This window comes from Zosterops lateralis, assembly GCF_965231275.1.
Source record: "Zosterops lateralis genome assembly, chromosome: 4".
In the NCBI taxonomy this organism is placed as follows: Eukaryota; Metazoa; Chordata; class Aves; order Passeriformes; family Zosteropidae; genus Zosterops; species Zosterops lateralis.
In genome coordinates this window covers 63,470,072-63,614,250 of record NC_139765.1, presented here as the reverse complement: position 1 = coordinate 63,614,250, position 144,179 = coordinate 63,470,072, and the positions used below count along the sequence as shown (strand labels likewise).

Here is a 144,179-nt window from a genome sequence, read left to right as displayed (position 1 = left end):
GTTCTCTACAAGAGATTCTAACAATGACTCTGCATGATGATGGCCAAAGACTCGGACTGAAGCCAACTTGTATTTAGTTTTAATGATATAGAAAATTAGTATATCATTGATAAATCCCTTTTATGTTAATACTGAGAATAGAATAGTTTTGGAGAGTGTTTACACTACTGCTAAAAAGTAAAAAAAAACCAGCCAGGATTGAAATGAAACATCAGGACAAAAAGAAAAGATCTGGACTTTTGTTTTTATATTCAACCATAAGGGTTCTTTCTTTCTGCCAGTGTGCATTACAGCTCACAGACATCTCCGTGCTGGTTTTTTTACTCTTATTGTAGTTCTTTCTACTTGAGTATAACACACAAAGAAAGACAGATTGATTAAGCTTATGAGACACTGAGCTTGCTACTGAAGATATTGGGAGGTGGACACAGCTTTTCTAGTGTTTATCAATATGGGCTGAGGGAAGACATTAGATATTAAACATCTGTGGAAAAATCAGGGCATGTCAGCAAAGATATGGAGAATATTCAGTATTTGATCCTAAAATCTTATTAGGAAAGTCCTTGTAACAAAAAAATCAGTGGTAGTATAGGGCTTGTTTTTCCCTTGCCCTTATTTAGTTTCCTTTTCTAAAGCACATGGGTGCCACTAAGCTCAAAGCAGCCTAGCAACAGTTAGTACACAATGTATGTGTGGCAGAAGCAACACATTCCAGTTGTTATGATTGCTGGGATATGGCCACAAGAAAGAAAATATGCCCAGATCACTGCTGAGTGAGTATGAAGTGGTGATTCACTGCCTGGTATGTCAAAAGAGCCAGAATAACCTCTGCAGTCTTGTCAGCTGCTTTATAATAAGGTAAAAAATTCCATATCAGCACCTTTTCCTTGCCCTTAATCGCCCTACCATTATCTTCTACTAAAGAGGCAGCACAGTAACTCAAGCAAACTTTGAGACTTCAGCATACATTTGCATATGATGAATTAGAAATTGTAAAGATTAAGGATTAGCTTTGACTGAAGCTATGGTAGCACTTCCCCAGTAAAGCTGCGGATACTGTGAAGCACAGCATTCCTTCATGGGAGAAGAAGCCCTTGGACAGGCCTTGGAAGTGCAGAATTCAGTTTCTGAGCACATCCCTAACTAGGAGAACTGTAAAGAGGAGAGGGGGGAAAAGTCTTTGCCTCATTTTCAAAGATTTTCTGTTTGGCAATCTGCTCAGAGGCAGACACAGCAGCGTGAAGGAGCTGGAGGGGGATGTGAGCAGAGAGGCAGGAATCTTTCAGTCACCTGCACAATGCATGATCACCAGATGTAGGTGCAATTCCTCAGAGATCTGAGAACTTCACTTGGTCCTCTGAGAAATGCCCACATAAGCTCTTCTGCTTACACCTTGATGAGGTTGACTTAACAAGTTAACTTTTTGTCCTCTTCTGCTGGAAGAATCATCAGGGGATAACTCTTACCATCCTCACCTTATTAATTATATGGAAAGTGTGAGGCAAAAAGGTAATTACAGTCAGAGAGAGAAAGAAGGTACTTCCATTGCATTGCCCCAGACTTGTTAGCAGGATTAATACTCAGTATCAAACCAAGAAAAACACATGGAAGAAGAATACAGACCTATGAAGAATAAATTAAAGAATAATCTCCCAAGAGACATTCAATTGAAATTCCTTGTGCAGTAGTATATAAATATAATGAGATTAAATACTTAGAGTAGTAAGGATCAAATGCTAAGGTTTATAACACATTTGGCACAGGAATGTGAAAAAAAAAATCAGTGCCTGGTGGCCTACAGATGCCTAGCAGGATGGTCCTGTCTCCCAGTGAAGTCAGGGTAAGTAAGAAACTTCTGAAAATCCCATTAAGTGTTTTGGTACTAGCTCTGCATGTCTACATAGCATCTGAAAATCTCTCAGCTGAACCATCAGTCAAAAACCACAAGATACTAGACAATAAATGATTACAGTTCTCACCACAGTTTCTATTTCATCCAGGAAAAAGAAAAAATCAGAAATATAAAAAAACCCAGAAAACATTACCGTTTCTGATTTTGCAATGACACAAAGAATTTCACATCAGTGTTTTAGAAAAATATGATGTAACATATCCTCAAAAGCAAATAAAATACATAATGGAAATACAAAAGCTTGAAGCACTTTCAATATTTTTACAAGTCTGTTTAGGATTCATTAAACTTAGCTAACATGACAAAGTTCAACAGAAACTTATTGTGACCCTAATTATTATTAGAAAAAGAGCATGTCCTTCTATTTTTTGTTATGAGTGGCAAATATCAAGATAGATGTCACTGGTCTTTCCTGTCTGTGTCATGGCCAGTCTCCCCACACATTTACTGGATACAGTCTTTGATGCTGGGCTCAGTCATTTACCCTTCAAAATTCCCAGCCCCAAATAAAAGCACACCATTTGCATCATAAGTTCAGTGACTCACGCCATAAAATCAGACTTCCTCTTTATTTGGACATTGAACAAGTGGCTTGACCCAAGATGTAACAAATGATGCAAAGGAAAAAAAAAACCCAGCCTTTTCCCTCAAGCATAAAGAGAGCTGGTAATAACAGACGTCAGCTTAAGTGGGTTAACAGGGTCACAGAGCCATTTACATTTTGTTTTGTGTGTGAGTTTTTGAAGTTCTGTGTAGCTTTTAAAGAAATGCAATTATTGTACAAGGAAAGGAGGAGACACAATCCCATCAACATTTACACAAACAATAGGTCTGTTTGCTAAGAGAGTTTAAAAACCTCACCCCTTTATGTTGGAAACTGAATTCCTGACTACAAAAGAATTTGCTGTCAAAAGCACAGGGGGCAAGCAATTTAGAGTATGCTGCAGATGTAACAATCAATGCTCATTTTAACCTGAACAGACACCAACGCTTCAGATATTCAAACTGATTTTTAATTACTACTTTTACTTTGAAATTCAATTTTATTTTAACTTTTGAAGGTTGTCATTGAAGCCAAATCAAATATCCCAGCTATTTCTCCTGCTCCTGTGCCCAGACTTAGGAAATGCCCTGCATGTTTTATCTGTGCTCTTCAGCGTATCCATAAATATTCAGCAGACAAATTCTCTTTTTCTGTTACCATGATGATTTCCCTTTGCTTACACCTGCACAATCCCATTACCTTCATAGCACATCCTCAGATACAGCTGTGCAAAGTTACTGAGGATAATGACCATGACATGCCAACTTATAAAAAAAAAGCATTTGTGAAAAGGCAGAAATGTAAATCACAGTCCTTTGGAAAACAAAAGGAAACCCAAAACAAGCTGAAATTATCATCTCAAAGAGGTAAGACCACAAAAATCTAATCCCAATGAAAAAACAATTATAGGGCTGGACCACCTCCTCCATGAAGACAGACTGAGAGAGTTGAGCTTGTTTAGACTGGAGAAGGCTCCAGGAAGACCTTGGAGCATCTTCCAGTATCTAAAGGGGGCTACAAGAGAGCTGGAAAGGGACTTTTTACAAGGATATGTGGTGACAGGACAAGGGGGAACAGCTTCAAACTGCAAGACAGCAGGTTCAGATTAGATCTAAGGAGGAAATTCTTCACTGTGACAGTGGAAAAGACACTTGAACAGGTTGCCCAGAAAAGTTGTGGATGCCCCATTGGCCATGGTTGGACAGGACTTTAAGCAGACTGGCAGCTCTCCCTGCTCATTGCAGAGGTTTGGAACTAGATCTTTAAGGTCCTTTCTAACCCAACCATTCTATGAATACATGATTCTAGGAATGTCAAGTATTATATAGTTTATTCATATCAAGCCAATGCATTCAAACTATGCTCAGAACCATAAAATGCTGCAGAAGGATAGTATCAAGAGACCAATTTTTGTTCTCTATAAAGTGGAAATAAGCACAGCTTGCAGGTTTTAGCAGGGTTAATAATCTATTTCTGGAATAGAATGAGGACTCACTGAAAATTAAATCCTTAGCAAAATAAAAAAGGAACTACTAATAACCTTTAAATTGTTGTGATTTGTCATAGTGAACCAAACGCAACCTCCAAGCAGAAATGGGCTTTTAGCAAATGACAGACACCTTGCTGCCAAACATTTCAAAGAATTCACATGGTCAAGCAGAGAAGCGTGCGATAAAACATCTTGAAAGAGTTTTGCATCTCTACCAGACAGAACTGAGTATGTAGAACTGTAACTTAAAAAAAAAGTTAGCTGCCTGGTACAGGGAACTGACTGTTAACAGAAAAATTCCAGCTTGAAAGTTCAAACCTATATCAGTGCTTGCTGCCAACATGCAAAAGTGAGAAATGCAAGAGTTAGACACAGCAGTGGAGTGAGGGGGGATTGTAAAACTACTCTTTTTTGTTCACCCCCAGATTCCCAGCACTGGATCCCTGACTGCCATGGAAACCTGTGCTGAGACAGGTAGGGGAAACTTGCTGGTCTGCTCTCACAGCCATGGGTCAGATCCCCTTCCCCTGCACCATCAGAAATTCACACATATCTCACTCTGTCTTTGATGCAATCATTTGGCCTGTACCTGGGCTTGCTGAGAAATTCCGGCCTGAGAGATCTTTGATCTTATTTTGGTAGCACAAGGTTCCAGAGGTGGCTTGTACAAAAGGGTATATTTTTTAATAACTGTGGCCATGTCCTAATATTTTATCATGGCAGTGTTTTATTCAGGAGATCTTTTATTCAGATGTTATGTGAAATATGTCTGTTTCCATAGTCCCAAAGATCTCAAAGGCCCTAAAAATCATACCCAGACTTCATTAGGAGTAAACTGACATCATGCCACTGAACTTGCTGACTGTACTGTCTACAGTCAAGAGCTGCCAATAAAGGAGATTCAACCCATCATCAGCAAATCTTATACATCCTCTCATGTGCATGTAGAAAAAAATCTGCCACTACATGTCAGGGGAAGTGATTTAACTCTTTTTCCCATACAATTATGGGAAAGTTCAATAAATGATCTTCATTTTGATGTGAGAATTCCTACTTCTTTATAATAGATCTTTGTTCTGACATTCCCTCGCCAAAAGCTTATACCACTTATGAGTTGTATGTAAAACATTCTTATTCTTTCATATTCAAAATATGCAATGTCTGTTGTCATAACCTGTGCTTCTAAGCCATTCAGTGGAACCTGTTTATCTATCTATGTATTAAATATATGACAAAAAAATCACTGTATGTTTTGATCCCTTATAAAAGTCAGTGCATTACACTTTAATGTTATATAGGAGATCTCAGTAGTTGTGCCATCATTCTCAGGATTTCTGTTGTGTTGGAACACAGCCATATACAGCGAATGAAACATTTTTCTAACTTAGCACACTATTTTTCTGGGAGGAGGTTTGAAAGATATTGTATCCATACCAAACCAGAGGGAAAATGTAGGCACCACTGTACACAGTACTTTCAATTAGTTGGAATTTGCCCAGGACCATAGGGCTAATTTCTCTGTGCTTGCTAATCACCAATTTGGCTAAGTGCTAAGCCCTGCAATTTTGCAAGTCTTCAGATGTTGCAGAAGTGTTTTCGCTTCTCAAGATCAGACCTTAAATAAATTATAGGTTACTTCATAATAGCACATGATCAACTTTGTGTCTCATCCAGCTTTATGGATCATCACCAAACTACCAGAAGAAAGATCAATTTAATTACTAAGTTTGAAGAAGACTTACTTCTTAATCGTCATTTTCAGAGCTTCCATAGGTCTGCTTGCTCTATGAGTCAATCTCCTCAGGCATGAAATCCTAGGCTTCTAGCCTAGAACTAAATCATGCTAGGCTTCTTCCTAGAACTAAATCAGTCCTCTTAACAAAATGAAATGCAAGAAAAGTGATCCTTTTCCATATGGAAAACTTTCTAGTCACACAAGTCAACATACAGGATATTATCCCCACCTCCTCTTTTTCTCTAAATTCCAGATAACTAGGAAATCCATATTCTTTCATGGCAGCATCACTGCAGGAATGTACTTCTAAGACATATCTTTTGTGATAGTTTTCATCACATCTAAAATCAGCCACACTGCTCTGAGAGTCCATCTAGCCCAGTAATGTCTTCAGAAATGTCCAGCTGTGGAAATATCAGGAAAAAGATAATCAGACCAAGCTGCTACAATATTTCACCCATCATATTCTGTTTGCCTCAATCCACTTTCAGATTATTTATATATGCTCCTTCAATCTATCTGTTAATCTATATAAATGTTTTGCAAACAAAGCATCTTTTGGCAAAGAACTACACAATCATAAAACCCGTTGCATGAAGAATCGCTGCTTTTTGTTTGTTTTGAAATTCTCTACTCTGAGATGGTAATAGATGGGGGCCATCTGATGGAGCTTGTACTGGAAAAAACATGAATAGATCCCTATCTACCTTCTCTATGGTGTTAATTATTTTGCTGATCTTTATCATACTCATGAACTTTCTCTTCTGTAGGCTGGGGACGTCCAACCTGCTCAGCTGTTGCTTTTGTGAAAGTTGTTTCTACATCTTCATTCAACCTTATTGCCCCTTGTTCCTTTTTTTTTTTTTTTTTTTTGAGATACCAAGATAAACACATTATGAAACAAGGAATCATGCTCTAGCTTAATTATGATTTTTTTTGTTTACTTACTTTTCTAAAAATTCTTCATTTTTTATTTACCTTCTTGACCACTGACAGACTGAACTCTTGTTTCCACAAAAGATTTGTATCAATGAGGTTAAAAGAATTATAGAAGTATTTCAATGTATTTTAAACCTGTGAGACTACTAAAAGTCACAATAGACTTAGCTGTCCTAATAATAACTCTATGAACTTTATAACAGAGATTTCATTGTTGAATTTATCCGTCATGTTTCAGAGATGGGAGAGAGACATTCAGCTGACAAAGGAGTTCTCACCTACAGCACCTTGGCTACTGGAGTACTCATACCTGGCTATATTCAGGTGTGGCCCTATGAAGAAGATAAGGTAGCATAATATCTGGTAAAGAATATTTTTCTATTACACATTTGTACAGTTATATGACATCCCCATTTACACCTGCCCTGGCTGTATTTTCTAAGAAAAGTACCAAGAGCTGACTTCTACCTCTTCACCTCAAGATATCTGAGGAAAACAACAGCACTATCAGAAGTTTGAAATACTGGATTCTCCATTGTCTGTTGAAACAAAAGCTCAGCCAAAAACCGGGAGAGAGGCTGAGGAACTCAATCTAAAACCTTCCACATTGACAAGGCAGGAGATGTCTTGATTGTGACTAATTTCATGGGTGTTGCAGGACTGTGCTGGTAGTCACTGGGTTCCTATGTGCTGCAAATACTGTTTTCTTTTTTAGTTGAAAAATGTACTTTTTACAGAAACCTTCTATACATGAATTCAGAACTGTTGGAATTCGGGAGCTGAAAAATTCAGGGTTTCTGTTTAAAGAATTTTCTGTTCTAACAGAACTCCATTGAACCAAACTTCAACCACACTGCCAGAATCTCCCGTTTTATGCTCATGTATCTCTTCCTAGACAATGCAGGCATACATTTATGTAATTTCTCAGAAATGGTCTTTTCCTTTTTTATATGAATCAGAATTGAGGAGAAAGAGGAGATACTTGCTGTAAGGGAGAATGAAGATAATTCCTGCCCTACCTGAATATTTCACTACCCTGCTTTCAGTTCTTATTGATATAGCTCCTCCAAAGCTCCAAAAAGAGCTTTTGGCAGGAATTACTGCTTCCATGCACAGGGTGTGCAAAGTTATCACTCCTCGTTATCTTCTATTGATTCTCTTTGGTTTAAAAGGAACTGAGGATGGATACTGATCACTTAAAAAGACATCAGTGACATACTTTCTACTTTTACAGCTAATAGTGTAACTATTATAGTACATAGTGTAAAGACTTTTATTCAGAGGCCAAGAATATAGTCCTGAGAAAATGAAATATGAACAGGCAAAATGCAGACATTTTTCCAAAGGAAGAAGAAGTTCAGAGTACTGTAAAAATAAAATAGCTGCATAGAACAATTTACATTGGCTTATTAAAGCCAGCATTTAAATTGAGGGTGAATGCTTATAAAGTACTGTAAGAAAGAACAAAAATGCCAGTTGTATAACTAATTTTAGCTGGAAAACCAGAATAAGGTGTAGCTTGAAGAGAAGATCAAAGAGAGAGAGACTTATAGAAATTGTATGGTGTACTGGCTACCAGCACAGGAAGTTACCATCAAGGCAACCAAAGTCAAAGACACAGTGCAATTATGTAAACACACAAATGGATACAGCATGTTCCTGCTTGGCATTCTCCCTGTAACTCAGGCTGGAAGTGAACTCCTATTAGCAGGAAAAGCAGAGAGAGAGAAAAACCATAGTGAGTTTTGCAGAAATGAATGTCTTTATCTTCATTAGTGAATCTTGTCAGCCGAGTAAATTTATTCCAGTGTGTAAGTGATTGAGCAAACCTTACAATAAACAAAGAGAAAGTTGGAAGAGAAGCACATAGTATTGCAGAAAAAGCAGTTAACTGCTTAAGAGAGATTTTTTCCCCTGTCACATAAAATGTCAATGAAAATGTCTCTTGCATTGGGGGATAATTTTTTTTCCACAATAACTTTTAGATCATAGAACGAAAGGCCTGGAGGATTCACCCTGCCAAGCTACTCTAACCTTCTGTAGGTCAGGCCTTGGGATTTTTATTTACTCACTATGTGCAGAGCCCTAACACCAGGACTACAATTTTAATCTCACAACATATTGAAACAAAACCAGATTTTGATTCTTTATAAGCTTTATGATTGAGTTGATTGTATTTACAGATATTACTGATAAACAAACATCAGAGAATGAGTCATACCATCTTCAAGCCACGAAACTAAACTGATCAGCATATGCATGAAAATACTGACACAGACTGCATCTTTACCTGCTTTTTCTTCTGAAGTTACAATGAGCCTTGGGATCCTGGTCCATCAGTCATCCAAGCTGGCACATGCAGCACCAGCATATCTTGTCTGTGATAGTTTGTACCAAAAGACATTTGCCTGGTTAGATTGCTGTCAGCAGTATCATTCATTTGCTGTTTATCCCAGACCTGTTTGTAAACACTGCTGAAAAAGTCAATCAGGTTTAAAACACCATGTATTCTTGTAACGAAATAAAATAAATCATCATGTTTTTTTCATGTCTAATTGACATGCCCTTAAGGGCTTTAAGATCTTGCTGGTACAGTTAAATAACTAAATGTTTGGTCCTCAACCACTCTTTTTCTGCTCCGGGAAGCACTTAAATTCCGTGAGCCCTCACACTGACTTCAGGAAGATTGCTGGAGTTATTAATCACAAGTCAAAATTTTATTCTGGCACCTGTCGTTAGATAATGTAGTATCTGCAGGAAGGCCCAAATTTTCTGCAATGGGTGTATAAAAATTGAACTCAGACTTGAAGAAAATACAACTGGCCTGTGGTAAACTGGAGCATTCTCAAGATGCCAGTGCTGTAGGTGATGCAGTTACTTGTATATTTTGGCCAGAGAGGTATGAAATTTGTGAACTTTCAGGCACACACATTATCCTGCCATATTTCCCTGCTTCAGGTTCCATAGAGCCTCCTTTCCATTTCTTTATTTTCTCTGCCTTGGAAGAGTTCTCGTACAGTAGGACATATGAACATTTGGGGTTTTTTCCAAAGGCTCAAAAAATGCCACATTCACTTCCAAACCTATGTCTCTTCTCAGACAGCCAGTGCTGCCAAATCCAAACTTGTGGGCTAGTTTCTTTGTTCAACAAAAGTAACCTGAAACTCTGTAAATTTTGTATAAAGCTAGCATCTGCATTTATTCAGCTGGAAATTATACGCACAAGGCTAGCTCCTAGCTGGTGTAAACAAGGACAGCTTTTCTGAAGTCGCTGAGGATTGCATCCACTTACACAATCTAAACATATGGTATATATTCATCAGTTCACTTCCCTTGCACAGAGTGGGCCAGATTGCCACTGAGGTATTCAGTCATGGCCTACTCATACATACTCTTGTGCTATGAACAGCAGCCCTCAATTATACATTCAAACACGTATTTAAAAATTACTCTCAGAAAGTTTAACTGTCTGCTGCAGCTGACTTTTTGTGCACAGATTGGGCAACTCTGTTGGCTCCTTCTCTCCTGCTTTATGCCCACCTGTCTTGGATTCAGAAATTCCCCCATTGCTTTTCGTATATGGAAGAGAAAATCTTGTTTCCCCCTGCCCCACACACTGTCCTAAGCTTTGCTTTATGGGCCCTAGCCATGATCAGAATTGATCAAAGTTTGACACCTAAATCCTGGCTTAAAGGCAAGAGCAAACAGGACTAGCAAATAGGACAGACAAAGGGGATCAAATAGCAGGCTTGACCACATAAAAGGGAGTTGCAAAAAACAGGAGCAGATTATTCTTCCTGAAGCACAGTGGAAGGACAAGGGGTGATCAAGGACAGGATGGACCAAAACTGCAATAAGGAAACCAGTTTAGACAAGAGGAAATAATCTTTGCTAAAGGGTGCCTATGGGCAGCTCTCCAAGCAGGCTGCTCAGGTGACTGAACATCAGCCCTTGGAGATTTTCAAGAGCTGATGGGATAAGGAGCAATGTGATCCTGCTTTGAGGTTGGATTGAACTCTGGAGTTAGTCCCGTGTTTAAAGGAGATTGAATGAGATTAAATCCTTGCAAACCCAAATCATGCTGTGATTCTGCACTTCAGTTAAATTCACTTTCTATGTGACAAAAGTTGTCAACAAGATAATTCCAGTGACTGCAGGTGAATATTATTGTGCTAACATGTATACAATTTACAGAGAAATCCAGGCACTCCTTTATCACAGATTATATTATGTCATAAATTATATTATTAATAATATAAATTATAAATTATACAGATTATATATATTATAATATGGCATGATACAATTATATAATATATAGTATAATTTTTTAATTTAAGCAATCCCCAACAGATAGCTAAATTTTTAAGTGATGCTCTGATAAAACCTACAACTAGGCAGTCATGGAGAAAGAAAAAACACTTTCAGCTCTTTCCTATATAGTACAAGTTTACTAATGTAGAGCAACAGCTCTGATAGCTTTGAAGATTTTGTTTCACCCTCAGAGAGAAATTTCTAAAGAAAATGTTGACCTTAAAGAAAAAAAGGGCATGAAACAGTATTGAAAGAGTTGAACATTTTTGTGTCTGGGATTCCCTGTATATTTTAAATACCAAAGGATTTGAAATTTGTTTGATTAGAGATTAAAAAAATGAAAGTTTTATTGGTCATTTGATCTTGATGTGCTTTATGCATGCTAACAAAACATATTTTAAATCTAATACTCTGGAGTTTATGATGATAACTAGATACTATGTTTGTGGTTTTTTTCAGAAAGTGAACTTTTACTATGAATTCCCTTCAATGCTGTTATTTACAATTTGGTTTTTTACTAATAACAGCTACGATTATATAACCTTTGAAGGGAATCTAAGTGATTAAAAAAAACCCAAAAGCAATTTTGATTCCCTCATTCTAAGACATGCCATGTAAAAAATTGCCTTTGTTTAGATTATGTGCAGGAGGGGGGAGCTGCTCACTGAAAGTAGATGATCTGTACACAAATTCTCTGTTCCTGCCTCATAAAAATTACTAACTCCATTTATGGAAATCACGTTTCTCGTGTATTACAATTAGGTAAAGGGAACATAAAAAACCCCTTAAACATTAAATCACTCTCTTTTGATTGCGACTTACATCACCCTGCACCTGTGTAAACCACCAAGCAAGGTGTGAAGTAGTCAGCAGAGATTTCAAAATACTTCCTCATTAACAAAGATGCTTTAAAAGATTCTTGTCCAAAATTAGTTTCTATGATAAGAATATAAAATTAGCATCTTTAAATATTTACAAAGTGACATGTACTTTAAAACAACCTAGGAAATCAACATCCTCCCTAAGATGCAAATAGTCTGACAAAATATTCAGAATGAAAAATGTATTCAACAACTTGAGCATCATTTTCTTCTCAAGCACCTTTTGTGAATAGACTTGATTTCTGACAATGCCTTCATTATTTAAATATATTTTAACCAGTCATTACCCAAAGATTAAGATAAGCATGACTGAGTCTTGTGGCTGTTTGAGATGGCTCACAAATATCTATTTGCACTTTAAAAAGATTTGGGGATTTTTGCATATCAGAATTGTTCTTTCAATGCTTGCAGACAGCGTTTGAAATAAGATAGAAATTACTCTTGATAAATATTCTTTTCTCTCCTGCAGTGACCCCTTCCAAGTTTAGTCAGGTTGATAACTTCATGCCTTCTCTGGATTTGAAAAGATGTCTCACACAAATACAGCAAATGTGTTACACTGTCTCTGACAATGAAGATTTCTACGACATCAAAAAACACAGGTATGCTCTGGTGTTACTGGGTGTTGCCGGTGGCTTCTTAAAAGCTTTTCAGTTTTCCTTGAGTCATAATGGAGTAGCTTTAAAAGAACACCTAAAGGCAATACAGCATTAGGTGAAAAAGGCATTGAGAGACACATCCTTTCTGTAAAGTTTTCCATTCAAAGAGAGAAGATGGAGAAAAAAATGTGGTGAGGTAAATCCTTGTCTCCTTTTCTGTGGGAGGTAAAGCCAAGGTACATAGGAAGCGAGGTGAAATAGTGACACACTGGAATTAATAATCAAGATCACAGAAGTAACTTAAGAGTTGTACGTTTGTATCAGGTTTTTGCCAGGGTGCAGGTTGGGGAAAAGTTTGTTTATTTGTTTATTTGCTTGCTTTTAGTCCAGAATCACAAGAGTGAATAGAAGACATTCTTTATAGTCTCATTTTGGTTTTTATTGAACAAAACTAGTTCCATCAACCAGGTAGAAATGGGGCACCTGGGTACAAGTCTGAAGCCTGTAGAAGCCTGCAGATTTCCTTTAGATCAACCACTGATGAGACTGAAGGAAAGTGGATCTGCTGGCCTCTGGAATCCAGGGACTCCTGAAGTGATAACAAATATTTTCTTCTAAGAAAATAGTAACAGCTCTTTTATACATGAAAGTTTCATACTGAAACTGCCTGTTCCAAAACAATTATAATAAAATGCCTAAAATAACATTTCACAAAGTAGTTGTGTGTTTAAAGGTACTGGAAAAAAACCTTGAAATGTGTCCTGGAAAAATACTGAAACTCTCTGAAATCTGTAGCTACTGTGTGTATCCCAGGGTGCACAATGTTTCTGATAGAGAATTAAAACTACAGAAGGGGTACACTGCCATGTTTTTTACAATTATTAGCTATAAAAGATAATGTAAACCTGCTAACAGTATAAAGATTACCTGGCAGAAGGCTCCCTGCTCCCAATCAGGTGCAAACATTAGTGGACACCCATATCCAGCTGAATTCCATTTGTTATTTATTGCTTTTCATCTTCAAGTAGGTAGGTAACAATTAGAATTGCAGCAGTATCAACTAAGATTGAAAAAAAATTACAAGAAGAATTTTGGAGTAGCAGCTGCTGGTATGTATGACAAACAAAAACCTTACAATTTTGCCCAGGCATGTATGTAAATTGACACAATCAGTTCCACTAGTCATTCCATAAGTGGAGCAAGGACAGCACTCCCAAAAGCAGCCAGTCACAGAGCAGTATGATTTCAACCTGTTCCAAATAAAGACACCAGCTCAAATGTTGGAATTTACCTGGGCTGTAGTCCATCATTTCAAGTATTTGTTATCTGATGAATTTTACAAAACTCCTGTCATTTTCCCTAAAGCAGAAGAGAGAAAGAAGCCAAAAAAATCTGAGGTTGCAAATACAGAATTTAATTAATATGATTTTTATCTCTAATAGCAAGGATTCCATTATTGATATTGAGGTATTATTGCCTTGGGGAGTATACTGAGTTCTTAAAAAGATATGCAGGTGTTAACACAAATTTTTTGTAAGTTCATAACTCAGTGAACTTACTGGCTTCACCATAATAATATTTTTTGTGCCACCTGCAGTTCTGGCTTTTCAGCTTTTAATGTAATGTCCATGCAGTGATGAAGTGGATTGAAATTCAAAGCACATAAATCTTTCCCCTACAGGATGCTTTTGATATTAATTAATAGCTCTTCATAAAACTGCACAGATGAAAAAAAAAAACTAAATTCCATTAAAACTGCACAGATGAAAAAATGACCAAATTCATTTATACATTTCAACTACCAGATTCTGCAAATAACAGATTACTGCTGGATCTCTGCACATTTCTGGTATATGCCAATGGAAAAAAAAAACCAACAAACTAATTGACAAGCTGGAGAATACCCAAAACATATCTGAAAGCAATTTGTATTCTGCTTTTCACATTGTTTTTCCTAAGAGCTGACAGTGAAAGGGATTTAAAGGTAGTGATCATGTGATATTATACATTATTCCAGGAAATGGGACAATGAAATACATCCTTCGTAGATGCTAAGTAGTATAAAATCAGAAAATTATGTTCTGAGAGATGCAGAACTGAAAGGATCCATTGGTGATTGGGGTGGATGAGAATGACACAAGAAAATCCTTGTCTAGAGACATTTTCAATACCTGACAGAGGCACAGGATGTTGACAATCCCTGCACAGGACACCCAGTGTTGGCACTCCTGAGTTCATCTATGCTCAAGAGCACAAATGCAGTTTGCATGATAACAGTCTTTAAGGGCTCTGAAAGCTCCACTGAGTGTGTATTTTTTGTTTGTTTCTTATTCCAGAATGAAGATTTTCTATTTTTCTGGGAAACAATCAACATTCACCAACATTAGCAGAAGCCATTACATTGTATTTTGGGATCTGACTTCTACTCTGAATTTTTTGGTGGGGAGTGAAGAAAAGACAATTCTTTTCCATCCCAAAGGTTTCTCAGATCCATATTTTGATATGGCACCTCTCTGTATTCCTCCCATTCTCAAAATTTACATCACTCATAAAAAATGTTAGAGCTTCAGGATTAAGTACTTTTTCATTTCTTTTTACTCACAGCAGGAACTTAAGTATTCATGTCCTTTGTCTTACACATGTCCTAACTCTTCAACTTCCATTTTCTTAGAGGGCATGAACAAGTGCTTAATGCTAACCCTGCCTTGGCATTCTTCCTGAGTTGTGTCCATAGGTCAAAACACCAACTTTTGGCTTTGTTCTCTTATGTGGTAATTGCCAGACTAGAATAGCAGCACTCTGCCTCTTCCTTGGTCTCCACTTGCATCTTCAGACTATCTAGGAAAAGAACATAGGACAGTGAACTCCCCCTGTCCCAGTAACTTCTTTAAGGTATTCCTAATTACAGAAGCATTAATATTTTTTACTTCATTGGTTTACGAGTTTAGATAATTACGATTAACTATAAAGTATGTCTGTATATTGAGATGCATTTTTCTAGTCTAAGTGCATGAATAATGCCCTCTTATGGCAAAAATTAGGGATTTCCAAAAATTCTTTTGGTTTAAGATCATTTACAGGATAAATTGAGGCCCAGAATAAAATAAAAACAAAAACAAACACAAACAAACAAACCCACACGCAACAACAAAAACACACACACACACACACAAAAAAAAAACCTACAAAAAACCTCACACTTACCCTGGAAAGAACAAATAATTTTTAAAGAAAATTAGGCTGTGCATGATATTATAGTCATAATGTGTTACACTAACTTTTCCTTCTTTACACTTCCTTCACTTCTCTAATATTTGAGAGGAAAAACCTATCTTTAAAGTAGCTTTTTAACAATTAGGTTAAGGAAATAATTTTTAGAACATTTCAGTAAGTGTTCTTTGGCAACTGCTAAATAAAATTGAATGTACATAAAGCAAAGAGCAAGCATGTATTATACACATATTTATTGATATTGGCAACAAAGGATTCAACTGATTTCTGGAAGTGTTTGTAATAAAAGTAAACTGCAAGGAATAAATAGGCAAAAGGGCATTGAAGTATTACTGAAAATGTTTATCTTCAATTTCACCATAATCTGAAAATGCATTAAGATAAATTTGAAGTAGTATAAGTAAGTGCTTTAAATGTTAGCAATGGCAAAAGGGCAAATAATAAAGTTTTTAATAAATATTTTGTATCTATGCAGTGTCTTTTGACTTTTTTTAACTCCTAGTTGACTTTGAATAATGGGCAATAAATAAAGTGAATTTAAGTTTAAAAGGTGTAACTTTGGAGAAGATACTGTGTACTGGCCACCATCCAGACTATGTATTTTAATTTTTTTAGTGTTTTTGGATTAAAACAAACTACCGTTAATAGATTCAAATAAAGATTCAATTAACAGATGTTCTGGAGACATTCATATAAAAAGGATAAATATTTAGTGGAATATTTATGTTGCCAAAGAAAAAGAAAAATAAGCATAGGCTCACTTTAAATTGTACTTCTCTCAATAAAAAGCCAAGAACCAATTTAAAGCAAGAGAAACTTTTCAGTATGATAGCAACTTCTGAGACTTGGTTCATAATGTGAGATGTGAGGCTGTACTTTGGGTGCACCAAGTGCTTCTATCAATCCTGTACTAACTTGGAGTAGTAGTAACTAATAAAATAATAGCAATAAAGTGTATTTCCAATGCATAATAGCCAATAAATACATAGGTCAGAGTCTATGACTACTTCTAAGTACTTTTCTTACTAATAAAATTTGATTTTAAGCTGATGACTTAATGTTATTTTAAACCCATATCCTGGTTGTCCCGAGGCCCAAAAACCATACAAAGAACTCAGCAGACTCCCTTAAACCCCACTGAACACACACTGCCTTCATCTGCCATCCAGGCCAAGAGTTTGCTCAGACTTTTTATGCAACACATTCTAATGAATACCTTGGGGTAGCTTTCTAGAAGGGTTTTGATGACTGGAGTATGACAACTTAATATACTGCAGAAAGCATTTTTAGAGCCTCTCAAAAGATCTATTGCACTGACAGTGAAAAAAAGGAAAACAGAGCTCCTGTCCCCATGGAATCACAAGCATTTGGAGGCACCTGTGACAACCATTTCTACCATAGCAATGCCATACTTCCTGAGACTTCACACAGTCAAGGATACAGCACAGAACACAATCAAAAGCACAGCTTCAATTTTATCTTCTTTAGGAGCTTAGAAGAATGCAGTGGTATCTGTATAAAAAAGAACAAAAATGCCAGAATTGCACCTAAGACATCAGTACAACCCCAGCTGTACCATGCTGATTCCAGAGACAAGCCTTGCCTCGCAGCAGAAAACATGACAGTCTGTTTGAGAAATGGGGATCAGTTTGCTGGAAGCAAGAATGCATTCCTTAATGCTGTGGTAAGGAATTACAACTTGAATTCTGTAGCATCTCAATGTTTTCCACTTTAGGGAAATTAAAGGGTACATTGGATTTACATTAAAATAGCCAATGCTTCTTTGGTTTCTTCAAGAAAATGGAAGAGTAATCATACTGGGTTACTTGAGAGATCTGGTTTAAAATCCCAACTCCACTGAGAGCTAGGGCATAAGGCAAAAAGATCAAGCTTGACTGAGGAGAGGAGATATCTCTGAGGCAGGTTCCATTCCTCAGCATTCTCTGGTCCCATATGCACAGACCTTTGACATCTCCAGGGGACAGCAGGCATTATTCAGATCCTTCAGTCAATGCTCTGCTTGGCATGCATGCTTCCAATTACAAACTTTTAAATAGTTTTGTTCTTCTTTCAACTGGAGACACAGGTTCTTTTATGTCTTCTGCATGGCAAAAACTTCCTTAGGGAGAGTAAATGGGACAGTGGCCAAGAGGACAGGCTTAGGGAAGGACAAGGCATACACAGAATAGTCCTTTGCTTCTCTTCTAAAGGAACAACAGCCTGCAGAATGCAAACAATATGTAGTCAGCAATTAGATGGCAAATACCATCAGTGAAGCTTAGTCTGTGCTTACAGAGAACAAAACAAATCGAAGACTGCAAGGCATGTAGTCATTATTCTTGATTTGAAGATGAAGGATGGTGGGAAACAGGACTGGTAGTAGGAAATAGTGCTGGTATATTATCTGGGACCAGACTGGAGGTGGCTGGCTTTATATAATCAGGGTTGTAGGAGTGTGTTTCAAACCTACAATGAATAGGAAAAAAATTAGTAACCCTTCTTTTATTTTTTAATTTGTAAAAAAAAAAACCCAAACAAAAACAACAACAACAAGAAACACAACAAAAGAAAAAACAAACACTCCCCCCCCAAAAAAAACCAAACCAAAACAAACCCACAAAAAAAAAAAAAAAAAAAAAAAAAAAAAAAAAAAAAAAAAAGTATGTCACATAATGCTCTAAAAACACTGAAGTAGCTGAATCAATGACGAAAAGATACCTTTTCAAAACTTTCTCCCAATAAAGTGAGAGGATTCCCTTGGGTGCTGTGAGCCCTGTAGATGCAGTAATGGATCAAGTACCAGGCTGTAGAGTGGCACATGCTGGAAATGGCCATGTCACTGCCCCTTCTATCCTGCAGTAATCCCTTGCCTTCCCTCCCCTCCTATGTCTCTTTGGATAAAAAAGCTCCGTAACTGCTGCTGCCCTATTTCCCTGTGTGTTTACATAATTCTTTGCATCATACAAGCTTCATTCCAACTACTTCCAATGCAAAGATTACACACTGTTGCATCCTCTATGCATTTGTGCTTTCTTTTATTTGTAGCTTGCTTGGCCTGAAGCCATCCTTGGTGCATCAACAACCCCCTCCTTTCTTTCATTCAAGTCTTCATCATACATATTCTTACTCATCAACTTGCAAAATAATGATGACTTGTTTGATTTGTAAAAAACTCAAACACAGCTTTGTGCAAGAACAGTGACTTCGGTTGTATCACTGATCTCATTTAGTCATAGTGGCTAAAAAGTGGAAAATCTGACTAAAACACCATCTTTCTCCTAGAAACAGCAATAGTGTGGTTGCCATACTGAAAAGGGGAAGCATGAAGGCCTGGTAGTATACCAGGAACATGCTCACATCTTCTGTGGAGACACAGAAGGATTTATTTGATTCTGACCATGTCCAAATCACAGTCTCTTCAAGGGCAGAGTTACTATGAAGTGCTGGCCCACTGACTTCCAGGGAAACAGCTCAAAGGGTCTATTTAATGAGACACTTGGACTTTTATCAAGCTAAGAGCATCATCCTTCCCTCTGTTCCCATCCAGGTAATAGTACTTCATTACGTGGTTACACCAATCCTGATCCTAAGCACCTAATTTTTCTTAAGCTCTGAAAAGACAAATTATCTCCTGAAAATGGACTTTCACAGAACCTTAAGCATTAAGAAGCAAACTGATTAATTCAGTTTGACAGCTCATTGTTAGTTACATGGCAGCAGTTTTATAAGGCTGTGACCTTGGTGAAGAAGCCTGACACTGACCCAACAGAACAAGGCCATGGACAAGTTGGGGCACACTTTGTCCAAGGATCTTATGCCATCTATGATCACACCAGGAGCTTTATCCTTATTAATTCTTGAATCTTTGAGCTATTGGTTGTGAAAAAGAATATAAATTGCTGTTCATAAGAGCACACCTTCAAAACAAATACCTAACAGTTTTCCCACAAAAAAGTGCTGATACATTTCACACTTTCCCTAGTTCTTGTAACTGTAAGAAAGAAAATAAACAATGATGAATTAATTGGATTACCTAATAACCCTGCATTTCTTTAAGGTGATTTTACACTCATAAATGAGGGCAGAGAAAATAGATGTTAATAGCACTTTCTCTCATCACTTGGAATGTGGACATTTACTGTATACAGCATTCCTTTGATTTTTAAGGAAGGAATGAATTCCATTTGATGGTCACTTAATTATGCCTTTACTACATTTTTCTTTATAATAGCTGGCACTTGATCTTGGCTTGATCTGTGCTTATGTTCAAAGCAGAATCTGATTATCAAGCCTGTTGATCTTCATATTGCCTAGTTGTTGCCAATCCAGTGAAATTATTTGATTCTATTCCACTGTCCTGCCTTTAACTATCCAACTGCCTGCCAGAAGGTTCCTGTCTTTCTCCCCTTTATCATTCTTAGTTTCCTGCCTTCTTTTACACCTGTGTTCCTTCTGGTCCTACTGCCTCCCACAATGTGTTCACTTCTTCAGGAGCTTAAAACCTAAGAGGGGGGGAAACAAAACAAATCAAATCAAAACAAAATGGCCAACCCCTAAGCCCATATGTTAAGTAAACATCAAAATCCACTCTTGTTTTTCTTATTCCTGGCTATAGTTCATGTTTAGGTCTAAAGCTAGGCCTGGGTCCATTAAGATGACTTGTTTGGGCAAGAAGCAAACACCATGCACAGATACAACAAAATCAGCTCTATTTGTTTTGGCCAGGGGGATTTGCTTGCTCAGGTCACATTGCAAGAGTCAGAAGTGCTCTGACTGAAGCCTGTGAGGGCCTGACTCTGTCCCCACATATGTGATGTGGCCTGGAATAACTGTCCTCAGTTATAAACCTCACACGCAAGAAATCAGAACCAGAAGCAAATTGTACAACACATTGTACGCTTTGTGTAATAGAGGAATGATTAAAAATCAGCTGCAAAGCACAGTCCAACTAACTTATCCTCATCCCCATGTTAGGCTGTAAAATACCCAGCCTGGAAAGCAAGTGTCTTGCATACTTTTCATTTAACTCACAGGGCTGATTCATGCCAGTAAATGCTGAAACCCCACCTCATAACTGGGAGAAGTAATTTCCATTCCATGAGTTTTGCTTGAAGCTAATGCATGCTATTACAAAACACCTAAAGTAAAACTTTAACCATTTCTCTTAGCCCAGCTGTGAAGTTCAAACTACTTTTTAAAGTTAATTATCATGGTCTGACCTGCACATATGCACATGTTAAATACAAATAAATCAATATGGCAAGCTTGTTCTTGTTTCAATTTGCTTTTTAAAATTAGCATACTCTGGCTTTGCCTATCAGATATGGGTGTGATGGTATCTCACAGATTAAAGTTTTGCATTTGTCTCTTTGTAGTTCATTTGGTATTTTATAAGCCCAAAGTCCATGAGGGAGTGTTGGAAAGCCCCATAATTTTCCTCAGTGTTCCATTTTACCTTTTTATCTCCAATGTAGCTAGCACATGTGAAGAAGTGCAGATAGGCAGATGGCCCTGCAGTGTCCACACATACACAAAATCCTGACAAACACAAGGGACTTTAACTAACACTGATGTTGATCCATGCTTGAGCATATTCTTTTTGTTTTCTTTTTGTTTTCTTTTTTCTTTAAGAAGCATGTATTTGTGCTAGAAATGTATTTTACCTAAAAAATCAGGACTATTAAGAAAATAAAGAAAAGTAGATTTTTTTTTTTAATTATTGAAGGAAAAATATTTGGGGAGGACAGAATCATCATAAATTCTAGTGTTGGTATTTCATGGTAGCATTATTCTTTTTCTCTGACTGGTATCACCATCCATTATACATCTCCCCAAAATCTCCTAAAAGAAAGGCTTTCATACTTCATCTGTGGCTTTCTGTGCATTTTCCTTTGAATCACCCTGCGTAGATCACAGCAAGAGGGAGAACACTGCGTTGGCTGATTCACTTCTGTTGCTTGGTGTGAGGAACTCTAATTGCACTTAGTTGTGGGGATTTTCCAAAGCAAAGAAGTGACTTCTCCTTTTGCCAGGGTGCTGCTGTCAGACAGAGGCATTTGAACATCACCACAACGCAAGGATGAGCAGCATCATGTTCACAACCACACTGCCCGCCCATGGAGAGAACTGAGGGCTCAGTTTAAACCACTCTCTGGGACAGCAAGTGTTCACACATTTCTGTGTAGTTTATTTGTGTTAAGGAGGAGAACTGGAAGAGCACCAATGTTTTTAAGGACTCGTGATCTGAAGAGTTTGGCTCGTCTGAAGGCATCAGCTAATTAATCTTTAAGACATGATCTGAAGTGGATCAAGCTTTTAAAATTCTGGATCCATCTCTTTTCTGGCATCAGCTGCAAATCTGATGTGCAGATTTTTTCATTTCAGAGGACAGACCATCCCATACAAAAGTACTCTGGGATGGTAAGTGCCATACAATATTGGAATTTCTTGCTTGAAGAAAGCACTAACTTTGCTAGCCTGGCACTGAAGCCTGGGGATACACTGTCTTTGAAATAAGTGTGACTCTGTGTGCAAATGAGCCTTTACACAAAGTAACCAACAGACACAGGCCATAAAGACATCCACATGTATAGGCAAAATTTGTTTAGTCAGGGTGCTGTACTCAGGCTACTCCTTGATCTTTGGCTCTAATACCACCACTATTATTGACTGCTTTGCTTAGTATGGCCAGAGTGTGTAATAGTTGGAAACAAAGCTCTGACTCGAGCATGTGCACATTCATTGTGGGTACTTGTTTACTTCTTAACATATTTCAGGCTGTGGGAGATGGCTCCAAGTGCACCTTGAGATGTGCTCCCACAAATCCTGCTGTGACAGGACACTGCTGAGTGAACACCACCTCCATCTGATCAGAGACCATCTCTCTCTGCAGGAGTGAAAATCTTGATCCAAAAGAAGTTTGCACTCAACAGGTCAGAGCAGCATAAAATATCCTTGCAAGTCAGTTTAGGAAAACCTAAGCCAAAACCCAAGGGATGTTCCTTGGATACTCCTTGGCTTTAACGGAGCTGACACCTTGGGTGGAAGTTTCAGCGCCGGCCCGCTGCTGTAAGAGCACAAATCTCACCAAACGGGAAAGACTGCTCAGCCTGTCTTGGGGAAACTGAGCTTGAGCAAATACAGCTCCCGATCTCCGCAAAAGAGCTGCTGAAAGCTGGGGTGTAACACCTGGATCAATCAGGAGACCGAATCTGAACCACTGTACTAACGCTTCTTTTACTCTTCTTCACTTTAAAGTTTTAAACAGAGGAAACAGCTCGAGGGGAGCGGGGGGAAGAGCCCCCCGGAGGGTCGGGCTGTCACCCGGCTGCCCTCGCTCTCATTGCCCCTTCACAGTGACACCTACCGGCGTCCGCACCGCTCCCGCATCCCCCCCCGGCCCGGCCGGGCTCTGTCCCTGCCCAGGGCCGCTCTCCCCCGGCCCGACGTGCGCGGTGCCAGCCCCGGCCCGGCGCTCCCGGCGGGGCAGGAACTTTCCCGGCGAGTTTCGCCGCCGCTGCTGCCGCGGGCGCGGACGGGGCGCGATGGGGCGGGCGCGGCTGAGCCCCCGGGGGCCGAGCGCGGGGCTGAGCCCCTGCGGAGCCCGAGGCTGCCGTGCCGTGCCCTTACAGAGCCTTTGGCTGCCGTGCCGTGCCCCTGCACAGCCCGGGGCCGCCGTGCCCCGCCGCTCTCCGCTCCCTGCTCTCTGTGCCCGCGGCGCTGCCTGCGGCGGGCGGACGGGCCGGGCGGCAGCCGGCGGCGCGCAGGGCGGGGTGTGGCCTCGCCATTATTTATGAGCTCCAGCCCCTATTTGCTCAGCTAATGATGCACCGGCGGCCGCCGAGCCTCGCCTCGCTGGAGCGGCGGCCGGGGCAGGGCAGCGCCTGTAACTGGAGCCCAGCGCCGGCCCCGCGCGGCCGCGCCAGTCACCGCTCGGGGCGCGGGAGAAGCGCTCGCTGAGCTCAGCAGCCACGGCCCGGATTATTGTACACTGGAGCCGAGAGTGTCTGTGCAGCCACCACGAGGAGAGACTTTTCTCTTTTTTTTCTCCTTTTTTTTTTTTTTTTTTTTTTTTTTTCCTCTTTTTTTAATTTATTTTTTTCTCTGCCGTGAGCCAGGTTTGGAATTAAAAAAATGTTCTGGTAGCAGGAGTGGAGTCTATAAACTGATAGAAACCAGATAGAGATCAGTGTTACTGCTGCTTCCAATAGCCGGGTAAGCATAACTTAAAGTTCTCTTCCTTTTCTGTAATAGATGTGGAATGGCTCTGATGGTTGAATTTTGCTGCTGTTCACAGATAGTTAAATCAATGTTTTCCAGATTGGCACAATCCGTGTTTGGCAGGGTCTTTTTAAATTTTTTTTTTCTCCTTAATTTCTTTTCTTTCTTCTGCCAAATGATTTTCCCCGCAGGATTTAGGGGTAGGACCCAGGCTGTAGCCGATGACACCTGCCCGGCAGTGCCTGGCAAAGCCATCCTGTACTTTCCAGAAGCCGTGCAACATGCTGCCAGCGACCTCGGCGGCAGGGAAACTTCACTACTTCACTTTTGTAGCGGTTTGTCTGTTTGTTTACAGTGAGACTGAAGTGTAAGAACAGAAATGCAATTAGACACGGCTTTTTGTCTGTCCTCTTGGATTCTTTTAAAGTACTTGCAAGGCTTTAGGTCTGTGTGTTGTCAGCGGAGATCATGTGCACTGGACGTGCTGAATATAGCATCATGACTTACTGAGATAAATTCAGAGCTGGGATATAAGCCCAAAGCAAGAGTCAAACCTGCAGTGAGCTGTCAGTTACCAGCTCTGTAAATCTCTGAAATTAAACCTATTTCCATTAGCTAACTCACATGTCAGACACCCTGAGGTACCTTTTTGGCACTGTATGCATTTATTATTTATGTGTCTAAAAGCTGGGTAGGAACCATGCTGCTCAGCACTTGAATCTTGTATTTGCCTGTCACTTATGTGTTAACGGTGAAGATCTGCAATTTGAGCAATGAAATGTAGCAATGTTTCACTCCTCTAACTGATTACGCTAGAATTGGCACGAGAGTGGGAGGGAAAGAGAGCTGAAAGGTTTGGTTTTTTTCTATTATTGTTTCCTACAGTATTATTTAGAGGGGAAGAAAAGCTGTACACTTGTTCCTTCTGTGACTTTTTATCTATATTGCAAAGAAAGCATAGTGCTACTACTGTAAAATACTAATCCCACTGTGTCTGTTAAATCACATGTTTTCTATGATTGGCTATTTATTTTGGCCTGACAAAGAAACTTTATTGGGATTTAATGCCATTTCTCTCTTAGAAGAGGAGTAAGTTAAAGGATATCCCATGGGCAAGTCAAAAGGTTTTAAATTTAAAGCCCACAAAGCAACATTAGCAGTAGGGTTTGTGCAGCCTGTTTAAAAATTATTCTTGGCAAAAACTCTGCAACTATCATTTTATTAGTTAACAGACCCTTAGAGATAATTTGGAACTGGGCCAGAATGGATATGTTTTTCCTACAGACCCGATCTGTAGCTGGCAAATTTCTGACAGGGTTGTTTCTGTCAATTAACAGAGTTGTACAATTTACTTGATCTTCATGCATTTCTCAGTACTCAGAGCAAATAACGAAGGAGAGTTTAGAGTGTGGGTTGCAGAGCTCTGCACTTTCGTGCACACTCTCCTTCCCACCCTCAATTTGATGTGAAGTCTTCAGGCAAAGAGAAGCTTTTCCTGGCGATTTACAGTGAGTGGATGGGGAATGACAGAGGTGGTAATGGGATATGGGGCTTTTACCGGGCTGACTCAGTGGTGTGGATCCAGCCCAAACTAGTGCTGGCCTAAAGTCACCCCCTAAGCTCATTCCTGCCCTGCCGGGATGGTTATAGCCGGCTCTAAGGACACGTGTGAACCTCAGAGGGACAGGATAAAAAAACCTGTAGAAATACTGGCTTCCACTGGAGGGACTGTAGTGCTGAGCAGAGCTGAAGTGAAGAACAGTAAGCTGACTGTGCAGGTAACAAGTCCAATAAATGTATCGCCCTTAATGATATCTTCTAGCTGTAGGGGTTGTGTCTTTCAAAGTGCTTCCAGCTGCCATAAAATCAAGTGTATCATCTGACTGATTAAGTGGTGTCTAGTAGAGGAGCTATTTACATCAAAAAGAATATATATATATATATATAAAAGCAGTGAAGTAGAATGGGCCCAAAATGACAGTGTTATGTGTTCTCACTTTTGCAACTGAACTAACAAAGTTGTTGCAATAGGTGAAATTAATTTTGCACTTCACAGTTTTTGGAAAGGTGCAGTTTAGAGCAGATGTGATACAGATATGCAGTGTTCAGCTTCTCATGGTGGCTAGGTTTTTTGGATCTGGTCCAAAGTCCATTAGAAAAGCCACTTTCCTCAAGTGATTCCAGTGACATCAAGTCCCTCCTGAACTAAGAAAAGATACGGAGTTCTGGAGTGTTTTCTGATTCTCTGAGATGCTCAGGCTTCTCAGCAGCTAACTCCCATAAAATGAAGGTTCAGTGGCTGTGCAGGAGGAATAGCAGATGTATCAAGTGTAGTGTCATTGTCCAGCTCTGGGATTCTTAGTGCCCTGTAGAAGTCAGTGGGAGCAGGTGTGTATCCTGAAAGGAGCTAGCCCAAAAAGCAAACGTTGACTAACAGTTTCAAGTGTGTTGAAATACTTTTGATTTCATGGTTTTGAAATTAATAATATACTTAGCCAGAATTTGGTGATTAGAGAGCTCAGCTTACTTAAACTTAAAGTTCATTTCCAAGCACCTTTGATTTCAGATGCTTAAAGAAAAGAAAAAACCCTCAACCAACCAATAACCCAAACCTCCCCCCCCTTAACATGATAGTGAGATGTCTAAAAATATCAGCCAGATTTTTATTCGTGAAACTTTATCTCCTGTCCTTGCTTTGCTCTGCCTTGACATTTAGTATAATTATATTTCCAGCAGGTGGAATTGTCTTCATTTTAAATAAACTGAGTCTAATGCTGTATGTAGTCTGCCCTAGCCCAAAGTTGGGCTCTGTTGGTTCCTGCTAGCAGGCAGTGACTTCCTCATGTGCCAGCAGAGAAGATTGCTGGAGGAAACCACTTTGAGATGCACAAGGGAGAAACAGGAGTGCTGTGCCTCCTTCACATCAGTAATTATGGTTTCAGCTGGAAGAGGCTTCCAACACAGTCTTTCCATACTGTTGTTTTTGCTCCACAAGATTGTATAAGAAGAGTAACATGATCTCTCTCTCTCTCTCTTTCAGGTGTGGTTTCTTGGATATTAAGTTGCAAATCTTGAAGAGATGGCATTTCTTGCCGTGAACCTGTTGATTGGGATATTTATTTACTTTAGCAGTGTAAAAGGATCTTCCCAGCCTCAAGCAAGGGTGTTCCTATCATTCAATGGTAAGGATGAAGATAAACATTCTTAAACAAATACTGTGATTGAACATTTTCTTCTTCCCCTTAAATTCAGTAACGGGGTAGTAACTGGCTTTTTCATCTGTGTCCACAATTACTGTTTTTGGTTTGTGTTGTTGAGCCACCTGTCAGCCTAAATTTGATTCTTTTACTAGGGTCTACCTATCACTATAGATGCATAAGTAATATATAGTTAATAATTAATAGGCTTTTCTCTTTATTTTGAATTATTGTGAGTCGCTAACAACTACAGGTTTATTTCTTACCCTTAGTTTTGCTTGGAAAAAAACATAAGACATGACAGGAGGTGGAGAGTATTAATGATTTGAGTTGCCTTTGTTGGTGCCCAACTGAAACACTATATTCTGAAAATGAGGCTGCCTAATTTTTTTTCCCAAAATAGTTAGCTAAGCAGAGTCCTGTGAAAAAATAGCATTCCTTGTACACTTTGTGCTGTGTGTAGGATGCACATAACATGCAGCAGTCACTGATGCCTGCATACTGTAAACCAGCAATGAAAATTACCATTTTCAAAAGAAAGTTTCTTTTACTTCTGAAGCACTGGGCAGTACCTTATTGCTGCAATTACCCCAGTATTACTTTCAGTAATAAAGTAACTTATTCTTCTAGTCTTCAATGCTGATTTTAGCCACCACTTCAGAATGTGTGTGTTCTTCAGCTTACAGTGTCTGTTAAATCTGAGCTGAAACTTTCTGTCACTAATTACAGGGCATTGAGTTTCTCCAGCCCTCTGCCCTTTCTGTGATTGTCTTTGAGGCATGAGGGCTTGCTATTCCCTGCACCAATACTGTTTGCATTAGGATGGCTTCTGTGGTTCATTAGTGCAGGGATGCCCTGCCACTGCCTTGGCACACATTCTGTGTGCTCTGAACAGTCTTCCTTTAAGAATTGCTTTTAAAGTAATCAGAGCTAATAAGTATCTCAATCTTCCGTTTGCTACAATGATCAATAATGGTGTAAACACAAGACTGAGAGACATCTAGAAGGGGACTACCAAGTTAGACCTTTCACAAATGCCAAACAGAGTTTGAATAATTATATTATAGAATGAGGGTCCCTAAATTGATTAATGCACAACTTAATAGGTGTAAAATAGCATGGCTTCAGTAAAAGCAATAGTAGCAAGTGAGTTCCGAGAGAGAATTCAAATGAAGGAGTAGCGATAGGAATTTCTTTTCCTTCCCTGAAGTCTGCACTGACTTTGGTGGAGATGGTGCTGTTTTGGCACAACTTGACACAGAAGCAAGTTTGGCTGTGGTTGTGTGTTACATTGCAGGTTTGCCACAGTTATGCATAACAGGCTGATTTCATCACACATCATCCCCTTGGTGGCCTTGAAAGTAATCCAGGCTTCCCCTGATCTCTGGTATGACCATGCAGTAGGAAGTGTTCCGGTTTTGTGGTATTCAACCCTGTGAATGGGAAAGAATTGTAATGAGAGCCAAATGATTTTAACAGAAGCTCAAGTGATTTCGTTTTATCACAGGTATCCTGCAAGGGTGAAGCAGCCATAGGCCAAAAGACCCCAAACATAGGAATTTTTTAAAAAAACTGAATTAAAACCGTCTTTTCTACGTCCCTGAAAGGAGGTTGTCCCTTCTTCCTTCCTGCTTGGCTGCCTCAGTTAGAGAGCCTTGCAATACTATCTGATTTTCCTAAAACTGACTTTTTACTTTCCCTAATACTTAACAGCCAACCTTTAAAAAATAAATTACATTTTTAGGTCCTAAATTTTTATTGTGTCTTTTGAAGTCCTAAAAGTAAAAAATTAATTATGTGTTTTATAATATGAGAAGTATGTCTGAAATAAAAAGCTAAGCTTTTTGTATAATATATAAACAGAACTTTTATTTTTAAACCAGATTTCCAGATGGTAAGAAACAACTTTCATAATGTGAAAAGAGTTTGCAGGTTGTTGTGTATACCAAGGTAGTGGACCCACCTGTAGTATGAACTAATGTTCTATAAATCTTTGTTTACTTACATAAGTAGAGATGTAATAGAAAAAGGTGAAACTTTGTATTGTTCTCTAGCTAAGTGTGATAACACACTCTTTCTTCATAAGCTGCTTCATAACTCACTGTTTCTAAATCATGTAGAACTACCAAGTTATTTGGCAGTCTCCTTGCCCTGAGAAGCTGTCAGTTTTTATGGAGAATTGTCACTCTTTTAAAGTGCATAGTCTGAAAATAAAACCATAATTAGGACTCCTTATGTTTTAAATGACATTAGACAATAAAGACAAGTCATTCAAGCTTAGGATACTTACGTGATATTTTTCAAGTTCTGAATTGGATTTGGCTTGGTGTCTACAATTACATTGCATAAGTTTTGGGGGTAGAGCGTATACAGGAGGAGAAAATGAGTGATGCTTTTCATAGCTAACCTGCTCCTTTAGGATCAAGTCAATTGAGCTTATTCACATTGCAGCATTTCTCATGGGAAAATCCAGCAAGTATCTTGACCTATTCTGTTTTTCATCAGGAAAGATAAAAATGCGAATCATTTGAATCATGGGCTGCTTTTCTCTTTGCCATCTACTTCATTAAGAATCAAATGTAATTAAAAAGTGCGCCTGGGTAATACCTCAAGAGCCTGATAATAGGGATTTTGCAATTAACTTCAATGGATGAAGGACTGCAACCCTAACTTCTATTTCTGAAATCAAAAGCCTGGCCCCTTGTCTAATTAAAATGTAGTTCATGACTTAGCTGAGGTTGTTAACTGTGCCTATGACGTGAGTGTGGAACTTTCTGCTGTCTGCACCCTGAGTGTCTTGGAAATTGCAGCACTGTACAGAACCCTGAGGCCTGATCCCTACTGCCTTGCACCTTGTATAGCCATTTACTCAGCTGAAAGGAGGGGTCAGGCTGCAGCTGAACTGCTGCTTTGCTCAGGTGGATGTGGTTATACAGGAGACTGGGCCTATGGAGAATCAGGCAAAGGGGCTCTTGGTGTGCCTGAAGCCATTCTGCATGACCTGCTTGACCTGTTCAGCAGTGATGGCTCAAACCACTGATACTTGTACAATGTCTGAGCTTGAAGAGCTGCTGCAGCTGAGGAAGGAAAGATGGCCCCAGGTTTTTCTGAATCTGAAATTGCAAAGGTGTGAAGCCCGTGGTGCAGTAGCATTGAGGATCATCTGCTCTGTTCCCAATTGAGCATGCAGGAATGAGGGAACCTGGGATGGGGGAAGCAAAGGACTCAGCATGTCTCCCTACACTGTTAATACATTATTCCCCCCTCCTCCTGCCTCTTCTGGGTCCTTGTCCCTGGAATAGATATTTTTTAATCTAGTTAAATCACCTTTCACAATTTAAAGCAGCACAGTTTATTTTCTCTCCATAGCAAAAGACTTACCTTATCTGTTTATGAACTATCAAGTGTGGTGCCTGCAGTTTCTCAAGCTCCATGCATTCCTCCTTGTTACTGCATGTTCCTGAACAGATAATTGGGAGCTGTGTCCTTCAGTCTTCACAGGGAAAAAGCCTTTCTGAAATCAGTGGGAGTGTTATCAGAATAAGGAAGGAGGTACTAGACTCCAGGCTATTGTCAGACTTTGTTTTGTTCCAATTCACATTTACTTTTTAGGTTTTGTTGCAACCTTGAAATGCTGAGCCATACCATTTTAACACCAAATTCTGAATTGATTGAAGCTAATACAGTACTAATTTTTTAAAATACACTCAAACCTTCTTTGGGATTTAAATTTATACGTACTACACAAGGAGGTGATAATTGCATGATTTAATGGGATCACTTAATGCATTCCTACCTCAAATGTCTGGTCTTGCAGATATTTCCCATGCAGATTCTCCTATTGTCTGCAGTGAAAATTCCATATGAGAAGTGGATCAAGGCTAATTTGCAGACAGTTTTGTTCTTCTCTTTGTTCTAAAATTACTAGAACACGTAAAGGACTTTTAAGAAAGTATCAGTCAGATTCATTAATGACAATTAAAGTGCATAAAATGTCACCAGAGCAACAGCAGCACTTATTCAACTGTCAACATATTTTAAAAGATTTAATGCAACCCCTGTGGTTACCCTCAAGGAAAAATAAAGGAACTGAGAACCATTTTCCTTGAGCTCTTGAGCAACAGCAGTACAACTTGTTTTTAAACAATCCCTCATTGTAATGTTAATGTTACCACAGTTAATAAAAAGTTCGTTTATTATTTGGGGGACTTTGTGCTGATGACAGTCTAGTAGGCAAAGGTTTACGCTCATATAGTTGATTGGATCTTTTTTGGTGTCCATGGAATGAAAGGTATTTACAAAATGAAGCAGAAGTAAAGCATTAAAAGAGGGAAAAAAAAAAAAAAAAAGAAAAAGAGTGAGAGAAGAGATCCATGGTTTAATTTTGTTTACATGTAGAACTTACCTTGAATGTTCATATAGTTGCTTAATTTTCAGCAAAATTAACTGATTTTTGGGTCTCATGGATCTTAAATAATGTTAATTTATAAAGTGTTGAACATCAGTGATGTGAAAATTTTCCCAGCTTAATTGTCTCTCACTAGAGATCTAAGAACTTTACTTGGATACATCCAACTAAAAAAAAAAAAAAAAAAAAATAATTCTCTTTATTAGTGGAGATAGAGTCAGAGAATGTTAAGGGGTTGGAATGGATCTTAATGCATCTGGTCCTGACATGGGCAGGGATACATCCCACTACACCAGATTGCTCAAGGCTTTATCCAAGCTGCCCTTAAACTCTGCCAGGGTTGGAGTATCCACAATCTCCCTGGCCACCTGTTTCAGGGTCTAACCACTCACACAGTACAAAAATTCATCCTGCTATCTGACCTAAATTTCCCCATCTTTCAGTTTGCTCCCATTACTCCTTGTCCCATCACTGCAGTTCCTGACAAAGAGCCCTTTTCTGGCATCTCTGTAGCCCCTTCAGATACAGGAAGGTTGCTATGAGGCCTCCAAACCTTCTCTTCTCCAGCCTGAACACCCCAACCTTCTTAGCCTGTCTTTGTATGGGAGGTGCTCCAGTCCTTTTATCAATTTCATGGTCTCCTCTGGCTTTGCTCCAACACTTTCAGATCCTTCTTATTTTGGGGGGACACCAAAACTGTGCTCAGTATTCCAGATGGGGTCTCAAATTGGCAGCTTTGCTTGTTCCTAAAGACAAATATCTAATTTACAAATTATAGTCTTTGGGGGTCATTTTTAGACTTCTGCCTTCTCTGTATTTTTTTTTTCCCATGCTTTTTTTGTTTTTGTTTCTTTATTTCTCTGTTAACTAAAAAGAGGCTTGATGCAATAAGTCTTGTATTGAAATTGAATTGCTTCAACAGGCTATGAGTTAAATGTAAAACAATCCCAAACGGTCAAACCTATTTAAGGAAGGATTGTGTAAAAAAACCTTTGTATTATTCTAGAGTTCCATGAGTAAAGGTCCAATGCCAAATGACATTGACTCTGCTTATTTTCACATTCTCATTCAGTGGCAGTGTCTTTGGTTGGCTTCATTGCTATTACTGTTGACCTTAGTGTACAGGAGGTGATATTTTATTGTTTCTGTATTTAGTTAAATTGTGCCATGTGATTTGAATTCAGTTATGGAAATGGTCTTGCAATAAAGCTGAAGTCACAGGTGGTGTTTGGTCCAGTTCTGTGTTTGTGCTCTAAAATTACTGTAAGTGGTACCCTCCTGGGAAAGCACAAATAAGAACATCTTCAAGGTAGTTAATTATCAGGCAACACAAGTGCCTGATGATTAACACAGGTACTTAATTACCAGGCAACAAATTATCAGCCTACAAATTTGATTGTACTCTCGGATGAAGAACTCATGTGAATTTGACAAAATTTGTGAAGACATCTTTTTTTCTTGCACACTAATAAGTAGATATGTCATCTAACAGATGACTTACTTCCTTTAATCTCTTTACGTTCCTGACCTCAGTCAATGTGACCTGTATCTGAACCAGCCTGTGGCTTTGTTTGTTGGTTTTTTTTATTTTGGTATGGAAAAATCAAACTTTATCTTAGAACGTTTTGACAGATTCTTCACATTTTGGTGCTCTCTGCTTGTCATAGAAGAAAGCAGCTTATCTTGGCCAATTCCATTGCTCTGACATTACAATTCTTTCTTGTGTTGCCTGTCCAAGGCAAATGCTGAAGTCCCTACGTAGGCAGTTATATTGCCATTATTCTACAACACATCTTCTTTTTATGATTAAAAAAATGTGATGAGAGACAAATGGCACAGACATTTGTAATACCCCATTTTTTTCTGGATTGTTCGGGTACCAGTAACAAGAGCTCCTCTGTGAGCCATTTCCATACTGGATGAGCTCACAGTGCACTTTGATATGTAGAGCTGCACAAGCCTTTTTGTGTATCAGATGTAATTAGTGACGTCACTCACAATAATTACTTGTTTTATTGAAGTGCGTTGACTGAGATCCTGCCATGAATAAATACATAGACCGAGAACTTATCCTGTTATTTGAACTGGCTGTTCCCTCAACATGCGTATTTTGTTCTTTTTTGGTGCTGACTTTTCAGAGTTCTCAGTAACACTCCTTAATAAAAAGACTAAGCACTGTTTCTCAGGGAAAGGTCTTTGCCTTAGGGACACAGTTTACTGATTCACAGTGCAGCTCCTCAGCTCATCTCGTCTGACCTTACCTTCAGACATCACTGGCTCAGCGGACACCAGGTTAAAAGAAGGCTGTATCTTTTTCCCTGTTCAATTGATTACAGAGTTGGGGTCTTAGGGAGACAACTGAGTGAAACGTGCTCCATTACCTGTGTGAGCCAGGGTGATGTTGTCTCTCTCTCAGTGGGAATCAAGATAATTGTGTGTTTCCAGGAATGAAGACAATTATTGTGATTAAGAGAGGGTTTACACCATTCCTCCCTTTCCTTTGTGTCTCCATCCTTATTCACTGCAAACTTAGTACAATTGCATTTGTATCATTACTTTGTCTGCCACTGATATAGCTTCTTCCTAGAAGCAGAAATCCTGGTAGTGATTTACTGGAGCTAAGACTCAGGTGTAACAATGGAAAGAAGATAGAGAGTGATTGCTCTGCCTCTCCCATGAAACCACTCTGGAACCATCATCCCTTTAGAGAGTTTAGCTCTTCATCTTATCTTTGTGATTGTAAGGCTAACTATTCCTCCTTGAGGAGAAGTATCTTGATTCTTTTGCGTGTAAGGCTGGTGGAGGTTTTGTTTCCTGCTCCTTTGTACAGTAGTATATGGGATATTTCCAGCTACTACTCTACCCCAGCAAATCAGTTATGCAAAAGTGAGTGCTAAAAAGGCTCCTCAATTACCACAACTAATACCCCAGATTACACCAAGATTTTTTTTTCAGAAATATAGTACACATAGTTTTAACTTTATAATCTTAGAAGGCTTATATTCCAAGGCAGCATTTTGAAGATGTCTTGCTGTCATCTTACCTACAAGAAATTAGACCATGGTGTTTCATCATTATCAGGAAAGGAAAAAATTCTGGAACTCTCCATCAAATCATTTTGATAGAAAAAAGTCTATGGAAAGCACTTCACCAACTCCAGTGAGTGCTATCAGGGAGCTGCAAGAAATGCAGGATGTATTGGGAATCTGTGCGTTGTTAGGGAGAAGTGAATTTCAGATCTGTTGTGTGAATTCCCTTAAATCACCATGAGCTTAGAGACTGGTCTGTGAGCAACTTTCAAGGCTGGGCTCCTAATTTGTGATTTAGCCACCATCTCCTAAGTGCTACCTGTCATTTTTAATGACATTGATAATACTGAGGAAGGAAGAATGGTTTTGGGTTTGTTTGGAGTTTTTTAAATTTTTATTTGGGTGCTGTAAGTAAACATTTCATATGAAATACATTCTATTTTTATGAGAATGTTTTATTTCCAGTAAAAATTTCAAATGCAAATATAATTTTGTGAAATGCAGTTTTTAGTGATAGAATGGAATGAATACCCAGACTTTTGAACTGTTCTGCTTAATCTTACACACTGCTCTGGAATAAATTATTACCTCACCAAAATTATCTTCTAGAATGTGGATGAGGAGACATGACAATTAGCTGGGGCTGCCAAGTTTCTTCATGGAAAAAAAATGTGTATTGGCAGTTGCTTCTATTTTTTTTTTTTTTTTTAAGAACTCAAAATTAAGCTGAATCCAAATTCTTTTAATTACAGGCACTGCTTTCAGCCATTAAAAAGGTCAGACTGGCATTCCAAAATTTTAAAAAAAATTGTTTTAAGAATTACACAGTAAATATGTGATGTATTAAAATTCTCTTTCAACTATCATCTCAACTATTCTCTCCTTTTAGAATTTCCTTTGCAGTTCCATAGTTCCAATATTGCTTTGAAACTGAACTGAAAAGCACATGGTCTAGTAAATCCCTCCCTGAGAGTAATAGGCTTTCTCCATTACATGTTCTCCTTATCATTTGTTGTCATTTCTCTTGCTTATTATTTTTTCTGTTGCTTAATAACATTTCTCTTTACCATTCTTACTGAAGAATGTATTTATTTTCAAAAGCTTTGAGTTGTGCAGAATAAATCAATTTATTTTAGCTCAGAATCAATTAAATTGGACAAACATTTGTCTTCTTTTAACATCTGTGTAAATCAGGCTAGATCTCTGAGTCTCCCAGCTTACAGGAGCTGCAGAGTTGGATTTACAGGGAGAAGAGAAGTATGCAAGGCAAGTGTCTGATCCCTTATTTAGCTCAATTGGCTGAGAATGACGAGCTTCATTTTCTTTCTTTCTCATGATGCAAAGTTTTGAACAGCAGAAGTGCCATGGTATATATGCACAGCACAATTGATAGTCCAACAGGAAACAGAGAGGGGAAGATAGTAACAGTAGATATATTCATAATCCTGCAATAATTTATTTTTAATGAAAAAAGGCATTTAGATTTAGAACAGTGTTATAGATACATCAGTTTGGAGCCTGCATTTGCTGTTTGTTGATCCCAAGCATTTTACTTAGTTTGAACCTAACACTGATACAGAAACTCCTTGAAAAAATCTACTCGTCTCAGGAGGGTGGATTTTCCTTATCCTCTGAGATATCCACTGAGCCATAGCCAGGGACTGAAACGCTGTTTTCCAGCCCTGTCACACACCTCTTTGGCCTTTCTGGTGCATTACAGGATACACATCTTGGCATGTACTTTCTATGGCCCTTAGAAACTCCTCCTTGTCTGCAATAGCCAGCCTGCATGCCTCTCATTGCAGTTTCCTGAGACAGTCTCTGTGTGAGTATGCTGAGTGCTCTTAGGAGGCAAATATCAAATTAGGACACAAAGATGTGAGCACTTATATTTTCAGAACGGCACTTTCTGTTTTTTTCTTATGTCAACCAATTAAGATGTTATTTTCAAGGAGAGGCTTGGCATTTTTTCAAAAATTTACTTCTTGAGGCCTGCAAAGGATTTGGTTGGCATGGAGAAGTGATCCTGGGCTTAGACTTTGCGATGGCTTCAACGTGAACACAGCTGGAATTTTTTAAGCTGATTTGACTAAAAACCCACTTCCTGCCACTGTTGAAAATAATGCACTATATGTATTTTTTTTTTCCTAAGGCAGACAAACCTACAGCAAAGACAAAAGAGTTGAAACCCCCCATGAGGTGTTTTATTGTGGTTTGCATTGGGGAACTGAAACAGTGCAAACACAACTATTAAATATGAAAATGAATATGCCTGAAAAGCCTAGTTCTTATTTAATGGCTTATCATCTTTGTAGCTTTGGTAACTCCCTTTAAAATAAGAAGAATGTCAGCTATTCATTTCTCCAGTAGGAAATTTTTTTTACTTTTGGATACTTGCTTAATGTAAGATGTTTTTAGACAAAATTTTGAAAAGTAAAGTAGGTAAAGAATCTTTTCCCAGTACTTTTTATTCCCTTGAATGTTTTTTCCAGCTCTCTCTCTACTGGTCTCAGGTAAATGTGTTCTTAAGTTCACACCAACAGCTGAAAGCTTTAGCTGCGTAAAATTGCAAAAGTAATTTGAAGATTTCAGATGCAGTGAGGTACACCACTGTCTGCACGAGCAGTGCTCAGAAAGTGAGGCTAGGAGAAGATTTAAAAACTGAGTTTGGCCTGTCAGCTAGATCCAGCAAACCACAGACTTTTTTCATCTAGTCACATTCTTTCCTTTGAGATATGGGAGAATCTGCTTGTCCAGTATGTGCTTCTATAGCTGATGAATTCATCCTCCCCAGCACCCAGAGGGTGAGCAGTGGGCTCATGAAGCACTAGCATGGCACTTACTGAAGAGAAAGAACATGAGTCTTGCTGCATTTTTGTGTAGGTATGCCCCTGGACTAATTAGAGCAGGCTCTGGGGAAGAGGGGCAGGCACAGGAATTCAGCATCTCCCCAGCAGCTGGGGAGAGCAGAACGACCACCCTGATGCAGGGGCTCTGAGGAGGCTTTTATAGAGCAAGGCTGTGCCAGCTGAATCAATACAGGGGCAGGTTTCATACCTACTGTGGTAATTTACAGACATGTGTTGGATGGGGGAGACGATCTCATAGAATTAATTAAGAAAATCCAGCCAGTCAATCTTTCTTGAGTTAGACTTTTTTTTTTTTTTTTTTTTTTCAGATACAGGAATCTGCCTCAAATGATGACTTAATTTCCATTTGCTATTAAAAAAGTAAAAAGTTACATTTTCTTCCAGATTCTCACTGTCATTGCCAAAGAAATTTTCTTCATAGAAACATTCCAGTTACATGCAGCACTGCAGTCCAGAGATGAGATCCCTCACTACTACTACTACTACTATTTTTTTTATTATTATTACTATATTTGTGCTTATATCCAGTGCATTTTTATGGGTAGTGGTGTATTGGTATTAGTATTGGTACTGGGATCAAGCATTGAATGCTGGTCTCGAGGCAGCCTGTCCTTCTCTTTCCACTCTTACCTTGTTCTCAAAGAGATGAAAGAATTCTGTCTGAATTTTTCCAAGAGGCAAGCAGCTGAGTTTATTCTTTTCACTCTGTGTGGTGACTGTGACAGACTTTTTCTTTAAGGTTATTTTCTTTTGCACAAGGGGACAATGGCATGGGAAGGGGTTTATGGCTTGCTTATGGCTAGTGAAAGCTTCCCCAGCCAGCTGGAGATCCCTTTCAGATTGGGTTGGATGTGAGAGAAAACATGTAAAGTCTAAGATCAGCTAGACTTGAGATTGCGTGTAACATCAATAAACCCCAGCACTCTGGATAAACAAGGTGGCCACTCACTGTTTACTGTTCCCTTTGCTTTTTTTCCCAGCACGGTGTCTGTGATAGCCCCAACCTGCTTGCTGAGCAGCTTAAAATGGGTTTTGCCCAAAATAGGTCTAGTTCTTAGCTGATAGGTATAAGTTCTGTGTGGAAATGTGTTAGAGAGGACTAGCAGATTGTGAGACAAATTTTCTCTAAAAGGCCCTTTAAATAAAGCAAATATTTATCAGTGGAGAGTGAGGGGGTGACATAGGAAGCACCAGAAGGTGAAAGAGGCTTGTAGAGGTTACTGACAGGCACAAAATACTGCAGCCCAGCTCACAAATGAACATTCAGCCTTAATGCCTCCTCCAGAGGTATCTCCTGTTCTTGTGAGCTGACTTCAAATCTGACTTCAAATCAGATCTTTTGTTGAAGGAAGTACTCGGGTGTCCTTTGTAGGCTCATTTAGGAGGCAAAATACAACTTTTTCACATAGGAATGGAGCACAGTTCTGGCCTACTGTGTCATTTATGTGTTAAAGTTTTCTGCAGTCTTGGCAATTTATTTGTTTTGATTTGTGGAGATGAAAGAGGTTTTTCAGTTTTGAACCCTCCCAGCATAAGAGGTTCTGGGGCCACAAGGCTGCTGTGGGTGCCGGAGCACATGGTGGGCAGAGTTTCTGCTCGTGGCTGTCTGATGGAAGAGTCAGACTCTTCTCAGCATTACACTGTGACATCTGTTTAGATGGTAGGACTTTCCTTTCTTTTTTCCTCTCCTTTTTTTTTTTTTTTTTTTTTTTTTTTTTTTTTTTTTTAATATAAACATACTGAGTCACTGAAACAGGCTATACAAGGAGGCAACAGACTCTCTACTGCTCCAGGTATTTGAAGCTGAGGTCCTGAAGGTGAGGTCCTGTGCAAACCCACCTCACCTCAGTGGATAGCCCTGTTTTGAGTGGGATTTTGGCTGACACACCTTCAGATATCTTTTCAATCTGCATGTTTTTGCTTCTCTGATTTTATCAGAGATCGGTAGGTGTGAGTGCTAAGACGTTGGTATCTATTTTGGCAGTGTTTCCAGTACAGCTTATCTATTAAAGTAGTTCTGAAGAAGAAAGTTAACTTCTCTCAAAAAGGTCAGAAATTTGACGCAAATGACCTGGCATCTGTGTGCCTTTCTCCACAGTGAAAGCTATAAACACTCAATATCAGGAATTCTTATTTAGGTGCCTTCTGCAAATTATTGTGCCTAAAGCATGTGCTTCCAAGACTGAAACCTTGCATGTTGTGTAAATTGTTTTCATAGAGTAAGAAATAGAATAGATTTCCCTGGTGTGGAGAGGAAAATCATGGGTCTTTCTGATTTGGTTGAACAGTAAAATACAACAATTCCTCTTCTAAGGAATGGCAAAAATCCTAGATATGCAGCATTACATGGAATTATATGTGGACATAATATCATATGATACCATGTGTCTTTTCTTTAAATAATCTCCTTTTTTCTCTTGTTTAAGAAAAAGAGATTGCCTTCTTTTTAAACTGAAATTATTCATAATACAACTAAATCAGTAAGTTATGATGGAGCATGCAGTATGTAGCTAAATTTACAGGTTTAAATAAATTCTATAATAGCTTTATTTATTTACTTTTAAAATTCTATTAATCTCTTTTATTACCAAATCAAAATGGTTAAATTATATAAGTAGCATTTCTGATCATATTTCACAGCATATGTTTGGTCTCAGAACAGATACTAGGTCTCGTTCTGGTTTTGGTTTATTCTCAAAGTTTGTATCTGTGTGTATGTAATGTTACATTGAACAAATAAAGGAGACTTCTACAGCCGTGCTGTGTTTGGGGAGGTCTACATGTCTACTTCTGGGCAAGTTTTATGGTAGCTGATGTATTGCAGGTGTATAGCAAAAAATGTTTGCTAAAATATGATAAAATGGCAAGTCCACTTAAAAAATTCTAAATTACCTGGCCATGCTCTGTTTGGAATGCATAGCATCCTAAATTTGAAATTTGTCCAAGCTATTTTATTTTCTTTCATTTGAGTGGCTGAATCTGCATGCTTAAGCTCTGCTCTTGAGTGTGTGTGTGCACACATACTCAAACAACATAGAAAAATAAATAGCAACATGATACATATTTCTGAGCTTAAGCTTTCTCAGTCTATGATTTATACTGTAATATTTTGAGTCTTTGAAATATTCATTAGAATTGTGTTGATTACTAATCTGTACAGATGTAGGGAAGATTTCTTTAGCCACTTTGCAAGCCTGTACTGGTCTCTGACTGGCATTATTTATCCAAGTCCCTCTATCGTTCCTGTCTGCCATAAAGTCATGGAATCTTGTGGCTTGGAAGGAACCTCCAGCCAACATCATGCTCAAAGCAGGTCTGATTAGATCAGGTTGCTTTGAGACAAGTCCACATAAATCTTTTATAACTACAGTGGTGAAAATCCACCCTTTAATATCAATGTTCCAGTAGTGTTCCAGCAGGTCATTTTACACATAAGTAAGAAGAGTAATTCCCCATCCCTGAAAGTGTTCCAGGCCAGACTGGATGAGGCTTTGAACAACCTGGTTTAGTGGAAGGTGTTCCTATCTATGGCAGGGGAGTTGGAATTAGATGATCTTTAAGGTCCTTTCCAGCCCAAACCATTCTGTGGTTGATTCTAGGACTTCCTCTTCTCATCTGACTTTTAAAACTGAAGAAACTCAGTTCTGTCATCTCTCTATGGAAGCCATGTGGTCCTGAAACTTGTATCTTTTCTCTGGCTTACTTTTAGTCTTGGAAAGTGTTCCTGTCATTCTAGTGAGGAGTTGCTCACTTCAGTATCTGCTCACCATCTCTTCACCCCTCTCCAGGTTCATTTCTGCATATAAAATGAACAGAGTCTGACTCTGTGTCTATTACAATAATTCATAATTCAGCCACTTTAAAACTGTGTAAGAACCATATACCTCTCTTCATATATACTTACTATTATTAGGTTTTGGTGCCCATTTGGGGAGAAAAAGAGGATTTTATTGGCCTTGGTGTTGTTAGAGTCAACTATTGAGGTTTTTTTCCCAGAGAACGTGAACAAATGTGAGTGTTTTGAGTGCCCATGGCAGTTGTTGAGTGTTTCTTGAAGCTGAGTTTGGTGATACTATGAGGAAATCACCTGCCAACCATTTTTAGAGGGATTTCTCTGTAACTTTCTGAGAATACACTTTTATTCCTTCCAATAAATAAATTTCTATATAGAGTTTAAAAGGAGAAGACTGTTCACTATTCCCATATAAATTTACATTTTGGGCATTAATTCTGGTCACTGGGGGAAGCCAAAGTATTGTGTCATTTGGCAATACCAAAATCACTTGTATATGAAGAATAAAATAGAATAGATCTCACTTTGCTTCTTAAGATTCTCTGCAGACAAATTCATTCTCTGTGTGGTAAAGGATAGGTGGATTTTGTCTGTAAAGGGATATTCATTTTCATTTGATCTACCTTAATCCTGAGGGATATGTGTTCAGATCCCAGAGCTATTGAAAATATTAACTTGATGCTTCCATCAGCCTTGCAAAGCTCTGTGATTGAAGGCTCTCAGCAGCTGTTATCTACAATAATAAATGCCAATGATAAAAAAGACTAGACGAGCTGAGGATTTTTTTTTATTTTGAAGACCAAATAAAAGTATTTTCTTTCTAAATTAAATTAGGGGAAAAAAATCTTTTGATGATTAATTTAATGATAGAGAGTACCAACAAGATTGTCCTTTTCCACAAATATTGCTTAGGATTAGAGAGTCACAGTTCATCACAAAATATGCTGCCTGTTTGCCCAGCTGCTGCATCTCCTTTGCCTTGTCTCCTCCTGTATATGAGAAGAGAGGCTGAAAGCAAGGTAAAGGGACCAACAGGTTTAGTGCTGCTCTGCTTGTAGGCCATAGTCCTTAACAGGATTAAGACTTTTTGCTTCCATGTACATATCACATCCTAGAGGGATGGTACCCTAGTGTTTGAGCACAGGCAAGATAGCACTGGTGGTGTGGTTTTGGCTATATAGTGACGTGCATTGATGATCCAAAATACAGGAATAAGTCTTGCAATTTTTTTTTTTTTCTTTTTTTTTTTTTTTTTTTTTTTTTTTTGGAGGGGGAGGCAGTAGGGGGAGGTGGTGGTGGTAGATCTATTTATTTAATTATTTATTTAAACTGTTAAGTTACAGTTGAAACAATTGAAAACTGCTCCTCCAACAGAATCTGGATAGTGTAGGCAGAATGGGCCCTCAGACAGAAGCAAGCCAAAATGCCAGAACCAAAGTAACCTCTTAGGGAGAAAAAGGATACCGGAAGGATGTTTCTTTAATCTTTCATTCCTTCTTCAATTTTATGGATGTTACACACAAATTAAAGTAAGTTTATATTATGGAACTGTGTGTTCCAAAACCTTATGGCACAAAACTTAAAAAAAAATCCATATTCAAGTCAGATGCATTTTAATTTCAAAATGTTACAGAGTTTATACCCAGCATATCATTTATTATGCAGCAGTCTTTCTCTGTCTTACATGTTTCCACTTGGTTTTGGCAAAAGAAAAGGAAACAGTTAAAAAGACATTTCTCTTTGTGGGGACAAGAAAACCCCTTCTGAAGTCCAGTGATGTTACCAAACTTTGAATCATTATCATATTTTCCAACGCTTGCAGTATTTTCAATGAGAAATCCACATTTAATCACTTTCCACCTCAGAAAAGGGTGTGCAGTTATGAACACAGTGATACATGACAGTGTTGAATGGTGTCTTTCTTTGTAAGAGATTATTCAATTTTCTAATGAATGTTAGAATGAAAACAGAATAGATTAAAATCAGTTTCTGTGCCTTTTTTTTTTTTTTTTTTTTTTTTTTTTTTAATGTCTAAGCTGCAGCATGAAGCGTTTATCCAGTTCAGAGGTTTCAGGGCCATGGATGTGGTTTTCCATTAACAAGGTGGCATTTACATGTCTTGGGACAGGCATTGCTACTCCTCTTGGCAAGGATGAAAAGGACACACGTTTGCTACTGTCCCTTCTTCACTGCCCATACCAGTAATTACCACTTTGTATTATTTATAGAGACTGAGTTGGTTTACAGTTTTGTTTTTTTCCTGCTTTTCTCTTTAGCCACTATCCAACACAACTGCATCCAAGGGGATTTTTTGAGGTTTGTCTGGTGGAAGCAGAATTTAAGAGTTTTATGTACTTTGCCATCTTACGACAACTGGCAGCAACTGAAATGATGCATGTCGAGTGACTACCACAAAAAGAAATCAGTAATTTACGAGTTCAGACAAAGGTTGAAGAAACAAACCTCTGTATTTGTTCTGTCTTGTACAGTCTGCTAATATTTTCACATTTGAGAATATTTAATTTTCCTAATTGAGAGAATGTTACACTACAGATGAGAAGAAAAGGCAAAATCAAAAGCAGAATACTCTCATTTTCAACAGAGCAGTGCTAATGCTTATGTTTGTCAGTGAGAAAAACATGGAGGTGGATGAGAAACAATAATTCATTACTGTCTCTCCTGCAGTCAATTAAATATGTTTCGTACGTAGCTGATTAAAGCTGCATTTTTTCCATAATAATAATAATAAGATTCATTGGAAACAAACTGAGACTCGGACCATTTCTCCCAGCATACCAAACCTTTAATGGAAGGGAAAAAGTAAGACTCAAATGCCAGCCTTGCCAGGTTGAGTTGGATTATGCAATCAATATCCATAGCTTGCAATAGGTGCAAAGTTACTCTTTCTACTCTGATGTTGACACCTGTTCATAGCTTGACCGGCTGAATCTTAACCAGTGCACCACATCTGAGAAGTTTTCACACATGACAAAAGCATGGGTCAGAAATCTGATGTCTTCACACACAGGTCTAATGTAAGATTTGCATGTGAAATCATAGGTGGCCTCGTGTAACAAGGGACCCTCCCCATCCTCAGTTTGTCTGCTTTTAAAATAGTATATAGAAGGATTTTATATAACGAACCTCTTTAATGTTCTTCTCTTTCTATAAAACCTATTGTTGTTTATTTTCAAGCTCCTTAAGATACTACATACTCTTTTGCTAGGCTAAAATATGCACCGCCCTTACAAATTTTCACACTTGCTGTCTCCTCTGATTTGATTCACATTTTCTCCCTTCTGTATCTAGTTCCCTGTCCAAGTTAAAATGTAAAATAAAGTAGAAGAGTTGCTTGGGCCCCTGAACACATTGCTGAAAGGTTCGTTTTTCTGCACACAAGTGTTCAGAGTATTTCTCACAGAAGAATTGCATAAATTATGGAGATTCCAGTCACAAGAACAGTGAATGGTATTGTCAGTTTGCTTAGGAAAAACTAATGAGGTTGTAAAGAAATACTGTCTACTTTTTAAGAGTAAAATTTGACAGCTGGAAAAACAAGGGCAATAGGCTGGTTTCCATTTTCCATTGATTTTAGCCCCCAACATTCAGGAGACTTCCTTTTCTGCAAAACCATATTCACAGTGCCTCCACATGAACACACAATGCTCTTTTGCTTCCAGCCAGAGGCAGATTAAACTTCATTAGGAGAGTAAGACTTGAGGAAAGTTCAAACTGTAACAGATAGTAATTTGACAAATAAAGAATTAGGGTTTGTTTTACTAAGCCAAAAATAAAGGCCAGACCAAGGTTCCCATGACTCTTTTGTGCCTTTAACCACTGGGTAGGAATACCATCCCTTTTCATAGTCTGGTTTACATACTGTATAAGCCTAGTCAACACATACCATGGCTGTTTTAAGGCATTTAAGCACTCACTGGAAGCAGACATATCTCTCATTAAATTAAAAGAAAAAAAAAAAAGAAAAAAAAGAAAAAAAAAAAGAAAAAAAAAAAAGCCCTTAAAGTATTTCCCTTAGAGCAAGAAATAAGAACAGGAACTAGAATATGTGTTCAGAGTATTCTTAGGTAGATGCACTAGTAGCTGAGCTTAAAATCAACAAGAATGAATGCTTTTTATGTCTGAATGGATTTAATTAGCTTTCTGTAGCAACATTAAATTCTCAGCCAAGCATCCTCATATTTACATATTTACACATTCCCAGGCCTTGTTGTTCTAGGATAAGGGATGGATTGTTGCAGGTGAGTGACAGATACCTATGGTAACGGATGGGCTGTGATTTGAGAATTTACATTCTTCTCAATCAATAGCAAACTGTGTAATGGCTAATGTGCAATGGCACAATCCCATACAAAGGTCTCTGACATCATTATCTGGAAACCTTTTACTAATATATATTGGATGATCTTCAACAGTTAGTCTACCTGCTAAATGTTGTACACTGGAATGCACAATGTACTAGACAGTGACTGCATGCAAACAATATTACAAAGTGAGGGCTAATACAGATTCATGTGCTGAAATACCTGTCAAAAACATTATGAGACTGTCTCCTGGACTGGAATGCAAAGCCACTATGTCTTTGTGTCTGTGCTTGTTCTTGAGAGTTAGGCACCTCAGACTGGGAGCTGAAGTAACCCTGCCAAATAAACAAATACTCCAAAAATCATCAGGCTTCTTTAAACAGTACATGGAGGTATCCAAGGGAGAATCTTTGGGGACAGGACTGGGACACAAACCTTGGTATTTAGTTGTTTTTTTCTGGTCTTCAGGGAGGTACAGCTAATAGCCTGGAATCTGCACAGTGGATCATTGCCTGGAGAGAAATTACAAGATAGTTTGCATAGTTTGCATTCAAAGAACTGAGTAGACACTACTTTCTTTTCTGCATTTTATATAACAAAGAGAGAGAGAGAAAAAGTTTTAATTTCCATATTAATTTGGAAGCAAAGAGTTGGAAATTCCAATTCCAGCCCATGTTTCTTAAGTAATGTTGGAGGTAGGAGACATAAGCTAAGTTAATTAATTAAGCTTCACTTTTCATTCCTCTCTTTAGCCTCTACCACGATACACAAAAAATAATGCAGAATGAGCTGAATTTGACTTGAGAAGCTTAAGGGGCTCAGAATAGATCTGAGTCGTAAGTGCAATGTCTTGTTTTCATAATTGCTACTTTATTTTATAGTAACTGTTATCTCTGTAAAACAGAGAAATTGTCTTTTAGGGGCATCCTCTGGATGGTGGAAGACTGGAGCTGTGGCCAGCCACGGTTCCACTCTTCACATCCACCAAATGATTCCTGCAGCCTGCTGAAGAGGCATTAGACACCTGCCCCAAAATCTTTTCTGTGATTCACTTCTGCACACATTAGGTCTCATAGATCAGTTGTTCTCCATCTCAAAAGCTGAATATTAGGAAACATATAATTTTGAAAGGTTGGTAACAATTTGTCCTGGTGCTAGACTGGCTAACAGATTCCGTAACTGAGTTAATTTTGTGCATGTTGCCAGAAGGTTCTCCTGTGTGTGGAGGTTTTAAGTCCTTGCTATTGTAAGTGAACAAATCTGTCAGTTCTGTTGCTGGTGATCCCCAAAAGCTGCCTACAGACAGACAGAGATGCCTGTGCCCTGGAATGGATTTCAGCCCTGTTGAATAACTGCTTTAAAACTTTATAATGTTAATTAAATTGTCATTTGGTACTTTGTAAGAAAACTTTATGACTTGAAGGAAACTGCTGCACTGAAAGCAACTATAAAATGATGAAAACTGTGAATTAAGTTTTCTAAATTATTTTTACAGAAGTTAAGGGAAAAAAAGCAATTAAAATGAGTCAAAGTGAAAATGGTACATTTCTTCAAAATAAGGCCTACATTATAGTCAATATATGTATCAGAACAGTCCTGGTGATACTCATTTAAAACCCATGAAATGCAGGGCACTATGTACTTAGAACCCAATGCTGAAGGGTGTAGTGAATAGAAATTGCCTTGTGTTGCAATTAGAATTTGTGCTGACAGTGAAAAATACTGTTTGAAACCACACATTTGGACTGACTCCCTTTTCTCTCCTCGTCATTCAAGTAGACTTCTCAGCTGTGTGTGTGGGGGCAGCTGCATTTACCTCTAATGAAATTACAGCAGCAGAGAATTTGGCTTTGTTTCATTAACTTCACTTGTTTCTTGGAGCTTTTATGTCTCATTCCCTCAAGCAACAGGATAGATATCTAGTCAAGATATTTGTGAGTTCAGAATACTTTATATTTTCTGCCTCAAGTAAGGAAGGTGTCTAAATCTCTATCTTTTCCTAATGTACACGTGTACCCACAATATTCTGTCTATTTTATCTACATGAGTAAACATAAACACAGGCACAAAAGGTCACTGTGAGACCTCTGACTTAAGAAATGGACCAGATCAATATTTGAATCCAGTCATAATGAAATTATGTGTTTTAAATGTAAGAAATGTGAAAACCAGAAATATTAGAAATCTTAACCTTTTAATCCACCTCATTTTATTGAAAAAGTGTTTGTTTCAGCACATTTTTGTAGTGCTTTCTCTTGTTCAGTAATGAATGCCTTAAGCACAGAAACTTTTTTCTGAGCTGTTATTTCAGGAGGAAGAATTATTTTCTAACTGTGAGCCTTTGTTTTAGATTTTGAAACTCTTTGTGATAGTGAATTATACTTTTGTGCACCATTCTAATCCTATCCAGTTTGAGCACAGAGTGCTCACACAGAAACTGTTGCTGTGTTGCTTTACAATATTTTTTTACCTTGATGGCCATGCTTGGTTTATTTGCTTGTTCATGATTTCTTGATGTTCCTTTATAATTCAGTGTCTTTGGTCCCTTGAATACTTACAGTGTTCCAAACTTGTGCCAGTTTTCCTTCACATTACTAATACTGAAGAACTTGGAAAGAAAGTTCATTATTCCATGGATCAGGGTGGTAAGGGCTTGTTCTGTGATGAGATTCTTCCAGGTAGTGTTCAAAGTGGTGCTAAATATGAGACAGAGCATTTTTTATTTATTTCTTGCAGGTGCATACACTTCCATTGTTCTAATGGTAATTTAATGTGTGCAAATCCAGACTGACTCCCTTGAAGTTGGTGAATATGCATCACCTTCCTAATTGTGTATTAAGGGATTAGAATTAAAGTGGCAAAAGTACAGTGAGCCAAGTCCATAGGCTCACTCACATATCAGCAGTGAAACAGAACTAGACAAGTAATGGAGCCAAGACTTTGGACAACTCTATTTACATGCTTATGTGGATGCTGTTTCCTGAAACTTGTCATTTTGCTGTTGACTCACCAGCTGCACAAATGCAAAGGGCTGCGCTCTCAACTTTTTAATTTATTCAGGCACGAGTCTATTCTTGTCTTCTAAGGGACACGTGTGCGGTAGAACAGCAGCATGAATTAGAGAGTGTGTTTTGCCAGAGGTTTTCAGGCTAATTCATCCTAGATTTTGCCAGCTAGCTTGACTGGAGATGGAAATCCCAAGTTTTACCTATGAAAGGAAGTGATACCTGAGGGTCACTCAGACAATTTCCTTATTGCTACCTGAGACAAGGTTGCCTTGTCAGGTGTTGGGGAAGGCCCATGTGGAGTTGGATTGCTGGAAAGAGCAGGTGGGGGGATGCTTCATTAGGCTCCTTATCTCAGGAATTTGTCTCCCCACTTCTCCCTGCAGCAGTTAGGTGTCAGAGCAGTCTGCTGCTTACAGAGAGATCCAGATGTAATGCAGCCATAGCAGAATAGAAGCTTCATGATGTAGGAACTAGACGTGTTATGTGACTGATGTTGTCAGTATTTTAGTGGTGTTGGAATATTGCAGCGTAAGCAGATTTCACCAGATTTGTTCATAGAAGGTCTGGCTGCCAGTGGTAAACCCTTTCTTTGTACATTCTTCAAGTGAGTAGGTGTATCTCTTCTGCTGAAGGCTTCATTTGAAATCAGGATTTTGACTTGCATATAAACTTGTGCTCTGCCTCACACTTGACCAAGAAGGATGTTTAGGTCTGAAGTTCTGTGTGAGCCTCAGGCTTGGAGCAGCACTGTTTACTCAGACAATTGTCACTGGTGCCAGCAGTCCTTATGACACAACTTTGCAGTCTGCTGCCTCCTCGGCCCTCTCTCAGCATCAAGACATCCTCTGCAGAAAGCAGCTTCAGCATGCCCTGAAAGGAGATGAAAATGTAGTTCAGCAGTGGAGTCTTTACTGCTGTTGTGCAATATGCATGTGAAATCATCTCCTTATGCCTGTTGTTTACTGTGTAACAGAAATTGAGGAATTTTCAGTTTAAGAAGAAAAGGTTTAGCTGATCCAGTTTCTTAGGATGGAGTACAAAAGGGGTGTAGAGAAACAAGTGCTTAAGGGGCATGAGTGGGCTTTTCTTAAAGAACAATGGAAAATAAGAAAGTCAATATGATGCTCTGAAAAAGCTTGTGATTTTGTAAGATATTATTTTTATAGCAATTGTGTTTGTATAAAATAGGACCCAGGTAAATAGAACAAACAAAATAAGTTATACTTGTATGGATTGGGTGATTTGTTGTTGTTGGGTTGGTTTTTTTGGGCTTTTTTTTCAGGTGTGTATCCTGAAGGCAGTTTTAACTTGCATAGTCTTCAAAGGATTGTAATATATGATATATGCAAAATAAGAAGAATTTCTTGTTTGTTCTCTTGCTTTCTTTATGGATAAATGTCTTTGTGCCAGGCAGCAGACAGATTTAAAGTGCAAAACTGTTTAGGTATGCAAGAGGGAATGGTGTTCAATTAATGGTGTTTAAATAATTTGATGCTACTGTTAAGTAGAGTAAATGAATGTAATGAATGTAGGCAGTACCTTTTGAGCCCATTAGCTTTATCACTTCCTTGAAGGTATGAAAAAAAATTGAAGGCAGCATCAGAAAAAATATGAAATAAAATCCAAAATGCTTATATTTTCACTGGGATCATTAGAATTTGTCCTTGGTTTTTGAAGTATTTTTTTCATTGCCTACTGTGAAGACGTTGTCCAGTAAAAACAAAAATCCTGGTTGAGAATGTTGTGCAATATTAACCATTTCAGGAGGCTCTGTGTAGTAGAGCCACAGAGTAAACTACAGAAAAAGCATCAAAATCTGTAAGTCTGGTAGGAAAATAATACTCTACTATCACTTTTCCATGTGTATTGGGCATCTAATAGAACTGAAAATCAGAGAAAGCAGTCCTTCTAATCTTCAATTATATTTTATGTCATTTTCTGTACTGCTCATCTCTGTTACTAGTTCACACAGTTAAATGCAGAGTTTTGTGTAGCAACACTACAGCAACTCTAATGATCATTCCTGAGCCTGGTTTGATCCTGTGCTTCTCACACTTTATGACCCACCCATGTCTGACCAGGGAATTAGATTTTCCTGGGGTGGTGAATGTGAGGGTCAATCTGTCCATCCCTGTCCAACCTCCACATCTCCAGGCAAGCAGCAGAGCTTCCCACCGGCTGCTGCAGCCGGACACAGTTCCCAGCTCTGCTCTGCAGGGCTGCTGCCCCTGCCAGGCTTGGAGCTCTCTTGACTTTTTGCCCAGATGACAGAGCTGCCCTGCGAGCCTGTGCAGGGTCACAGCCGTCCCCCTGCACTGGGCAGGGAGCAGAGCAGCCTTCCCAGCCGGGCAGAGATGCCACTGCCAGCGGGCAGCTGTGCCTCAGCAGTGTATTTTTGGAAATCTCTGAACTTTACAGTTAAAGATGTGCCAGAAGTATTTAGGAAGAGTTCAGGAGACATGGAGCACTTTGGTGCTTGCTTACTTACTAACCCTCTGGCCTGACAGTGTTAATAAAACTTGGTTTGACAGCCCTCAACTCAATTGAAGAGGATAAAAGCTTTCAGCTGCAGGTTGGTTTATTTTGGTTTCCTCATGGGCTGCAATGTGCTCTGTAGAAACTCTCAGCATTTTTTAAAAGTTGCCTAAAATATGTTTTTAGGCTCCTAATCAAGAAAAGCTTTTAAGAATATAATTATTCAAGGAAGTGATCCTGGAATAACATGGGCTGAGCAAGCTTTAGCACCACCAGTGCTGGTGCTGCAGTGGCAAGCTCTGATCAGCAGCAGAGTGAGATGGAGATTGGAGAAGAGTGGGGAGTAATGGCAGGAGGAAAACAGAAGTGGACTCTGCTTCAGAATGAGCAGACCATTCAAGAAGGTACTGAGCTGAATTAAAGTGGGAAATAACTATTTTATTTTATTTCTGTCCCCTAGAAATGAAGTAATGAAAAGCTTTGGGTATTCTGTCATGGAGTCTAATTTAGTCAACCTCAGTGAGCCATTTACCAGCTTCCATGGAAGGAAGAACTGTTAAATCATGTTAAAAACAAATAAAAATTTTCTATTCAATCACACATTCCACCTCTTCTTTCTGTAATGCTCCTGAGTATTTCCCATGAGGGACTCACTGGCTTGTCAGGGGATTTAGCATTCATGTAACAGTCCAGAAACATAATTGTCTCATGATTTGTTCTTGCAGCAGTATTTTGAAGAGATTTGTGAGAAGGGTAGGGTTTTGAGGAATCCTGCTGTTGAGGAACCCTGTTTTTATGCTGTTGCACAGTGTCTTCTGTCTTCTCACAACAGGGTTTTCCCTCCCCTCTGTGAGCAGCCACCCTCCTCCTATGCACATTTAGCACCTGTGAAGGGCTTAGGATGTGCTGCACTTCCACTGTGCCTCTTCCTGCTCTGCACTTCTTTTATGAGTGCCTCAGCTGGAATATATTTGAATTGTTTAACTTTGCCACTTAATATAATTTTAAAGTTCAGACCAAAAAGTTTCAATAAATATATCTTCTTATACTACTAAACATAGACATTTAGTACACTAAGTACTGATCCAATACACATGTGGAGGTATTTTGTGCGCGGAAAAAAATGGAATCGTATTTGAAAAATAATTTCCATTATATTCTGCCCTTGTAGCTATTTTGGGGTAGACACAGCGCAGACTTTTGGTGTGAGCTAAACCAGCTTTCTTTGTGTTCTAACATAAAGCCCATTAAGCATTTCACAGGAAGACTCTTCCAGATTGCACGGCTGTCCAGCTGTCTGGCCAGGCTCTGTACAACAGGTGTTTGGTTATGATCTCAGTTACATATGTACCAATAGTCTCTGGTGCTGCCTTGCAATACTTTGTTTTACCTCAAAATCTAATAATTTCAACTGGATATCACTATTGATTGTAAGTCCAATGATCATGAATGCCTGTCCATAATAAACACAGTAGAAGACCCAATTGTGAAGCTCATTTGGTTTAAAGAAAAGAGGCAGTTACTAAGACTGAATTATTATTATTGTATTAAGAATTAAAATCAATAATTAAAAAAAAAATTGCAAAGACTAGCACCTACTTTTTCCACCCTTTTCCTTCTAGCCATCAACATGTTTTACCCAGCAGGTCTAACAAACAGCCATATGCTCTCTAGTCTCAAGGGAACCAGTTCCAGCTTGAAAATCAATATGTCCCTACCAGGCTGTGGTGATACATGCTTACAGCAGCAGGTTTATATAAGCTAATGGTACTCTGTGCAACAGCAGCTCATTTAGATGAAAGGGTTGCCTAGTCTCATTCAAATGTTTGAGGCAGCAAAAGATGAATGTTTGTAAAAGCTGATCAAAATGGTAATTTGTTACTGATGAGCAGCCTGTCTATAGTTGCTATTCTGGAGATCTTTCCAAGGGATACAGTGTACACTAGTCCATGAGATTATTTCTGCAAGATGTTTTCATATTTTTAAAAACTGTCACTACCCTATCAGCTGGAATGAAACAATATAGTTTAATTTTTTGGGGGGTTTTTTGGTTTGTTTGTTTTTTGTTTTTTTGGGTTTTTTTCCTGCATGGACATCAACCCCTCTGGATTTGGATAAGCTGGAAGAAATCTGCAAAAATGCAGTTTTAAATATGTTTGTGAAATTCAGATAGAATTTTATAAGACTGCCTAGAAATCATCAAGGCCTGGATTTAAGGTATATTTTGAAAAGAGGCCTAAAATTAGGGGTTTTATAAAAGAATCCTGCCTTCATCTTAATTTTTTTTTGGTGGTTTGTTGTGGAGAACAATGGTGACAGTTCATATGGATCAAAGTTTGTTGAAGCAGCTATTTTTTATATTGTGTGCCATTGCAGAGCCATTCACAGTGCTGATAGTGAAGTCCTGCTTGCTTCCACAGAAGGGTTATTTACACCACTGCTGCCAATATGTTCTACCCGGTGGCTTTCAGAGCAGTTAAAACACTCTTCCAGTGCAGTGTATCACTGCCTCTTTCAGAGCAACTGCAGGCAGTCCTCAGTGCCAAATACAGAGGAAACTGCAGACATGTACATTGTTGTAGATGTGTACAAGTTCCCTTCTTTTCATATGCTGTAAGGTAATGCTCAGTCTCATTTCTTTCTCTTGGTTGGGATGACCACAGCGTGGTTTTTCACCTGAAATGTGTGTTCACACAATCAAAGACAGGAGCAGGATTTTGGCTAGAAAATATGAGTTTATCAAGTCAGGCAAGACTTCTCTTCTCTCATTATGAATGATGATCAACAAGATATCCAGAATTCCAGACTTTATTGTGTAGTACACAGCCCATTTTATGAAACCTACTTCTCATTTCCATCAATACCTTCCCAAGATAAGTCGCCTCTCCAGACTTGCTTCCATCTAATACAGGAAGTCTTGAGATAGTCCTTCCCCACTCCTTTTCTATTATTTAGGATAAAATGAGTTGTCTGAATAATTCACATTCACACATTAGATTTTGCTTGAGTTCAGCTCTAGAACTGAGTGAAATTTTGTGCAGGGGAAAGGAAAGTAAATCCTAATTGTGTCTGTTTAATTCTTACTTTCATGGCTTGTGTGGGGATTTATTTAAAAAGAGTTGCAACACATAAGGCTATGTATATCTTAATCTCATGTTCAGACATGGTGTTCCTAGCTTAAATAAGTAGTTAAAGAGAGCTATTTAACAGCCCTTTGTAACTTGTGGGAGCAAGAGCTTTTCTTGTTGAGCTTTAAAATCTAAGCTGTATTTTGGTGATGTAGGGTAACTTTCTGTTTATTTATTTCGAACTCTTCCAAACTCTTCCAGCAGCTTGTTTTACATATATTTATAAGTGAAGTTTCATCGAAAGGACATGTGGCCTCTTGTTTGCAGATTTACAAGGTGCATCAAAGGACATTATAAATACACTGAAAATTTCCTCTAGCAAGAAAGAAAACCACCAGGTTATTTGTGCACTGCACATGTTTATAGCCTACTTCAAAGCTCTTAGTTACCTTAGCTCTGAGCAGTGGAATCTCTCTTGCAATGCACGAGGAGGTCAAGAACTGCTACAGACAGACACACAGACATCAGCCTCCAAACTAAACCCGATGTAACAATTCAGTGTACACATCAGTGTACACATCATCCTTTTGTCTGAACAGTGGTCTGAAGCCTTCAAAAAAAGCAAGAGAGCCTCACTTTTGGCATCTTTTTAAAATCTGCTTCACTGTCCCTTAAAGTTAGTTGAAAGATTCCCATGACCTAAACAGAACTGTGGAGTCTCTTTCCTCAGAGGGAGCCTGTCTGCATTCTCCAATAGGATCCCAGGTTGGATAAAAAGTGAAAAACTGACAAACTGTATTATCAAATATCAGAAAGCATAAGAGCTTGTGAAATGTGAAGCCTTTCCATGCATTAGGTCAGATACACACAGAGCTCCCCCTTCACATCAGCCTGGAAATAGAATTGATGGGTGAACGGGGGTTGGAATGAGACTCATTACAAAAGTCTTCAAAAAACCCAACCATGTGAAGAAAACATTACTGAAGGATCAAGTCAATCACTAAAAGACTAGAAAATAACCAGCCTAAATTTAACTCAGCTGTTTTGTGATCATGTCTTGTGAAATTACCATTCCAGTTCTTTGTAGGCCTTAATCTTAAGAATTTATGAAGGCCTGAGATAGAATTCCTGGATCTCTGCCATCATTTGCAGAAGGTGCAAAGTGGAAGAGAAATATTTCAGCTCACTGTTTCTGAGGAAATTGGGTGTTTTCCTTGCCTGTTCCACAGTTTTCATTGACAATTCTAGACCAGTCAATTAATTTGTGTTTTCAGATGGTCACAAAGTGCTTTTAGCTGGACTGAGATTTCTGTTTGATTGTGAAGTTCCAAACACTTGAACTTTCCATTTTCCATCTGTAAGTTACTAGACACGTTATAGTAGTAATTTAGCTCAGATTTCTAAAGACAGTCAGATGCTAATTTGAGCAACATTGAAAAACCCCATCGGAATTAAGAATATTCTTTTCAGGAGAGGTCAGATGATTCCTAGAACTGAGGAATGAAGATTGAAAAAAACCCGAAAAAATTACTTTAAGGCTATTCAGTGCACTGAAGGAGCTATTTGGAGTAAAATGGAAACTTTACTTCAGCGGAAACTAAGGAAAAATGTGCTGATAGAATTATAGAAACATGTTACAATTCATGATATTACAATTCACAATAACACAGGAGTTAAATTAGATTTTATTCAGGCACTTGGCATCTCCTGAGTGCCTAAATTTGCAGCATTAGTTTTCTTTTGAAGTAAAGCTGAATTAATTCATAAAAATCTTAGCAATAGTGTTTTGAAAGCATTCTGAGTGCTTCCTTCCTCTTCTGCTGAAATTCTATGGTCATGCTCATGCTCATAAAAATAATAAACTATATATTATTTTTAAGATAATTCAGTCCTCTCCCACTGAAGTGGCAGTGGCACTTGTTGACCCTTGTTGAGGTGACCCTTGATGAAACCCAGAAGAGAAATCACTTTTTATCCATAGTTCAGCCTCCTTCCTGGTGTTACACATTGTATTTGGTGGCTGTTCCCTCCACAGTCTGCCTGACCTCATATTGGAAGGTAAGGTAAAAGGTGTAAGATAACTTACTGTAAGCCTGATTCTGAGTTGCGCAAGTAATGCAAAGATATTTTTTTTGAAAAATCCTGCAATTCTTGAAAAGAGTAAGAAATGTAGGTGAAAAGTACAATAAGTGTATATATTCTGTAGCTGACTGAAAAGGGAGTAAGTAAACACACTGTGGTTACAAGTTTAATGGTTTAATGTGGAGGAAGAGAGAAACATTGTTCTTAATTCAAGAAGAACAAGTTAAAGGATATTTATCCAAGCTAGATAATTTCAAATGTGTGGCTGATTATCCTAGACAAATTTAAGGGAAGTGTAAGTTCCTCAGCTCCGAGGCTATGGTTGTAATAACAAATAGAACTTTGCAGGAGCTTTCCTGGGTACTGATGCCATGGGGCATGAAACAGCCCAGGTCTCCACTAAAAATCACCTTTGCCTTCAAAACAGGGAATTGCATCCAAAGCATTTGGTAGTAATCATACATCCTGGAAATTTCCATCCTTAATCCTGACCTCAGTATTTGGTTGGGAAGGTGCTACCAAGCAAAGGCAGGTCCCTGTTATCACTGTTCAACACTACAGACTTGTGTCTTCAACATTACTCACATAATAGGGACTTTCTCTGACTTGTTAAGTGCAGCATTACTGAGTCTTTTCAAGAGCCCTTCAAGGATGATAAAGTCCAAGTGGGTCAGAGCATGGTGGATCAGCAAATATGAGGCTGCTCTTTGCAAAGAGTTAAACAGAGGGTTTAAATAAGTACAGAGGAGTCAATAATATGGGAATCAAAAAGCTTCCAAATTGACTTAAATGCTGTAAATGTCAGTTTAAATGCATTGGAAGGGTAGAGATGTGGATTGAATGAAAGAAAGCAGATTTATAAAGACTAAAGTAGATTTTACCCTGATCCAAATTCCCTCTTTGATCGAGTGTCTGCTTTTATGGATGTGAGAAAGTGCATCTGTTACAACTTGACTTGACATTGTCCCATTTCAAATTCATTAAAGTAAACTATGGAATTAAGGTGTAGATTAATTTAATGTATTCTTAGTGGGTGGAAAATAATTTAAGAATGCTCTTTTGCTGTCAAACTGGAAAGGCTTCTCTAGTGTGATTACAAAGTGTCTGTCTGGAATCTATTTCTATTGCACATTTTTTAGCAGCAGTTTGGATGATGAAATAGAATTTCCACATTTGAACATGAGAGTAAGCTGAGAGGAATTTCAAGATTTTTGGAGGATAAGGTCAGAGCTCAAAATAATTTCACTTAATTGAAAAGTTATCTGAAATCAATAAATTTAAATTCAACAAGGGGAACTGCAAAGTCTGCGTATGCAATTAAGAAGAGAAAATTAAATGGTCAAATAAAAAAAGGAAAAAAAAAATTGTGCAGCAACATCACAGAACTGGAGTTAGAACTGGGTTTAGTCTACCTTGCAGACTAGGAAATGAACAGCAAAAGTGTTTCAGATAAATTTATGGAAATATCCATGTCAGGAACAGGAGGCAGTTACTCCATTTCACACTGATGAGGGCAGTTTTGGTCACTGCATTTAGCAAAGATGCAGACAAAGTGAAGGGAGTCTGGAGGACAGCAGCAGGGCTGATAAGAGGTATAAAAGATAGGACCTGCAAGGAAAGCTTGAAATAACTGGGTTTGTTTAGTCTGGAAAGAAGAAGACTCATGGTGTGGGAGAAGGGAACTTGATAAGAGTCTTGAAAACCATTCCATCCACAGGGGTTATCAATTGTTCCCCAGATCCATGGAGGACAAGACAGGCAGCTACTGACTTAATTTGTAGTAGGAATTCAAAACAAAAACCCTCACTGGGCAGACTTGAACAGGAGTTGTATTGGAAGAATGGAAGTGATGACCTGCAGAAAATTACACATCAGAAAAAAAACATTGTGAACCTCTCATACATATATTGATCCTCCTTCAGTTTAGCAAGGTGGTATGATAACATTGTGATCCTTACCAACTCTGCTTCTCCATTTTGATTTGGTCCATTACTTTAGCTTCTATATCTGTGGCATAGTAAATAAAACATGCAATTCTTGCCTTTGCTGAAACATAAATTAGTCAAGTAATTTGCAGTAATCCACAACCTTTAACATTTTGTGAATGAAATTTATTTCTCTAGTAGTTTTTAGAAGGAAAAGATGTCAATTTTTGGTGATAATGAATTATATATTTTTCCATATATCAGCATTTGATAACTTGATATTTGATATTACTGCTATATTTCACACATTTCTGTGTATTTCATATATTCTGTATGTTTCCAAAATAAAGTTATCTCATTTTCATGGTTTTTCCATTACAGTATTCTAGGACTTATGGACTTCTTATTAGAAAATGAAATGTCTAGAGGTCAGCGTCCACCCAAACTTACAAGTAAACACTTTCTTTCAAAATGGTAGTAGTGATCATAAATTCTGGCTCTAGAAGAAATTTCATTTTTCAAAATGAAAATGAGCAAATCTAAACGTACTGTCTGTGATCCATAAAATCATATAATATTTTGCCACTAGCTTCAGTGGAAATAAGACATATTTTTAATAGGCTAAAGGTAGCTTCAAAATGCACTTTTCAGTTGCCTTTGCAAAATTGCACATTTCCTGATTCAGCTCTGGGACGGCTGCCATCTCTGAGTGATGCCATCATTTGGATTGTGGTACACAGTGTTACAAACCTGGCATTTCCCACATTTTTCATTCATGTTTCCTCTTTCATAATTTTTCAAGCTCCTTTTTTTTTTTTTTTTTTTTTTTTTTTTTTTTTTTTTTTTTTCCCCTCTTTTCTCCATATCATACTTTGCTGATTTGAGTCTCCTGTACTGAAGATGTCTGTTAACATTTCTACCCTAACTTTGACAGAGACATTTAAACAAAACAGCTCAAAGAAAATACAGCCCAAGCTATTGGAATAAGCCATATATACCAGAAAGAAGATATGTAAATCAAAATATATGACTCCCTTGTGACTCCAAATAGCTTTTGACATGGCAATTCTCTTGGTTTTTGTGAGTTTTTTACCTTGCATTAGAGTGTTCTTTGTGATCTCAAGCGTGTGCTCACCTTTATTGTTGCTCGCTGCTTCTGGAGTACCTCTGGTCATCAATATTAAATGAACTTTAGTATTGAACTACCATAGATGCATCTTAAAAGTGTGCCAGTGCACCTCCAGCACTGGAAGCGAGGTATAGTGACCTGTGAGCTCTCTGGTTCAGCAAAGGCAGCAGACACCAGCACCCTGAGGGAAAAGGAAGGAAGCAGAGGCTGGTGAGGATGGAGCCACAGGGCTTTGGAGTTGAATAAAAATGAAGTGATAAAGGGCAGGAGAGGCAAGACAGTGCAGCACATAAAGGAAGGAATAGGAATTTTTCACCCTGTCTTCTTCTAAGTTCATGACTTCCCATGGATTCTTGTAATATTTCCTAAAATGAGTAACATTATCAGATATTGGATGCTAGCAGTCTGCATTAGTATTCTGCAAATGAATAAACAAGCGGCCTCATTTTGCTACATAGTGAAGATGGTCTTCTGTAAAGTTTACCATAAATTAAGTGAATGGATCACGTTTTCCATCTGGGAAGTGCAAAGAAAAATAGCTTGATTTTGTGTTAATCATCCCTTTTTACCCTTAAAGGGAGTAATGCAATAGCTATTTAACCAGAAATGCAACCAGAAGACTCTTCTATTGTTTGTGCAGTCTGTATATGCAAAAGGAATTTTTTTGCCTTGATGTACTAGGTCTTCAAACAAATAAATCATGAGCAATGAAATCCAGGAAAATAATTGTTTTTTACTCTAAAAGCTGAAGTGGCATTTTGGTAGTATTTCAAAGCATTTAACTTTTACAAAAAGAAAAAAGTCAGCAATAGTTATAAATAATTTTATTATACAACCGTTTGTGGAAATTTACTACACATTTGCATCAAACATATGAATGTACAACAGAAAATTAATTATTTGGTTCAGTGAAGTTGTCTTGAAAGGCCATAGAAATGTGGCTGGTATTTACCAACTGGTTGCATATGACTTTTTTGCACATGCAAATAGTGCCTAAGTGATGTCCCTCCCCTGCCAAGAGCTGAGCTAGCCTAGCCTAGATATACCAAGATTTGAAGAGAAATACTACAATACTACAAGAGGCATTAAGCCAACCTCACTCACATATATACGTGTGAAAGTGTTATTGCACCCATATGTTAAACTAAAAAATTGCAACTTTTTAGGGCAAGATTGGTTTGAGTTAGTGATAGCCACATAGGATGCAGAGGGGTGGTAAACAACTGATGAAGCTGATTTTGAAAGAATGAGCCAAGATGAGCCGCCATTCCTCAGCAGTAGAAAGGAAGGACAGGAAGGATTTGAGAGCCTTGGGGTGAGGTCAAAACTCAGTCTTTTGATGGTTTATAGTTAGGGTTTGCTTTTTATTTGAGGTTCAGCACGAATGTTTTGTTGGACTGAGCTGTCCCTACTGCCACACCTGAGGTAAGCCCAGCAGAACTGGAAGCTCAATGTCTTTATCATGTTGGATTGATGTGATTCACTATGTTGATAAAGAAAAAAGAAAGGGCACAGGAACCTAATAATAATTATGTGGCTTTAGCTAGTAGAGGTGTAAGGTAAATGCTGCATGTGGTTAAAACATTAGTGAATTACAAACAGAGCTGGAACTGCACAAAGGGGAGCTATCCCCAGTGTAAGCTCTAACTGCATTGTTTTGATCAATCACATTTGTAAAGGTCAACCTTGCTTCACACATATGACAAACCCACTTGCCTGTTAGCATTTCTTATCAACTATTCCCACAAGGAAAGATGAATATTTCATATGTTGACTGTATGCAGTATCTGCTTTTTTTATCTGTAGAATAATATTTCCATGATTAAATGTTAGGAACCTAGAGGGAATGCATTTATTAAACTGTTTGAAACAAAAGCTGTCATTATCATAATGTTATGATGGTCCAGGATGGAACTGAGAATTAAATGCACTACTAAAAAGTACTGAAATGTAGGGAAATTCTGAAGCCTTGCAATTATGAATGTAGTAAACAAGAGAATGTGTAATCCAGAGGCTTCTGTAGTGTTCAGGCTCTCTAAAGCACCATCATGTTTTGGTATCTCAGTCCTCTCCTGTGCTTCAGTAAAACTCAAGGTTTTCCCATCACTAGTTAAAGATTTCTAGATTATATCAGAAGTGATTTTTGCACCAAAAATGCAGCAGGTTGGAGACCTTGTATTTCCAGGTGGGTTGATGCTTTTAAAAAGAGCATAAACATGATAATATAGTGATACACTATATCATACTGTATTCTTAGGAATAGGATGAGTGATCATTTTTGTCTTCCTGACTTTTAAGCACAGAGATATGTACATCAACACGGAATTTTAGATATTGACATAATTTTCTGAAAAGGAAATTTGCTTGGCATTAATGCAGAATCCGTAAGGAGGTTGTGCAGAAGGCATATAAGGACATTGAATTGATCTTCTGGTTGTGCAGGTATTTGAAGCTGATTTAATGGAAGGCAGCAATGGCCTTAAAGATTCATAATTGTTTTCATTACAGTGGAGTTGAATCAAATATTTCTTCAACATTTGTGTGCATAACTGTTCTATTCTATAGCTATAAGGTGAAATCTTTCTAAAATGTACCCTAAAATGCTTTCTGGTCTGCCACACCAGCTCCTCCTCTGTCTAAATGACTTGATACAGCTTTGTAAGTGTTCACTTTTCATACCATTTAACAACAACAACAAAAAGTTCCTTTAAATAACAATGCCTCATTTGACTTGTAATTGAAATTGTAGGTAACTACGAGGTTACCGCCTGCTGAGACAATAAAATCTTTGATGGCACAGTGTCTCAGTAGGCTGGGGAGGTGGGGAGAAATGTTTGCTGCACTTCAGAGACTATGGTTTTGTTCACAGCCTGCTGGTTTGGATTAGAGTCAGAGATGAGTTTCCAAGTCAGCATGTACAGCAGCCTGCCAGAAAGTTGTTCTTGGAGCTGCTGCTTCTTTGTAGAATGCAGAGGGAACCAAAAAGAAAAAAGAAGGGGAAAAAAAAAAAAAAAAAAAAGGGGAAAGAAGGAAAGGAGGAATGGCTACTGGCAGCTTTTCACTCCTACATTTAAGGATGTTGCAGAGACAACAACCAACGCTGTCTGGACTTTGATGCATTGAGTCCTGGGTGGGCAGTGCATTTTCTCACTTGTGATTGATTTTGTTGTTAGTACAGCAGTGTTAGGAAAGAAAGGAGAGTGTTCACTGAGACTGAGTACAGGCAGTATGTATTTAATATTGTATTTATTATGTGAATTTTATTGTATTTAATATGTGAATGAAGCAGTAGTTCTAGCTTTTATATAAAACACGGTGGAAAGCTTATTGTATGTTTTATAATTTTATTATTACCCTCAAAAGGGAAAAAAAAAAAAAAACCAAAAACAAAAACAAAAAAACAAACAAACAAACAAACAAACAAAAAACCCAAAACCCCCCACTAGTTTGGAATTTATAGAATGTACTTTCCCTCAAGCAGATGAATATTTTTTCATTTTCTATAAATAAGAGTTTACAAAACCATTACACTTACAGGGATTTGGTCAGCCTACACAACAAAAATATGTAAAGAATTTCAACACAGTGGTTGTTTGTAAGATATTCAGACTTGTTCTAGTGAGTCAAAAACTCGACTGGTAGCAACAGTAATAATATTTAGATAATAATATTACTAATAATGTTTAGTAATAATATTTTAATAATGCTTTTCAAGAAAATATCAAAAGCTTTGCAAGGCAAATGATCCAACAGGTAAACTGAAGGGTAGAGAAGTTGTCTTGATTGTCCAACTCCAGGAGAATCTACATTACTCCTTTAGACACAGGCATGAGCAGATTACAGCACCCCCACTGCTTTTCTGGAAGTGTTACATGCCCTGATCAAGGTTTTAATACTCAACCAAGCAAAATTACATTTCTGCCAATTTTGCCTAGACCTGTTTTGCAGAAGGCTGACCAAGGAGCTGAGGTGCCTCCTGCAGATGGAAGTTCACCTTCCTTCTGCCCAACCAGCTTTGAGCAGGTACCTTGTCTTCTGTCTGTGATTTCCCATCAACAGATCAGCACTGATGCCGTGTCACAGATACATTATGAGAATAAAGACACTTAAAAATTGTATTATGGTAACCATAGGCATGTAAGGCAGAACAAGAACATCATTTATTATTGTGTATGCCTGGACTCAGAGTTATTTCAACAGGGATTCAGTAGGGCAAAGTCTGGGTTGGTGCAGTCCACAGAGAGTGCATAATCAAGACTTCATTTCCATTATTTACTTTCATCTTAAGGCTGATGCAGTTATGCTTTGTAGAAACATCTACAGGGAATTTCAGTTCTAAATTTCACTTTGAGGATCACTTTCCAGGTGGGTTCTTGTATATTTGTGCACAACTTGTTCAGAGCAACACAGCATGTTTTAGAAGAGAGGGAACAGTGTGCAGTTTATTCACTTAGCATTTCATATAGTCCTACCATAATTTTTAGAGAAAGAAATCTAGAAAATTACCAATTGTAAAGCAACCATTTTGATACTGTCCCTGTATCCCTTGTTATTTAAAAACTCTTCCCTGAGAAATGAAAAAGCATGAGAAGATGATATTACTCATCCAGCTTTTTGTTATTATTGTGCTCTTTATGAGTTCTGCATCCTCAGTTTGTCACCTTAAATGGAATTACTGTCTTTGCTAATTGTAAACTAAGTACATGATTAAAACAAAGTTCCTTTTCTGCATTTGGCATGACTTCTTATCTTTTTTATTTTGTAAGTTTTGGCAGAGACTACAGGACCGTGCATATTTGTGAAACACAGTATACTGTATGCCTCTATTTTGAAATGACATTATCTTTTTTTCTGAGAGTACTGGAGGGTGGGGCAGTCAGAAGCAATTATGGCCTGACAGGACAAATCTTACTGAAAGTACATGGTATTGCTAAACCTTTTAGATGGAAAATTTCTCTCATACTTTTCATATTACAACAGTGAAATCTGTGTAATTATTCCAATCAGCAGATATGCAATGTGAATCACAAAGAAAACAAGATCAGAGTAATATAATGCTATAAATATAGTTATAAAGGGGAATTTTAGCATCTTTTTGCTTACAGCAAACATTTTTTTTCTTGGAAGCAGCAGAAAGAAAAGCAGTGGGGCTTGTTGATGTCAGCAAGTGTGCTCTTTGAAGGCCTTGGAGGTGCAAAGCAATGAAGAAAATTAATTCCAATTCAATAGTAAAAAAGAGAAAGGTGATATTCCAGAAAATAAAACCTTTTCCTTTCTCACCTGGGTGACAAAGCCTATAAAAGTATTCTCTCATGCATTTTGGGTGAGATCTCTTCTCTCATAGAGTTAAGTTTGCTTCATGGGCTGGTGCTGGAGGTGCCCTCTGGGCAGAGGAGCCCTGGTTTCCCTGCTCAGAGGTCTGTGATAATCCTCTGCATCACAGGGGAGCCTTGGAGGAGGATAAACTTGGTGCACAGCCATGGTTTGTTTATAAAAACTTGTTGCCCTGGCAGAGAGTGTGAGCAGCCTTAGAACAGAGGCTGTCAGGTCTTTTGGTATCTTATTAGCTTTTATCTTCTGTCTGGGAGTTGCAGTGTCTTCTGCTGTGTCCTGGTGTGCACAACACTTACTTCAGGCATTGTCGTAGCTAGAGAAAGGCTTTTGCTGTTGTATCACTGGATTTCTTGACTTGGCTAACTAACCTGGTAATGAAGCTTTTCATACCATCTGCATCATGTCAGCAAAGTAATCTTCAGCTTAGACAGCAGCTGGGCATGGTTTTTCCTGACAGATGGTATCCTGTCATCTCTTTAGCAGCTGTTTGGACGTGGCTGTGTGTCAACGCCACCATGATATAATCATTGTATCCTGTGAAGCAAGCCCAATGTGACCCTTAAGGCACTTGGTGTCGTGCTGTTGGTGGCATATTTTGCAAGAATATTTTGAAGAAAGGGTATGGAAACAAGAAATCTGAGCATGTGTCACATGTCCTTCCTTTGCACACTTTTATGGGAAGCAACAAATGTGTTCCAGCACTTTAACAGTAAGTCTTTTGCTGGTTGCAAACCTAAATTTTGGATTTAGAAAGCTATATAGAGTTACTATGAAACCATGCCAGTTTTGCAGTAATGTTACATTGTTCTGGCTTGATTCCACTGATATTGAAGAGAGTCTTTTTTTCATTTAGCATTTAATTGAAACTCTAAGTGGTGTCAACCCGCAAAATTTAAAATCAGTGAGAGAGTATTTATGCAACTGATGGAAAGATGTTTTAAGAACATACTTTCTCTCCCTAGATGTGTATGGCAATTCTGAGTCAAAGAGGGGATAAAAGAGTTAACAGAATCAATGTTCTAAAGAAAAATAGCAACAGGATAAATTTTCATGTTGGAATTCAAATGCCTAACCTGGTGGCTCTAAGGGGATTCTTTACATTTTTAGACTCCTGTATTGTAAATTATGAGCCTTAGCCATGTGTTTTACATCTGAAAGCTCAGTTCTCTTCACTGTTTAATGTGCTCTCAATGATCAAATGTCCTTTTTTTTTTTTTGTCCTTTTTTGTTTCCACATGTGCATCTTCCACTTAATCACATTATGTACTTTCACTCTGCCTATGGTTGGAGTCCCAAGTGTAGCAGTGACAGCTGTGACACGGTTCCTCCTATGGCTTGGTGGCTCTCCCTACAGAAGGCTGGGTTGGCAGCCTCAGTGAGTCGTGTGTGTCTCTGTACACACATACACAGAGCTCTGTCCAAGCCACTTTGGCCACTATCTCAGAGTTCAAAGGATCTCCAGCATGAGTGTTAATTTTGTCCAGATGTAAGTTCTTTTGGTCAAACTGAGTCATACATAGGACCTCACCACAGGAATCTCATTTCTGATGCTTCCTTCTTTGACCTTCTCTGTGCAGTTAATTAGCAAGTATTGTGACTTATCAGTGAGGGCTGGTAGCTGAAAATTAGGTTTTCTATTTCTTTGGGTCAGTTTTATGTGATTTTACTGCCAGGCAATACAGCTTTGGTCAGCTAAATGCACGTGACAGAAGAAAAACTCATGTGGTCATTAAATCATTCAATGTTCCTCAGCGTTGGTGAAGTATTAAAGAAGCTCAGCACAAGAATGTAGCACGTTTTCAATGTCAAGTGCACAACAATAGACTTCTTAGCTTCTTTGTGCAGTTTTCTCTTTTTTGCTGTTTGTTTTGTTTGTCTTTTTTTGTTTGTCTTATTTGTTTCTCTTTTTTGCTGATACAGAAATAATATTCCCAAGATTATTGTGGGTTCTCTGGGCTCAGTAGCTGGGGAGGTTTAACTTGCTATTTTCGGTCTAATTCTTTACAAAGGAGAAGTGAATAATAACAAATATGTTACTTTCCTGTCACCATTGTTTCCAATAGATGGTTTAAAAAAGTTTTCAAGGACATGATATATTTCAAGACTGATGAGTGTGCTTTTTTTACTGAACTACAGCTTTAAAAGATAAAAAACCCCAACTTTTCTAAAATTGAGATTTCTGACTTTGTGAGGATTCAACTTCTGTTTTGAGCACACCTTGACACATCACTGCACGTAAGTTTTGCAGCTGCTCTGGTTAGCCCAAGGACCCTGTCAGCTGTTGAGGCAGTCAAGCTAATGGGAGCTGGATTGGTACCCAGGCACACCCAGCTGCAGTTTGGCTGGTGGTTCAGTGACTGACCATCAGTACAGCCGGATTATAGTTGGATTCTTTGTGCTGTTGGAGGGGCTGTCCTTTGGATGAAATGTTAAACAGAAATCAAGTTTACTAAAGTTTGAAGACTCAGACATAAAATGTGATCCCATATATAGCTGTGTAAAGTCTAAGCCTCTGACTTTTGTGTTTGATCTACCATCTTTTTTTTTTTTTATTTCAGTGTCACTTTTATTCTTATCCTCAAGCTTGAGTGTTGTTTGCTATATGGTGTGAAACAGCTGTTCCCTTTAACCTGGAGCTGGTTGTTGAGAGATGTGTTCTCTACACTGTGTTTTAAGGGTTAGTTAAAGTGGTTTGAGATCCCTGGGGCAGTGTTACTGCATGTTTAGTGTTTTACCACCTGCTTTTAGGTACTATTTTTTAAATTGCTTTGTATGCATAACCTAAATTTGTAAATCTAATACTCAAAATGGTGTGTTAGAAGGTTGAGAGCACAAACTTACTTACTGGGAGACATGGTTTATTATGGTCCAGTTTCTGACTTTCCACCAGATTTCCTCATGGAACTATACTAAAAATAAATTAATAGTATCCAAATATGTAGTTCATATCCTATTATCCAAAGTAAAATTCAAAAGAAAGGATACAAAGTTTCACACCAAAGCAGCTGACGTAGTCACAGAAAGGTCTGATCAAGTGGACCATTTCTACTCAACATGAAAACCTACAAAAAGTAAGCAATTCCATTGCTTTTCCCTGGGTGTATGTAGCAAGAAGGAGTAGAGCTCTTTCTGTGTGGGATGTGAGTCTGTGTGCTTCCTTTCAGGGAGAAGGAAATAATTTTTTGAGAAAAAAAGTTTGTTTCGCAAATGCAGTAATACATGCATTATTTATTTTTATAGACTATATTCTATCACTTTTTTTTTCATTATGAACACTTTATTATTCTAAACATATTAACTAATTGCCGTGTGTGCATTTTGCAATTTGAATGCTTGCATTGTCTCATAGCTAGATTTGCTGTTAGGCAGTTGTTGGTATCCAGTCAGACTGGATGAATAGAATTGTTGTACTTAGAAAGCTGAATACTTTATATGACTTAAGAAATTAATTAAAACAGCTACTATTTAGCCTGCAGGTATAGCTTATACAACTTAATCCTAGTTGTAACAGATACAAATATATTATGAGTCCATAAACACTGGTGTATTTCTAACTAGGATTTATTATTTCCCTGTGTAATGTTAGGCAACAAATGAAGCTTCTGTGAATCATTTGTGCCGGGAAACTTTATTACATTATCATGTGGCTTGTTTTTACAGTTCAGTCAGTTACAGGGATGAGAAGAGCCTCAGTAAAGTCAAGATAAAATTTAAAGATGATAAAAACAAGAAGTTTGAAAGCCAACTCTCATGCTGACTGTACTCAGTCCTTTCTGACTGATTTCTTCTTCCGTGACTTAGTTTAATAAAGTGTGCATCAGTTCACTGTCTCCATGACCTATTGAAAACAAAGTCTTCTGTTGAGTTTTACCTTTTTCTAAAAAGGTTTTCTATTGCCACTAATACTGTACCTGATAAGGCAGATGCTTTATATAGATGATCTGTTCATGTGGTCGTCCTCACATCAGTTCCTTCACTGTCACAGTTTTCTGGAGCAATGTTTGCCAGGGTAGGCATAGACTGACTGCTGCACTGGGAAAATGGGCTTTAAGGGCAGAGAGATCAGGCTAGGAGGAGCTCAGGAGTACATTCTGGAAAGCATTCTTCCTTGCAGAAGTCCTTGGCTGCAGCCCCAGCCGTGTCCTGCCCGCCCTCTGCCCTGACGTGGAGGTTGTACCCGTTCACACGACCCCGCATGTGGAGCCTGGAGCATCCAGGAACAAAAACTTGGGAGGTCTCTAATGGGTTTGGACCAAGCCCTGTGTCAGGCTCAGTGTTGATAATTGACTGTCTCTGTATCTGACATCATGCTTAAGTTCATGTCAAAGAGAGAATCTGAAAAAGTTACAGGACTTCAGGAAGTATCAAACCACTTCCAAACAAACTGGAGGTGCTGCCACATCTCCCATGAGACTTCAGCTTTTCTAGTAGAGCAGTGGGAATCAGCATTCAGTAAAATTTCAAGGAAGAAATTCAAGTTTCTTGGAACCTTAGTAACTGGCCTTATTATAGAGAAAGTTTTACTGTTTTATTTCATATAGAGTCATCTTCTGTTCTCATTATAAGACAGAAATAGTTTGATAATTTTCATGATTGCTTTATGATCTTTGTATTACCAGTGGCTTTTTTTTTCTTAAATCTTCAACTCCTGAACTCCTTCAGCAGAAATTGTCTTGGACCAGGTTTACTCATACTCCTGCTGTGTAGGCCAGTGTTTGCCAAAAATTATTGTATTTGTCTCACTATTCAGATTGCTCCATGCACTTTTCTGCCAACTGTATTTGTTTGTTTAAAAAAACTATTTCTCCTAACTTTTGACTTGTGTAATATTCCTCAAGGCAGTGATATTTATAAAAGTAATGAAAATTTGCATCTTCCTTTGATGACACGAAAGAGGATGGCAGGGTTAAGTGGAGACCAGCAGATCCTGCTGCTTCCTTCTGAACACTCAGCAGCAAACATACATTCCTCTTCATGCTCTGAATTTGCTTTGAAGCACATCTCTGCTATTGGATGTGTCAGTGGCTGTTTCAGAAATTCTTCCACTTTTTGGGCCAAAGCCCTTACATTTGGGACATTGGCTCGCCAAGATACTTGTACTTGGCCAAAACATATATTTTTTTAGGGAACTTCAGAACTTTTTTCTCTCTGGTTGTGCATCTGGGTTTTCTTTTTCTTCTTATTCTTCCTGTTGTTTTTGTTTTCAGGGTGGTGATGAGTTTATTCATTGTAACAGCATTCTAATGCAGTGACATAAATCCCTTGCTAGTAGGAAACAGAAATAACAAATAGCTTCATATACCTTCAGTGCAAAGCAGATGAAGTATAGAGTAACAAATGTCAAATAAGACAAGTTGAGAGAGTTGTCAGTGCACTTGGATGCCAATGAAAAGGTGTGGAAGTAACAAGCCTTTGCTGTTTCATATGCCCTACTTGGAGGCTGTTGTGTGCTGAAAATTCCATTGCTAGATTGCATGCTTATTTCTCTCTAGAATATCTCTCTGTGGGAATTTTCTTTTCCTTTAAGTTTACAGGGGAAAAGATACTTCTTTTTTGCCTACATAAAACTTTCTATTGTTCCTCAAAAAATAGTTAATAGCAGTTAACTAAGTGAAATATATACCATTAAAACCCAAGGGAGGCGTGTTTAGGAGGTAGGAGAGGCAGATGGGCTGAATGATCTCTTAACTCAATTTTCTGTAATGTGGGAGGTTAGTAGTGAAGTTCATTAGTGTGGGCTCTGTAATAAAAACTTCCTTCTGACAAGTTTTCCAGGGATGAACAACCAACCCATCCTCCTCCCAGGCCAGTAAAATGTGAACCTTATGGGACTTAATCTCATTAAATGTCTTGGTCACTGCACAGCATAATTTGAACCCGTAAAGAAAAAACAAATTGTGTTTGCAGCCATTGTTATTTTTAGTTAAGCCACAAACCATTAATGGCTGTTTAAAGTAGGAGGTTCTGCATTTTTCTCCTCAAGCATGTGCTGTTGCTTCCTACTCATGCAAATACACAGCCAGAACATTTGGTCCCTCCAAGGCCACTGGAAAAGGTAGTCAGAGTAGTCAAGTTGCACTAAAGCTCTAAGAAGGGAATCTGTCTCTGCCTCATATAACCTCCTTAGGGATGACTGTTCCCAAATGATTTGTTCCTGGGTGTAATGAAAGGCCAAAATGCTGCCTTTCATCTAACAGGACGTCAATGTGGGCCTTGGCAGTGAGTGCCCTTCCCAGTTATGGTCTTGGATGACTTTTGGAAAGTTGCTAACACTCTTAGCACTCTGATTTCCCTTTGAGTTGTTTACAAAGGTGCAGCTGTTTCTGACAGATACCTGTGTTCAGCCCTGTATTTCTGCTGAGCAGAGTTGCAATTTTACTTTCAATCTGAAGTAAATTGATGATGACAAATAAATCATCAGATAGCTACATTAGCATCTTTGGTTTATGATCAGTATCTTCCCACAACCCCTCTTTGTATCCGTAACCTAGAGGGATTCTTGAGGTCGGCTGCTATTAAACATGTCCAAGCAAGATTGTATTGAGGAAGGAAGAGGAAAATTGTGTGCAAACCGATTTTCAGCTGTATTGACAGTCTTATTTTTAGAGTGGTATTTTCTTCTCTTCTAGCTCTCTTTCTGGTTTGGTGTTTTTTTTTTTTTTTTTTTTTTTTTTTTTTTTTTTTTTTTTTCCCTGTAATTCTCTTTATTTCTTGTTGATTATTTCCTCTGCTGGGATAGCAGTACATTATTGTGGCAGCCCAGTGTTTCTGTACAATCAGATAAAATTTAGTTGCTATCTTCCAGTAAGACACTGTTGTGTATTTTAAAACAAATGACTATTGTCATTTGTAATAAATAACGCAATATTTTAATTTCCTTTCTTTGTCTTTTCCCTCAGAAGTTGTTGTCTTTCTTCATTTTCTTTTTTACCTGAAATTAAAAATTGGTCCAGCAGAGCATTTAAAGATGCTTAGTTTGCATTCCTGAGAAGTCCTAGTGGAAATTCTTGTATGTTTTCAGTTAAACTCTAAGTGCTGAGTATTTTCCTAGAGGAGACCATATTACAACTGTATCAGATTAAAACTTACCCTTATTTTGTTCTTGTACACTTTCTAAATTTTTTTAGAGGTACCTGCTTTATTTCAATCTTCTAGCCTTGCCCTATGCAAAGTACAGCCACCAGTCTTTCAGTGGGATCTTGTGAATTCTGTTGGTTGTGAAAGATGTCAGTGGAGAGGTAAAGATCTGGAGAGGAGGAATCATGTCTCAAAGTGATTAATCTCTTTGAAAGGGCATAAAAGGAAGTTGGAAGTTTTATTATATGAAGTTCCAGTTTGTCACCTTTATGTTGGCAATGATTCCTGTAAGAGTCATGGATGACCCTGCAGCATTTTTAAATACTTGCAAGAAAACATACATAACCACTGACCTATGAGCCTGGTGTTTTGAAAAATGTCCATGATGTTTTGTTCAAGGAGTTACAGTTTCCACCTGTTCTATGATTTCCTGGGGAATTGCCACCATTAGGTGTGACCTTATGCCGATCAAGCAAACTGACAGGTATTTGTGGAGTTATCTCTCTAAGTTCTGCTTCAGCTCAATAAAACATGGCAGGTTCCTTCAGATGGAGCTTTAGAGAATCTGAACTACTTTCCCTCTGTCTTTAACCCTACATCTCAGTGAGACTATACAGAGCTTCTACAGACTGGTTTCCCAAATTCAGTACCTCAGATGCCTGCAGCAGACTCTGTGACTCTGCCCAGCCTGCCTGATCAGCTAATGTACAAACTCACAGCTCTTTGGAATTCAACTTTATTAATGCAAAAGAGAGAGTAGTGCAAGCCATGCCCCTACCTTCAGATAGCCTGGAATTCTTAACGTGGAACTCCTGAGTCAAACTTAATTGCTTATGTTTCCCTGAGTCAGAAAGGGTGGTGGAGCCATTTGTTTTTGGAAGAATACCTTTGTTTTCCTCCTCCTAAAATATTTGCAGGTCTGTTGTAACTTAATGGCAATCCTGGCTTTGGGCCTGTGGTTTGTGCTGCCATACAAAATATTTTTGACTTTCTACTGACCTTCCTTGCTTAATATTCAAGGCCAGTTGTTACATGCCACTTTCCTGTGTTTTTCTTTCCTGCTGATTTGCTCCAGAAGATGATGCTTAGATTACTTGTAATCCAAATGGCCACAGAGGATTTGGCACTGGTTTGGGTTTTTACTGTGGTTGAGTGACTCAATAGCAATGATAATGTATTTACCCTGCAACTCCCAACAGAGTGAAGCAGATAGGAGTCAACCTGATAGAAGGTCTCCAATAAGAATATTCAAAATCAAAACTCAGTTCAAAAGGCAAAATAGGGACATAAAATCTTTCTGTCAGAAACACTTCTTAAAAACTAATTAAATAGGAAGAAGTGATTATATGTACCTCCTTCCAAAGTATTTATACCACTATAAAACTTTTTTTTTTTTCCATCAATGTTGCAGTAAACTGAAGTTATGTATTATGCCACCCCTCTCCTTCTGCACAGGCATTCAGAAGCTGCTGTCTGTGGCCCCATCTCAAGAAGTTTACAATCCAAATAAACAAGACACACCAAAGCCAGAAGGAGAAATAGACATGAAATGATGCACCTATGGTTCTGCATCTGGCCAGTAGCAGAGCTCAAGTTAATCTAAGAGGTGCTTGTCACAAGAAATACGTTGTTTCAGTAGTAAAAACCTGGTTGATTCCAGCTACAAGCTGAGTCAATTGACTTTTATAAACTACTCACTATGATTTCAGAGGCAAGACATAGGAAAAATGTGTTGATTTAATGAATGTATAAACTGAGATAAAAGAAGTAAGAGCATCGTCTATCCCATGTCATGAGATGGAATCAGAAATAACAGGGCCCTTATCACAGTGGGTGTACTAGCATAGACACCCACAATAATTAAGTGCTCTTTACCTTGACATATTGTTGCCTTTTGCCCAACCTCGTAATGAAACTCGAGCTAATTTTAGTAAGGGGATCTTTATTTGAAGGCCTTCAGGAGCAGGTATGGAAAGATGTGCACAAAAGCCCACTCCCTCCGCCCAGGTTTGAGTACATTTCTATAGGTTTAGGAAATTAGCATAATTGATAAAATTAGGAGGACAAGTGATGATGCAGTTCCCCCCCAAGTTCTCTCTCTGGAGCCCCCCCTTCAGCACCAGTTGTACTTTGTCCATGGGAATGTATCTCCAAGATTTGTTCTTAGCCTTGGTTCGCAGGAAGAACCAAGATAGCACTGGAGCCTTGTATGTCCTGGGCCTTGGAGCTCTGGAATTTGTTTTGTCTTCTGCTTAAGGAAAGGCCATGGAAAAGTACTGGGAAAACTAGTCACCAATACAATGGACTACAAAGCTAGAAGTATATGTGTGAAGAATACAGAGAACATAGGAAAAAGGCAAAACCTAAATAGCATCAATATAGCAAAAGAGATGAGATTCTGGGAATATTTTAATATTTTATCTGTTCCAGACTGGTAATGCGTATTTTTATGTTCTCATATCTAATCATCAACTGTTACTTTATGTCTTTTATATTCTTATTTTTTTCTTCAGTACGGAGGCAAGCTCATTTAACTGCTTGCTTATTTTTGATTAGAATTTTTCCCCAAGGCTATTGACATAGTTTTCTTTGTTCAATTAAATCTAGCTAAGTACTAATATTTCATGAGTAACAGAATCATTGCAGCAGAGAAAACAGTTCAAACAAATTACACTCTGTACTCACTGGCTAGGCAGACATACACACACTAACATTAATTAATGTAATTGATAGGTCTTATTTTAATTACAGTAATACAATAGTTATAAATAAGTTTGCAAGATATTTAAAATGCCCTGTGTGGATAACTAAAGGGATTTTTGGTGTCAGCTATGCAAAGCAGAATTTTTACAGTGTATGAATAATTTGGAGATCAAGACATAGGACAAAACCTGTCTTTTAGCAGCAGCATTTTGTAATTTTGAAGAAGAAATGTTATCATTTGGACCTGGGCTCTCTGTCATTTCACTTGGTATGCGTAAGTTCATACTAGCTGAAAGGATGGTCCTTTACTTTATTAGAGAGCAGGAGAAAGGGCAGCAGAACTGAAGGAGAAAAACAGTATTAATTACATGATGTGGACAGTGATCATTTATCTGTGAGCAGCATTTAAATACTGGTAACGTGCAGCCTGACAGAACCTGCAAACATTTACTTGAATGATTATTTTTGGCATCTCTAAAAAGTCACCTTCTGATTGCTTCTATGAGTAGTGTTTTCAGGACAAGTCACACAGGTCTGCTTTGGCTTAGTGTGCAGGGGGCAGGGGGATACTAGACAGTACCTAATATTATCAGGAAATAATGCATGTGTGTTCAAATTGCAGATATTTATTGCTCTCCCTTCTTTCCTCTCCTCATGTGTCACTTACTTTCTAAAATGATAAATCCAAGAGGTCAGTTTGTCATACTTCTGTCTGTGGTTTTTATCCTGCTTGGAGGTTTTTGATACAATTACATTTGAGTTCACCACAGTTACAGAGAATTTGATCTTTTTTATTTCAGTGGCCCAGAGTCAATCATTGAAACAAGCGAACAAACAAACAAACCCTTTAGTTAACTGTTTTCAGATTTTTTTTTACTGTTTGTTACACTTGCTCCTTGAAATACAGGCAGGCCAAGGTTGTATTTTTTATCCTATTGAGGAAGTTCAGATTTATCAAATACAGGAAATTCTTGTGTCATCATGTAAATATTTGATCTCTAGTCTCAGTGAATCATTCAGGCTTCTTATGTAGTCATTAGAGAAAAACAAAACAGAAACCTGCAGAAGGTTGAAATCAATAACAAAGGAGAAAATTCTGTTGGTTTGAATGACTTAGGTTCTTGTGTTACTGTTCTTTCTCCCTCATTCACCGGAATGTTTCTCCCCAGAGCGGTCATTGATTGTTAAGGTTTCCCTTTTCTCGTGCACGAGGCTGGAGTACACTGCCCTCATCATCTTGTCATGTATTAAGCCTGAAGAAGTTGATGCATTTTCTGGCAGCGTAGGGTTTGTGACCATTTCATTTGGTATGGGGAGCACTGAAGGATGGACTTCTCTGCATGTACTTTATCTCACAAGTTGTAGATCATTAATCATTTCCTCTGCATTGTTCTATTTCTAGACAAGATTTGACATGATGAAGGGGCAGGCCATCCATAGGCAGTGACAAGTGTGGGACAGCCCACTTTGCCTTGTGTGACTGGACTCAGGAATTAGACCTCTGAGCACAAGAGTCTCACATCTGCATGATCTCTTTCTTGTGGCCCTGGGGAAGCAGAATCAAGTACTAAAGAGGCAGCACAGTTCCCCAGATTCCAGCATGTTTCCTGTTATGCAATGTGTTGAGAATTCTTCTAGAGGACCTATTTTGGAACATAAAGTGGCATTGCTGTACAGAATTTATTACAGTATTGCCAAACTGAGGATGACATTTCTGAAAATATTTGTATGTGCTCTAGGTTAGTTTATAATACTAGGACTAGGGCCCAAGTATCTGAACTTCTAGGTCATTCCTCACCCTGAGCTCATGTTTTAATATTTTTTGAAATTTTACCTGCAGCCAACTGGTAAGCATGGTGAATTTGGAGACTTCATTTCTGGCAGTTATTTGGAAACTTGAGAATTGATTTTTAATGCTCTAATACTATATTTTATGCCAGTGGTTCTCTGTTGGTTTTATTGATGTTGAGAGGTGAACATTCAGAGCAATGCAGTGAAAAATCAGGTCAGCAGACACTGGTCAGTGAAAATAAAATCCAGTGTTGTGTTAAGTGTTTTAATTCTCAGGCTAATGATTAGAAGCAAGAGTAGATTTGATAACTTTGGTAGCACAAATAGAAAAGATCATTATCAGTAGACTGTAATGTCTTCAGTGATAACGTGTCTTCAGAGCTTTATAATAGGTTGCCATCAAAAATACATAAAAATAAGTTTAAATTATTTATTCTACACTAAATATGCATCTGATGAAAGAAACCCCTTCTTCTAGGGACTTTCAGTGCCAGTAAACCACCCAGTAACCCAGCATGGAATAGCAAATAGAGCCGAGCAAGAGGAGCAGCTATGAGAGATCATTTAACAAAGCTCAAGTTATTAGAATAAATGTTAGTTTTTATAACTGATAAACAGTTCGTAAAAATATAAAAATGAAAATATACTATGAAATGCTATGAAAGTGAAGCTATTTAAGGGAACTAGTCAAAATATTTCTTATATAATACTGAAAGCCCCATTTAATAAATGCCAGCTAAAAGACTTAAACCTGTTGAAAATATTTTTCATTCAATGTGAGTTCAAAAGGTCACTGTTTGGCATTCCTCCTCACGGCCAAATCTACTGAAGCTAACATGCTTTTAGTAAACAAATTCTGATTTAAAGCTATTCAGAACTGTCTTTATTTTCTTTGTCACAATCATATTGTAGACATTTTCTTTCTACAGCAGTCAAATTCATGACATCTATTTAGTGGGGCTAAATGGGTTGTTCATTGAGCAGCATTGCTTTATACAAAAGAGAAACACTAAGGCATGTGTACCTGTAAAATAGAGTGATTTAAATGTGTTATGCAATAAGCCTAAATGGTTAGCAGGAACTTAATTAGAATACTACCTTGAACATAAAAATGCCTTTAGTTTGTTATTTTTTAACAAACATACATTAATTGAACTGGATAGTAATTCTGAAAGACAGGTAAATGTTGTTATAAACATATAGCAGATGGTTAAACTGACATAAATGGAGGCTGGGAGGTTTGTTCAAGGTCAGAGAGCAAGTGCCCAGGAGTTCTGACATATAGTTAGTTCTCTGTTCTGATCGTGAAACAAATCTCCTTTGTTCTACATATTTGCACATTACACTTTAAATGAATAGACATATTATTTTGCTTGTGCTTCCAAAATACAAGTACAGGGTATAGAGAGGAGACACAGTCTATGATTTTTGCCTCTAAATTAATGCAATTTTTGTTTAAGGATCAAAGACACAGAGTTATATACTGGGGGCACTTGCATCATCCTCTGCTACAGTTTGTAGTTTGCTGTAGAGATAGGTGGATGACTGTGGTTGATTTCTATCCTATTGCCACTTCCTGGCCTGTACCTGTAGTATGCCAGTTTTAATCTGTCAGAAATCTAAATACCCTTGAGGTTTGCTTTGCTGATTGAGTCCTTCCTTCCTTGAACCTCCAGTTTCTATACTGAACCTGTAGGAGGCTGACATAGTTACTTTATTATTAATCTTGACTCCTCTGCCTTTTTATCTGGAAGCAAAGATTTGTCTTCTTTCTTCTCTTTGCTGTTGTTCAGAATATCCAAATACACTAATTGCTCAATTCTGTTAGAGCCTCCCATTATCTGAAAGAGATAGTGTTGTAATCATAAGATGTTTCATAACTGAAAGTTGAATATAAACAAGTAGGTTTTATCTATTTTTTTTCCTATCTGGGTAAATGCAAAAGAGGGAATTCTTATACTTTTTTCCCACTTTTGGCCAAGTTCTAAATGGTCATCTTGATGAATAAATATGGCAAGTCTAGTTTAAACATGGAGTGAGTGACTGCAGAAGGTTTATTTTTTTTAATGTCTTTCCATTCAGATTAAATATAAACAGAAAAGTATAAAAGTTATCTCTTAAATCCAAACCAGAGTTTTGGCTGAGCTTATTAAGTCTGATGTGTGTGGACTTCAAACAAACAAACAAACAAACAAACAATCTCTTTTTGCATGTGAAATACATTTGAAATAACTTCCTCCAGCTATTAGATTTTCATTTCAAAGGCTTTTTTGCACCAATTGCAATCCAAAAAGAAACCCAGTCAAATACCAAACTGTTACTTTCACCTTACATATGTAAGTCGCAGAGTTTATGTGACACGTCTAAAGTCAAAAAGCAAAATCCCAGCAGACTCTAATCCACCAGGCTCTGCTCAGCCCACTGAACATGACTTTTATTGTGCACCCAAATACCAGCTGGTGATCACTTGAAGATTGATGGTAGCATGCAGCTCTGGAATGTGCTCCTAAATTCACTCTTTGTGTCAGTCTTCATGGTGCAAAAAGGAGTGAAATACGTTTGTGTTCTGTGTGTTTAAACAGCAAGTGTGCTGTCCACTGAGCACGGCTGCCTGCAGGCTTGGGGCACTCCTGCTCCCAGGAGCCAGCAGGAGGGACAGCCACATCCTATAAATGACACCCAGCAGTGACACAGACAAATCCATACAGAAAATATTAAGCCTAAATAAAATAATCCACACATGCTTAGAAATACCTTATTTTTGAAGTTAACAATTGAAAAAAAAAACCCTAAGTCTTAATTAATTTAATATTGAAAGTATTCATAACAATCCTTTATGTTCAGCAATACAAACAGAAAACACTGGTGATGAAACTAATAATTTCCAGTTGTGTCCAACCACTGAAGTCCTCTGGGGGACATGGCAAATCCCATATTCAACGAAGCAGGTTGTTTCATAACAGTAATTTGGGAGAAAAAAAAAAAAAAAAATTAATGTGCAATCTGATGAAAGCCCATGACTGTTCCTCCAATGGGAGTGAATGCATGTAATATACCAGAAACATCTATTTCAAGAGAAGAAAGGAACCAACTGCCCAGACATTTAAAGACAGGCTTGACCTTTGCTTTTCTCCCAAACCAAACTTTCCTTGGCTTCAGAAATCATCCCAAACACCCACGTCAAGAAAGCAGCTTCCTTCCTGTCAATGGAAAAGGCTGGGTGGCCTTGCAGCTGCAAAATAGAATTTAATCCAAAGAGCTCAAATTAGGCTGCAAGGGGTAGTACAGTGGGTACTCCACTAAAGCATACAGAACAACAAATAAATACAGGAAAATAAATGAAGAATATTGTGGAAATATATTCTATTATTCTAAAATTTCTGTAAATAGAAATAACAAAGGAAGATGTGGATGAATGCAGTTGTGACACAACTGTAGAATCAAATGTGGCTGTTGCTTTTGGTGAAATTTGTTATCTCCAATATAATGACCCTTCTGGCATCATGTTGAACGAGGGGTTCATGGAAGGTTCACTGAGCAGAGGATGCCATTTGTTGACCTCCAGCTGCTTTGTTTTCTCACATAGTCGAGTGAGAATAAGTGTTTCTTTTATCCTTCCCAGATGTAAAGCAGGGCTTGCTAACTATCTTGACTTGGTATATAGAGATGATTATCTGATATGTAGACAAGAGTATGTAGACATCAGGTATATGCATCCCATTAACACACTATTACTAAGGAAACAAGAAAACACACCAAAAAAATGAAGCAGTGGTTTACCTATTTGTGTGTGTTACCCACCATGCCACATACTTGTTCACTTGGTTTTGTTATGGGCAACTTGGCTTTTTTTCTGAATATCACATTAAATTCAATTTTTTTGTGTATAAAAATACTACCCTTTAGTTCAGCAGTCAGCTGAAACAAATTCATTACTGTAATTCTTTTGAATAAGAAATACTGCCTTCCAAAGTTTCTTCAGCTCATAACTGGGTAAATTTTACATTATTTTAATGAAGAATGAATGAAAGCTAAGCACTGGGGTTTAGCTTGATCTCTTTATGCCTGATGTTTGCCTGATAGCTAATCCTAATTTGATTAAATTGATAATAATAATAATGATGATGAAACTGTAACCAAGGCTGTATATACTAAATTGCCCTATTTTATACAGAGTAGTGGTGAGAAGTAACTGCTGAAGATAGGAACAATATGTTTTGAGGAGATCTGTGGATAAAGCAGCATGGTTAAAGTTGCAGTACAGTTGGTAATATCAATAAAGGCAAGGATTACTACAGCACAAGCAATAATGCCAATTGTAGACATACAGAGATTGGCTGAATCTCTGGGGAGGTTGTTCTTTGAGGGGGAAAAAGGAATATAATAGGAAGGGTTCTACTGCCTTGCCACAGTGAAGTGGATTCTCACTTTATTACAGAAACCATAATGAAATTTTTCAGTGGATGAGCTGCGTTTTCTCAATGAGTTTTTATTAGCTCTGGTAACAAATAATTCACCAGCTTAGTGAAAATACGCTCAGAGAGAAAAGAGCTGCAGGTGAACTGTTGTTAAGAGCTTTTTCAGTCTGAAAAGAAGTTAGGAGACTACTATCATACTTTCATTATTTAATGTGTGGATTATTCTGAAACATTTGATTCAGTGTTGTTGGTTGTTGGTACATCAGCAAAGATATATTAACATCTCAAAACAGCACACTGCTACTCCCCAGTAGTTGTCAGTTTTGCAAAAGCCAAATTATGTCTTCACTGTCTACAGACTACCTCGATTCATCTGCACAGCACTCACTTAGATTCAACAGAAGGATAAATTTGCAAAGAAAGATAATTCTAGCAGTAAAACAACCTACCTTTCACCCAACCTTACTTACACTCTCCCTGTTCCTCTCTCTCCCTTCCCAATATTCAAAGATGTCTCAGCTGACAGCATCTGACCCATCTGTTTGTGGGGAATACATAGTCAGGTACTTAAACCTAAGCCTTAAAAGGTTTGCTTTTATTACAAAACCAATAGCCAGAACGAGGTGCAAAACTAAAGAGAAGTCCACTCAGACCTTGTTCTCCCAGTGGCCAGCCTGTTAGTGGCAAATGGGATGAAGATGTATGATTTGGAAAAACAGTTCCCAGATCTCATGTTGTTGCCCAGTTCTGACTTGGAGATTATCACAAGCTTCAATCTTAATTAAAATTTTGGACAGACAATTACAATAATTCCCTTTCTTCCATTTCTCATATCTCTCTGTAAATTTGTATGGAAGTTTCAGTGTCTGCATACAGTCAGGGGTTTAGCTGTCCAGTTATTCAGATTGCTGCTTGGAACATTTCTCTGTGCCTGAGCATCACAGGAGGAGCTGCAGCCATTCTTCCAGTGGTGTGATTGGTGGCCCACTAGAAAAAAAAGAAAGGAGATAAAACACAGGAGGTTACAATGAAGAGATATACTTCTCCCAGAAGAAGTAAAACTATGTGGAATCTGTCTGACTTCTCCAGGGGCGCGGCTTTTTTTTCCTTACTCTGTCTCAAAAATAATGTCATACTTGGCAGCCAAAAGCTTCTCACTCCTGCATCTGGAAAACAAAAACATCCCCAGAGCCAATGGCCAAGCCACTGTGAGCACCCAGGCTGAGCTTCTGCAGCCCTCAGGCAGTGTGTGGCAAGGGCCCTCTCTCTCCATGGGTTTTGGAAAGCAACCAGAGGGTAAACTCTGTGTAACTGTGCAGACTTTGAAATATGCAGCTCTTGGAGAGCAGTTTTCATGCTGCAGAGCTGCTGCACACAAGCTTGTTACACACCAGGCTTGGAGGAGACTGGCTCCCATCTGACATGGATAACTCAGCTGCAGTAATCAAACCCAGTTGGCCTGTCTTTATGGCTCTCCATGCTTGCCAAAGTTGTCCCTTTTGTTTTGGGACCAAAAAATGAGAGCAAGGCCTTGACAGGATAATAATGAGCAGAAAAGAACAAGGTAATATTTGAAATAAAGGATATCTTCTGTAAAGTTCTGTGGAACGGCAGTATTTGTAGCATCTTCTGAAATAAAACATGCAAATTGCATTTATATAATATTGTAACTGCACATTCGTTGCTAAAAAAAAAGGAAGCCTGCTCTTCAATGTTTTTATTGAAATGTCTATACAGACTTCACAGGAGTTATTCAAAATTTACAGTGAGGTAACTGGAGGAATAACCTGAAAATTATGCCTAGAAGTGTCTACAGCCTAGAGAGACTAGATGGCTGGAGGGTGTGGGTGGTCTTGCATAATGCTCAATGAAGGAATCTCAATACTGGAATATTTGGCAAGACTTAGGATGGCTATGTAACTGCAGTTTGAAAAACATTGACACATTTTTCCTCTTTGTTTTGGAGTGGGTTTTCTGTTGTGGAATGTGGCATGATTTCACACGACAATATCTGTGAAAATGAAAAAGAAATCATATCTCTTCTTCATAATTTAAAGCTTCAATGAAGAGGCATGGAACGTCGTGGGGTGTCTTGGGTTTATAAGTGTGCCACAAAGCCCTGTTAATACATTTTGCCACACATGAGTAAGTGGCTTTCTCTTCTCATGTGTTTGCTTTTGCTTAGAAAGCACATTCCTTCTGTACTAAACTGGCAGCTGCCCACACCTCAGAGGATCTGCCCCTCCTTTTTTCTTCGAAGTACTAAATAAAAGATGAAAAATTCCGTTCCAAATTTCAGTAATTTTAATAAAACAGCACTCTGTCATGAATTATTTCCCTTCTGGTACAACTTTTTTAAAGGCACAATGTGAAAAGCCAGTTAATACTAGATGGCAATGTCTTTAAAGTCAGGATTTCAGGAGTTTTGTGTATCTTGAAAATTGTAAAAAAAAAAAAAAAAAAAAAGACCCATCTACTGACATATGTGAACGCTCTGCTTAAGGTCAACTGTTAACTGGTATGTCTTTTCCTATCAACACATGGTCCCCTTCACAAAGAGCTATTGAGTGTTTTACTGCTCCTAATGTATATGTTGAGCTGCTCAAGGTGACAAATTGTTCTTCAGACATGCTAGAGCCACCCCTGGGCCTGATTCTCCAAAGGCTTCACCTTGGTGCTCTGATTTCCCTTTAGAAAAGACTGCACTATCTCAGTCCAGTAATGTTTAAATTCCACTCTCAACTCACTTAGCAAATACACCCACAAGTATTCAAGGTGCATAGTTAAACCAGATCATATCTAGATATCATTGACATTTCCTTGTTATTTACTCTCATTTCAAATGCAGCAATTAAGTTTCCTTCTAGCAGATTATACATTTTAGCTCTGGGCAAAAAGAGGGTTCTGTTTCAGCCTGTACTCTCTGCACTCCCTTCTTCTCTCATTCAAATGATCTTGTTAATTAGTTAACCTGTGATTTTATGAGCACTTGTAAATCTATTTTCTCCCCTTTCACTTGCTCTTTTTTTAATAAAAATGCAGTTAAACCCCTTTCAGATGGATTCAGAAGCAAGCAACTGTGCACATCTGTGATTTCTAGTTCTTATGAAGCTATTACCTCTTATACAAAAAGCTGGATTTCATTGTGACGGCATTAAAGAAAAGAGTAAAAACTCTCATGCATGAAGAAGAGATAAAGAAAAGGTCAAAGGTCCACCTGAGATTTTTGGGCCCTGTGTGGTTAAGGTACACAAGGGACTGACCAGTAGCACATCTGGCTACTTATGGCTCTTTGGTGAGATGTCTGTGTCCCCATTCACAATGGGATTCACTTGAGAATCTGAGGGATGGGTTTTAGTTTGAACACTGCAGGAGCGGTGGCAAAATGCTTCAGCAGCTCCCTCATCTCGGCCCCTTAAGCAGAAGGAATCAATACATATATCTTCAAAGAAAAGGAATATTGACAGGGCAAAGGTGGCTCATTCTGAAGTTTTGAAAAGAAATATTCTGGCTTTACGTGTTCTTTTTCCTTACATAAAATTGAAAAAGTAGTCGCTGGTGTTCTCAGACTTGCACTATTATAGCAGACCATTTCCACAAGCACTGTGTAAGCTATAAAAATGATGCATTTATTTCTTCCATGTCTTTGCACTGAATAAATTAAAAATAAAGCCAAGAAAACAATAATTAAAGTTGTTAGATTCTTATAAAATCTGATCCCATTTAACTAAATATTTTCCAGTCATTTCTACTAAAAAGTTACAAAACAGAGAGATTCATAAATAAAAAGTAGAAAGGAAAATATTTAAACTAAAATAAAACAGACCTTTTCTTCTGGCTGAAGTTTTTTGGGTTTTGGGGTTTGGGGTTTTTTTAATTATTTTTGGTAACTTTGCAAATACCTCAGATTTCATTCACATTCTTAAAATACATAACCATTCCATTCAATGCTAGCAACATTATGCATAGTGTCTCTATGTCCAAATTACTTTTTAAACATGACCTGTTGGCAAAAGGGGACCATTTCCATTTGATATTATGAGCAAAAACATTGTGCTACTTAAGTATTTATTTCTAGGGAAAAGAAAAAAAGAAAAAGAAAATTGGTTTCATTCCAGTTCCTAGAAGGTGAGATTTTACATTGCAGTCTCACATTTGGCATGGACTGGCATATTTGCTGGCACAAACTCAAGGCTTAATGAGGCTTGAGAGAGTCTTACAGCCTCTATAACCAGAGGCTAACACGGGGCTTGCTGCTGGATGTACACAGGGTGTGTGATTTGTGCACTCCACACCCCATGAGACTGTAAAATAAAACAGCATTGTATTGCTGACCTCCACATCACTAAGGCTATGTAAAATCCATGCCAGTTTGGGCAGCAGAGGTTCCCAGGGGAGATGGAGCCCATCTTCCTGGAAAGCTGTGTTTGTGACCTTCGCTGTGGTGCTGCGTGTGAAGGGATTTCTGTGCTTTACTCCCTGCTTGTTTCTGAGTGAGGCACAGACACCAAATCTCTGCTTTTGCTCTGAACTTCCCCATAAACAGCCTTCTGAGACTGAATCATTATGATTCTTGCACTTTGCCATAGGAGATCCTAAATTAAAATCTTGACAGACCATCCTAGGCTTGCTCAAAGAAGCCCTACTGAGCTGGCAGTGCAGGGATGGTAGAGTGCAGGTATGACTGCATGCAGGCTCTCACCTGTCATAGTTTATCCACAGTTTATCACTGGATGGATTCAGTGCTTTGAGCTTGGGCTGGGGATGCTTGCATAGCATGGCTGTAGCTTACCAAACCCTGCAAAGTAAAGATAATTCTTGATTATGTTGAAATCATTCTTGGTTTTGTTGAAGGTTCAGTAATAAGTGGTTATGTGAGTCTGCAAAAAAGTTAAATTTTGGGAAGCTTCTGGTAAAAATTGCATAAATTTCAGTAAAAAAAAGCATCAAACATCCTTACAGGATGTCAACCAAGGAGAAGTCACTTTGAGTCTTGCCTCTACGTATTAGAGATTATTATATTCCTTAATCTGGGAGTCAGGCTGTTTTCAACATTATGCTGCCAGTGAATTTGAGTTAAGGGGTGGTGAAAGTTTGAGGTTGAATGATTAAATAAGACATTCAGAAGACTATCTGATGGATCTAGCTCATTTATCCTTTTGCAGGATGGACAATTTGGTTATAATAGACTGTGTGAGATAACTACACCTCCCTGGATACCCTGCCTCTAATAGCTGAAATTGTTTTGTTCAGGCCAGCATATTTAGGTTTGTTCCAAAGGCTTTTGTGATGACACTAATAGACATTGCAAATATATTTTGTTATTTCTTCTGTGAGGACACGACTTCTAAAAAAATACTCTTTTTTGTGGTGGATTAGAAGGATAATTAAAGAGTAGGATTTAAACTGTCTAATTTTCAGTAAGCTGTGTACAGAGAAAACTCCCAGTCATTGGGATTTCCAAAATGTGCAGTTCAATAATAAGTGTAATTGTGAAAAGAAAACTCACTGAAGCTTTTGTTGTTTTGTTAAAACAGCCTTTCCTCTAAGATCAGATTTCTTACAGCAGGGATCAAATTAGTATTGGTTTTATCCCTGAGGAAAGGTGAAATTCACCAGCTGAGGAAGAAAAACTATGAGCAAAGATTATTTTTGTATCATTAAGGATGAAGGTTACTTGTATATTGTTTTATTGTTAAAAATATATCTATATTCTGGTATTCAGAGAGCTGTCTGTAGCATCATCCTCCATATAGGTTTGCTGCTTTCAGTGTTTGGTAAATTCTCAAATCATGGAATAGAACTGCTCTGAATGTCAGTAAATGTCTACTTCATTTTCTGGCTAAAACTTTTGTTTGAGAGAGATGAAAGGGAATATGAAAAATCACACAGCATCTTTGCAGCCACTGCTTTCTCCCAGCAACAACATCCAGATACTAAATCTTTAAAAAATCAAATTTCCTTTTGTGATTGTGTGGTAAATATTGTTGAATGAAAATAAAATTTGATTAGTTATAAATTCTCTCCCTACTTGGTTGAATAGCCCAGAGAGTGTAATAAGCTATAAGGTTCAGCACTAAAAGAAATAAAACTAATAAATCAGTGTGAGACTATTTGTTTCACAGCTTTCCTTCCTCTTATGAATGGTATTGAGTTTCCATAGTCTGACATAACGTGTTGATATCATCAGCAGCTCGATGGAGGCAGATCACCCTTCGGGAGCCTTGGAAAGAATAATACCATTTCAAAGAGGTTAAAATTCCAAGAAAATAATGGATTTTGATAAATGAAAGTTGTGGAAATCTGTTGCTATTTGTGTCTCTTGTTTAAAAGCAATCATCATGATCAGGATTATCTTTTACATCAGCCATGGTGTTTTCACTGTCAGTCAGTGAGGCAGTAAGGAGGGATATTATGTTGTGCAATCACTGCTCAGGTTCACCCAGTGCTGTGTGGGAAACCCTCCCAGTTTATCTGTGCTTTCCTGGTATATCAAATGTACAGTTAGGAGAGGGTTCACTTTCACCTTACAGCTGCCAAATGTTATGGTAAAGTTAATAATGCCCAGGAAAAGGAATGAGCATATGTGTCTGAAGCTGGTTGTGAGAATTTCAGAGTGGCCAAAGGTCCTGGGTGTTAATGGCACTGTGCTGGTGAGTCTCCCAGGTGCCTGGGACAATCCTGGATAAAAGCTTGCAGGGAGGATTTTTTTAAAGTGAAGTGAAACAGGTGATTTTTGAAGCACTAAAGAAAGACTTCTGAAAGTACTGTGAACAATTTTAATATATATTTAACAAGTTCTTTTTCCAGTTTTTAAGCATGTAAGGTTGTAAATTAAGATTTTTAAATCCTGATTGTAAGTTTATCTATTGTCAAGGGACAAGATAAATATTATTTGAGGGGGTTTTTTTTTAATATTACCATAAATAAATGCAGTCAGATCCTGAAAGCTGTCACACATCTAAATTAATCAAAACACAATTATCATTCAGGAACTGAGAATATTTTTCATCTTCCTATAAAACTAGTTAACAATGATTAAAAAATAATTGAAGTTATGTATCATATTTATCAATGCAAATTATATTCTGATAAGTGTTTTTTTCAATCATTAGTTCTCTACTAGACAGGTATGAATCCTAGGACTTCAACTTTTGCCTGATATTAAAAATTACTCTCCAAGTAATTAAAAAAAATGCTTTCAGCTAAATATATGTTTTGCAGAAGGTACATACTTTAGGCACTCTTCTTTTGGTGCTTTTTTTTTTTTTTTTTAATAGAGCACATGTGCAGAAATACTTCTTTTTTGAGAGGGTTTTTTCTTTATAAATATCAATAGCTTTAGACAACTAATTTTGTATAAGACATTTACTTTTTTTCCATAGGGAATGAGTGAGCAAAAAACTTTGCTTTTAAAAAACCTTTAGCAAAAGTGACAAGCCATATTGTCCCAGACAAAGTTTGCAACTATGAACTGTGGCCTCAGATCTTATGTTTATGAATATGCATTACAGCAGAGCTTCATTCTCATGAGTACTGTGTATTTGCCATCCTGAGTCACAGGGAACACAATTCAATCCTAATATTCTTAAAGAAAGAAAGCATAATTATATGTTAAATGTTTTAACAAAGACAAATTGATTATAAAGGTTTTATTTTTCCACTCTCAGCTTCTGAGAAAAATCCCTTCTGTTATTACTGAAAAGTAAAACAATCTCACTGGGGGCCAAAATATATTGGCCAAGCAAAGATGGGAAGGCTGAGCTTTCTTGAGGGCAGCAAGTAATACTTATATTGCAGTTGCTTATGCTATTCCTGTAACAGGCCTGATCCTGCATTGCTGAGATCAAAGGATGTTTTCACTTCACTTTGTTGGAGAAAGTTTTATGTAGAAAAATAGAGCTCCTTCTACAGTTCTGTTAGTTTGGTCCAAACCCGTAAACAGACAACTGAATGAACAGACACATTTAGGCTTGACTGAATAATTTTGTTTTTCTTTTAAGTAAGTCACACATGGTGATGAATAACAAAGTGAAATTTCACCTTGAAAATGATAAAAACCTATTGTTAGTGAAGCCCCCTGTTAGGAAAAGGAAGTAAAATGTTCTTATGTAGTTCTTATTGATCTTGTGGATTTTCTGCAGTCATAAACTTCAAAATGTATTGAACACATTGATTAATTTAATAAATTATCTTCCTTAAAAGCCAAAGCTGTAAATAATAATATCCATTAAAATAAGAATTAATTAGATGAATGACTAACAGCACTGCCTGATTTTTATGAGCTATGTCTCTCTACTTAATGTACAAAATAACTGTATTCAAACTGGGAAGAGAAAATTCATTTTACCTCAGCCATTGTATTATTATCGAGTGTCCAATGATGTTGTTTTCTTCTCTCTCTGACCCCTTTTGCATCTAAAGATGTCTTTATTTAGAAAGAAATGCAGTTGAGAAGCAAGAAATGTGATTGAACTGCTTTACTATGCTACTGTCTTTACTATTTCAGAGCTGCAAGAAACTAAGACCTCTGAGTATCACAGGATATCCCACAGCCCCCTGGATTACAGGATATTATTGATGGATGAAGATCAGGATCGGATCTACGTGGGGAGTAAAGATCATATTCTGTCTCTGAATATTAACAATATAAGCCAAGACCCTCTCAGTGTAAGTTCAAGTTTTATTTTGAGAAGCTGAGGTTGCTTTACTCCATGCCTTTCCTTTTAAGACAAAAAATGTAATGTTTGATTATTTTGCATGAAAGTCCATGCCCACAACTTACTGAATTTATAGTCCTTGTTTTGTGTGTAATGCACATGAAGCTATCAGCTGTTCCTCAAACACTGTTTAAAACTGATCTATTCACTAATTTTGGAGCAATATTCTGCTTGGCCTGGCCTCACAAGGAAAATCTGTGTGGTTTGACACTTTCCACCTCTCTCCAAGATAAGATAGTTCACAGATGTACTTTTAGATGAATCCTCAAGGAAGAATAATATACACACTATCATTCTCAGGCCATATGGGAAAAGTGCAGGACAGAGTTGTCCTTAACCTTATACTGGGTTTTTTTATGTTTTGTGCTCTAGACCTTAAGCATTGAACTATTTTCCAATCTCTTGTTATTTCTGTTCAGCCTTTGCCCTTCAGCTGGGTAGCTGAGACACCTTATTTGGGGTTTTTGGGTGCCATGACCCACATCTATCCCTTGACACTACCCCTTTCTGCCTTCTCTCACTTACTGAGATGGTGTTTCCCAAGGACTTTGTGTTCCCTCACCAAACACTACTTAGCTGACCTCTGTGTGAAAATAATAGCATTATCAAGTGCTTTCTCTCTTGTCTCCAAAGCCAGTTGAAATTCAGCCTATCTGCTTTTGAAATAGATGACCTGCAGAAGTACTTGTGTTCCCAGAGTTTGGCTGTTGAGCTGTTACCTGTCTACAGACTTTGTCTTGCCTGTCTTTAGACTATCACAGCTACTACCCTGCCTGCAAGTGCACCACAAAGGCCTTGTTCCACCAAATCCATCCAGTCCTTTAATCTGTGGGGTTTATTACTGTACCCTAGAAGGACTGAGGGGCAGTGATACCCAGTTTGCAGCAGGGAAGATAAATGCCGTCCTTAAGAGACAAAGCTTTTAATGTGTCAGGGGAGAGAGGGGGCCCTGCCAGAGACTGATTGAGCACAGTTAAATTAGACTTTGCTCTGAATCACCCTCTAGACATGCCTGTCCACCTGAATTTATTGTTCAGGGAGCCCGGGGAGGGTCATTCTAACTTACACAATTAAATGTCTCTCGTTCAACAGTGTGAACGCATCCTTCCCTCCTCCTAATGGTACCCAAATCTCTCTCTGAAATGGGGCTGCCCTCTAGGATCTGAAATACCTTCTGTGACCTTTTGCTGATTTCTGTCTCACAGTGATCAAGCCATCTTGGTCTGGCAGAGGCTGTGCCCCAGCATGGAACACTCCCTCCTGTCCTTGGCAGGTTGGCTTTGATCCTGTGCTGAGTTTGGTTAGATAGGAGGGCCTCTCTTACATGGAATATTTTCTGCAGTATAAAGCTGTGAGGCTTTTCAACAGCTCGTGAAGGCCTGGAGAAACAAGAATTAAAAAAAAAAAAAATCAACAAAGGAAAGGAAAAACACACAAAACCTTCTGGCAGTGAATGTGATCACTCAGTATTAGGCTCAGAGTGAAGCTGTGCTTCAGTCTTCCATTTGTTTATTTATTTTAACAATAGATTCACTTTGCTGATCCTATGTATCTGTAGAAATCCTATATACATATTCTACATTTATATTTGTGTGTACATATATACACAGTGATCTATAATGATACTGTTTATGTTATCTCGAGGCTAAATGTTATCAGGCTTCATCACTTACTAGATTTCTAGGGATAAATTTGTAATGGTTGTCTTTCCTGTTTCAAAATCAAAATAAATAATGGAAGAAGCTCAAAATATTTACAGTTTGAGATAAACGGAGAAACATTCAGACAGTGTGGTATTTCTTGGAAAACTGTCTGAAAGAAATCAATGCACAATCTTGAGATTTCAAGAAGGTTTTATCGTAATCTAGCCAAACCTTTAATGCTAAAATTGAAAAATTGTTACAAGAGCCCTTCTTTCAATATTTAAGTCTTCTGATTTCTGCTGTAAATAATTTCTCCAAGTTCAATGAAAGTGAAAAAGTAAAGATGAGTAGTAATTTAGGCAATAGTGGTGAAAAGTCTTTCTTATTTAGAAGAAACAAATCTAAAGAAATTAACTTGCTTAAAATATGTAATAAACTTAATACATATCAGCCAAAAACTTGGACCTTGATTTTGTTTAGTGCATGCTAAGACAGTTCTATTTATCAACAAAAATCCTCTTTTTCCTTATAGTGTAAATTATATAAAGTGTATATCTATAAATATTAATCTATTAGTGTAAGTTAGGTATTGAATTTTTTTTTAACTATTTGATAAATATACTACTTGAACAATACTTCTTTCCTTACAGATTTTCTGGCCAGCATCAGCAAACAAAGTTGAAGAGTGCAAAATGGCTGGCAAGGATCCTACGGTAAGTTACAATCCACATGCACACGTACACACAAATTAGGTACTTGGCAATAAAGTAAGAGCACCTTGAGTGCAGCCAAAGCAAAATGAAAGAAGTGTTTGTTTTTCTTTTGAAATGCTTTGCAAGCCAATCTATGAAGTTAAATTCTGAAAAATCAGGCGATGTAAACAGAGTGCACCTCCAGACTCTGACAGATGGGAGATTTGCAGTGTCCATTTCCTCGCCTTTTTTGGGTGTTGCTAATCAAACTAGGTAATAGTACTTTTCCAGATATGGCCTGGGGTGATGCTGAACAGCCTGTTGAGCTGCTCTTTGGAGTGGGGAAGTTCTCTGGCTGGCTGCTCCCCCAGGAGTGCACTGTTAAGATGTGGGATGCCCACTGTCTGAAGACCCCAGTTGTGCCCCAGTTTTCAGATGATGCTGTATGGTGCTGGCTCCTGCCGAACCAAAAAATGTGAATGCCTTTAAAAGTAAATAAACCTGTGCAGTCTGCTAAGCAAGGATTAACTCTTCTGATTTTCATGAAGATGTCTGATGGCACAGTTTCCAACCTTGTGTTCATAAACCATATGCAGTTCTCACTCTCATGGTTCAGGCTTGAATGATTCAATATGAAAGCACTTCTGGGATCTGGGTAAGAAAAAATATTCATTAAAAAAATCTATTTTCAACCTAAATTGCATTAACACTTGATCATGGTAAAAATGAAAGGGTTAGAGAAAAAAGGGAAGGAAAAACCTGTAAATCCAATACTATGAACTGTGTGGCCCTTAACATTCTGTTTTAATTTTCATGCTGATTTGATGATGTTACTGCAGGTCTTCAAAACAAAGCAACAATTGACTGCAAACCTCAATTTAAAGTTTCGGAAAGAAATTGTTTATACAAATAGCAAATTCTGATATTTGGACTTGCTTTCTTTTTAATTATCTCCATTTATGTTGAACAAATCGGGGGGAAGAAGAGACTGTTTCAGAGATGTCCTTAAGGAAACTTCCTAAGGTTGCACCTTGGTTTGGTGTAGAGGTCCTGCTTCTTCTCATGCAAGAGAAATGTGTGAATGAAAACTGGATTTCTGGGTGGAAGTGGGAAAGCTTAGAAGTTATAGAGGAGCGTGGTCTCCTCTGTAACTCATCTGTGATGCTTAATCAGAGAGAGCCCAGTTCCCAGAGCAGCAAAAACTACATGAAAATAAACAGCTGTCCAAATTCAGAGACTGACAAACTCACTAGCTGTTTTCATGATGCTATTAAGATTATATGTCATGTCTATTCCCTGGAGTTCCCAACATATCATGGCACTTTCCCCTGTGGAGTGACCGTTGCCTGTGTTTTGTGCAGCACGGCTGTGGGAATTTCGTGCGTGTGATCCAGCCCTACAACCGCACCCACCTGTACGTCTGCGGCTCCGGCGCCTTCAGCCCCGTCTGCGTCTATGTCAACAGGGGACGCAGGTCTGAGGTAACTACACACTCCATAGTGATCCATTCTCCACACCCCCAGCAGGTGTTTCCAAATAGGGAAAGAGTTTCAGTTTACTTTTAGATGTTTTAGGAATGTCTAAAGGTAAACTGAAACCTGTACGTCTGCGGCTCCGGCGCCTTCAGCCCCGTCTGCGTCTATGTCAACAGGAGCTGAGATAACTCCCTCTTCATCCTACCCACTCTGTAGTGATGCATTCCCCACATCACCAACAGGTGTGTTCAAATAGGGAAAGAGTTTCAGTTTACCTTTAGACATTTCAGGAAGTTTAAGTAGAAAATTCTGTGTTTTTCTCTTATGTAATTGGCTCAGTACCAGCACAAGAGCATGAATTGGGCTCTGAGAGTGTAACTCAAAGCCTCTTGGTGATCTTATTGGCCAGCAAGCAAATTGCCCCTCCTAAAACATTCAGTATTTAAGAAAACGCACAAAGGAAGTAAAGGGGTTTTTTTGAGTGTCTTAGCAGGGTGTTAGAGGTTTTCTCAGACAGCTGTGCATGGCTTATCATTTGTTTTCTGTAATGTTTGTTATTTTGTTATTTTTCCTTATTAAACCTTTTGCTTTACAAAACACCTCTTAAGTGCAGCCTCGCTCAATTAATTTTAGCCACTTCCCTGCAAAGGCTGGAGCCTCAGAGATTGATACATCCGCACATAGTTTATAAGACTGTGACCACATGCTAACCTGTATCAGCACTCCTTTCGTGGTCTGTCCTACTGGTGTGATGCAAGAGCTCAAAGTTTTGAAAATGCAAAAATCAGTGGTCCCTTCAGGTTCCTTCACCAATGTTAAATAGCAGAAGAGCAAAGGTCTGTAGTTTTCTGACCTTATAGCAGCTAGAAGCAAAGCCATGATCAAAAAAGCCATGCCTCAAATATGATGGTTGTCCAAAATTCCATAGTCATACCAAATGCTGGTATTTGATACTACTTTTTATTTGATGTTGTCTGGTGAATTCATTCCTACCATTTGGTGGAAAAATGCCCAAGAAATACTTGAAAGAAAATAGCCAGTTAGATGAAAGTAAAATACAAAGTCTTCTTTTTATTACTTCCATGTGTTACTGCTTCCCTGGAGAAGCCCTTGATTTGGCTAACTATTCAGGTTAGGTTTTCTGGAATTCAGTTTAACACCATCTAGATGCAATCCCAGTACAGGAACTTTATCTACTGCACAAGTTTTGCCCCACTAGATGGTGCCCAGATGAAGTTGGTAAGTTTTTCTTCACTGTAAGATCTTATTTTTTCTAGATAGGTCTCCAGATTTTCTATATTCAGTTTCACTGTTTGTTGTTTTTTTTTTTTTTCAGTATAAGTACCAGATGTTTCAGAAGTATATGGTCCAAGTTTCCTGATTTGAAAGTGAAATGTTTGTTTATGTGCAAATATAATAGGTAATAAATTAAGCAACCAGAAGGAAAAGGAAAGGCACTTAAGCAGGAGGCAGCACCTCAGTAGCTTTTGGGTCAGATTCATGTCTGCAGGCACAGGGGTGTGCAGTATATTTTCCAGAACAATGTGGAAGCAGATGTGTTGGGAAGGAAGATCAGAGCGTGCTACCTGGAGCTTTGCCATGTGAGGGCAGCTTTAAAAGCTGGGCTGGCTTCTCAGGAAGACACTGAAAAATTCATCACTGATTTAATTGGGAGTGGGATGGGAATCCTGGCTGAGGCCCCAGAGTGCTGCAGAGGTTGCCAGGGAGGTGATTAGTCAGTGGTTCTCCAGGTCATGCATGATGTGATCTCAGTGACTTTTGGTAGATCTCTACCTGGCTCCAGCTTCCTTAACAGAGCATGCACTCAGAATCACTGCACTTTCAGTCCTATTAAATTATCTAAAAGTAGAGATTGTAGGCCTGGATTTAAAAGCAGAAGCAAGCAGAACTAAGTAAGTAAATCCATCCTTGTGGTTAAAAAATTCTACATTAGCTTATTTTGATGTATTTTGAAGCAGAGGTCACCTTTCCCCAGCATTATTCTATTTCTTGAAAAATCATTTAAAACATGAACGCTGATCTCATTTGTCTTTAATTAATGTAATACTCTTTATCATCTTAAGTACTGGTATTGCAGCCCAGAGGAGATTGAATCTCATTATTTTAGACTGTTTGTAAATGAGATTGGGACAGAGAGGAGGGCAGGAAATGACATCTCCAGATGATGCAAGATGTTAAATTTCTTAAACGAAAAGTAAAGATACATGACTTGGAAAAGCAGAACCATCTTTGCTTAGCCTGTCTGTATAGCTGCATGCCTGTGATCAATTGATTAAATAAACTGCTGTTTCAGACGTCTGGAGTCTGTGAGACACTTGACTGTAGGCACTTCATTCTCAAAGCCATCACTATACAGGCCAACAATAGCATAACAGTTTAAACCCAAGCATTTCCTTCTGAACTCATTGCATATATCTGTGCATGACTAATTGATAGAGCAGAATGAGGAACTGTATAGTGCTGATGGGAATAGTGAAAATTCATTTTTTCCTCTGCTTTTATCATTTCACCTTCAATTTGGTACAGTTTTCAAAGCACAAAAGGGTTGTTTATGCACGTGCAAAATGAATATTTTACAGAACACATCTGTTTTTCTCTAGAAGCTACAAAGCCTGACAGAGTCATATCCAACAATCATAGGAACTGGACCTGTTCTGCTCTTCTCTCTCCAGGATTCCATATAAGCTCACAAAAAATGGGGGTTTCATTGATGAGGCAAAATTTTGACCTTTTCCCTGAAACAGAAGTTATAAAACAATTAATTTTCTTCCTTGGCACGCTTGGTACTTTGGTCTTTGGTAATTACTCCCTTAGTCACCCAAATGTATTCTAATGTCAAAGTAAATGCAAACAGAAGGAAATATAATCCCTATGTGAAATAATTATAGACTAAATAGCAGTTTAATATATATGAAAATCAAGTGTAATCCTGGAGCTAGCTTTATGGAAGAGTAATGGGCATTTTGAATTGGTAAATAGTGGTTTAATATATAAATATGGATTAGAACCAAGCTGCATATAATCTAGAAGTAAAAAAACAACAAAGAAACCACCCAAGATCACATTAGAAACTTCATGCTTATGTTTTAACATTGTTTAGAGAGCTTATTGCTGAAACAATAGATAAGATCTCTGAGATTCAATTAGGCAAAACAGAAGAGGGGGAAAAGAGAGGGGATAATGATATGAAAACTTCCTGCTGCAGCTGTGCATTTGAGCTTGGTGTAATCTTCAATTCTCTGGTGCCAAATGGCTTTTTAGGGACTTGTGTGGCATCTCCACTCCCCTGTAATTTACATTAACTGTTAAAAGGAATACAAGGACTTTGCTATCCTTTCTCAAATAACTAATTTTTGGCATCTACCTCACAGAAACCTTTATTTTGAATTTTTGTCTGCTGTGTTTTTCTTTTGAAATGTGTAAGTTTGATTATTTGCTGTTTTTTTTTTTTTTTCTTTTTTTCTTTTTTTTTTTTTTTTTTTTTTTTCTTCCAATTGTGCCTTTTGGCTTTTTATTGAGGACTGGAAGTTTGTTGTAGGAGGCTAAGAACAAGTTGTTTGGTATTCAGTGTGTGTTGGCTCAGTGTATCTGCCATTGCTGACTGCAGTTTTTTAGGAATGAGCTTGGACCCGATGCACTTCTTGCTGAGCACACTGTGCTGATATTGCTGGGAACCAAGAAGTGAAGAGTTGCACCAACATGGGCAGATTTTCTAAAGATACTCAGATTGTTTGTATTTTAAGCTGTAGTCCGAATTGCTTCTCCTTTGCTAAATGTGTTGCCTATTCATAAAGTTCATAACATATAAATTAATCCCTGTACCATGATTTCACTACAAAAAAAAAAATAATCAGGAGATTTCAGGCTATGGTAAGAGGTATAGATAATTAATTTATCACTGTGGATTTGGAGCTCTACACATAATCCAAGAGATGGTATTGAAGAAAATAAGTGTCATTTGGGGATTTTTGGAGGCCTGATAGCTCAGTAAAGACCAAATGATTTATGCTATAATCTAATGACAGTTGTCATAAGAGATTTTTATTTTATATGTATTACTGTTCTAGTAGCTTTATTATAATGTCCTAGACAGGCATAAATCCACCAGTATATTCAGAAAATAAATAACATCAAAGCCACAGAAGCAATCTCCACAGATATTATCACAGAGATCAGTCAGGCTATCCTTAAGGGAGACAGAGGGAACATTTTTTTGATTCAGTGTCTTGAATTTACAACAAGAGTCTTGAAAATAACCATGTGTCAGTGTTATCTAACAAGATGATGGAATTCTGAATAGAAGAGTTAACTACCAATAGTACAGCAAAAGAGCCCAACAGAGCACTGTTAATAGAGGATTGCTAATGCTGTGAACAGCCAGGCATAAAAATCAGCTTAGATCTAATGGTTTCTGACATGAGAAATGACACACAAATCTGCTTTGCAGGAACAAATCTTCAAGATCGACTCCAAGTGCGAATCAGGAAAGGGACGCTGTTCCTTCAACCCTAACGTGAATACGGTCTCTGTTATGATCAGTAAGTAAAGATACCCCAGGTTGTTGAGGTCTAAACCCACATGGTCATGTGTAGGGTGGGTTGATGGAATACTCCAAGGGAGCTGGACACAGAATTCAGCCTCCCAGGGGCAGTGCCTTTTATCTGGCTGATGGGCACAAGGGTTGGGTATACCCGTATTTCAAGACTTGTATGAAGCTTAAGGTGGGTGGACAAATGAAGTGCAGGAATAAGTTATTGAAAGGGAGAGAGAGACACAGGAAACAAAAGGTTCTCCCTTTTCCAGATTACACATTTTTTTCCCAGGAATAGTTTCAGCTTTGCATTACCCTGTCTAGCATTTGTGTCTGAATGGTTTCTGACCTTGTTCATCCTAGACAGCACTTGTGTCTTACTTAATTATTTTTAAAATCCCAGAGTAGCCAGGGAAAGAAAGCCTGAAGACTTCAGATGCTTTAAATTTCATTTTTGTTGTCATCACTGCTGTAGAGCCCACCAACTATTGTAAAGCTCTTCATTCTTCAATTGGCTTTATACACAACCAGTTTTGTTATTTTCTTCCTTGTGAAAGGCCAGAAAGTGAAACAATAAAGGATTTCTGCTGTGCTTGTTGCACACCTATCAGAAAATTCAAAGGGGGCCTACACTTTGTGCAGCCGAAGTCATCTGTAAAAGATACTTTTCTTTTTCAACCAGGAAGAGCTGGAAATATATACTCAGTGTAACCCAACCTTTCACATTTGCAGTATGTTGACACACTTCCAGTTCCAAAGCCCTGATTTTTCAGCATATGCCTGCTCCTTGCTGTATTTTTGGCTATGAAGAGAACAGCAGTTGCAGAGATTTTAGAGGCTTTCTTAGTAAATAAAAATTATTGCCCACAGGTACTGCGTATTTCACCCAAGATTTACAGGGGAACAATGTGCAGTGTTTCTGACATTCAGCTTCCTCTGAAGTCAATTACATGTTTTGTCAGATATCTTCTTTAAAATCTTACGGATCTTCAGAGAAGTGTGATACAGTCTGTCCTACATGACCTGCTTGAAATATAAATTGCCTTGTTTTGTTTTGGTTTTTTTGGGTTGGTTTTTTTTTTGTTTGGTTGTTTTTTTTTTTTTTTGGTTTGGTTTTTTTGGTGGTGGTGGTGTTTTTTGAGGGTTGTTTTGGGTTTTTTTTGATTCCTTATTTCAAATACATTTAGTACAAAGGACAAGTATATCTATTCACAGATACGTGAACTGAATACCTTTAGAAAAAAGGTAAATGCTACCTAGACATCTCTCTGAACCTCGGCTGCACTTACACCTTTATCTCAACAATGATCTAGGAACAGTGTTTACAGACACTCACTGTGTAAAGAAAATGTTTGTTCAAAGTCAGTGATAGATGAGGCCACTGCTACTCATTGCCATTCTGCTATTATGAGGTGAAGCAACTGTTTCCTGTCCTTGTTCCTTCTGGGTTTTCTATAGCAACATTAAAAAACATTGTTTCTGAATTATTGTTTGTATAGTAAACTGATTTTTTTCTACAGTAGATCTATGGCAGTTTTGTTCATCTTAATAGACTTTTTCTTATCTTCCTTGATTTCTATTATGTGACTAAGGAGATCTTCCCTAGTGTTTGACTGATCTTTCATGACATAGTTCATCAACAAGGTTTAAATTATTCCACAAAGGTCAAATTCCTTTTAAAAGAGTCCTTAGATTGGGTTTTATACTTCCTATTGCAAAGTCCAGTCAGTTAAAAAATGTTAATCTCTTATGAATTTAGCCTCAGTACCCGTGCCAGAAACATGAACATTTTCTAGGACTCAGCTCATGTTGTAATGAGGGGACTGAGCCAATGTACTGGACTCACCTTTGAGCTTTCTGAAGGAGGAATTCTCTCTTGATGCTTCAGAAGATAGTAAATACCACCAGACCAGCTAACTCTTCCACAATAAACATACCCTTTTTTAAATACAGGTGCAATTTCTTGACCATTTTGGGCTCACTAGCCTAGAATATAACAGGAAATATGATTCACTCTTCAAAAGAAAGTGGTGCTATAAAAAAAAAATTTGAACTTTGTACAGTTTGCCATTGTACAGAGATGCGTTTGCATCAAAGCAGTGAAAAATGTTCTTTGAAGCAGCTTGGCATTACTAGTGTGCAGGATGCATGTCTCTCTCTCCTCACCAAGACTAAGATATTTATAAAAGCAGACAAACCTCATCAATTCAGTAATTCCCCCCAGTAACAAAGTGAAGTAGAGTGAACTCATTGTGCTGTGCAAACTAAATACTGTGTGGAATTTAAGGATTTTAGCAGAAGGAAGTGGAACTGGTGGATCTCCTCTGATACATGATTAGCAAACAGACACTAGGAATGCTTAAGACATAAGTAATACTGTTGATATGTAATAGGATTAAAATTACATAGTATAGTACTGTTGCTGAAGTGTGTATGTATGTATATATGCACAGGACTGTACATAACATTTAGTGAGAACCATAAACTTGATTTCTTTGAGCCAATTTGTTTCATAATGAGAAATAAAGTTCTGCTGGATTGAGGCAAGGAGGCAAATATACAAAATCACTTATAAATTTGTACAGGTCTAACATCATTCTGTCAATACCTGCTCCAGAAGTAAATGCTTCAGCAGCATGCAGCAAATGCATTGGTTAAATCCCCTGGGTACAAATCTTGTCATCATGGGGAGAGGTGAGAGCAGAAGAATGGCTGCTGGATGCCCTGCCAGGGTTCAGTTCAGGCTCCACTTAGCAGCAGAAAAGCAAAGTCTCCAGGGTTTTGATTCTCTCATGAGCTTCTCAATAGTCTTCCATGCTGATTATGAACACACACACACAAACACACATGCAGCATGAAAATAGCCTCAAGTATTTCTGAGCCTGTGACTCTTGCCAGCTTGACCACACTCTGTGGGTAGTCCAGGAGTACAGACAAAAACATCAATCAAAGGACCCAGCTGTACTGGAATGTATTCAGCCACTGCTCCCACTCTGAGAGCTGGAGTTTATTTTAGCTACTGTTTTCTGCTCTGGGGTTTCATTGTCATTAGTCAGCGGAAATTGCTCGGTTATTCACAGAGTAGAAAATGATAGTATATGTAATTATAATTGTAATTATATATACATATGTTTGTGCACACACATAGGCTCAAGCAAACACAGATAGACATCCTGATTGATGGGCTGAGTTTTCAGCCCTGCACAGGGAGCAGAACCTCATAGTTCTGTTAATGTACAAGTTGCATGTCTCGTTCTGCTAAAGCATAAATGACCCTATACTTAGAACCAAGTACACAAAAGGGGACAACTATTGCTCCATATTACTTTGAGTCAAGTTCAATAATATGATTGTCTGGCCTCTGCAATACTGAAGTTGGCTTGAGGCTGCCTGGGGCAGCTGTAACAATGCTGCTGATAAAAATTGGCACTGATCCACTGACTGCAATAGATGTTGTGCCAGTTTACAGCAGCAATAAATTCAACCCAGTCACTTCATTACTTCCGTAACAAAAAAAAAAAATTCTTTAAAGTGCATACTTAAGATATTGTATGTGATAATTTTTGATAAAGTATTAGCCTTATTCTCCAGTGGTCCACAGCAGTGCAAATGGGGCAATTAAACTTCCTATCAAGAACGGTTTGCCACAGCTCTGCTGTTACATTTAATAATACAGTTCCATAAAGTCTCTACGAAAAATGTGATTACTCCCCTGCATTCTAGGTTGAGTCTTTGTAAATCAGAGAAAACCTCATTCCCACGACCCACTATTTATCTGCATAGACTCCTGTGTAAATAAAGAGCTGATGAATTTAAAAGAAACTTTTGTTTTGCCAAAAGCCATAACAATTCTCCCTCCATTTCAATTCATTTCAGATGAAGAGCTTTTTTCAGGAATGTATATTGATTTCATGGGGACGGATGCGGCCATTTTTCGCAGTCTGACCAGGAGGAATGCAGTGAGGACTGACCAGCACAACTCCAAGTGGCTGAGTGGTGAGATGCCTTTAATTTACCAGAGTTTTAGTGGGTGTCACAGAGATTCTGCTTTCCTTTGCTTAAAACAAAGACCTTACCTTTTAAAGAGTTTGTCTCTGAATTTAATTTGTGAAGTTGAACCATGAAGAAATGTGTGTAAATACAAACTGTAGACAATGTACAGATGTAGAGGGATCCCTGCATGAACTGAGCTCCTAGGCCACCTCAGCTGTTTGAGGACAAGTGTATGAAAACCTTTCCAATGGCAATTGGTCAGACAGTCTGATTTCTAGAAAAGCGCCTTCACTTCTAATGAATCAGATATTGCTTTAAGTCAGTGTTGATTCTAAGCCACCAGCTTCAGTTAATTCAAGGTGATCTATCTCTGTGCAGAAGATTCACCACCACTTGCTTTTGAAATGTGTGCAGAAGAGTGTTCCACTATCAGAGCAGTCAGTGAGGATCATTGCCACTTACTTCAGTGGTGAGGAATAGGTTATCTAAACACAGTAGAAAAACTCATTTATGAGTGGAATCACATAACTCTTTGCTTCACTGTGAAAATTCTCCCTTTCTTTACTGGAAAGAGGATTCCTTCCAATGAAAGCAATTTAAATTGAAATGGTGGTCAACTCTCTGGGCAGGGGTAGATGTGAAAGGTTATAGAGCAGCTAACACAGCAGTTATGGTTTTAAAAAGCCTTCAGGTATGTTGAAGTGAAGTTACTGTGGTTTTGTCTTGACTTTTTAAATAGTGACTTATTATTCCTGTCTGGCTGTGACTACAGTGAAATCACGAGACTTAAGTCACAAATTCATTTCACTATGAAAGGGAAACTATGTCTGCTCTCTGAATTTTTTTTTCTGTTTGTTATACATTCTTACACTTACCTGCACACCTTAACATGTGCATCCTAAAATGAATTGGAGAAAAAGAAAATTTTAAACTGCCCAATTTCTGGAAAATCTACCTGTTGAAACAGATACTTGGAAGTACAATTTATTTCCATGTTCTTTTAGAGCCAGAGTCAGGACATTCGTTGTATTAATTGAGAATCGACTTATGTGAACAGAAAAATGATGCAGTCTAAAAACAGTTTTCTGTCAGACATTCAACCTTTGCATCCAATTTTTTCAAACTTTATACTGCACTTCAGCTGAACAAACAATCTTCCATGATTATTGAAAAGACAAAGCCTTCCTGCAGGGAGAGAGGCCACTTCTTCCTTCAGTCAGAGAAGATATTTTGGGAGCTCCTGTACTGTTTATAATATGCTTGCTGTTAAGGTTATAAATTATTTTTCTCTCTCCCTAATTCTCCTTTGTAATGTTTTGCACGTACACTTGATTACGTTTACCAGCCTCTGATATGAAGTCAAACACTGCTCAAGCATTTGCGTACCCTGCTTTCCTTTTCTGGGTTACACAAATTGTTTCCCTCTCTTATTCATGAACCTTATTTGTTATATTTCTAAGCTCTTCCAGCTTACTTTTATGTTTTGTCTCAATGAGACTTTCCTTAGGTGCTCCAGATAACACCTTGATTCTTCTTTCTTCCTCAAAGTGTTTGAGTCTCTGCAGTAATGTAATACCATTGCTTCTGGATTGCTCCTCTAAAATTTGCTGTGAAATTAAATTTGAGGACACATATGGTTGCCAGCAAGGAGCAACTTACCTGTTGATATTTGGTATATTCAGCACTTCCTTGAAGCAGTCAGTAAAAGTCTAGTCAGTCGTTGCTTATACTGATACATCTTTTGGTTTCATCCTTTTGGTAAACTTTTTCGTTTCAGAGCCTATTTTTGTGGATGCTCATGTTATCCCAGATGGCACTGACCCCAATGATGCCAAAATCTACTTCTTCTTCAAAGAAAGACTCACAGACAACAGCGGCAGCACAAAGCAAATTCATTCAATGATTGCAAGAGTATGCCCAGTAAGAACTATTTTGTTTATCAGTTTGCTGGGATAAGCTGCTATTGTGACATGATAACCTAAAAGACTGAATGTTTGAAAAGCCTTTGATTTGACAGAATTTCCTGTTTCTGTGTCACCATTCATAATTAAGAAGAGCTGTTACTGAACTCATAGCTAGGGTCTGAACAGGTCATATGTATCTGACTATTCATGTAAGAATATGGAAATGTAGAGGTTCAGGGCTTCATGTATTTCTCTGAGTCAGAAAAGTTACCAGTGTTGAATTTTCAAACTTGCTGTCCTTGGCACAAATAAGGCACATTATTTGCTTAATAAAAATGAAGTTTAAGCAGTGAAGGCTTTCACACACACACACTCAAAACATTTAAAGCACATCAAAAATATCAAGCTTTTAAATTGGTGGATTTAACTTTCAAACGGCTGTCTTCATTTTTACAACATCTGTTCTTTCTGCTTGCTTGTACTGATGTATGTGTGAGCCTAACTTTAAAAATGTGCACAGGAAATTTAAATTCAAGAGTTACAGCTATTCCTGGGCAATAATTAATATTTTTTCACAGCACGCCTCATTGTATCTATTTCACTTTTTTGTATCTCTAATCAACTGTAGATGAAAAATGATTGAAGCAGCTATTAATATCTCTGGTGAATTTTTTTTTTTTTTTTTTAACAAGAGAAAAATTATAAATGCACAATGCTCCTAGCCTATTAACTCCTTCTTTTGGAAGGCTTCAGGAAGTTCATTGTGAGTGTTTATATATTCCCTGTCTTTAGTTTGGGTTTTCTTTAGAATTTGATGCTTTGTGATGTTGTTGTGCCTGGGTGTGAAGGTATTTGTCCTTCTCTGGCAATATGATGAGGCATGTGATCTTTTTTATAGTCTCCATTCTCTGTATTTTAGTGAGAGTGCCTACAGGCCTTTTTGGGTATTTTGCAAGAAGACATTTCACACAATTACAGCTGTATTTGGTTTTTTACTGTAATAATGAAGCCCAGATGATTTTTGAAAGGCCTAAGCCTTTTTAGACTTACACTGAAGCCAGTGGCAGAATCCCAAGGCAAATGTAAATAAATCTGAGCCAGTCTTATTTGTATACTTGTATACATACCATCATATTCATGTATCAGCGCCTTTGAGACTGGCAAAATATATTAGCCCCTGAAAAGACTCCTTATAAGTCACCCAGAATGTTGGATTACCAACGCCAACAGCATCAGTGAAACATGCACAGCACTTTGTTGAAATCACATTTCAACAGTTTCTACATTTTGGTTTTCTCTTTCCTTGGGTGACATCATGTTATGCAGTAGGGAGGACTCTGCTCTTAGGTAAGGCATTCACCAGCACAGTTAGTCAGGATCTGTCACCTCAGTGCTGCATCACCTGGTTTGGCAGTTACAGTTCCCACTTTAAACCACAGAAAATTGGAAAGATCCATGAGTGAGCTGTGACCAAGCCATCTCTGGACCAAGCTAGCAGGACTTGCAGCAGTGCAGGCTGGACCCACACTAGCCATCCTTTCTGAATACTGTTTAGAGCATCCACCTCTTGTGCCAGCTTGGTTTGCTAGATCAGGTGCAGCTATGCTGCTGTCAGGACTAGAAAAAACATCCCTCTATAGAACTATGAGGCCTTTTAGAGATAGAATGGACTTCATACTGGGTTTCAATGAGTGATGCAATCTCCACAGTCACTTCCAATCATAAGAGCATGCAGTGCTGATGCACAGAGTCTGCTGCCCAACCCTCCAACCTGCTAGCCCAGCAGAGAAGGTCCACTCAAAAAACTAGTTCTTGGGGATTTTTGCATATAGAATGCTTAGATGAGGGGATTTGTCTTAGGCCTATCTATTTTTAATATTAAATTTACCAGATAATTATCTAGATAATGAGTTAAGCCTAAGAAAAATGTGGGAAAGCCCAATAAAATGTGTAGCTGTGTTCTGTTTCTTCTTTTCTAAAAATAATATTCCTTTCCAGAATGACACAGGTGGTCAGCGCAGTCTCGTGAACAAGTGGACAACATTCCTGAAAGCAAGACTTGTGTGCTCAGTAATGGATGAAGATGGAACAGAAACATACTTTGATGAATTAGGTATCACAAAAAGCATTCCTTAAAATTTCATCTAAATGCTACACCTTGTGCATATTTAATGACTGATTTTCATTCAGTTTCTTAGTCAAATTGTTATCAGCGAAATCATAGCACTAGAAGTCTGTGATAACATTCCCCTTGCAGTTTTATGACAGCAAAAGAAAAAAATTCTTCATAAGTCTCTCTGCATAATTATCATTACATTTGAAATAAAGGCAGTTTATCTTGACTATATAAAAAATTATGTAAAGAATTAATATTTGGAAGGAAACATCTAAGTGACTCTGTTATTATCTTGCTATTAGCTTGGATTACAATAGAGGGTTTTTAACATCCCCTTGAAACAGTTTCTTATACCCCTGTGTAACACACAGCTTTTCCATAATGCATTTTTTCTATTTTTTGATCACAGGGTAGAGTCCTCAGTTTGGTAATTCAAGATAATATTAATAAATCCCATTACTGGCACTAGCAATAGCACTATCCATAAATACAATTTCTCAGGAACCATTCAGTCACATAAATTTTTGTTTCAACATATGAAATACTGTAAATATTCAATGGATAATCTATACAGCAATCACAAGAGGTTTCTTTTCATGAAGGAATTAAGAGATGCATATCTTGATAACTACATGTCAAATAACATTAGCAGAAAGTTTCAAATTCTATATTTTCTGTAGCTGAGGTGCTCAAAATCATAGTTCTAAATTCAGGTATTGGAAGATTTGGTATGTGCTTTACTATAAATATAAATAATATAAGCAGCTAATGTGCCCTGGACTGTGTCTGCATCTGGTTCTGATCTTTCCATTGTATCCTCTCTCTCTCTCTTTTCTCAATTGTTATTCCTGATTCCCACCACAGCAAACAGAATTTGGAGTCTTTCTGAGCTTATATACTTAGAACTATTTGGTGCACTTGCTTTGGTTCAAGGAACCAAAATGGAACCTGATTGGGTCTAGGATCAGATCCGACCTTGCTCTACCTCAGAATGTGCAAGGTGTTTGGAGGACTGATTTTCTGAAGGTTACAGTGCCTCAGCACTGCCACAGCAGCTCATCTTTCAGAGCTGTGATTTACCCACCCCCTCCTCTTCCACAAAGCAGTAGGATAACTGCTTTTAGTTTCTTGTATGACAAAATGTAGGATCATAGTGAATAGGAGACAATGCTCTCAGCATGAGCTCCCAGCACTATTCCCTAGCAAAGAGGAAGAATACAATCACAGCTGGAAATTCAGAAAACTGGGAGAGAGCAAACACATGCTTCTGTGTTCATGTATAATGCAGGAGAGTATAACACTTCCAGTTCTGCATGGTGAAGTCTTTTACTCTTGACATACTGAAAAGAATATTTTAAAAAATTCAGCGGGTTAAATGAAAGAGCCACATAAATTAATGGAAAGCTAAAGAACATATTCTGGGATAAAACCTCAAACAGTTCAGTCTTTTTTGTGTTGTAAATTAAGTTTAAGAGGTGGCATGATTATAGTTATTAAAAAACATTTGTAAGGAGAAACTGTCAGATTAAAGTAGTTTTCACTGAATGTATTAAAAAAAATCAACATATCAGAGGTAATAGTGGGTAAATTCATTTCAGTGAGTAGGTACAGTTTTGCACAGTGCAGTCAATAAATCCCTACACAACAGGAAGTGGGAGGTTTACATCTCTCACAGTCTTTACTGCAAAGCTGTCTGACATTCATATCATGTTGAAACCATGCTAGTGAAGGCACTCTAGTGCAGTCTGGACAATAAAACACCTAATTTCCCTGTTTTCAATTACATCCATCAATGGGAGCTCTTTGTCTTTAATCTGCTGCAACTTTAATGTTTTCTACTGCTAAACAACCTGCTGAAATAAGATGCAGCTGAGAAAAATGTGTGACATAGATCCTGAATGTGTTTGAAAATCTTTGCTTTCTGTCTCCCTAAGGCTAGAGGGCATGCAGTTAATTTCCAGATTTGTTTCTGAATGTTCAAATGCTAGATTTATGCATATATAGTCTGTTCATGTGGTAAGTCTCCTCTTTTTCCCATTCGTGTCTGAGATAAAACTACTGTTGAGTTTAGGAAGAGTAAATACATCAATTAAACTGGAAAATAAAGCTTTTCTTAAAATTCAAAATGTTTTTCTTTCTCTTTCTCACAGAGGACGTGTTTCTCCTAGAGACAGATAACCCCAGAACAACACTCGTGTACGGAATTTTTACAACATCGAGGTAAACATGGAGATTTGAAAAAAATTACCTGAACTGCCTGGTTCTCTGTATGAAAACTGTTGCTTTGTGGATGAGGCTGTGCTGGGCCATTCTCAGTATCATTGCTGTTGCTATCTATGTCAGAGCTATGCTTCTTGGAGCAAACTGCTTCCTGACATACTGTCAGCTGCCACTGGGAAAACATTTCCGTGGAGGCCACTTGTCACTGCCCAGCAGTGGAAAGCCAAATGACTTCAGTGCAGTGAACTCGTGGCATCTGAGAGCACTTAACACCTCCTGAAGAACATCCAACACCCCGATGGATCAAACCAGGAATTCTTACAGGAATTCATATAGATCATTTCCAGTCTCTCAGCTGGCTGATGATCACAGAGATGGCAAATAACCATATTGGCTTCAGTTGGCTACAAAAGGAGAAGCTTACGTGGCATTGGGTCACCCCCGTGCAGCTCCCTCTTACAGCCAGTTGTATTCACTTACTGTCTGGTTTAGAAAGCATTTACTGAGTTCCCAAGGGTGGTGGAAGCACTAGGTATGGCTTACTATGGCTGAAACTCTCCATAAAGATAGACTGACAAGTGGACCAACAGATTCTTCCACCTCTGCCTTTATTTTTTTTCTCTTGCCCTCACTACATAGTGTTAGCACACAGTAAAATAGGTTACTACCCCCTGGTTTCTGAATGCTACCCTTTATTATTTAGCTGTTATTTCTTATGTTCAAAGAAGTCTTCTGTTTGTTTGGGGTTTTTTTTAAGTTTTCATTTAATTTATTTGATCAAATTAGAAAATTATTTAATTTATTGTTAATAATTCATTTAATGGCAAGTTCTTAGTAAAAAAATCCTTTCAGATTTTTTTTTCTCCAGTAGACTTTTTTCACCAGGATGTAGGGGTCTGCTTACTCAAATATGTAAATATGACAGGAGAATATGATTCTATGATATTTAATTGGGGAAAAAAAGGATCACATAACTTGTAAACTTAGATGCTGTCTAAGTAATTCCTACTTCACAAAAAGAGAAAAGGATGAGCTTCTATTCAGTAGTAAAACCACACATCATTAGTTTGGGGGTGCAACATGACTGAACTGGAAACATTTACAGTTAATTCTGGTATTTCTCAGTGGAAATGAGGTTTGAATCACAGAACCATATAAGGTGACAAAAAAGAAAAAACTTCATTTTTTTCCTGGCTCTCATGCTATTTTTTTCCCTCTGAAGTTCTTACACATGCATTTCTGCTATTGTGAACAACATGGTCTATTCTTGCTTTATTTGTGTTCAGCTATAGGTTGAATGTGTTACCTAGTTAAATACAGAAACCATAAGGATTTATGCTCCTTAGTAGTTCCTGTATCTTCATCTCTGTTGACTTCCAACTCAGAACAGTAGCAAGAGGGAAACATCACAGGAAGTCGTAACTACTAGTATTTTTATCTAAATCATACGAAAGGAAACTAAGTAATACTGAACTAAATTATTTTAGTGTCATAATACGCTGTAAATCTAACATAAAACATCTGGAAAGACTAAATGCATTTCTCAAAACCTATTAATACCTAGTAAAATTTCCACAAATACCATAATCCATCTAAAAGGTTCATTCTACTAATACATGTATAGCTGAGAGCAATATGGATTTCACTTTTGTTTAGACACTATGTGTAATATTTTCAGGCTTTTTCTGGAGTGTTTTTTCTTCTTGAATTGAAAACAGTTACTTGGATTATCTTCATCCTACAGTTAACACCAGGCAGATTTTAGACTGTCTGGAGTTTCCACTTTTTAAAAATAAATATCACAAATCTTGCATGCAGTGAGAGGAAAAATGAGGGAGTTAATTCACTAGTCAGCCTTAGCATCAGTCTGGAAAGTTTTCCCCTAGTGCCCTTCATCATTACAGGGTGATGGAGACCATTCAGGCTTGTGCTACCTGGACCCATGGCTGAATCTAGAGCAGTGGGAAGAGCATTCGCTTTCTGTAGGCAAATCCCTGCATTCCCCTCAGGAAGCTTCAAACTTGGGTCTTCCTAAGACCAGTTTTATGGATGGATTTGAAGGCTGTATAGAAGTAATTCCTTCACAGCCGCATCATGTCCCCATTTTTTGCAAAAAAGCTGGAAACTGATTATAATAATCCAGCTGGTTGTCATTGCTCTGGATGTTTTGATTAATATTTCAGCCATCTATTTTAGGAAGCTTGTGGTTTTAGGTCTTGTGGTTAGTATACTGGTAGGGAGCTCTGGAAACCTGTGCTGAGCTTGGCAGTACAAAGTTTATAGAACTTCTGCCTCACTGAAGTCAGCAATATTTTTGCCATTGATTTAACTGGAGCCAGATTATATTTCTTCTGTATTTAGCATTAGGAAATCTTCTTGTTGCACCAGTAAGGTAGTGCCTGCCTCTCTCTTTTTTTCAGTTCACTGTTCATAAAGGTGCTAAGTCTTAAGAAGTAGTGGGGCAGCTAGAATAGTTGATTTTAAATGTTTTAAATTCATATAAAAGCAATAAATCATACAAAATATTATATTAGAGGTATCTTTCATCATTGGACCATGCAAAATTACAGGAAAGCTATAAAAAAAGTTGGTAGATTGCAATGCTAAATTTTTCTTGTCTTCCAGCTCCATATTTAAAGGCTCAGCCGTGTGTGTGTATCATCTGTCTGACATCCAGACTGTGTTCAATGGACCATTTGCACACAAGGAGGGCCCAAACCACCAGCTGATTCCATATCAGGGCAGAATTCCATACCCGCGACCTGGCACCGTAAGTACAAAGATGTTTATTCAGTCTTGCCAATTGCTTGTCTTTGTTTAATGCATAAATAAATATTATTTATTCCAGGATAAAAGTCTGTATGTGACTGTGACAGTTACAGTTCAGAACTATTTTATTTGCTTTTCAGTTGCCTGCAAATCACATAGTGTCTGGAAATCTTCTAGAAAGAATTAAAAGTCATGTAAAATGTTAATCATTCTTTCCCTTTCTGCTTCAGAGGTGATAAGAATTAGTTCATTAGGTGGTAGTCTTCTTGTTTGCGTGTGCATTTCCACGTTGTGGGTACATTTGAGCAAAATGTAGCTAAATAAACAAGCATGCAAAGATAGCATTGTTAGTGTGTTCCACAGCCTGGATTCAAACGGTCTTTAAGTTCTGTCTGCAGGAATTTTCTTTAGTTCTCCAGTCTTGCACCTCTACTCAGATGCTTAGGAGATGTAATAGGAGATTTAGACAACAAGGTTTCTGGGACTTGTCACTTGACTGTCATATCCTGCCAGCTTCTGAATCTTGGAAGAGAGACCTAGAAATGGATGCATTTTCTTGTCATTCAGTTCACTGTAGTCTTCCTCATAAAAATGCTTTTTTGTATGCCTTGCTTTCTTTCACTGTATTGGGGTAGTAATAATCTTCCAATAAATTCTGGAAGCTCTGAGAATTCTTTGAGCTCTGTTTCCAAGTTGTGTAAAAGTATCTCATGAAATTTTTTAAACAAAATGATTTCTTCTTACTTTTCACCGTCATGACATATAAAAATTACTGTTAATATACTTTTTTCTTTATTTACTTACTTATTTTAACTATTGTTAATTTATGTTTAGCAGAAATGTGACATCTAATATTTCAAGCTTTAATGAAGAATGTATGAACTTGGTCTAGAATCATCTCTGAATCCATATTTGCTAAATGAATATGGTGGTGTGGGTGTGTGTTGACTCCTATGAAGTAGGAGTCTGATTCCCAAGTATCAGAACAAAATAAGCATGCAGAGAATCATGAATTATCCCTCAACAATGCAGTTACATTTTTTTTAGATTAACACTTTGGTACTCTTACATTCATCACAGGAAATTCAATTTTATTTTAATTTTGCCAGTCCCTGTGAGAACCTGTAACCACATCAGTACTTCAGTCTTATTTGTCTTTATGCTCCAAAATCACGTTCTTTGTCTCTCTTTCTCTCTGGTACATGGAAAAGCTCAGATACATGGAATAGCTCCATGTTCCTGTTCACACAATTCTTCATGACATTTTAGTGCAGTTGTTGCTGGCCATAAGTTAGGACTTTCCATTCCCAGATCTCTAGAATTAACTAATCAATACCTGACATTCCACTAAGGTCTAATGCTAACATTAGTCTTCCCTTGCAATTAATTCCTGCAGCTCTAATCTCATGAATTCACTGAGGTTTTAAAAAAAGACCCATTTAAACAGGAAGTTTCACACTCTTTCAAAGTTTCTTGCTGCTTCAGAGTGTTTTGTTGGTTTGTGTTTCCTCAACCCCTGCCATGTTTTTCTTGGTTCATCTCATGGAGGCTTCTGAGGTATTCCAGATGGGCTTAAAGAAATTGGGCAACACAACAGAAAGGGGGAAAAAAATCACATTTGGATTTAGCATAGTGACAGAAATTATCTACACTTTCCAGACATGCCGATGAGTTCTGAATTCGAAGATAAATTCTTAGATCATAGCTCATAGAGATTCCTTTAGTTGACCATTGCTGGTTTTTGGATCACTGGTTGTGTGTGATTCAGCCACAACACAGTATCCCTAAGTCATATTTTCTAAGACGGAATTTCTTTGGCTTTGCTTGTTTTTTCATTGCCAAAAAATTTCCACTTTTCAGTGTGTGCCACAAACTTTATTTTTCACTTCTATCAAAGCATCTGCAAAATCAGGACAAGGGGACTTTTTGCTGCTCAGAATTTCTGCTCAAAGAGTTAATGTGATTAGCCATGTTTGCAGTCTGTGGGGCTTGATCTTCTCTTCTCTGGAATGTACTTTTTTTTTTTGGAACTTCTGGGATGCCTTTTCATATGACATGGAAAATCCTACTTTGCAGTTGCCTAAAGAGATATTCATACTAAACCTCTGGATGGAAATGAAAGTTCATCATGTTGCAGTACACTGGATAAACAATGGAAAGGCTTCAGTGTAGCTTCAGTAGGATTAAATAAAGCAATACATTCTTTTGGCCATGATCAATTCAGCAGTGTTTGGCTGGCCTTTACTAAATACCAATAGTTTCTTATTTCTCCACAAGCAAAACTTACTGATGGAAAAAAAAAAAAATACATAATTGGCAGCTTGCTACTAAACTCAGTGATGTTTGAGGGTAGTTTCCATTTTTCAGAGTTTACAGAAATAGTTTTTGTGCCTACAGCATATTGGGGAATATGCTGTAAATTAAAGGACACTGATAAGCGAGTGTGAACATAAAATTGTGCAGACAAGTTCTTGAATGAGCTGTGAAGGATGACCATTCAATCCCTCCAGGAAAGGAAGAGCTTACAAGTTTCTACAGTATCATCTTTTGCTTGTCACTCATTTAGCAAAGGGATTAATTGGTTTAAGATGTTTGTTCAGGCTTTGCTCGGAACAATGATATAATGTAAGTTTTTAGGGTCATGCTGGTGTGAATCATAGCGCAGACATTTTTGCAAGAAGTCACAGACAAAAGTCTTATGACTCCAAGTCAATAATGGAAGGGTTGAAAGTATCAGAGAAAGACTTTTAATTGAGCTATGTGAGACAGGAGAGTTTAAGTTGAACTGTTTGTGAAACAGAATCCCTCTTGAAAGGAACTGGGGTCTGGCAGAGCACTACCAAGTAGAATAATCTTGCTAATGATGAATGCAGTTCTTTTTTAAGCATTTGTTGCTAATCTTCACCGATAGTTCCATACGTTTTCTGGAATGTGGATGAATATGCCAGAGAGGGTGGAGCAAGCAAGACAATAAGAATTCAATTTTGTGAGCAATCTTAGAGCATTAACATATAGCGTAATTTCTAATGAGAGCCAAACAAAACCCTGAGGATAAATGTGAGCCCAGATAAATAAATTGTCAAGGATGTCAGATGAGAGAAACAACCCATGTCTGAGCTGAGTTCTGGTTCTTCTTCCTGGAGGGGACTGATGCCAGAGCAGTTTCTTTTGAAGAGTTCCTACCAGAGCTGTTCTACTGTTCTACTTTGTATAAATAATTAACTCCTAATTGAGCCAGAAGATGACTCTAAAGCCTGTGATTAGGCTGAAGTCGCCTATTTGTTTCCTGATATGCCCAATGAATAGTTCATTGGGTGCACAATATGGAGTAGCTTTTAGCAGTGAGGGTAGAACAGGCACTCCTGCCTGTGGTTATGGGGATGCCCTGGGAGGTGAAGACCCAAATTATAACATTGCATGTCATCAGGTGGGTTGGACACATGACTCACATATCCCCAGACAGTTTCCAGGTCTTTCAGAGTATGATTCATTTTATGTAATTTTAGCCATCTAAAAGCAGGGTGTTTAGTCTGAATTACCGACTACAGAGGAAACCTGAGAATAAGTGCCTGACTTTAAGAGAGTAGGAGTCAGGTGAGGTAAATCTCTCCTTAAGCTACTGGCTATTTTGTGTCTGTGGTTTTGACCAGAACTTCCATCCTAGATGTAAGAATGGCTCTCGTCAAAATAAACAAATTTCCATCAAGTGTTTTTTTTTTTGAACAAATCATTTTCCAATTGGAAAAATACTGCGTTGAAACGCTTCTGAACATCTCCAGTACTCTGAGGAGGGTTTCACAGCTCAGAAATACAGTAACGGGTAAAAATGAAAGCTCAGGAAGCAGGAATAAGAATGAGGTAGTGAGATAGTGATAGCTGAAAAAAATCAAGGAAACTAACACAGGTACATCCAGAATTTTGTACCATTTACTGACATAGCTCTGATTTCTTCACAGTTTCCATTTAGTTCCAAACTCAGTAGAGTTGAGTTTTCTAAGATGGCTTTTATTTTCTCATGAGGCCCAGAATGCCTCAGTGATGATTATTTGGATGGTTCGTCATTATATTTAAAGAAGCATCGAAAGTATTCAGGGACTTCAGTTACTTCTAAGGCATAAGGAAAAGTATAGACAACCTTTTCAGATAAAATAAGTTGTTATAGAACTCCCTCATCAACTCCATATTATTGTTCTTTCAAATGAAGATGAGTCACAGGCCCTTTCATCATCTTATAATCAACATGACAAAAGGGATATTGGCCAAATTACAATTAACTATCAGATTTTGTCTTCTGCTTTTGTAGTAATTCCGTAAAAAAACAGATGCAAACATTTGCTATCTTCCCATACCAATCTCTTGGAATTTTTTTTTTTCAACAGGCAGTTTAGTAGCATAAAACATGTAGAAAGAGGTTCAGAAGTACAGATCTTTGCCATCAAGCCGAATTTTAAAAGTGCAAAAATACATTTTGGTTTGTTTTATCAGAAGTGATGCGAGTTCAAAGTGCAGCTATTAAATGTTTCATTCCCCTTACTGGAACGTAGTAGGTTTGGCCCAAGTCTGAAGTGCTTTTTTGGCAATTTCCTTTGTCAGCTGTCTGTCCATATTTGTCAATGACCTGGAGATGAAAACTCTCTGAAAGATGGTCAGTACTGTTCATCATTGCTGTCCATGTTTCTTACAGTGTCCGGGGGGAGCCTTCACGCCCAACGTGCGGACAACCAAAGAGTTTCCAGACGATGTTGTGACCTTCATTAGGAATCACCCTTTGATGTTTAATCCCATTTACCCCATACACAAGAGGCCTTTAATCATCAGGATAGGGGCTGACTACAAGTATACAAAGATTGCTGTGGATCGAGTGAATGCTGCTGATGGAAGATACCACGTCTTGTTTCTTGGAACAGGTAAGAGGAATTTGGCAGCATTCATTTTCCTCTCTTGCAATGGAGTCTGCGATCAACTCTGATTTTTACAGTTTACAGCTTTCAGAAATATTTGTTTCAGTGTTTGCCGTCTACAGAAATGCTATAGAAATCCATTAATTATGTTCTCTTTCTGTGCATTTTTCTATTTACTATAGACATCAGTTATGTGCAGGAGATACAATGTATTGATCTTAATTTTGAGACAAAAAACAGTGTATATTTTATTGGATATAAATTATAATACTTCTCTTGTATATGGTTTGTATGCAATATGATTCCACATTAGATTTTGATGATCCCTAAGGCAAGAAAAAAATACCAAAATCTAGCTTATAATATTTTTATACTCTCATAATCATTATTTAATATATGTTGTGTAAGCTACTTCTGAAGAAAAGAAGGTTCTGATCAAGATGTTGCAGAGGCAGAAACAACTCCTCCAGAAAACAGTATGGAAGTACTTAGCAGAGAAAAGGAAACAAATGGTTGGAGTCCTAGCTGTACTGGACACAGAGAACTTGATCCAAGTATTCTAAAATAATTTCTGTCTAATATAACCTATATTCTGTTTTCACTTACCTCAAATTTGAATCTGGTGTTATGCGTCTGAAGTCTGCAGGGAACAGGTCAAGTGATTCATGTACTGATCAATTTTTATTTTTTAAATACTCTGATATGAATCACACCCTTTAGATTGAAGCAGACAAGTAGAGTGGTACTGTGACTAAACCCTAGGACTCCCTAACATCTGAAACTCATAGTGGTTTAACAGGGCATTAGAGATCGATAGGCCCAAAAGCTAATCTTTTTTACTTTTTTTACTTTCAAGTAGAACAAAGGAGAAGAACTCCAGGAGAGCAAATATATATCTGAACATCAGAAAATGATTACAGAGATGGCTTGCATTGCTTTTATGGTTCACATATTATTGGGGTCCTGATTGTTTTCTGCTTGTGGAATAACTGTGTCTGCCAACAAAGTCCCATGGGGCTGGGGATAACCATCTTGTTATAATAGATTTAGGAAGCGGGTGCTAAAATATCTCTTAAGAATGTGAAGCTTCTATAGGGAAAAGATTAAAAGTAACTCTCTTTCACTCATCTTAGAAAAACCTATTGAACTACCAAAATCAGCAGGGTGCCTGTGTGCCAAAGGAGGCCAACTGCACACTGTGCTGTGTGTACAGAAGTGTATCCAGCAAACAGGTTGATGGAAGGATTTTTTCCCTATATTTGGCTCCTGTTGGGTGTACCTGTGCCCAGCTGTGGGCTCACCAGTACAAAGAAAACATTGACCTAATGGAGCAAGATCAGTTGAGGGACTGTATGACATGATGTATGAGAAAAAGCTGAGAAAATGGGTTTACTCAGAGAAAGCTAAGGGGATACCTTAATGCTGTTGACAATGTCAAATGGGTGGGTACTACTACCTAGTGGGAAAATAACAGATGGGGACTCTCTTCAAGGTGCTCAGTGAGGGATTTCACACAAGCTGCTGTGTGGGATAGTTCTATTAGATATAAAGGAAAAAGGTTTTGCCATCAACATGATCAAACAGTGGAAAAAGGATCCAGAGAGGTTATGAATTCTTCATCTTCAGAGACTCAAAAGATTCAAACCCCAACAAACACAGCATTGAGCAGCCTACTCTAATAGGACTTGCTTTGAGTGTGGGACTGCACCAGATGTCTTCTACAGGCTACAGGTTTCTGCAGTTCAGTGAAAAGAAAACAAAACCACTTCATTCATGTGAGGTTATGGATGGAGAAAATGAGAAGGGCTAAAGCCCAGCAAGAACTCAATCTGGCTACTGCTCTAAAAGGCAACGAAAGTGTTTCTATAAATAAATTAGCAGCAAAAGGTGACTTAAGGAGAATTTCCATCCTTTACAGGAAACAGTGAAAAGACTGAAGATCTTAGTGCCTTTTTTGCCCCAGGCTTTAGTAGCAAGACCAGTTCAGCAGGCTCCCAGCTCCTGGGTTGGAGGGCAGGAGGAATAAGGAACAGAGTGAAACCTCCATAGTCCAAGGAGAAATAGTCAGTGACCTACTACACCGCTTAGACACACATGAGTCCTTGGGGCTGGATGGGATCCACCCAGGGATACTGAGGGAGCTGGCAAAGTGCTCACTAAGCCACTTTCCCTCATTTATCAGCAGTCCTGCTAACTGGGCTGGGGAGGACCCAGCTGATGGGAAGTCATGTCATGCCCATCCACAAGAAAGGCCACAAGGAGGATGTGGGGCACTACAGACCTGTCAGTAAGACCTCAGGGCTGCAGATGGTTTTGGAGCTGATCATTTTGAGTACCATCACATGGGATGTGCAGGACAACCAGGGATCAGACCCAGCCAGCAGGGGTTTGTGAAAGGCAGGTCCTGCTTGACCAGCCTGAGCTCCTCCTATGACCAGGTGACTCACAGTGGGTGAGGAAAAGGCTCTGGGTGTTGTCTGTCTGGACTTTAGTAAAGCCTTTGACACCATTTCCCACAGCATTCTCCTGGAGAAACTGGCTGATCCTGGCCTTGGATGGGAGCACTGTTCCCTGGGGATAAAACTGGCTGGACAGCTGGGCCCTGACAGCAGAGGGGAGTGGAGTCACATCCAGATGGTGGCTGGTCCAACTGGTGTTCCTTCAGGTCTTTCCCAACCTAAATGAATCTATGATTCCATGTTTTTCCACCAAACCTTTAGCAAGTCTCCATCTGATGTAAAGTGAATGCTTAGTATATGATAAGGCATAGTCAGGGTAATGAATTATTCAAAGAATTTCGTAAGTTTTCTATCTGGATATTTTTCCTGGCAGGAAGTTGACAAATGAGTTTTAAGGTATTCTTGATTCTCTCCTGTTTGCAGCTGTTCAAAACTACTAAATTAACCTAATTAGGACGGGGGTTTTACAAGGTGGGTTCTCCCTTCCTCCCCCTTTCCCTCTCCCCACCACTAACATAAGTCTGCATTTTCTGTTTAGTTTAATTAATGCAGATATAAGTTTTGACTCTGTGACCTGTTAGGATATTATTTCTCCTTTCCTGAAGAAGTATTCTACTATAGAAATATTGGAAGTGTTAATAGAGAGCATCCCTACTCTTGTTATACAGCTGCTCAAGAAAAGAGAAAACTTGATAAAGAGAAGTTTTACTTTACTGTTAGTTTTCTTCCTTGACAGATCACTATGTTTAGTCAAAGTGATAGATTGATAGGCTAGTGCAGATCTTTCAAATGAATGTTTTTGGGGTTTTTTTTCAATGTAGAGTGGTGCTATTGTTTTGAAATGCTCTGTAAGTATCTAATGTTATTTGGAGGCAAATTCTACTAAAGCTTAGTGGAAAAGATTGAGAGATAAGTTCCCAGAGCATATAGATTGTTAATGTAGCAATGATAGTTAAAGCTGGAAAACTGTTGAAAAGCTGAAATGTCCTTGAAATCACAATTTGGTAGTTAGCATTTTTCTCTGCAAGAGGTAAACATAAGTAATTTCATTTTATCCTTTGATGACCATCTGATTGGGTTTAGGTGATCAGTGTGGCCTCATAAGCACTTGAGCTGTTAAAAACATAAACATTCCTCAGGTTTTTCTTATGTTAATCCTCCTCTGTGTATCAGCACAGGACCCATTATGGATCAGATACAAAAAGGGCAGCTCTTGATACTTTATATTCATTGCTTTATCTTCTTCATTACACTGAAGACAAGGATCATTTTCTGCTTTCTAGTGAGATGGAGGGCAGGCATTATTCTTCCTGAGTAGGGCACAGGACATTAATACCTTCCAAGGTCTTCCTCCAAAGAAATTGCTGCAATGTAGGTTACTGCATTTCTCAGCCCTTTCAAATAAAAGTGATCAGGTTTCAGCCACTGAGAGGAGAAACTTGTTTTCTTTATTCTCTGCTTTCTGTGAGACTCAGGAGGATTTGATAGAGATATTAAGTGTCAAAAGGAATGCAGAGGGGATTTGCTTTGGTGTCAGTTCAGCCCAGCAAATGCAAAAACCACATTGTATGGGAGAATTTCATGTGATAATTTCCTTGGGAGCCTGGAGCCCCACAGACGGAGACAATGGGACTTGACACCTGGTGACAATTACACTCAGCTCAAATGATAAGTTACTGCTGCTGAACTGAGATGTTTCCAGCCATGTCTGTCACTGTCAGTGACCTGTCTCATGCTTGAAATCAGAGTGTTTTATGTCTTGCCAGATGCAAAGCACACAAAATGTTTAGCTTTTCCTCTCTTCCTCCTCTATAGCCTTAGTAATAAATCACTTCCTGAATGCAAGTGAAGAATAACAGAAGTACAGAGCTCCGACAACCCCAGTGGTTTTCATCATGTAGCCATGGCACAGGAGGGTATAGGCAACTCTGCAATTTTTTCACCTTGGTGTGAACTACATGTAGTGTTTCCTTTGCTCCCCCAGACAGAAGTGCTGTGCTCACAGGGGCTGGTCCATACCCAGAGTTAATGCACTGTTTTTCTCCCTTGCTTACCTGCATAGCAAACAAAATAAATCACAGTGGCAGACATTGTTCCTGTGGTAATCCATGATTTTCAAATGATTGCAATCTCCTGTTTTTCCTATGCTTGTAAACATGAAGATTCCCAAAGCACTTACCAAAATGTGCTGGTTTTGTTAGGTCTCCCCTAAGGGATCTCTTCACCCCTGTCTGGTGTGAGCTGGCTTGGAACAAGTCTAGACTGATAGAGAGCAGTGCTGCAAGAGAAGAGTGCTGCCTACCTACCCTGTCTGCCCAAACAGAAACCCAAGAGATAACTTACTTGGAAAGAATATAATCACTCATTTGCATATCTCACTAGAGCAATGCTGATGGTGATTTTTCCCTATGCAGTGAGAAATAACATATTCAGTTGAAGAATTTGGGATTAGAATTCTGTTTCAATTATTCCATTTCTGTGATGGGGCAGGACCCAGTCCTGAGTTTTTTGGAGTCACCTAGAGTTGTACTGTAATTTGTTTACTCATTTCAGTTATATGTGAAGAACCTGAGCTTTCAATTTTTTGTGTTCATCCTTTGGTAGATTGTTTTCTATCTCAGTTTTAAGGCAGCAGTAAAACACCATGAGAACATATTTGTGAGATTAATATTAATTTATTAAGCATGCCACCTACTGCTTGCAGCATGACAGCCTTTGGTCAAAGTATACACAGATTGCACAACGAAAAGATTATTCAAGGGGTTTTTCATTGCTCCTGGTGTTACGAAAATATTTAAATGTCTGGGTCAAACTTGGGTGCATTAAACAGCTATGGGCACGAATGGGATTTTTTAGCTCCTTGCTTTCAAGATATGATATGTTTTTCTGGAGAGAGATCTAAGTGACTGTCATAAAAAGGCACTACAGGCTTCAGTGTGGCTTATTGAGATGATTAATGTCAGCCACATGCATCTGATGTGGCGCGAGGCTGATCGATGTTTCTCATTATCTTTTCTTCTCTGATGAAACATTTGTTTTCAAAGTCTGGATGCATTAAGTGCCTCCAGAGCATAAGTTTGTAATACTCATTTTCATGGTGTTGTATGATGGCTGTCTTTTTGGAAAACTAACCCTTGCTGACAACAGTAGCCTCCAGTAATGCAATAGCCAAATGATCTACAGATTCTAACAGAGAGATAATCTGGTCAAAAGAGCAAGCTTGCCTCCCATAGTTTTCCTAGCTGCAACTTCGTGACTGTGAGCTTGGGAAGATGATGTTGCACAACAGTGGCACAACAGGCGTCAGACACAATTTCCTTCTTCCTCTTGGTCATAATGCCTGAGCCATTCATAACCTTTTATTGACCTGTTTATCCAATGCTTTTTCACAGACTTTTAAGATGATATGTAACTTAAGAGGGTCTACCTCCACCTGCTTCATTTCCCTTGTTCAGCTTTTATTCAAACAAGCTCACACTGTGTCCCAAAAGATTGACTGAGCGGGGCTGTGCAAAAACTTCACCCTCAAGTGTGGGCATTTGTATCTGTCGTTTTGTTCTTTGATGCAGCTTGAATTTTATGAAGTTTCACAGAAATATTATGAGCTGGAAAAAGATTACCCCCATTTGACAGATGAATGAACTAAGCCCAGAGAGGTTAGTGGCCGTGGTGAGAGCCCTGAGTTACAGCAGACACAGAGCGTGAGAACGTGGCTGTCAGCCCTGCCTGCTAACCTGCCACCCTCTCAGGTGCTCTGCTGAGCCTCAGCAGAGGCTGTTTTCTCAAACAGACAGATTTCAAACAGTCTATAAGCTTTTTTGCTTTCTTTTTTCTTTGTAAGGTTATTTGTATGCATCAGGTTCAACTCAGATAAGAGACCAGAAGTAATTAGCTGCCATTAGGCTGACAGGTAAAACATGGAGAAAAGGTTTTTAGAGCGTCTCCAGCAGTGTCAGACACATCAAGGGTGGGGATTACTGAGGGAAGCCTCTCAAAACTCATGTCAGAGTAAAAGTTGGTGCCTATTGCAGTCATTTTTTTACGATGTGGAAAATTTGGGGGGTTTATTTGTAGTTCAGTTTGTCCATGTGATGTGGCTCAGGGTAAATGGCTCCTGGCTCTCTTTGAGGCTCACATTACTGACAGCTGCAGTGTTCACTTAGAACTGGGGAAATAAAAACTAGTCAAAATTCAGAGAATGAGTTTTATACTCCTGATTCAGCCAAAAACTTCTGTGTTTTTGATGTGTGTTCATTATGCTTTGCTTTTTCCATTGCCCATGGTCAGGCAGACCAGGAATTAATGTAATCAGGCACAGTCTGACTGTTACTGATGAAGCTTAGCTGATTAATATCTGTCCAGAATCATGCCTTGCATTTGAAGAAATACTATTTTAATTATGATTATGATGATTTTCCCCTTATGCTTCCATTCCATTTATTAGTATGCCTTCCTTCTTCATTTATTTCCCACTCTGAATACATTCTGCACTTTTTTTTAAAGCTTGCACTTTCCTCCCTTGCTGTTCCCAGTTTCTCAGTCCTCTCAGAGAGAATGTGATCTCGTTGTGATTGTCTTTAATGTCAAGCTGGGACACCTGCATTTGTTAAGCAGGTTTGAAGTGGAAAAGCCTTTTGAGTCACTCCTGTCCTCTTGCTGTCAGCTTGAGGGAGATTCTCTTTTGTTTGTCCATCTCCCCTTGACTCACAGACTCCTGAGCTGATGCAAGGCTACAAACAGCTCCCAGTGAAGAATTAGGAAAGTGATGAGAAAAAATCTGCCTCTTCATTTCTAGTGGCAGATTGATATTCTGGAGACACAGTAGCTTTTTCATGACTATGTAAAATCATAGCAGTGGAGAATTGGTTTCAAGTGGATTTCTGGAAGGAACAAGTAAATGGCAAAGGAAATTATGCTGTTCATTTTTATGAATTTTAGAGGATTACCTTCTAATTTCATACATTGACCAAACTTGAGAAAATTTTAGTTGCACATGTTTGATGATCTCTTATGCCTGATTTACAGCATAAAATATTATCTATTGTGAAATACACTCAGAAACAGCTCAGGCACTGCTTTGTATAAATGTCCTGCAGTGCACAGTGCTTCATCCTTTCCTCTAACCCAGGGAATTTAATTCACTTTTTTGCCATTAGCAGAAATAATCAAATAAGATTTTTGACAAAACTCAAATATACCATAAGCTTTTTATGTGAGCACATGTAAGTGACTTCATTTATCAGATACAAATTTGTGTTTATAGTGGAGACAGCAGTGCTGCTGAGAAATAAAAAGTGAGGTTTGGGGACAAATATTTGCTTTTCGTTTATTAAGGAAGAAGCTGAGCAACAGTAGCAAGACTGTTTTTAGAAGCAATGGGAGAATTATGGTCTATAAGCTGTGTATCATTGGAAGTCTTTATATATAGGTGTATATAGAAAAATATATATGTAGAGACTCTTAGAATCCCTTGCTTTAAGACATTTTATTTAATCAATAGCTTTCTATTGCCTACTTGAATATTTATTTTAAACATTATATTAAGTCTCCTTTAAAACAATGGAACATTCCTTTCTGCAAGGATCTGTCCATCATGGTACAAAACTGAGTCAAAGCAAATGGTAAAATACTGAGTCAAAGGGAATGAATACGAAGGTAAACAGTCCTTCACTCTGTGTATTTTTCTGGGGTGTGACAAAAAGGTAGATAGGAACCTGCTTTACAAATAGGAAAGGTTACTGGCACACAAGGACTTGGCCTCAGGCATTATCGGTATTTTCTGTTCAATGCCCAGGATAAAATCTCCCCTCAGGTTCTGATTTCAGTTTGGGGCAATGTTTGAGGACTCAAGACAATTTAGGAATTTTAAATGTGTGGCATGTGCTAATGGATCATTGACATAAACCGGTTCTTCAGAGTCTCAGCAGCCTTACATTCCTTTGCAGGTAAGGTCACTGTCAACATTCTTAGTGCCCTGTATGTCAGGGTTACAGGTACTTGACACTTTGCAGACAGCTGCAGGGAAAAAAAAAAAAAAAAAAAAAAAAAAAAACCACAAAAAAAAAACCACCTAAAAGGCTACAATTCCTTCCTGCACTTCTGATTAAGTATTTTGTAAGGTAGAGTCTAATGTTAGAGAGAGAGGATTGATAAGGATTGATAAAAGAATGCAGAGAAGCAGGGGTAGACTGGACTGAAGCCATGTACATGTGTGAGCAGGTTATTCCCTTAGGTGGGAGAAGAAATCCACACAACCCCTTTCTCCTTTCCTCTGAGGGAGGCATCTGCAGCAGTTTAACACTTCGATGGGTCCTGGCAGTTAGTAAATCTCTCTCAGGTTCTCATGGCTTTGCACCCAGGCACCCAGGCTGGACCACAGCTGTGCTATCACAAGATTTAGTTTCAGTAAAGTTTCTTCAGAAGGAACTGTTTTATCATTCCATTGTATAATAAGAATAACTGTCTCCATAGAAAATTCTCATGAAAAATTCATGCCTAACATGCCCTGAACATGTACCATTGATAGCTACACATTTTTAAGTCTTGTCAGCTTTCAGTTTCTCTTTTCCTTCTTTTTATAAAAAACAAAATACTGCACTATGCTCTCGATGTGTGATCAAGTGATTCAATAGAAATATTCTGGCTTTAAACCTTCTTTTTTGTAATAATAATAACAACAACAACAAGTAGTAGCAGTAGTAGCAGTAGCAGTAATAGTAGTAGTAGTAGTAGTAGTAGTAGTAGTATCTGGCTTCTTTGAGTGAAATGAGATGTAAATTACTTACAGTAATTATCTTACCCTGAAGCTCTAGCTATCGAATTTAGTCTCTGAGCTTAAAGCCAAAATAAAATTGAACTTTTTCAGCTTATATAGTCTTCATTATGAATTGCCAACAGGAAATGGAAATTTCCTCATAAATGTAGATACTTGCCTATATTGTGCTATGCCAATGTTCTACCAACTGCACAACTCTGTATTGCTCTTAAAACTTTTGAAGGTGAACAGAACCTATGCTGTGTGTGCTCGTTCCTCAGAGTCAGTATTGGGCAGATAGATTTATTCTGCTCAGTCTAATTTCTAGGTCTTTCAGATCAGAAGAATTCTATATTCTTTTTCCAAGACAAAATGCTTGTTCTTGTGATTATTCTACAGTCTGCCTTTTCTGCCTCATCAGAAATACTTCAGTGGCTGTCTCAACCTTTAAGAGCCTCCACAGATGGACCCCTTCATCTCACATATTCTTTCCACATAAGAAATTTGGAAAACTAATCACAAATTTCCCTTTGGTCTCACTCATCACATCTACCCTGCAAAAACACAGTCACTGCCACATATTTCTATTTCTTACCCTTTTGTTCTAAGTGGATTTGTGAGGCTTGGAACTGTATTTTGAGAGGGAAGCCATGATACAATAGCTAAAATATCTTCACCTTGCTTTTTCTTTTTACCTTACAGAGCAAAATATTAACTCCTACCAATATATAATGTACTTGATTTTTGTTTTAATTTCATTAAATTAAAAAAAAAAAATAAAAAACAACAAACAAACACCCTCCCCCAAAAAAAAAAAACAAAAAAACACACACAAAAAACCCCACACTTTCATCTTACTGTGTTTACATGTAGATAGAGTTATTCTTTGGAAGGTTTACCTTTCATGTCATCAGTTATCATAGCATTTTATTATTGGATATGAATATATCACATTTTTCAGTAGCTCTGTTTTGCCTGTTTATATTGTGTTTTACTTTAAGATCATTAGGATAGATTCTGCCTCTGTGTGTCTGTACAGCAACAAAATACACTGATTTTGACTGATTTTTTTGCACAGAATGGTAACAGTAATGGTAATAATGCCAATCTTATCATGTCTTACATTCATATATGAGAATAATACTGTAATATTATTCCTGTATAAGGAATCATCTCATTGTTTTTACTGACTCTAAACTGTAGAAATTACTGAATGTTTCTTACCTTTCTCTGTGTCATAGTGCTTGCTTTGATCCTTTCCTTTTATAATTAATGAAGGTTAATATGCTTTTTTATTTCTCCCTCTCTGTGTCACATGGCCTCACTTATTTTCACCTTTTGCAGATCAAGGAACTGTACAAAAAGTTGTTGTCCTACCCACCAACTTCTCTGCAAGTGGAGAACTCATTTTAGAAGAGATGGAGGTTTTTCAGGTTGGCTTTCTCCTTTTGTTTTTTCAGTGTGTATGTTAAGACAAACTTTGTTATAACAGACTTTGGCAAGGGCAACTGTGAATTGATAAAAGATCAAGTAAATGTAATGTGGAGGCTGTCAGTTTGATAGCCACATAAAGAGGATGACAAAATGTTGACTGATATAAAGGCTATAGCTAGCTGAAGCCCTTTTCCAATATTTCAGTTGCCTGTTCTTATGTTGATATACTGCATAGAATGACTTTGGTTATCAGTGTTTTTAGGACATCATGTTACAATGGCTTCCAGAAGGAGACTTTTATCATTGGCATCACTAGAGAGACTGTTGCTGTGTAAGGTTGGAATTTCAGATTTCTGTACTTTGATTATCTGAAGATCTTCCTGGTTCTCTGTTGCAAAATGAAATTAAATTAGTGTTGTTTTTGCTTAACTCCTGTTCTTCAAAGTCACATGCCTCTGGAGTCAAGAAAGCTACAAGTTTAAAACAACATAAGCTGAAAAGAAATACAAAAAGTACAGGGAGATAAAGGAATAGCCTCTGTCAGTCACCCTGGCATGTAACAGTTGTAATAACCTAAAGAAAGTGTTCACTCTCATATTGAAAAATCCCTCTCAAATATTTGAATGGGCTATTCATTAAACAGTAGCCTCAGGGCAAATGGTAGTATGTGTCTATAAACTTAGTTAAGGATTTTGTCGTGGCCTTTTCTCTATTTCATTGACAGGATACAAAAAGGAAGATTTAAGCTTCTTTATTGAGGCAGCATTAACAGTTTTCTTAAGAAAAAGAACCCTCATAAAGGCATCTGTGTTAACACTCATAAAGGCATAGTTAGTCTTTCTAGGCTTTCATTGAAGACTTTCTGCTAAAAATGATATATGTGAGTGATATTACTTAAACACACTCTTCACCAAGATATTACTAATTCCATTTACTGGAAGATAAATTAATACAGCATGAAGATAGTTGGGCTGAGAGGCGTCCTCAGCCCAAACCTAGTTTCTGGGCCTCAATGCACAGACCTTTCTGTCCTGAAGCCTAAAACCCATGATATCATCACTTCTGCTGTTACAGTCTGTGCGGCATCATGGTGTTTAGATGAGTCTCTCCAAGAGAGCAGGGATGAAATCATGTGCTAGTTGATATCAAGGGTAGCAAAAAAGAGATCCTCTTCCAGAGTAAACAAGGAAAGGAGAATGTGGCATCAGATCCAATGTTGCATTTGACCTGCAGTTTCCAAACAGTTCACGAAGCAGCTCTAAACTGCTCCAAACTTTGGCCAATTCATGTGATTCACAGCCAGATTTTCTAGTCCTGACCTCCCTGCTGTGTTGTGGTCTACTGCAATTAATCCTGGCCCACTGTTATGGCTTTCCTTTGTGAACTGAGCAACTGCTGAACCTTAAAAAAATGCTGAACATTTTTATTACCATCGATTTTATCACTTGTTTGGATGAACATAATGACTTAAGGCAAGGAAAATAACAATTCCTTTTCCAGCTCTTTAATATTTGATTTGGACACAGATATTAATAGACTGCTATGATGACACACAGTAGTATACAGTACTGTCTCTGGGAAAGAAACATTCAGGAACATTCATGCTATTTTAAAAAAATCTAGTCATTGATAATCTGAATTTATATGTTGCATGGTAACCAAACTGTATGCACTATAGATAATTTGTAGGAAAAGGATTTGTATTCTTATCTGGATCATGTGGTAAATACTCTTGAGCTATTTTATTATTTTTCCTTATCATCATCATCATTAAAGAAAAAAACATTGTTTCTTATTACAAAGAAGTAATGGCTCCTATATTTCTGAGATAGCACAAATGCAGGTTATTTATAAGTGTACAAAAACCTTTCAGATGCATGTAATAATATTGTGGTTGAGTTGAACAATATATTTTGTGGGACATTAATTGTTTATATGTCATTTGTTTATTGCTGAAAATAGCAGTACTTAGTAGAAGTGAGTGGTCCCTTTCCAGGATTTAAAAATGTATAGTTTTCTTAGATATGACTTAGGTTTTAGTGACTTTTAAATATTAATTTTGGGACAGAATTCTTGACAGTGGTTTGTAACTCTATCTTTCAGAGTAATTCTCCTATAACAACAATGAAGATTTCGTCTAAAAAGGTAAGGCAAAGTGCAATGCCTGCTTAGTGCTTATTAACTGAGAAGCAAATTGACTTAAATGTTAGACTTCTTATGGAGCACAATAAATATAGGCAATTTTTCCATAATGAGTAGAGAAAACTTGAGTGAAGTTTGCAGGAGCTGTTTATATGCCCTTCAGCCACTAAGATAAAACAATTTCTATTCATTATGTATCATTTTGAATTCACTGAAAGTGTTGGGTTTTTTGTTTCGATTTGCAATTAAGGAATCAAAAAAAGATTAAGGAGGAAATTCAGCCTCCCAGTTTTTTTCTCTAAGGTCCCAAATAGAAATTTTTGCTTGGGAGCCTGTCTGATTCAGTGTAAAAAGGCAGCGTTGGGGCTGTTGGGTCCATGGTGCAATTGTGCATGTTTGTTTAGTAGTAATAAACAGCAGAGTAATGAAAACAGCAGAGAGTATTTCTGCTGAAATGCATAACACACAAGCTAAAAGTGTGTATTCTATGATTTTGCAAGCAAAATGTTGCTCAATATTTTAAGAAACTACTACTAAGTAAATATTACTCACTAACTCAAGTTCAGTATGCTTTTTCATTTTTATGACAAGAAGATCAAAGGAATTTCAAGAGGTTTTGTCCAATATTAATTTACATTTTTAGAATGATTAATTGTTTTTGAGTAAAAGAGTCATTTTGGCTGGGATTTTGGTAATGATCTACTCCCTTTGAACTTCTCTTGCAAAAGCTCTGATTTATTGTGAAAGTTCTCTTGGCTTATTTTTCCAGGTATATAAGGCTATCAGAATCTGGCTGTAAGCCTCAACATAATCTCTTGGTTCTACATCTTGGAAATGTACGCATTGGAGGATCCAACTAGGAACTCTGCATAATGTTTATTAAAGTGACTGTGTGCAGAGAAAATACTTAGTTCAAAGGCCTGGGCCAATAATCCTCATTGAATAAGAACGAAGTTCTCAAATCTGAGCAATATTAATTCAGCCTGTCTGCCCCAGAACAGAACAATGACACTCAATGTCTAAAGAACCATTAACATTCCCCAATGTTTCTAGGTGCTTTCCAGCAGGAAAGTGGAAATAATATAGACTTGTTCACCTGGGAGGTTTCTGTTGATCTTGACTTTATACGTATTTTTGGCTCCCCTCTTGGCCTTGAGTTAATCCCAAAATTAATTGAAAGGTTTTTTGGGTGTGTTAGCCAGGTCTCGGGTGAAACTCCTCCAACATCTGAAATAAATCTTCCCATTTCCTCCTGCAGCAACAGTTGTATGTGAGCTCAGATGAAGGGGTCACCCAGGTTTCCTTGCATCGCTGCCACATCTACGGGACAGCCTGTGCTGACTGCTGCCTGGCCCGAGACCCCTACTGCGCCTGGGATGGCAACTCCTGCTCCAGGTTTTATCCCACAGGAAAAAGGTGAGCAGAATCAAGCACTGTTTGCTTAAGGAAGATGGTTTTCATTCTGCTGTGCAGCCTGGAGTGCTGTAATGTGATGGAGAAGCAGGACATCATTCCTTTTGTGAGCATGTACAAACAATACCCTCGTAGGTGTTGTGCTTGGAGTTATTCATCACCTAGGACTGCATGCTGCAGGAGTCTATGGTAAAGAGCTTGGCTTTTCATATTTAAAGTAATGGATTGGGGAAAAAAGAAAAGGAAAAAATTATTCCTAATCATAAGTATTAATCTTTCTCTCTCACACACACAAAATCAGTGAGACATTTGTTCCCTTCATTTAAATTCAATTACTTACTATAGATGTAATTATGATAGCCCTAAATACAGCAAAAGATTTTTCAGGCTGTCTGAGGAATAAACTCATTTATATTTTTTTATTCCTCATTTGTTCTTAAGTGAGAAGAATTATTTTCAGGAAAATTTTAGGCAAATGTGATTTCCATGTAATGCCTGTGGATTTGGGTTTTTTGACATGTGATTTATTAAAGCAGACAGGGAAGGCAATTTCTGTTTAATTTACAACAGAACTAATAGTCCATCTCATAATCTTATGCAAAACAGGAGTCTCTTTCCTCCTCCTAGGGGAAGTATTTAATAGCAGAAGGCTGTAGTGAGCTCTTGTCTTAATAAGATTTCACTTCATATACAAACAAAGCTACAGAATACACAATGAAGTGTTAGTGCAGAGGAGACAAACCTCTCAGATGTGTGCTCTCTACCACTGCCTGGAAGGAGGTTGTAGCCAGGGGGAGTTGGACTCTTCTCCCAGGTGACAAGCAAAAGGACAAGAGGAAACAGCCTTAAGTTATGCCAGAAGAGGTTTATAGTGCATATTCTAGCATCATAGAATCATGGAATATGCTGAGTTGGAAAGGACCCATCAGGACCATTTAGTGCAGCTCCTGGCCCTGCACAAGACACTCCAGGAATCACACCTGGATGTGCCTGACAGCATTACCCAAACACTTTTTCAAGGCTTGTGCTGTGACCACTTCTCTGGGATGCCTGTTCCAATGCACAGACACCTTCTGGATTAAGAACTTTCCTTGATATCCAGCCTAAACCTGTGACTGCTCAGTGTCTGAACCTGAACTGCAGGTATAGAAGGCCACATACAGTCTCACTGGGTTTTATTCTGTTCCCTCATAGAGAGAGACAGTTGACAGAAACAAGCAAAGCTTGGATCTGCTGATAATAATGTCATGCCCTGGACAGTTGTTTTTGTTATTGCAAAGTTTTCTTGACTCATTTCTTACTTCAGATTACAAGGTAAAGCCCAAACTGGCCACGTAGCAATTAGTAACTACTTTCATTCAGAATATTCAGCCACCAGTCTGCAAACTCATTGTTTGCTTCCATGATACAAAGGTCAGAATATGGGGGAGGAAAGAAAAGAAAAATCCCCAAGTCTCAGAGCATCTAACTCCTACAGTAACACAGCTGCCAAAAGGTACAAGGAGCAGTCAGGTACACCCAGCCTGTGCAGTTTCCAGTTTGCCATCCCCATTATATACACCCACCCAGGGTTATTTCCACTGGGGCTTACTTTCATGCTGATATTTTGTTTGCAATTTGCTCTTTATGTCAAACCAAAATAAACATCTCAAACAGTATGGAAAAAGGTCTGGTTTTCATATGTGAAGGAAATGAGTTGTCTCTTTATCTAACAAGACAGATTATGAAGGAGAAAACATTGGTAATTAGAGCCAAATCCCATTGTCTAGACAGTAGTTTCTGCTGTGTGCATTTGCTTATTTGCTTCTCTTGACACTTCTATGAATTACTGTAGTCCCTTATGCAACATCAATTTACCCCAGAACACCTTATGGTATTATCTGTATTTTCTAACCATCACTTTTTTTTTTTTTTTTTTTTTTTTTTTTTTTTTTTTTTTAATAAATACCTAAGTACTAAGTTTACATTCTCAGAACTGCTTAATGCAAGCAAGGTGCAAGGAACAGCCAGTGTGGAGCAGCTCACAGTAGCACAAGAACTCTGACATTCACTCAAATTCTTCATTCCCTCCCTTGACTCATGTAAATAGCTCACAAGGGTTAAGACCCCACGGCTTAAAATGAAATGCTTTTGGTGGTAAACATAAAAACTATACTTGGAATTTCAGTAATTACTCATTTGGAACATCACCTTTCAAATATTTCCTTTTCAAACAATGCAGTGGAGGATCGGCTGACAGGGGATTATGAGCATTCTCATAGTGTTTGTGCACTACCTGGTATTGTGTGGCTGTAGGTGTGTCACCCTTCACTCAGTAGGACTGGAGCTCCAGGGGCTTTTGGTGGTTTCCTTAGTGCACAATTCAGACAGGTTTCAGCTGTTTAATATCCTAACAGTGTACGTTTGCAAAGATCTATTGCCAATATATTTTTTTCTTGAACTTGTTAAATATTGAACTACCTTGCACAGTATTTAGCAATGAAAATAATATATCCTAATAATAAAAAAACCCCTGTGTACCAGCCTTTCATACATTGAATTCTGTGAGCTTTGACCTTCTAGCTGAGGAGGACTGAAATGCCAATGTTCCCAGTCCCAGTAAGCTCCCCAGACAATTTGATACAGTATCATGATTTTATGTCTGTCATGTAGATTATATAATAAATCCCCTATTTAGAAGTATCCTGATACTTGGTGAGTTTTATTATATTTTGGAAATAGTCACATCCCTTCAAGCAGAAGACAGAATAGAATCTTAGCTCTCCACCATTCTGGATGAATACTTGAGTCACTCTTCTACAAAAGTGGCTACAGGCACCAAAAATAAAGTGCTTGCTAAAATTGAGGCAGGAGCATGCCCTTGATCATAATTTTGTGCTGATGTGTTAAAACGTGAGCAGTATGAATCTTATGCATCTCATTGTTAGCTGCTTGCCTTTTCTATGAAGAGTTCCAGCTGGGGGTTCTGGCTTTGAATGCCAGGTATTGGGAGTGAACAGAGGTTTCTTTAATGTTTCCCCTCTGATCCTTCCATCTCTATACCTCCACTGCACAACTGTTTTATCTACAAAAACTGCACCTGTTTTACAGGCTTCAACAGGTGCTTCACCTCAACAGTATCTTTACTCCAGCAAGCCTGCCAGGAGTAAAGCACACTCACTGTAGGTCATGAACTATCCTAACATTTGATCTAGTAAAAAGACCAAAAAACAGAACAAATCCACAAATGAAAAAGTGGTTATTTTCAGCGTAGCTGTCTTGGAATAACATTCTATTTTTACAAAATATTGCAGGAGGAGTCGTAGACAAGACGTGAGACATGGAAACCCTCTGACTCAGTGCCGAGGTTTCAACCTGAAAGGTACTGTACTTTAGAGATCCTCATGCTATATAAAGAACTTTCCTCATGCTATATAAAGGCTTTCCTTTGTGTGATTCATGATAACTGACATTATCAGTATGGTTTTACTGGTAAAGCATAATTATTTTCCAAGTCTGAGTTTTGTTTTGGTTTGGTTTTAGCATCTTCCCTTGCAATTATATGAAACTTGTACATACACAATAAAATAATGAGCTGTGAAATAGATAGTTCAGCATACTTGAATTGACAAGCTGACACTGTTGACTAGAAAAAGGTAAGGTTAGTTTGAGGGCTTCTCTACCCCTCTTTTCCTTCAGTCTTTATTAATGCCTTTTCATTCATTTAAGCTTTGGACCTCAGAATTTCTCTGAATATTTGATCCCATAGTGAGTTTTAGAGAGCACCTTTCACCAAACAGCAGGCTGGCCTGTCTTTTGATTTATGTTTATTCTCTTCTCCCTTTACATAGGAGAAAAAAAAAATCTATTCCAAATTTCTTTATGAAATCTCTTACTTCCAGCTGTGCAACTGTTTGGTCAGCCTGGCATGGTGAGGGTGGCCAGGGGAGCCAAGGCTTTGCCCTCCCAGGGAGCATTTTCTCTAGATTGATGAACAGTCAAATATGCCCAAAGTCAAAGTACTAAATGCAGCTCAATCCTCTTCAAACCCATGCATATCTGAGCTAGACAGTGGCAATGTATCCCATCAGACCAAGGGCACACAGAGAATTATGTTTCTTTCACTTCATTTATTTATGAGCCTGAATTTTGAAGTATGTTCTAATCTGTGCCACCTGGAGACCAAATAATAGATCTGATTGTAAAGGGTTTTATTGATGTTTTCCTAATCAAAGAACAATGCTTCAAGAGTTACATGTGAAAGGTTCTGTTAATAATAATTCTACTGGAATAGTCTCCGTTGGTTGTTGGAAGAATCTCCTGGATCAGAAAAGACCACAGCAGTCAGCTGGCTGTAGATCCCCCTGCTTAAATGAGCCTTTCCCCATGAGTCAGTATTAGCACATTTATATGCAGCTGTAGAGCTTGAACAGGTAATTCCAAGAGATGACCCCAGTGTTAGAGAATACACCTGAGCTCTGAAAGATCCATGTTGAAGCAACTTGAGCTGTCTTCCCCTGAAGGCATGTGCTGAGACCTCCCACCCATTGTCTGTCCCAAGGGTGGGTGTCTCCTCATTCCATGTGGAAAATGTGAGAATGTCAACTGTCTGCATTCTGGCCTGAGGGGAAAATAATTGTTTCAACCTTGACAGTCTAGTGAAACAGGTTTCTTGTTTTCCAGCCACTTTTGTAATGTGGCTGTATTTATAGCTTTATGTATTTTAGCATCTTTGTAAAGAAAGTTTCCGTTGCAGCAGTGGGATATAGGGATAGGTACATGGCAATTGTTTTCCTGGGGGAAAAGAAAAAATAAATTAAAAGAGCATTTTAGATCCTTGCAAAATATAATTACAGCCATTTATAGCAAAATGTCATGTTTGAGAATGACTATGTTTGGGGGAAAATATGATATCTACCTAAAGGACAAAAGAGCAGAGAGCAAAGCAAAGCCAAGGAATCTTCCAAGTTCATAGAGAACCATAATGCTGAATCGAAGTCTTTTAACACGGTAGACCCCTAAGCACATATAAACATTTTTGGCAAATTGTTATTTTTAAATAAATCATCAAGAACTGAGGAATCATGTATATTTTTTTTTCACATCTGTTTAATATTCTTATGTTTGTGTTAGCCCTTATAGCCATTACAGAAATGCATTTTGAATGCAAAGTATTTCCACATTATTCTCCTGAAAGTTAGAATTGGTTTTGGTACAACTTCTTGAATGTGCTGAAGGACTAGAACCAGGCAAAGTCTCCTTCCTTCAGTAGAATGGATTTCGATTTCACATATCAGTTGATGAAAGAAGCTGAAAAGAACAGGAGATAAAGTAGAGTCTAAGGAAAACCAGTCAGGACTGTGCAAGAACAGAGTCAGATTTTAGACATGCAGACCTCTAGGTATTCACAGTTCTCATATTAATTCATATCCATTGCTCCTTTCTCCAAAAAAGAAAAAAAAAAAAAAAAAGTATCACATATATGAGGCAAGCTTTTAAATCTGGAGGTGCTTTTATTTCAGGATAAATATTATGATTTGGGCCAAGCAATAAGCATGCAGAAGTTCCTGCTGGTGACTGCCAATTATTCATCTATCAAGGCTGCAAAGGGACACAAGTCTTAGTGACGACATATGCTAGCACTCTCCCAGGTGTTGCTGGAGTGCTGTAAATCTGTCTTTCTCTCTGTTGCTGGCCTGTCTACATATTCATCACATTTCGGGTTGAGAGCCAAGTCCCTTCCTCATGTTGGAAGAGAAGCAGAGGAGCAGGAGCCCAGCCTGCCCTCTCTCTCCTCCCTGGGATGCTGCACACAGCTGGAGTAGCTGGAGCCTTCTTTTGGGCATGATGCTTTATTTTGGTCATACAGCCATATTCCCCTGACTCATAAATGGTGAAGTGTGAAGAAATATATTAAATGCTTCATTCTCTTTTGGAGTAATAGAGAATGAGATAATTTCACAGGAAAAATATCCCTGAGCTCAGTTATTCCATCCAGCAAAGTTTACCAGCCTATAGGTGTCCTAATTTTTCAAAACAGACCATGTTACTCTGAATACATTGGTATTTGAAACTGAATGTGCTTCTTCACATTTCATTTAATGTCTTTGAAAATTTTTCCCAAAAACTATTAATTTTTGGCCAATATCAGAATCAGGCATACTTCATTTAATCTATATTGCAAAGTGTTAATATGTTTTCTTAATGAAATCACCATTCACAGTATCCTGACCTGTTTTCTTTTTCTTTCTTTCTTTATAGCATACAGAAACGCTGCAGAAATAGTTCAGTATGGAGTAAAAAACAACACCACCTTTCTGGAATGCACACCTAAATCTCCTCAGGCTTCTATTAAATGGCTGCTACAGAAAGACAATGACAGGAGGAAAGAGGTGAGTAATGTGAGCAGGAGCTCTGGGAGGATCCTCAGTCAGAATCACATTCCCTCCTCAAACAAAGGCAGGGACAGTTTATGTTTTTATCAGACAATCTATGAAGCTGGAGAATTTATGTGGATGCAGGACAGTGACCATCATTTACTCATATGAATAAGAGCAGACTCTGTACAGCTGGGACTTCATCCTCAGCCCCACTGATTCCTGTCAGATCAGAACAGCTACCAGAAAATTAAAGAATCTTTGCTTCACACCTTACTAATTGCAAACTGAAGGTTTGCAGCACTCAGGACTTATTATTGATCTAAGGAAGTAGGCACAAAGCAATGACTTGTATAAAGTTCAGGAAGAAGTCAGCATGCAGTAGCTCCTCTGTGCTATTGAAGAGATAAAAGGCAAAAGTGGGAGAAATGTGAAAGGTTTCTTCAGCAAGAAACTAGTCCAGGCTAAGAACATGTATTGACAAAAGCATTTCCTCACCCTGGTGCAATCACATTTTCCATTACTGCACTCTCTAAGGCTCTCGAGTTTCAGCACTGCAATATACAGTTTGATTGTTTATGGGGAATGTGCCTTCCTTAAGTAATATAAAAGGGGGAAAATCCATTTCAAATCCAAGGCACTTACTATGTGAATAAAAAGAAACATCTTTCAAAAGGAACTTTTGAGTAATGCGGTGTCTGTTGATAGGTTATAAATACTGTAAAGTATCATTCTCCTATCAGGCCATTTTACAAAAACAGAGGGGACTTAGAAATGTCTCACTGAGTTTTCTAACTATTCAAAGACTCAAGCCATGTCCTGGCAATAGGTGCAATTCTTTAACCCATTGCTTCAGCAGAACATCTCCCTTTCTTATGTACAGTAACTGTATTAGAATCAATGCAGTTTCAAGGTACAACAGGCTGAATAAAGCAATCAAAGTGTTAATTAGTTTTCAAGCTCCCAGATTTCTGGAAAACTTCCACAATGTCTACAAAAGTTTACAATAGCAGAATACCATAATAAGTAAATTAGTTCCCGAGAGAACCAAGTATAATGCAAAGTACAGTAGCAAAATAGAAAAACCATTCAGAAAAATACCAGCAGTGGTTTCCTTTCATAATGGATTGAACTAGCAATTTTCACTTCATATTGATACGCAAAGGGACGTCTGCACAGTCATTTATAATTGGATGATAACAAGCTCTGGTAACTTGCTTCTTTCAGATGATGTGACCATCTCCTGGGACAGTGCAGAGTCTCAAGCCAGAAAGGAAATAGGAGAGTGCCTGTGCTCCTGGTTAACATTGAGCCAAGTCTCACATGAGACCACTGTAGTGATAGTTTTTAAACAACAGAGTTTTAAACTGACTCTGCAGGCAGATAGAGTTCTTCAGCAGGAATCTGCTCAAAGTCTAAATATTTCATGAGAAGCCACCTTGAGTTTGGTGCCAAATTAGCCTCCCTGTTCCTGCACCTTTCCTCCACTGAGTCTCAGCAGCAATCTCTGGATGCTGAAAGAGACATTCTCAGGAGTGCAACAGGCCAAATGAAAATTCATTTCTTCAACTCTAATATTTGAACATTATGAAAACTTATATTTAGTGTGGTCTCCAGATTTTCATCTTTGTCTACATCCTGATCAAATTTATTCTAACATAAGAAATAAAATCATTTAAGTAATTTTCTTCATCAACACTTTCCTTCCCTGAGGTGAGCTCTCTCCTAAAGGTAGAAATATCGATGGTCTCTTGAAGATAATTATATAAAAATATAATGACTTTAAGAAAGTTATGTTTGAAATGAGGCTTCCCAGAATATCCAATACTGTGTTGTTGTTCCATAACCTTCCCTGAAAGGTTCCTTCTGCCTTTTTTCTCTCTAGGTCAAGCTGAATGAGAGGATCATAGCCACTGAGCATGGGCTCCTGATTCGCTCTGTGCAGGACAGCGACCGGGGCCTTTACCACTGCATTGCAACAGAGAACAGCTTCAAGCAGACCTTGGCAAAGATCAATTTCAAGGTGCTGGATTCGGAGATGGTGGCTGTCATGACTGACAAGTGGTCCCCTTGGACCTGGGCCAGCTCAGTGAGAGCACTGCAGTTCCACCCCAAGGACTTTGTGGGGGCTTTCAGCCACTCCGAGATGCAGATGATCAACCAGTACTGCAAGGACAGCAGGCAGGCAGGTCAGCAGAAGGAAGAATCCCAGAAGATGAGAGGGGACTACAGCAAACTAAAGGCCCTTATCAATAGCAGGAAAAGCAGAAATAGAAGGAATCAATTACCTGGATCTTAATTTTATTTTATAGTAATAGATATTTCTGTCCTCAGTGTAGGGGGCTTATATTTGTCTATTGAGAAACAAATTTGTGCAAATCTGATAAAAAATTAAATGAAAATCCAGCAAGCCTCATAAAAGATTTGTCTCCCAATTAAATGCAGTGTAACCTAACTAAGGAAAATAACTCAGAGCATTTTCTTTCCTATGTGCCTAGTGATTATAGGCTGGGCTCTGTCCTAGAAGCAGCACTGGGTATTCCTCTTAAACCAGATTCACCTTTAACATCTCAGTATTTAATTACAGCTGAATAGAAATTTTTACAGAATCAGTGCATTGTCTTGCAACTCTGGAACTGTACCAACTAGACTGGTGGTGAAAGAATCTGGGTTAAGATGCGTACTTAGAGTAGGATGGTACTAAGATTTCCTTGCACTGCGTTTAAGAGCATGAGTGTCTTCTTGTTTACTGCTCAGTATTGGGTTTACAGCTTTCACTCATCGATCAAATCATGTGAATGCATGCAGATAGGAAGCAAGTGTAGTAGAAACGTTTCACTTGCTCAGAGGTCAAATGAAGGAACAAACAGAAGAAAAACAAAGAATTTATGCTTTATCAGAGTGAGCACTGATTATTGTGCATAGTATGAGTTGTAATAAATTAATGAGTTCTGGAATGTAACTTAAAATATCTCTGCTCATATTGATTTTTATTGAAATAGGGTGTCCTATAACACTACATAGCTTTATAAGCAGCACAAAGGTAACATGAGAATGTTCATTATACATACAATGTTGAAAAACACCTAAGTGACTTAGGTATTTTAGCTACTTTTCAAAGGATTACACTCCAATTTCTTTTCAAAGGACAGAATGTAGATATACTGTGTAGTGTTTGTTCAGAAATGAAAAATATAGATTATCTTTATTCTGTTCCATGATTAAATTGGAGCATGTCTGCAATGTGGAAATAAGTCATAAGTGTCTTTGAAATTTTTAAAACATTATTTTTTCAACTGTTTTCTCAAAGTTGCAAATATTTTAACTAGAATTTTCTGATTAAACCATTCCCATTTTCCAGTCTTTGTACCCTTTTTCTTTCCCATATTATTTTCCCAGTTTGCTCCTATTTTCAGTTCTCTGCTGAAAAGCAGATCAGGAGAAGAAAAGGAAAAAAAAAAAAAGAATGAGGGGAAAAAAATACTGAAAAATGGGTTTGGATCAAAAACCAAAAAGGATGCCTTGAGAAGGTATGTTCAAACAGAAATCTTTTGTTTAAGAAGCAGCTGCCACGTCTAATGAAGCAAGTTTTTTGGAAAATTGGGTGAGTGTGCACCAAGCCATCCTAGGAAAAGCAATCACTTTTTTTTTTTTATTTTTTGAGCAAAACAAATGCCAAAAAGAGGGACAGATCATCAATCCTTTTACTATGTAAGAGTGTTCTGGAAGCCACTGAGTCTGTTCAAAATAGTAACAGGGATTAAAAATGTAAGAGTACCTTAAAAAATCACAATTATTTACGACATTATACAAAAATATAAACTGATGTTCAGCTCAAAACTGAGCTATGTTTAGTTAAAATTCTGTTTTTAATAGAATACTCTGGGAGTAACTACAGGGCATGAGGAAACACTTTTGAGTTTGTGCCTGTCTGAATTCAGTCTAATGCAGTGGAGGTAACACTGATATTTACCTGCCTTTAGTTGGATTGTTGCTTTATCAGCACTCATGAAGGATAGCTGGGAAATGAGCCCTGATCACACCCTTTAAACAGTTTCTAAGTCCCTTTGATGCTGGTGGGAGCTCTTTGAATTTAATTTGTGTGCTTACTGCTTTTGTGGCAGAGCCAGCCTACTTATATATTGCCATCTGCTTAAGTGCTCTCCTTACTCAAGGCCTAAATGTGTATTTCAGCAATATTTAGCCATCGATAACTAAAGTCCTTCTTATGGAAACCATACAGAAATTTTCTCTGACCTCCATGAGATTGAATTTGGCCCCAAGAACTGGCAAAGCAGATTCTGGAAGAATCTAGCTTTTTTCTCTTTTTTTTTTCCTTTTTTCCTTTTTTCCTTTTTTTTTTTTTTTTTTTTTTTTTCCTCTGAATATGCCTGACTTCAGACTGACTTCTGAAGTGTGTAAGTGACAAACCAAAAATCGAGTGCCAAGAAATAGAACTACCTCCTGGAATGACACTAGTGCATGCTCTCTCTATGCTGCCATGCTCTTCCCATCTCCCCAGCAGACTCACTGCAGAATTAGTGTGATACTAATGTCTATTGTGAGGATCATAATTGCTTCCAGCTGGAATACAGCGATTAACAGGTATTTCAGGGTACAAATCGCCCTTTAAGTGGTTGGGTACAGTGATATTTTAATAGGCCCCCATTAGGCCTCAGAAATTACAGTTACACTGTTTTCTAATAGAATATTGGCAATAAGGGATTCCATTAAAACAATCAGCACAGCTCAGAGTTTCGTATGATTATAAAATAATATTTTAAAGCTGCTTCATGTACCATTATTATGGTATGACTGTTTAAGGGATTATACTTAAACTAACATTTTTCCTGCTGCATGAGAACTCCAGTATATAAATATAATAAGCTTCTGTCAGTGCATAACTGGTCCAAGCTTCCATGCTTTAGGAGCCTTCCTGCATGTATAGAGAAGTCAGGAGCCAGATGCTCAGCTGGTATAAACTAATGTAACTTCCTTGCTGTCCTTATAGCTACTGGGGTTGATACCAGCTGAGTGTTTGGCCTTAAATGTACAGAACAGACAAACTGCGATTTTTGTTTAAAGTAGCCCCTCTACTGTAGGTAACACCAAAACTTAAGACTGTAATATTATTTGTGCTATTTAATACTTCCTATTTTGAGGATTTCTAAATAATGTATATAATATTATTCCTTAAAAAAATGCAAAAGCAAAATGACTTCTAGGCATAACTTCATCAAATGTAAAGATATGTTCTCTGCCAAGAACTTCACTGTGTATTGGTATTTTTTTTTTTGCCTTTTTATTTTGTGTAGTTTGTAAAGTTTGCTGAAATCTTGACCTAACAATGTGTTCTTTGCAATTATTGTTACTGTAGATATGCGTGTTTTATTAAGAGAATCCTGGTTTTAAAAGTGTAGGTATGTGTATAAGTTCCTAGCATGATGAAACTGTCATGACAGTGAATATGCATCATATAGTGTGTAAGAAAGAACAAAATGTAGTTTAACATAGTGCTATTTAATTGAATATCTAAAATGCCCAACAAAATAAAGTGTGTTGCAACATCTTAAAAATTTGTTGGTTTCTCCCTTAGGGATTTGCATTAAAAATAGGAACATTTTTCTTCTTTTAAGAAAAGAACCTGAAAAGCAGTTCCCAAGATTTTATAAATAAGTTCAAGAAAATATTTGGAGCATCAGGTATTGTAGCTAGTCAGTTCTGAGCTCTGCTCTAGACTGGAGCCCCAGTCACAGAGATAACAAGGAATTCATGAGGAGTCAGAGATTAATTCTTTCACAGATTATCCCATATAAGCACCTTGCATAAAAGCAGGTTACTTTTCTTTAATTCGTTGTTAAAAAAGAGAAGAAAAATAAAATTGTTTTCTCCTAGGAGTATGAAGTAAATCAGAAATGTCTGATTAAAAAAAGGGGAGTGAAGTGTAAATGCTTTTTTTTCTTTTATTACACCGAGGAAAAAAAAACAGCAAAGTACACAAAGGAAAAAAATAATAAAGCAAGCACATTCTGTGAAATCCTGATTCTTTCAGCTGGAACTCCTGGCATTCCCCAGGTATCTCTGCAGGGAGGACAGGCTGCTGGGGCTGCACCGCAGGGAGTCACAGCTCTCTCCCAGTTTCCTGGCTTGTACTTGGAGTGAAATAACCTGCCTGACACCTACAGTAGGATCCTTTTTCCTGCAGTTATCATCCGAGCCATGTTATTGCTGCTCTTCTTACTGGCTATTTTTCCAGATGGATTTTGACAAGAAAGCATAGGTCCTCTTCAGTTCTTTGGGATAATAATTGAAAATTAAATGTCACAAATACTGACCTTCACAACAAGGTTCTGGATCATTAAACCTTGGTTTTGGTTTCCCAGATAGATAGGTTGCTGCAAGGCTTTATGAGGTGTGAGTGGATAAGATGACCTCACTGCAGGATTTCCGTGCTGGCTGGTTCCTGGATGTGCTGATATTGGATAGTTACCTGCTCAGCACTCAGGCCAGACTGGGTCAGAAGCTGGGTTTTCAAGCACTCCCATGTGCTGTAGGAAATGTTTGGCTAAGGCTCCAAAACAGATGGACATTTACAGAGTTTTACATTCTGAGAAACCTTTCCAAGATCTGATCCTCTGTCCATCCTGTTCAATTGTCTTTGCTGCTCTCCTACCCTGACTCTTTTTTGCCCTCTCCTGCAGGGTTCAGCACTTAAGGTTTTGATTCCTTGGCTCTGAGCAGTGGCAAAACAAGATACGGGACTTCTCTGGACATCAGATGTGGGAACTCTTGGGGTTCTGACACTTCTCCTTTGGCTTTCAAATGTCTGTTTGATCACTTTTTTCCCTCCACTGGGAGCTACCACTTTTTCTTCTGGTGGCAAGACCTTCCAAAGTGTTCCCTTTGAGTAAATACAGGATGCAGAACTCAGGCACTTCCTCAGGGGACTGAGCAGTGTCAAGCACAGCCTCCTCCAGGCAGCCACAGGAGCCCAGAGGCAGCCAGTGTTGCCTGCACAGGGGAGGCTGCCAATACTGGTGTGGCTCCCAATGCTACCAGATTATTGTTGCCTCTGGAATTAATTGTTGTCCCCAGAATGAAGTCAGAAGATATGAATCTGATGTGCAGGCCATAAAAAAACAGGTTGTGGCATTGTGGCTTTTGCTTAAAGCAATGGACTAGGTCTCAGGAAACCAATGCTGCTTTATCTTTTGCACTGCAAGTGTCTTGCTGAGTCCTCCTCTTGCACCCCAAGTGGCTTCATGTGCTGTGAGTCCACGTAGAACTACACACAGATACTTACCAAATTCAGGTCCCAGGTATACATGCATACATAGAGCTACCTGCATACAAAGGAGCTTTTCTTCCCATGCAGTACTCATCTTTCTTTAACATCAATGGGTGTCGTCTTCTGTTTCCACATGGGCAGAATCAAGTCCTCAGAGTCCCAAGACATCAACAGCTTGTAGGTATTGCCATTACCATCTCTGAGAGCATTTTAAAGACAAGTAATTATTCCACAATATTCAATTATTCAACTCTTCTATTTACCCTCCTTTCCAACTTACCTTGTTTTGTACCATCTCAAGAAGAATTTCCTTTTAGCATCAGGAGACTAGCACAGTGTAAGTAATAAAAAAGGTTCTGTCATTTAACATGTCTAATCTAAACTTAAGACTGAGATTTAAAGATGCTTTGGCATTCTGAGCACTCCAAGAAGCAAATTCAACACAGCTGGCTCAGCAGTCAACAAATAATTACTCTACAGTGATAGACTGTCCTGTATCCCAGGACTCATTATTGGATTCCATATACAGCTTTACAAAGCAAACAGCATTTGTGTATTCTTAGCACTCTATCAGCTTCATTATTCCTGATTTGAATGTCTGATAAACAAACAGCCTCATCTGCTGGCCTTATAAATGAACCTGAATGTTTGCTGAGCTCCACATTCAAGACAGTTTAGGCTAAGGGATTTCAACATAGCCAACATTTTATAGAGCCATATATTTTTTTTCTCCAAAGGATTTTAGGGAGAAAAAAAGCCAAATTAAAAAATGGCCATTATTGTTGTCTATGGCAAATGAAAGTTGATAAAAAGGATTGTTTTCTAGTTTGTACAGCAACGTGCAGGGTGGGGAAG

At 38.1% G+C, this 144,179-nt stretch overlaps 1 protein-coding gene across 1 annotated transcript; it reads left to right on the top strand.

The window, feature by feature from the left end:
• Window positions 1–23,162: 23,162 nt before the first annotated feature.
• SEMA3C (semaphorin 3C) lies at window positions 23,163–139,503 on the top strand. The gene is made up of 18 exons (XM_083859286.1): window positions 23,163–23,858; window positions 26,905–27,046; window positions 89,003–89,163; window positions 91,507–91,569; window positions 92,910–93,029; window positions 97,492–97,582; window positions 101,452–101,571; window positions 103,346–103,488; window positions 105,471–105,585; window positions 107,739–107,808; window positions 110,434–110,578; window positions 115,262–115,484; window positions 126,036–126,124; window positions 128,229–128,270; window positions 129,526–129,683; window positions 132,974–133,041; window positions 135,921–136,051; window positions 137,922–139,503. Exons 2-18 carry the CDS (start codon window positions 26,944–26,946, stop codon window positions 138,333–138,335), a joined length of 2,256 nt encoding a protein of 751 aa, XP_083715412.1. The 5' UTR covers window positions 23,163–23,858; window positions 26,905–26,943; the 3' UTR covers window positions 138,336–139,503.
• The last annotated feature ends 4,676 nt before the right edge of the window (window positions 139,504–144,179 follow it).

Bases quoted from the DNA above. Each gene is read 5' to 3' on its own strand.
- SEMA3C (XM_083859286.1), top strand. From the start codon at position 26,944: ATGGCATTTCTTGCCGTGAACCTGTTGATTGGGATATTTATTTACTTT. The intron at 101,572-103,345 runs GTGAGATGCCTT...TTTTCGTTTCAG, and splicing joins CAACTCCAAGTGGCTGAGTG to AGCCTATTTTTGTGGATGCT. The intron at 105,586-107,738 runs GTATCACAAAAA...TCTTTCTCACAG, and splicing joins AACATACTTTGATGAATTAG to AGGACGTGTTTCTCCTAGAG.